The sequence below is a fragment of the Salmo salar genome, chromosome 16 (assembly GCF_965601325.2).
Source record: "Salmo salar chromosome 16, fSalSal1, whole genome shotgun sequence".
In the NCBI taxonomy this organism is placed as follows: domain Eukaryota; kingdom Metazoa; phylum Chordata; class Actinopteri; order Salmoniformes; family Salmonidae; genus Salmo; species Salmo salar.
The window spans coordinates 48,473,238-48,617,416 of NC_138306.1; the positions used below are offsets into that span (position 1 = coordinate 48,473,238).

General features: G+C 45.2%; 4 protein-coding genes across 5 annotated transcripts; 3 read left to right on the forward strand and 1 right to left on the reverse strand.

The window, feature by feature from the left end:
- Positions 1-263: 263 nt before the first annotated feature.
- LOC106574083 (chemokine XC receptor 1-like) lies at positions 264-9,008 on the reverse strand. The gene is made up of 3 exons (XM_014149624.3): positions 8,760-9,008; positions 1,231-8,482; positions 264-1,102 (listed from the first exon to the last, which is right to left on the reverse strand). The coding sequence occupies exons 1-2, from the start codon at positions 8,773-8,775 to the stop codon at positions 7,446-7,448; spliced, it is 1,053 nt and encodes a 350-aa protein (XP_014005099.1). The 5' UTR covers positions 8,776-9,008; the 3' UTR covers positions 264-1,102; positions 1,231-7,445.
- Positions 9,009-21,461: 12,453 nt separating this feature from the next.
- LOC106574038 (FYVE and coiled-coil domain-containing protein 1) lies at positions 21,462-94,496 on the forward strand. Of its 2 annotated transcripts, none has more exons than XM_014149551.3 (18): positions 21,462-21,553; positions 27,490-27,590; positions 29,364-29,470; positions 29,800-29,925; positions 30,585-30,691; positions 31,441-31,584; positions 31,718-31,811; positions 31,979-34,495; positions 35,467-35,559; positions 38,003-38,121; positions 42,465-42,632; positions 74,851-75,000; positions 77,809-78,038; positions 81,066-81,219; positions 83,139-83,231; positions 83,479-83,689; positions 91,443-91,552; positions 91,916-94,496. In XM_014149551.3, exons 2-18 carry the CDS (start codon positions 27,536-27,538, stop codon positions 91,986-91,988), a joined length of 4,551 nt encoding a protein of 1,516 aa, XP_014005026.1. In that variant the 5' UTR covers positions 21,462-21,553; positions 27,490-27,535; the 3' UTR covers positions 91,989-94,496. The 2 variants fall into 2 exon arrangements, with proteins under 2 accessions (XP_014005026.1, XP_014005027.1); XM_014149552.3 differs by having other exon boundaries at positions 21,488-21,553; positions 27,487-27,590.
- A 5,969-nt stretch (positions 94,497-100,465) lies between these two features.
- Positions 100,466-121,410, forward strand: LOC106574037 (growth hormone-releasing hormone receptor-like). The gene is made up of 7 exons (XM_082962397.1): positions 100,466-100,481; positions 110,322-110,435; positions 110,611-110,702; positions 112,923-113,020; positions 120,709-120,841; positions 121,085-121,238; positions 121,346-121,410. Exons 1-7 carry the CDS (start codon positions 100,466-100,468, stop codon positions 121,408-121,410), a joined length of 672 nt encoding a protein of 223 aa, XP_082818523.1.
- Positions 121,411-122,419: 1,009 nt separating this feature from the next.
- On the forward strand, positions 122,420-138,740 carry LOC123727710 (growth hormone-releasing hormone receptor; the record flags this gene model as incomplete). Its single annotated transcript, XM_045696678.1, has 5 exons — positions 122,420-122,509; positions 127,928-128,019; positions 129,428-129,557; positions 135,281-135,322; positions 137,646-138,740. Coding segments are annotated over 5 exons (456 nt in total), but the record flags the coding sequence as incomplete, so codon positions are not given.
- Between the last annotated feature and the right edge of the window lie 5,439 nt (positions 138,741-144,179).

Sequence of the window (144,179 nt, forward strand, 5' to 3'; positions counted from 1 at the left end):
ATTCAGGATTAACCATAATCATGGTAGCATCCACATTCATGTCAAAGTTTTAAGAAACATATTCCAGGCCTAAAATTAACTTTTTGGTCCACCAGCCAATGTGGCAGGTAGATTTAAATATTTACCAGTCACTCAGATTTTTTACCAGCCAAAACAAATTTTCCCAGCTAAAATTACACCAACAAAACACAAAAAAAAAAATGAAGATCATGTTTTGTAATCTTTCTAAAACAATACATGTATTTATTACTAGTAAGAAGTAATGTGGTATATTTTTTATTTCATTTTTGTGACCTGAGTTTTTTAACCATAATATCACGGGTGAGATAAAAATGTTCACCTGCCCCTTTAAGGGCAGGAGGTTACTATGGTAACGCAACTCCAGTCATGTTTGTGCCTGTGACATTGTCTGACTAGTAGATGCTTTGTCTTCTCTTCCCTAGCAGTTGAAACTCAAACATTGAAAAACAAATTAGCTTGTGAACAAAACAATGTAAATAAATATCTAAGATACACAAGGACAACGTCTCACTTAAGTAGACTTTCGTTTAACCCTTGTGTGGTGGTCATGTTTTTCTTATTCGCCCAATGTTCGCCGGTCTGATCGACCCACAACATTATTGGGTTTTTAAAACAATACAGGCATAACAATTTACGTAAAAATACTTAGATGTTGACTTATATCAATTACAAGCAATATAGACAGCATACATGGTTAATATTTGCCATTTACCTCTGCTAGAGGTATCATTAAAAGCGGTATTTGTTTTTAATTTTTTATTATTATAATCAACACATGGATGGAATAATCATGTTTATCTTGAACAAATTAAACAAGGTTTTCATCACTACTGATGTTTATTGCTTTGAACTGAACAAATTGGAAGGACAAATTTTACATACAGTATTTTATGGAAATGATAAATGAGCCCAATTGAACACAAATTAAGGCCAGTCTACACATTAAATGAGGGACAGAGTTTTACTGTGAGTGTGTGTTGCAAATGTATTTCTTGCACTTGATGCATGTGTACTGTGTCTTCCTGTCTGTCTTGGGTCCACAAACATTGCAGCGCTTCTTCTTGTTGCTACCGGCTGCAATCTAGAATGATGAAAACATTTAGTTCAGGAATTTCACTAACATGTCACTCACTCACATATATAGTTACAGCAGGTCAAGGTAGGCGAGTCAGACACACACACACATGCAACAACATCACTCACACTTACTTCCGGTATTGGAGTTGTTGGTTCTGTGGGTCGGGCGGATGGGGCACCAGCATCCTCCTCCTCACAGTGGCTGCAGAACATGGGGTCCTTGGGATATGTTGCCTCCTCTGGATTTGAGGTCTTACCAACGCCTTGCCCAGCTCCTCGAGAAAGAGCCGTCTCCTCTGGAGCTTCCCTCTGTTCCAATGTGGGTTCAACGCCATCCAGATGACAAACGTGTTGTACGCTGAGATCCAAGATGTTGGATAATATCACAAGTGGCCAGCGTAGGGTTCTTCTTTAGCAGCTGTAGCCAGTCACCAGCTTGTCTAAGTTGTCCCCTCCTTTTGTGGCATTGTAATCCATTATGATTTCTGTTTTTTGAAGTTCCTGGCCACAGATTCTCCCATCCCTATGCAGCGTACTCATGAGTACCACATTTTTGCCTTTCTTTGGCACGTAGGACACTAGGGATGTGTCGGCCGTGAACACAAACTTAGAGGAATTGATAGGCCTGTTCCGTGTACTCAACAGCTGAGGTGGGAGCTCTGGCTTGTTTTTTTCCTACTGTTCATACCATCTTCCTCTTGAGGAGCTCCTGTCCCAGCTTGTGCGAAGTAAAAGGTTATCGCATGTGATGTTGTGGCCACAGAGTCCATGTGTCACATCCAGGACAACCCGCATCCCTTGGTTCTTCTCAGGGGCTCCTCCATCTGGCTTCCCCATATACACTTGCAAGTTCCACGCATATGATGAAGCAGCATCACAGGCAGCCCAGACCTTGATTCCATATTTTGCGGGTTTAGACGGTATGAACTGCCTGAAGGGGCAGCGGCCCCTAAATGGCATAAGCTGCTCATCAACAGTAAAGTTGGGCCCAGGGTTGTAAAACAGGGGAAGGCAGTCCACCCACTTGTCCCACACTGACCTGATTGCAGCTAGCTTGCCTCTCTGTCGCCGAGCTGGTCTGGTGTCTCGGTTGTCGAAGTGAATAATCCTGGAAATGATGTGGAGGTTTTCCAGAGACATCGTTGCACGGAAAACTTCTCTGCCAGTTTCTGCATCCCACAGGGATTCTGTGGATTCCCCATTGGATCTGAAAACACCAGCAAAGATAAGAACCCCAAAGTATGCATGTAAATGAGTTTGGTCCATCTCCTTCGATCTATCTCTAAAAACACGCCTTCCCACCAAATTAGTGCAGTCCAGAATGATTTTCTGGATGGTGTCTGGAATGAACATTTTCAAAAGAAGACTTTATGTCCTGCACATGAGTAACCGCCATCCGCGTCGGCCCTGGTTGCATCCTCATCACATTGGCAGCCATGCGGGGTGGCTCATTCCTTGGGCAAGAAGACCATTCAATTTCACAATTTTTTGACATCCATATTTCTCCTTCTGCAGGCTGCTGATGAGCTGGTTGCTGGCTGAGGGTCAATCTCATCCACTTCTTCCAACTCACTGTCAGACTCCGAATTGACAGAGACATGATCCTCATATTCAGAAAATTCTTAATCTTCCAAAGTGGAAGATGTTCCTTCCACACTAGTTTCTCTCTCTGCAAAAATGATTTCTAAGGCCCTCTGAGCAGAGATGATTTTTGCCATACTGATTGATTGTGGTAAGGAGCCACACATGCAAAGCTATTTATTTGTTGTGTCACCTCCCCCAATTTGCACCTGGCTGGGGTCGAGTGTGGGAAAATACTGCATTTTTTACAATGTATCGAAATAATGTATTGTAATAACATTGTGCAGGTTCCCGCAAGACATAGTTTCACTCACTACAAAGGGTAAAGAGTTCAATAAAAGCGGGAGACAGGCAGGGAGACAGACAGGTTCTTGGTGCTATGTAGAAACAGCAGGCCCAGGGAGGAGGAAGACAAGAATGAAGACAGGAGTGAAGGCACACAGCAAACCTTTTTGTAAAATGTTTACTTCTTTTCACCTACACACACACTTTTTCACAGTGGACCCGAACACCACATATGTAATATGTGTACAGGGTGCACTCAAGGAAAATGTGTTATTTTACATGTTCTTCACTGAAAATGAGCCAAGGCCAATGAGTCTCAGGTTGGAAATGTATTAATTGTATCATTTTTATTTTAATAAACATTGAAAATGGGCCCCACAGACCCAAACAAGGGTTAAAGTAAATTAGACCAACTTTTATGCCTGTGCGCAGCATTTCTAAAAATGAATCTTTCACTCAGATCTTCATATGCCCACAGCCCCCAGCCAAGCAGTGTTGCAGCGCGAGGTGGCATAGGCTATATAGGATAGGTAGTTCTTTGACTTTGTGCGATTTAATTTACCAGGTATGAAACAAACCGGCAGAAATACTTTGAAACAGCTGCTGCTGTTTTTGTTATCATACTTGACTATTTTTATTCACAAACACGAGTGAAATGCTCACACTGTGGAGCCCTGCCCACCCGCCAATGTGGCTAGTGAAATAGACATCTTATCCGCTAATGTGGCTAGTGAAATAGACATCTTATCCGCCAATGTGGCTAGTGAAATAGACATCTTATCCGCCAATGTGGCTAGTGAAATAGACATCTTCTCCGCCAATGCCAGAAATCTACCCGCATTTGGCAGGTGTTTATTTTAGGCCCTGAACATATTCTATTCTTATTCACAATAAAAGTGACCTCAAAATGACCCCAAAAGGGTCATATTAGATTGTGTAGAACAGTGAAGGCTCCTCAGAGGAGTAAGGGGAGGACCATCCTTCTCGGTGAATTTCATAAAAAATAAAATGTTAAGACATTGAAAAAGTTATCCTTTTTAGATAAAACTATACTAAATATATTCACATGTCACCAAATAATTGATTAAAACACACTGTTTTGCAATGAAGGCCTATAGCAGCATCAACAGCACTCTGTAAGTTAGCAACATGGTGTAGCGGGAGGACAGCTAGCTTCCGGAGGACAGCTAGCTTGGTACATTGACTTCAATACAAAACCAAGGAGGCTCTTGGTTCTCACCCCCTTCCATAGATTTACACAGTAATTATGACAAGTTCCGGAGGACATCGTCCAACCTATCAGAGCTCTTGCAGCATGAACTGATATGTTGTCCACCCAATGAAAGGATCAGAGAATTAATCTAGTACTGAAAGCATAAGCTACAGCTAGCTAGCGCTGCATGCATAAAATGTGGTAACTGGTTGACTCAAAGAGAGAGAGAGACAATAGATGAACAGTTTTCAACAAATTCATTTCTTCAAAAATAAAGGAGACGGAAGAGAGAGATTTAATCATTTTTTTCAGTTTCACTTACTTAGCTAGAAAATGCAGCTGGCTAGTTTAGTTACTCAAACTACCCTGCTCAAACAGAGGGATGCTATGTTAGCTAGCTGGCTATGACTATCCAAAACAACACTGGAACTCTTCCACCACCATGGGACAAGGATATCCCTGCCGACCAAACTCTTCCCTAACCCGGACGACCCTGGGCCAATTGTGCGCCGCCCCATGGGTCTCGCGGTCGCAGCCGACTGCGACAGAGCCTGGACTCTATCCCAGAATCTCTAGTGGCACAGCTAGCACTGCGATGCAGTGCCTTAGACCACTGCGCCACTCGGGAGGCCCCCTAACTGCTTTCTGACTATACACTGTAACATTACTGCATGATTGTAGTGTAACCGATGTGAAATGGCTAGTTAGTTAGCGGTGGTGCGCGCTAATAGCGTTTCAATCTGTGACGTCACTCGCTCTGAGACCTGAAGTAGGGTTTCCCCTTGCGTTGCAAGGGCCGTGGCTTTTGTGGCGCGATGCTTCGTGGGTGTCAGTTGTTGATGTGTGCAAGGGTCCCTGGTTCGAGCCCAGGTTGGGGCGAAGAGAGGGACGGAACCTACACTGTTACAGAAGCAGGTTTACTAACACATTAGTTATATTAGCTATGTTGACTAGGACGTTACTTTAGCTAATATGGGGGAAACGATGTAGGCTGTGTGTAGCGGTTATGACATGGTTTGGCTTGGAAAGGTTTTTTCGCCTGGTCACATACAGCTGATGTATTGTTCATTGAAGTCCACAAACAAAGGGAAAAGGTGATAGGAAGAGAGTGCATAGAGGATAGAATGAATACAATGTGGCTGCAATGAAACTTTAGTGAACTGTGTTAATGCTTGATCACGGGTGTATTCATTCTGACGATTCTGTTGAAAAACATTTCTTAAATGGAAGCAAACGAAACGGGGATAAAAATACCAGAATTTGTCCAATAGAAACTCTCATTTGCAACTGTTGGACTAATGATTACACACTAGATAAGCTAGATGCAGGCAAGAGTTGTGCAAGGCGGTAATGAATGTGTCACTGTCTGTCCATGTGTCACTGTCATCTCAAATCTTTCTCTCGACCTGAGTGCACCTACGTTGAAAACTTTCATTCATAGGCTATGTTGTAGCAACCTCATGATGGGTATAGGGAAAATTAGAGTATCATGTAGTTGTCTAAACCTATCGATGTTACAATGAACTGGGTGAATGGAATATGAATGAGAGTCATCCAACATGCTGTAATAGAAATAAGGCCATGCTCATGAATAAAAAAATGTCCTCCCTCATCATAAACGGCACTGACCACCACTGGTGTAGAAATGCACTAAATTAGCTTTAAAATGCCCCAAAAATTCTCACCAGGTTATGTCCCCCCAGTGGCGGTCAGTGCCTTTATGATGAGGGAGGACACTTTTGTTTTTCATGAGCATGGCCTTATTTCTGTCACAGCATGTAGCAACATGGTGTAGCCGGAGGACAGCTAGCTTCCGCCCTCCTCTTGGTATATTGACTTCTGTTGAGGCTACCTTCATTGCAAAACAGTGTACTTTAATCAATTATTTGGTGACATGTGAATATATATATATATATAGTATAGTTTTATCTAAAAAGGATAACTTTTTCAATGTTTTACCATTTTTATTTTTATGAAATTCACTAAGAGGATGGTCCTCCCCTTCCTCCTCTGAGAAGCCTCCACTGGTCCCCCCCATTTCTAAACCCAAAGCTGCACCCTTACAAAACCTGATGATATGAGTGGGCAGCCACCCACACAGACAGTGTGGTGAAGAAGGCGCAACATCGCCTCTTCAACCTCAAGAGGATAAAGAAATTTGACTTAACACCTAAAACCCTCACAAACTTTTACAGATGCACAATTGAGAGCATCCTGTCGGGCTGTATCACTGCCTGGTATGGCAACTGCACCACCCACAACCGCAAAGCTCTCCAGAGGGTGGTGCGGTCTGCCCAACGCATTACCGGGGGCAAACTTCCCGCCCTCCTAGACAGCTAAAGCACACGATGCCCTAACAAGGCCAAAAAGATCATCAAGGACATCAACAACCCGAGCTACTGCCTATTCATCCCGCAATCATCCAGAAGGCGAGGTCAGTATAGGTGCATCAAAGCTGGGACCGAGAGACTGAAAAACAGCTTCTATCTCAAGGCCATCAGACTGCTAAACAGCCATCACTAGGACATCAGAAGCGGCTGCCTATAGACACAGATTAGGAATCACTGGCCACTTTTAGAAACGGATCACGAGCCACTTTAATAATGTTCCGTATCTAACATTACTCATCTCATATGTATAAACTGCACTCCACACTATTCTACAGTATCTTAGTCACTTTTAAATTGGATTTACATATTGCATCACACATTTCATATGTATATACTGTATATATACACTACACCACTGACTGTTAAACAGCCATCTCCAGCACATCAGAGGCTGCTGCCTATAGACATAGATTAGGAATCACTGGTCACTTTAAGGAAATGAAACACTATCCACTTTAATAATGTCGCCGTACCTTGCATTACTCATATGTATAAGTCTCTTTAATTTTGTGTAAATATTGCGTCACCCATCTCATATGTATACACTGTATTCTATACTAAGCCACTGTATCTTAGTCTAATGCTACTCTGACATTATGTATATTCTTAATCCATTCCTTACTTAGATTTACGTGTATTTTGGGTATATGTTGTGAAACTGTTAGATATTACTACACTGTCAGAGCTAGGAGCACAAGCATTTCGCTACACCCACAATAACATCTGCTAAACACGTGTATGTGACCAATAAATTTGATTTGATTTTGATTTGACAAGATGTGATTTTTTTTGTTTTGTTGCTAACATATGATGGGTCCCTGGGTCGCCGGTTTGCCTGGCGTGGGTCCCTGGGCAAGAAAAGGTTGAAGACCCCTGCGCTAGTACATTGATCCCATCGAGTAAATGTTAGGTAATCTAATCTGTTGTGTATCCATGGTGCTTTGGCGGCGGCAAAGCTTCAGCAAGATCACCTTCAAGTGATTTCTGAACTTAATCCCAACAAATGCATAGAAGACAGGGTTGAGACAGCAGTGGGAGAAAGCAATCAGTCGACACACATAGAACCCATAGTCAAGCCATGTGCTGACCTCACAAGTATTGAAAGGTGCTACGGTGTAGTCATGCAACAACCTCAGAAATATCACCACGTTGTAAGGCGCCCAGCCAAGGAAAAATACTGCCACTATACTGAAGATCAGCTTCACGGTTCGATTCCTCATGTGTGACCTTGACTTGAAGATTGTCCTCAATATCCTCACGTAGCAAAACCCGATCACTGCAAAAGCAGCCAAGAAGAAGACGTTCTGTTGGTAGCTGCCCACTCTCTTCCACAGCGGATCCCAGTATTCACAGTAAAAATGGATGTCTTCTTCATGGGGGTTCTCTTGGACAGAGCTGAAAATCAAAGCAGGGACGGCCGCCCCGAAACTAACAACCCAGATGACGAGAGAGACTGTGACCCCGTAGCAGCCCCTTTGGGAACCATGGTCGGACAGAGGATGCACCACGGCCAGGTAGCGGTGGATAGTCATGATGGTCAGGAACAAAACGCTGCTGTAGAAGCCAGCGTAGAAGACAAAGGTGACAGTCTTGCAGAGGATCCGGCTAAAGGTCCAGCCCCAGATGTGGTAGGCTGCCCAGAAAGGCAGACCAAAGGTGAAAACCAGGTCAGATAGGGCCAAGTTGAGGATGAAGATGTTGGTGAGAGACTTGAGGTTCTCGTACTTGGCAAGGATGACCAGGACCAGGATGTTGCCCGCTAGACTCAGGATAGTCACCACAGAGAAGAAAGCAGGGGTGGCGATGGAACCAAACTTGACAACGCCGGCCTTGTTACAGACCTCGTCTGTATAATAGTCATCATATCCGTAATCGGTGCCGTTGGTTTCAATATCGCCCATGGCATGGCTGAAATCTTCAAAAGTGAATAGTGCAGATTACATCACATCTTCAGTCACAATACACTGTTTTTAAAGCAGCAATTCAAATAATTTAGATGATTTAGCAACACACCTACAACTACAATTACAGAAATATAAAAAGCCATAAAAAAGAGAACACCTGAAACTGCAACAATTAAAATGTAAAAACTGTATATTGTTTTTGCTCTATATTTTTGTTTGGGTTTAACTCTAGAATCAAGTTTGAAGAATTTGGCTTACTATATTATTAATTAACAAAATCAAACGTACCTGTAGTACCCGTCATAATGGTTTAGCGTGATGGCCTCACTGTCCCTGCTAGGCTACACAATGATATGAGGACGAGGGAGTTGTGATGAAGATAAGGTACCGGATCTCTGTTATAAACACCCCCCATAACGTATCTCTTCCTCTACAGCTCCAGTGTAAGGCCGGACAACAACAAAAATTCAGATTTGTTATTTTTGGGCCAATATATGAGGCGCTTTGGTTGTAATGAACTGTCCGCTCTCCCTTTATAATGCACTGTCGGCTTTCTTAAGTTGATGCGCAAGAGACCAAACCGCCACAGATCAAGCGCTCAGATCATGTTCGAGTCTTGGATTGGACAGTGAAACGCACACCCTCGCACCTGCCGGCGACGTGCAGATGTTACATTTCTCCCTCATGCCGTCGTCGCTGAAACCAGCGCAAATTCCTACTGTTTATGTGTCCAGATTAAACGTGGGACGTCCCTCATTATAAACAAACAGTCGGTTAAATTAACGGTTAATGGTTAATGCATTTTTTTTTTATTACAAGCGATTAATAGATGAAACAACAATGTTATTGAACCAATTGACTGGCCAGAGATCAGGGCATTAATCAGCAAAGACGCAGTGCAAGCTGATTAGTATTTTGGAAAAACAAATTGAAGTCAAAATGATTGATGAAATCTAAGTGTGTCAGCTGCAGTGGCGATTTCAGCCTGTAAATCTTGGTGGTGGTGGTGGGGGTGGGGGGTTGGATGCATGCCAGCAAAGCCACTACACAACACTAAACAATACATTAATTGCACTATAACAGTGACAAACGGTGCCCACAAACTGTTAGGGCCTAAATAAAGCTTTCCCAATAGCAGAGTCCCAACAGCAGTCCCAACACCCTACCACTGCTACACCTGGCTATCAGCGGAGCCTTGTCTGGCAGCAAAACAGGTCATTCATCCTCATTTACTGCCTTTAAAAAAAACAGCTGATATGGCTGACTTGCTTAAACAAATGTGGTTTCTACTGACAATTGAGATGTACAAACTATGGCATAATGGGACGACAAGTGGATAAGAGGCAATCCGTAATTTCGATTAAGACATTCATGAGCGAGCTAGGACGGACGTAGTCAATAACTATTTGTTCAGCACTTTTGAAATGTACAGAGACAGAATTCAGAACATGGGCCGTTCTTACAGTGTTCTCCCTGTACACCAAGTCAGAACCGTAGGATAAATAAAGGGTGCATATAAGCAGACAATGAAAGCTCTTACAATATTTGATGATTACATTTCTCAAAAACAGATAATAGGCTACATGTGCACACCAAGTCAGAAGAGTAGGCAAAATTAAGAGGTGAATATAGACCAAATGATTAGGGTGAGGCACATGGGCTGCTAACAGCTTACTACACAACATATGTATTATTATTAGCTATAGCATACATATCTCCCTGGCATATTACATAATTTATGCAGCAGCATACAAGACAGTTTTGGACTCACCCTCTTGTGTTGTGCTCACTTGAACAGGAAGGTGACGCGGCGGACCTTCATGGGCAAATTTTGTATTCAAACTTTGTCATCAAAGTCTGACATGCTCTGGATTTATGGGGCTTTCAAGACAACTGGGAACTCAAGAAAAAAAAAAAGGTTAATTCATGATGACATCAGTGATCTTCAGGTCATAGCTCTAGAAAGAGGCCCGAGTTCCGAATTTACAATTCCAAGTTGGATGAATGTTCAAAACGTATTTTCCCAGTCGTAGCTCATTTTTCCCGAGTTCCCAGTTGTCTTGAACTCACTTAAGTCAGATTTTGCAGTTCCAAGTTAACAGTTGTTTTGAGCGCAGCACAAATCATGCTTCATTGACAGCATGGCCAATGTTGAATGTTTATAATTCTAAACTTTGAAAAGAGACCCTTAATCTTAGACTTGGTACCACACAGCCACTCCACTGAATAGCAGACTAATGATTGCTTTGCAATGCTTGCAGTTAGCCACTGATTCCTTCCAAACCACTCATTGTTGAATTTGCGATTTCCAACTTGTTGTGTAATCTTTATGTCCAATGGCCGTTGAGCATTGATACCTTTTATCTATAATTTATCTTCATTATTTCTCTTCATATGACAAGGATTTAAAAGGATTTGCCAGTAGATTGTCAACTTGATTCATGATGATGACTGCTAGCTAAGACTTTGAAAGTATCATATTGACAGTCCAATCAAAGATACTGTAGATATAGCGTGATTTGACGTAATATTATCTGTGGCCAATGATCTTGAGCCTTCTTGGTTGGGCACTTCTAATGTAACTCTATGCAGCAACCAAGGGGCTAGACTTTTCGAGGTCTACCCTTAGGCGTTGATGTAGTGTCTCCTTGAGTGACAGAACACTGAGCCAATCACAGCCAACACTCTGTACTTTCTGCTGGCTTGCCCCACCACCACAGAAAACACTGAGCTATGCTGAAACACCTGCATTTTGGAGCTGCCTTACTCAAGAAACAAAAATATGCACATGCTGCCAAAGTGAACAGCTACTTTCTGAGAGAAATGTATCAGTTTCTAACAGATGACAAGAGGTCAGCAAACGATGTTGAACACGGCCTACTTGATGAGAGAGTATCCTTATTCCTCCTCGATGGTGATGACCCAGACCTGATCAAGGATTTAAGGAAGCTGATTGGCAAACCACAATCCTCATTCCAGCCCTTATGGGATGAAGTACAGAAGTATTTTAACGAATACACAGCTTAGGTCAACGATCACAGACATGGGGAGTACTTGTACTTACCTTTTGCTATATCAGTTGAGGACTTGCGTGACACAGTGGAAAAGCGGCTTCCACCAGAAACTAAAATCCCATCAATACAGTGGATAAGGAATCACTGGCCACTTCAAGGAAATGAAACACTAGCCACTTTAATAATGTCTCCATATCTTGCATTACTCATCTCATATGTGTAAACTGTACTCTATACTATTCTACGATATCTTAGTCACTTTAATTGTTTGTAAATATTGTATTACCCATCTCATATGTATACACTGTATTCTATCCTAAGCCACTGTATCTTAGTCTAATGCTACTCTGACATTATGTATATTCTTAATCCATTCCTTACATATATTTACGTGTATTTTGGGTATATGTTGTGAAACTGTTAGATATTACTTGTTAGATATTACTACACTGTCGAAGCTAGAAGCACAAGCATTTCGCTACACCCGCAATAACATCTGCTAAATACGTGTATGTGACCAATAAAATTTGATTTGAAGATGGAAGTTTACACACAACAATCCATGGTCCATGTCTGCTCTCTAGTACACAGGAAGGTTTGACCTCAAGTTCATGGTCCAGTCTCGGGTGATAAAAAAGGGACATCAAGACTCAAAGTTGGTTGCAGTATAGTGGAACTACGTTAAACAGTTTTCCTGCATGTGGCAGAAGGACTGTGAAATGTTATGTGTGGATGATAAGGCAATCATCCCTGTTGGAGAACCTGGCCAGCCTATAGGGACCTGTAACAGAGGCAGACATCCAAACATTGCTCCTGTGAGTGGGCCAGTTCTAGCAGCTGCTGACCATGATTCAAATCAAATCAAAGTTTATTTGTCACATGCGCCGAATACAACAGGTGTAGACCTTACAGTGAAATGCTTACTTACAGGCTCTAACCAATTGTGCAAAAAATGTATTAGGTGAACAATAGGTAGGTAAAGAAATAAAACAATAAAAAGACAGTGAAAAATAATAGTAGCGAGGGTATATACAGTAGCGAGGCTATAAAAGTAGCGAGGCTACATACAGACACCAGTTAGTCAGGCTGATTGAGGTAGTATGTACATGTAGATATGGTTAAAGTGACTATGCATATATGATGAACAGAGAGTAGCAGTAGCGTAAAAGAGGGGTTGGCGGGTGGTGGGTGAGACACAATGCAGATAGCCCGGTTAGCCAATGTGCGGGAGCACTGGTTGGTCGGGCCAATTGAGGTAGTATGTACATGAATGTATAGTTAAAGTGACTATGCATATATGATAAACAGAGAGTAGCAGCAGCGTAAAAAGAGGGGTTGTGGTGGGCACACAATGCAAATAGTCCGGGTAGCCATTTGATTACCTGTTCAGGAGTCTTATAGCTTGGGGGTAAAAACTGTTGAGAAGCCTTTTTGTCCTAGACTTGGCATTCCGGTACTGCTTGCCATGCGGTAGTAGAGAGAACAGTCTACGACTGGGGTGGCTGGGGTCTTTGACAATTGTTAGGGCCTTCCTCTGACACCACCTGGTGTAGAGGTCCTGGATGGTCCTGGATGATTACAACATCAGTGGACTTGTACTGTTTGTCATGTTGATCCCAGACATCCCAGCATCTCCATCTAGTTCATTATATGATGGGAAAGTTCATGTCACTGTGAAGGACAAGGTTTTCCAGTCATCCAGCCCCCTTCGACACACAGTTGAAAATCTCAGCATCCTCAGAGGAGAGAACTACAGTGAAGATGATGTCTCTCTCAACAAGTCAATCTTGATCATTCAATCTGGGCCAGATACAGAACCACTTATGCCTCTGTTCAAGTATTCCACACACTCCTGTTTGTTCAACTGGACCTTGACATGCTTATCGCCTGTAGAACACCACCAGGTAACAGCTGGGCCAACCCTGCCGAGAGAGTTAACCTGCCGAGAGAGTTAATTCCCTTCTAAACTTGGGGCTTCAGGGAACAGCCCTAACTAGGGAGAAGATGGAAGAATGAAATGAGAATCCTGTGAAGAAGTGTAGAACAATGACAAGCCTACGTGAAACAGCCACCAAACAACCAGACCTGAAAGAGGCTTTTGAAAAGAGTATGCATCCTGTTGCAGCTCTTGTGATTGGTCGGTTTGTGCGCCTGAAGTGGAAAGGAACACACGTAGAAGTACATCAGCCCGCAACACAGGAAGAAATTGCCAATATTGCATAACAATTAAACATCATTGATACAGAAGTTGACATGATACATGACCTCAGCAGAAAAGTCCTTAACAAGGAACAGTACAAGCAATTCCAGAACATACATTTCAAGATGTCACAATACATGGTACAGATCAAGAAATGCGAGGGAGAAAATCCATGCTGGTACTGCTTAATGAATCCTCCACACTTGCCAGAAGAACAATTTAAGAAATGAAGGTTTGTGCCTGATCCAGCATTGACAGCAGATAGACGTGAGCACCAAACATTTGATGACCTGTACAGCCTGGACACCACTGACAAGGATAGTCCTTCTCTGACACCAAATAAAGAAAATGTAAAGATGTGTGCTGCCATGGTCAGTGGAAAGGGGAGAGCGACCATCAACTGTGTTGAATGTGAGAAATCAAGGTGCTTGTATGACAAATGCAAGCTGTCTAAAGAAGAACAGAAAACAGTCCAACGCATTCGGGATGAGAACAATTTAACATGTGGTTCAGAGCTTTTCCAAGACGACAATCCATATCACGAGCAGATAGATGGTTTCAAGGGGCTAACCTGTGGAATGCAAGTGGAGACACAGTATTACTCGGCAATCACAGTGTCATTCCCAGATGTGTCCATTGTGGATGTCCAGATGTTCTTGAGGGGGAAGAGGTGGTGAGGCTCAAACAGCAATATTAACATGTCCGGCCAATGTGCCCAGTGTGTAAGCAAGAAGGAAAGCAGTTCATTACGAGAACTCCAAGAAATCTTAAAGAAATGAACACCCTAGAGACCAGAATAAACAACAAATAAAGGACAAAACACACCGCGCTGTTGAACAGTAAAAAGCAGCAGGTGATTGTGCTATTGCCTCTGACCACAGAACATTGGCCGTCGTTTTCATTTCCAGACGATTCTATGTGTTGAATCGTCATTGTTTGTATTGGATTGTTTGTTTTCACCCTGTAGGTGATCTACTGCATCCGGCCAACTTTTGTTATGTTATGATGTCTTGTGAAGCTGTTCTTGATTTATTTTTTCTGATTTTTTTCTGTGTTTCATTTCTCATGGTTATAACAACATTGAAACATCTGCATTCTTTTAAAGAAAAATGTTGTAGGTTGTCACATGGAATAATAGAACTCTTGAAGCTCACATTAGGCCTAGAGCCTGCAGAAAAAATAGTGACGTAAATTAACCAGAACCACACAAACCATATGTACAGCCATATATAATATATCTATAAGAATTCATGATTCAGTAATTATATGCAGAGCCACCCATGGTAGGCTACCGTGGTAACCCCCCCCTCCCCCATTGACTGACCTTCATGTCTTAAAGTAATGATGGACTGTCGTTTCTCTTTGTTTATTTGAGCTGTTCTTGTTTTGAGCACGCTCCCTCAAAACCTTAGACATCTGTTGCATTGTGTTGTGTGACAAAATGGCTCATTTTAGAGTGGCCTTTTATTGTCCCCAGCACAAGGTGCACCTGTGTAATGATCATGCTCACTAACAGGGAATCTCTTCTGGCGCCGACAGAGATAGCCGCCTCGCTTTGCGTTCCTAGGAAGCTATGCAGTATTTTGTTTTTTTATATAATATTTCTTACATTGTTACCCCAGGAAATATTAGGTTTTATTACATACAGTCAGGAGGAACTATTGAATATAAGAGCAACGTCAACTCACCAACATTATGACCAGGAATACGACTTTCCCGAAGGGGATCCTCTGTTTGGTCCACCACCCAGGACAATGGATCGGATCCCAGCCGGCGACCCAAAACAACGGCGCCGCAGAAGGGGCAGACGGAACGGTCTTCTGGTCAGGCTCCGTAGATGGTGTTGTGTCTTTGGCTATGCCGGATTAAGTGATATGACATGCTATTCTATATAATCATTTCTCTGTAATTAATATTACCTGATTAAGCTAATCAGGTAGATAATTAACTAGAAAGTCGGGGCAGCACGAAAGAGTGTTTATAGAGCTGTTATCTTCCGAATAAACTCTTAAAGACCTAATGATATTTTACATCAATAGCAGTCAATATTAATCGTCACCTTATTTCAGTCTCATCTGAAAGTTGTCAATTCTTGGTTATCTTCACGAACCCTGGCTAACAAGTTGAATCAGCAATACAAACTTTGGTTTAATTATTTATTTACTAAATACCTAAATAATCACACAGAATTACATATACACAGAATGCAAATTATGTCATACAGAAAACGTCCCTGATGGACGGAGCTGACATGACGGCTGGTTACACAAAGGAAAGGGGGTTGGGTTTGAGTGAAAGAGCGTGAAGACTGAGGAACAAAGGGAGAAGCTATGCTATCGTAAATACAGTATCTTATGCATTCTAAATTACCGCCCATTTGGAAAAGGAAAACGCAATAAATATTTACTCTGAGCTGCGCTTCGGTAGGTTGGTTGTAGATGCTGGGCCATGTTGCCCAACAGAGATCTTCCTGTCCTCGGAAGAATGTCTCTGGTGGTAAACTGGGTATCGTCGTTGTGTGTTAGGCTGGATCCGTCGTCCGTCCTTTCCTGGCCCACATTTACAGCGGCCGCTGCTAACTCAACGGCTAGGAGGTATCACTTCTGTAGTGAATAAGAGTTCAAAGTTCATACCATTCACAACCAAAGCTCACTCTGAGGTTGGGTTAGTTCTGTAGTTGACATGTTAGTCCTTTTAACATGGAACCGTCGTCCTCACGTCCTCGGAACAGCTTATTATCTGAATCCTTCTGACATCGGACCGTCGCCCTAATGAACCCGGAACAGCTTATTATCCGAGTCCTTCTGACATCGGACCGTCGCCCTAATGTACCCGGAACAGCTTATTATCTGAATCCTTCTGACATCGGACCGTCGCCCTAATGAACCCGGAACAGCTTATTATCTGAATCCTTCTGACATCGGACCGTCGCCCTAATGTACCCGGAACAGCTTATTATCTGAATCCTTCTGACATCGGACCGTCGCCCTAATGAACCCGGAACAGCTTATTATCTGAATCCTTCTGACATCGGACCGTCGCCCTAATGTACCCGGAACAGCTTATTATCTGAATCCTTCTGACATCGGACCGTCGCCCTAATGAACCCGGAACAGCTTATTATCTGAATCCTTCTGACATCGGACCGTCGCCCTAATGAACCCGGAACAGCTTATTATCTGAGTCCTTTTAACGTGAGGCTGCAGGCCTCGCGTACTCAGAACAGAAAATTATATTTTCGTAAAGGGCTTATATAGTGGGGGGAGAGAAGGGTGTGTTTCATAGTTTACAACCCATGTCTGTTCACATGGGCGGGCCACTGAGTTGAGCATAGTTCAATCATGAAAACCCAATTCTCTCATTTGGAAGCTAAAATTAATTTTCATCTTTTCACAAATAGTTTCATATTTAAACATTTAAATTGCACAACAATTCCATGTGAATCTGATAACTATAGTGTGTAGACTTTCCAGGATACAGTTTATGTCGTCCTGTCATTAATAAGAATGTCTCAGATGACAACCGAACTGACATCATATTCATTAAGTACCAATGCATATTCTCAACTGGTTGGATTACTGAAATATGGTTCCTTTCCCCCCACCTTTTGATGTTCCCCGACTCTCTATGTTTAACAAAGGCTTTTCAAGAGTCCTTCAGTAGAGTCAAGAGAGGAAAGGGAGAAAGGTATTTATGGGGGGTCATAAACCTTACCCACAGGCCAACTGTCACGTCCTGACCAGTAAAGGGGTTATTTGTTATTATTGTTTGGTCAGGACATGGCAGGGGGTATTTGGTTCGGGGTGTGTGTTTATGTAGAGGGGTGTTTGTTTAGAGTATTCTGGGGTTTTGGTCTATGTTCTATGTTCAGTCTAGTCTATCTATTTCTATGTTTAGTTTATTGGGCTTGGGCCTTCAATTGGTTGCAGCTGTTCCTCATTGCCTCTGATTGAAGGTCCTATGTATTGGGGTGTGTTTGTCATGGGAATTGTGGAAGGTTGTTTGTGCACTGCTATGTTTAGCCTGCATTACTGTTTAGCTGTCGTTCATTTTTTCGTTTTGTTGTTTTTGTATAGTGTGCGTCATAAAATAAAGATGAGCATTCACGTACCCGTTGCATTTTGGTCCACTTCCTACGACGGCCGTTACAGAACCTCCCACCACAAATGGACCAAGCAGCGGGGAAAGGAGCAGCAGGTGGACTATCGGGAGTTTTGGACTTGGGAGGAGATATTAGCCGGAGAGGGACCATGGAGAGAGTCTGAAGAGGACCGGGAACGCTACAGGGGAACACGGCTGGCAAGGAAGCCGGAGAGGCAGCCCCAATAAATTATTTTTGGGGGGGCACACGGGTAGTTTGGCTGGGCCAAGGGTAAGCCCTAAGCCAACTCCCCGTGCTTATTATGGGGAGCGTGTAGTGAAGAGAGCGCCGGTGTATGCGGAAGTGTGCACGATCTCGCCCATGCGCACGCACAGTCCGGTGTGAGTGATCCCAGCCCCTCGCAAGTGCCGTGCTAGAGTGGGCATCCAGCCTGGAAGGAGGATGCCTGCGCAGCGCATCTGGCCACCAGTGCGCCTCCTAGGTCCAGGCTATCCTACGCCTGCTCTACGCACGGCAACCATCAGGCCTCTGCACAGCCCAGTTCGCCCTGTGCCAGCACTCCGCTCGTACAGGGCTACTATGACCATCCAGCCCGGACGGGTTGTGCAGGAGGTGCGCTCCAGACCTCCAGTGCTTACCCATGGTCCAGTGTATCCTGTTCCCGCTCCTCGCACTGGCCCTGAGGTGCGTGTTTCCAGTCTGGCACATCCAAAGCCAGCACCACGCACCAGGCTTCCAGTGCATCAGCCCAGTCCAACTCGTCCTGTTCCTGCTCCTCGCACTAGCCTTGAGGTGAGTGTATCCAGTCTGGCATCTCCAGTACCAGCCCCACGCACCAGGCCTCCAGTGCGTTAGCCCAGTCCAACTCGTCCTGTTCCTGCTCCTCGCACTAGCCTTGGGGTGCGTGTCTCCAGTCTGGTACCTCCACTCCCAGCCCCACGCATCAGGCTTTCAGTGCGCAGTCCCCGTCCAGAGCTTCCGACGACAGTACCCCGTCCAGAGCTTCCGACGACAGTACCCCGTCCAGAGCTTCCGACGACAGTACCCCGTCCAGAGCTTCCGACGACAGTACCCCGTCCAGAGCTTCCGACGACAGTACCCTGTCCAGAGAGTCCAATGACAGTGCCCCGTCTAGAGACGGCCCACAGTCCGGAACCGAGTGAGACGGCCCACAGTCCGGAACCGAGTGAGATGGCCCACAGTCCGGAACCGAGTGAGACAAAAGGAAAACCAGCCCCGTCGCGGACCACGATGTCTTGCTCCCAGACAAACTAAACAACTTTTTTGCTCGCTATGAGGACAACACAGTGCCACTGACATGGCCTGCTACCAAAACCTGCGGGCTCTCCTTCACTGCAGCCAACGTGAGTAAAACATTTAAACGTGTTAACCCTCGCAAGGCTGCCAGCCCAGACGGCATCCCCAGCCGCGTCCTCAGAGCATGCGCTGACCAACTGGCTGGTGTGTTTACGGACATATTCAATCAATTCTTATCCCAGTCTGCTGTTCCCACATGCTTCGAGGGCCACCATTGTTCCTGTTCCCAAGAAAGCGAAGGTAACTGAGCTAAATGACTATCGCCCCGTAGCACCCACTTCCGTCATCATGAAGTGCTTTGAGAGATTAGTCAAGGACCACATCACCTCCACCCTTCCTGACACCCTAGACCCACTCCAATTTGCTTACCGCCCCAATAGCTCCACAGACGACGCAATCGCAATCAAACTGCACACTGACCTAACCCATCTAGATAAGACGAATACCTATGTAAGAATGCTGTTCATCGACTACGGCTCAGCATTTAACACCATAGTACCCTCCAAACTCGTCATTAAGCTCGAGACCCTGGGTCTCGACCCCGTCCTGTGCAACTGGATCCTGGACTTCCTGACGGGCCGCCCCCAAGTGGTGAGGGTAGGTAACAATATCTCCACCCCGCTGATCCTCAACACTGGGTCCCCAGTACTCCCTGTTCACCCATGACTGCATGGCCATGCACGCCTCCAACTCAATAATCAAGTTTGCAGACGACACTACAGTGGTAGGCTTGATTACCAACAACAACGAGATGGCCTACAGGGAGGAGGTGAGGGCCCTCGGAGTGTGGTGTCAGGAAAATAACCCACTACTGTCCCCTATCCACATCGACGGGACAGTAGTGGAGAAGGTGGAAAGTTATAAGTTCCTCGGCGTTCACATCACGGACAAACTGAAATGGTCCACCCACACAGATAGTGTGGTGAAGAAGGCGCAACAACGCCTCTTCAACCTCAGGAGGCAGAAGAAATTCGGCTTGTCACCAAAAACACTCACGAACTTTTACAGATGCACAATCGAGAGCATCCTGTCGGACTGCATCACCGCCTGGTACGGCAACTGCTCCGCCCACAACTGTAAGGCTCTCCAGAGGGTAGTGAGGTCTGTACAACGCATCACCGGGGGCAAACTACCTGCCCTCCAGGACACCTACACCACCCGATGTCACAGGAAGGCCAAAAAGGTCATCAAGGACAACAACCACCTGAGCCACTGCCTGTTCACCCCGCTATCATCCAGAAGGCGAGGTCAGTACCGGTGCATCAAAGCAGGGACCGAGAGAGTGAAAAACAGCTTCTATCTCAAGGCCATCAGACTGTTGTTAAACAGCCATCACTAACATTGAGTGGCTGCTGCGAACATACTGACTCATCTCTATCCACTTTAATAATTAAACATTTATGTAATAAATGTATCACTAGCCACTTTAAACAATGCCACTGTATATAATGTTTACATACCCTACATTACTCATCTCATATGTATATACTGTACTCTATAGCATCTACTGCATCTTGCCTATGCAGGTAGTTGTGGAATTGTTAGGTTAGATTACTTGTTAGATGATACTGCATGGTTGGAACTAGAACTAGAAGCACAAGCATTTCGCTACACTCGCATTAACATCTGCTAACCATGTGTATGTGACAAATACAATTTGATTTGGAAGTGAACAAATTTATGCACAACATTGTAGAGAAATAAGCTTTTTGTGCATATGGAACATTTATGGGATCTTTTATTTCAGCTCATGAAACATGGGACCAACACTTTACATGTTGCGTTTATATTTTTGTTCAGTATAAATGGAGTGTCTCGGATTTACCTATAGAATACGAAATGCTCTGAGACCAAGTTTCAACCCACTTCGTGGTCATATTTTCATGGGCAGATGTTGGGTAGAAGTAAGCCCTTTCTCTTCGCCTGTGCAGCTCTGGCTAAAAGCCTATTTTCTTACAAATCATGCCTGAGTGGGGTGTGGTTGTCCTGAGAAATAAACCAGTCCTACATTAATCACCCCACACGATTTTACTATTTACCTTGTAATACTCTACAACCAAACTATACATACCGAGTCCTCTGCCCTTGGGTCGTCACTAATTACCCCAGCCACAAAGTCATAAACACCGCCTATTTCTACAATTTATCTTCTTAAAATCTGATTTTAAACCTATCCCTAACCGCAAACCTTAACCTTAACCACACTGCTAAGTTTATGCCTAACCGTAACTTTAAATGAATACCAGAAAGCTAAAAAAAATAACGATAGGCCTATAGCCAATTTTGACTTTGTGGCTATGGTAACTAGTGGAATCCCTGTCCTTGTCCTCATTCTCGCATTGTAAGTGGTTGACGTACTTGTCAATCCAGTTATTGTTGCCGCCCCATACATAGCAAGATTGTGTGTGGATGTAAACTATCTGGATTTTCATGGATCACGCAGTTTAACGTACGTTTAAGTAGTTTTCTTTCTTAAATGATCAATGTCTATTTGTTTATATTAATATAAGTGTTTTATGTACATTCACTTACAATGAAATAACTTATTCAGGGCTATATACATGCCAAGGACAGACTGTCACTGGATATAGTCAGATAATAATAACATTATTAGCTATGTGGACATACCAGCCCAATTTATTTAGGGTTTTAGTCAAATGTGTTGTGCAACATAATGTAGTCTAGAATCAAATGTTTTGCCAATTAGTGTTTTAATTTGAATAGCTATTAAGAATTAAGTACAGTCTATATTTTTTGTGACGTTTGGACAGCTTGTTCTTTTTAAATACAAGCCATAATAGGTCCGCTCCCAGTTTTAATCGGTTCCCCTTATCCAACAATTAGAAAACGATACAACAATGTATGAATAGTTTCACTTAGTTTACAGTTCCTCCCCACTTCCTCTTTTGGCAACATCGCGGTCTGAGTGGAGCTTTGTTAGTCTCTCGTGTATTACAATCGATCGATGGATTTTCTCATGAATGAAACCTTCTGTGTGCGAACATAATCAACTTTTAGCGACAAGTAAAATGTTTAAAGGACTAGTGCACAATGTTTTCGCCTTCTGGGGATTGATAGTTAGACATTACCCTGTTCTTACGCAACAGTTTTCAATGATCGCATTCTTGTTGCAGCCACAATACAGTCTGTTCCACTCAGAGGATACAACTATGCAATTTAAACACACACAATATACAGTTGAAGTCGGAAGTTTACATAAACCTTTGTCAAATACATTTAAACTGAGTTCTTCACAATTCCTGACATTTAATCCTAGTTCTGCCAACATATTTTCTACAGGTTTGATGTCAGTGCTTTGTGATGGCCTCTCCAATACCTACACTTTGTTGTCCTTAAGCCATTTTACCACAACTTTGGAAATATGTTTGCGGTCATTGTCCATTTGGAAGGCCCATTTGCGACCAAGCTTTAACTTCCTGGCTGATGTCTTGAGATGTTGCTTCAATATATCCACATAATTTTCCCGCCTCATGATGCCATCTATTTTGTGAAGTGCACCAGTCCCTCCTACAGCAAAGTACCCCACCAACATGATGCTGCCACCCCCGTGCTTCACGGTTGGGATGGTGTTCTTCGGCTTGCAACCTCCCCCTTTTTCCTCCAAACATAACGAGGGTCATTATGACCAAACAGTTCTATTTTTGTTTCATCAGACCAGAGGACATTTCTCCAAAAAGTACGATCTTTGTCCCCATGTGCAGTTGCAAACCGTAGTCTGGCTTTTTTATGCCGGTTTTGGAGCAGTGGCTTCTTTCTTGCTGAGCGGCCTTTCAGGTTATGTCGATATAGGACTCATTTTACTGTGGATATAGATACCTTTGTACCTGTTTCCTCCAGCATCTTCACAAGGTCCTTTGCTGTTGTTCTGGGATTGATTTGCACTTTTCGCACCAAAGTACGTTTATCTCTAGGAGAAAGAACACGTCTCCTTCCTGAGCGGTATGATGGCTGCATGGTCCCATGGTGTTTATACTTGCGTACTATTGTTTGTACAGATGAATGTGGTACCTTCAGGCGTTTGGAAATTGCTCCCAAGGATGAACCAGATTTGTGGAGGTCTACAATTCTTTGTAGACTGGCTGATTTTCTTGGCTGATTTCATTAGATTTTCCCATGATGTCAAGCAAAGAGGCACTGAGTTTGAAGGTAGGCCTTGAAATACATCCACAGGTACAACTCCAATTGACTCAAATGATGTCAATTAGCCTATCAGAAGCTTCTAAAGCCATGACATCATTTTCTGGAATTTTCCAAGCTGTTTAATTAAAGGCACAGACAACTCAGTGTATGTAAACTTCTGACCCACTGGAATTGCGATACAGTGAATTATAAGTGAAATAATCTGTCTGTAAACAATTGTTAGAAAATTACTTGTGTCGTGCACAAAGTAGATGTCCTAACCGACTTGCCAAAACTATAGTTTGTTAACAATACATTTGTGGAGTGGTTGAAAAACGAGTTTTAATGACTCCAACCGAAGTGTATGTAAACTGCCGACTTCAGCTGTATATAATACAGTGCACATTTGCACCCATTACGTTAAACTGCGTTACTAGGCTAAGATAGATAGAGAGAGAAAGAACGTTGATAAATAAGAAAGGAAGAACCAAAGAAAAAGACAGTCACAGCTGAATTAAGAAGTCTGATACGGTATTTTAGAATTTGCAGTATGCCTAACGGTCGGCCTGCATATTTTATAGACATATTTGCCTTTGTAGCCTGAGTGCCAACCTAATAATATCCACTTCACCTATCGTAGATAAGACTAAGCAAAACTCTCAGTACAGTAAATGATAGGTGTGGAGGTGAGGCAATGGATGCTGTGGTAAATGGAAAAATCTCTATGTAACCTAACATGCTGACCACACCACCTGCGTTGCCTGCGTTGCAAAATAAATGTACACATACATGTTATTCAATCATTTCATCCAAAACGCTGGCTCGTGTCAACGAGTGTCTGAGTAGCCAGGCGCTAAAATAGAATTTGGCAAGTCCAGTTGGTGGTGGTAATGCACCTTAAAGTTGGTTGCCAACCGCCATATAAAGTTCACAGAAGAAGAAGACTGAAGGAGGAGAGATTACTAGAACTAACTAGGTTTCACCTTTTATCTCAAAATGGGTCAAAATTCTACAAAGTTCCAGAAAAAAAGGACCTTGTGCATTTCAGGTAAAATAACAACCCAATGTTTATATTCCAGGACATATTAGCTAGCAACAGCAAGCTAGCTAGCTAAATGTCCATGAATGTTTCATGGGTTTCGACCTGTCCCCAAATTAATATAGTTGGTTCAGAGTTTGTTTAGATATTTCAATCTGCGTGTCTAGATTGCGTTTGGTGTGGATGGACAAAATCAACATGCGTGTGATGGTGCACGCGGACGCATGCACGTGCCCAGTCTAGTCAGCATGTAACGCCTGAGCAGCGTTTCATTTTTTATGGCCCTGTCGGGGAAGGTTCTCTTCTGCACTGGTGAACCAATCCAGTAAATATGGAGGACTTACATGCTGACTACACTGGGCACGTGCGTCCGCGTGCGCCATAGCGCACTTGTTGATTTTGTCCATCCACACTGGATGAGATCAGGACATGCAGGTTGAAATATCAAATATATTTGAACCAACTATATTAATTTGGGGACAGGGTGAAACACATGAGACATTCATGGACATTTAGATAGCTAGCTTGCTGTTGCCAGCTAATTTGTCCTGGGATATAAACATTGGGTTGTTATTTTACCTGCCCCAATGCATAGTGCCAACTGTAAAGTTTGGTGGAGGAGGAATAATGGCCTGGGGCTGTTTTTCATGGTTCAGGCTAGGCCCCTTAGTTCCAGTGAAGGGAAATCTTAACACTACAACATACAATGACATTCTAGACTATTCTATGCTTCCAACTTTGTGGCAACAGTTTGGGGAAGGCCCTTTCCTCTTTCAACATAACAATGTAATTGTTTTTTTTATTTAACCATTATTTAACTAGGCAAATTAGTTAAGAACAAATTCTTATTTGCAATGACGGCCTACCGGGGAACAGTGGGTTAACTGCCTTGTTCAGGGGTAGAACGACAGATTTTTACCTTGTCAGCTCAGGGATTTGATCCAGCAACCTTTAGTTTACTGGCCCACGCTCTAACCACTAGGCTACCTGCCAACCCCAATGCCCCCATGCAAAGCCCTCGTGCAATGCCCCTGTGCACAAAGTGAGGTCTATACAGAAATGGTTTATCGAAATCAGTGTGGAAGAACTTGACTGACCTGCACAGAACCCTGACCTAAATCCCATCGAAAACCTTTGGCATGAATTGGAACACCGACTGCGAGCCAGGCCTAATCGCCCAACATCAGTGCCCGACCTCACTAATGCTCTTGTGGCTGAATGGAAGCAAGTCCCCACAGCAATGTTCCAACATCTAGTGGAAAGCCTTCCCAGAGGAGTGGCTGTTTATAATAGCAAAGGGGGGCACAACTCCATATTAACGCCCATGATTTTGGAATGAGATGTTCGACGAATAGGTGACATACTTTTGGCCATGTAATGTATGTGTACATTTATTTTGCCACGCTCACGCACGCAACGCAGCTGGTGTGGTCAGTATGTTAAGGTGGCGTGTTGCCTGGTGTCGCCTTGTTAATATAGCGTTTCTAAAAACCAGAGGCGGGACTTGCGAAACAGACTAAGCAGACCAGGCCGGGGTTTGGAGTTTGAGAAATCAATGAGAGAAGTGAAAAATTCTTCCTTAGTTAATTTTCTTGAAATCTGAAGGTACGACCTAGATTTGAGCCAATGTCTTAACTAGTTGAACATCTTAATACTCCAACCTCGTGAAAGTGACAAACTGACACGCTTTCATTTTTGTCCAAAACAACTTTATATCGAAGAAGTGCTTTTGATTTGACGGCCTGCACATGCGCAGTTCAGTGCGAGATGACCATTAAACCCGTGTTTCTACGCATGAGCTCAGCTAGCCAACGTCATCATGACGTTCACCTACAAGTGTGATCAGGGATTTCTACTGGAGAAGCAGTTTCTGCCTATCTTCATACTGTACAATCTTTGTTGTTAACGTCCAAATGTGGTAGTTGCGTCACAGGATCTCTTTCCATATCCCATGAAAACCAGATGCATCTGTTTGTTCTGGACCCGCAGAGGGTGATCTCTATACAACCAGAGAGCCAAGAACACCATATTCAGAATCCAAGAACACCATATTCAGAATCCAAGAATACCATATTCAGAATCCAAGAACACCATATTCAGAATCCAAGAATACCATATTCAGAATCCAAGAATACCATATTCAGAATCCAAGAACACCATATTCAGAATCCAAGAATACCATATTCAGAATCCAAGAATACCATATTCAGAATCCAAGAACACCATATTCAGAATCCAAGAATACCATATTCAGAATCCAAGAATACCATATTCAGAAACCAAGAATACCATATTCAGAATCCAAGAATACCATATTCAGAATCCAAGAACACCATATTCAGAATCCAAGAATACCATATTCAGAATCCAAGAATACCATATTCAGAATCCAAGAATACCATATTCAGAATCCAAGAATACCATATTCAGAATCCAAGAACACCATATTCAGAATCCAAGAATACCATATTCAGAATCCAAGAACACCATATTCAGAATCCAAGAATACCATATTCAGAATCCAAGAATACCATATATTCAGAATCCAAGAATACCATATTCAGAATCCAAGAATACCATATTCAGAATCCAAGAACACCATATTCAGAATCCAAGAATACCATATTCAGAATCCAAGAATACCATATTCAGAATCCAAGAATACCATATTCAGAATCCAAGGACACCATATTTAGAATCCAAGAACACCATATTCTAAAAGTGAGTTCCCTGTGGAACTCATAGAAAGCTCATCTATTTCTTTCTCAGACTTGTCTTGAGGTAACACTGAGCTCACAGGCTTATGTACCAGCATAAAATATTTCACATTTTTAGCCACGACCAAGGTAGGTGGAGTTCAAACCACAAGTTGGGAAACACAGCATGGTCTCCAGCGGTGCTTAGAATTGTGTAATGAAAGTGTGTGTGTGTGTGTGTGTGTTTGACTGTATGTGTGTGTTTGCATGCGTGCGTGTGTGTGATATAGTGAGTGAATGACAGACAGAATGTGAAAGGGATGTAGTACTGAGATGTAGGGCTGGTCCATTTTTAGCCCAGTCAGATTGTCTAACTTGTCTAAATGATCATTATGTAGCTAATAATGGGGGTAGATTTTTGGTCCCAGTCCGCCTGCCTGCGTGCGTGTGTGTGTCAGTACATGCTTGTCTTTTGTTCCTGACTGTCCATCTGATTCTCTGATTCAGCAGACTGTGTATCACCCCGTGACCTGGTTGCCATAGAGCCAGTCGGACCATGGCCGGCGGTGTGGGGGAGAGCCAGCTTCAGAGGATTATCAGAGATCTGCATGGTACACTGCCATTGTGTGTTTTTGTGTGCGTGTGCGTGACTGCGTGTGACTTCTCGCGTGTCGGTCCCTTTGTAACAACCAGTGCGTGCGGGCCTGTGTGATAGTTACAGGGGTAGACCGCCACTGTCGGCTGACATCGAGAGTCATAGAGGGAGAGAAAGATAGAAAGAGAGTAGGATCACAGAGGTAGAGAAAGTGACAGAAGGGTTGCTGTGGCCTAGATGTAACTGGCTTGGCCTCGGCTTCAAGCCCGACAGCATTTCTTTCCACACATTGGTTGTCCGGTCTCCTCATTGAGACGACATCATGGAGCCGACCCTCTCCCCCAGTCCCCGGGGTGTACCCCCCAGGGTGTGGCTGGGGCGACAGAGAGGCCCTGTCAGCATGCAGCGAGAGAGAGAGGGGGTGCTTAGCCTCAGGGTGCACCCGTCACGGGTATCTTTCTTGTTTTTACGCTGGATGAGAGGCAAGTGGGTAATTGTACTGAGCTGGGATGTGTGAGGAAGGGGTCGTCTGTGTGGAGTTAGAGGTTGTGGGTAGGGGTTGGGGAGATATGCCTGGATGGATATACTGGGCTTTTGACTCCATCGGTTTTGACCTGTATATGACCTGGAAACCATTGAAATGTATCCAGGGCACTGTGAGGATATTACATCTGACTGTGTGTACTGTATGTTTGGTGCATTGTAATTGTTTCTAGAAATTTCAGGGTTTCTGTGCCCATTCAAAAGGTTCCACAGATACTGTGCCTATTGGCCTAGATCGATTTACGTTTTTTTCCATTTAGTTCAGGAGGAAGAGGCTACCAGGTCAGGGACGATCACAATAATGTGTTTCTCTCAACAGATAAAGCTTGTGTAGTAGAAACTCAGTTCCTGTCAGCTGTGTATGAGTGAGGGGAATGCTCGTGTAATGTCGATGTACAGTACCAGTCAAAAGTTTGGACATACCTACTCGTTCCAGGGTTTTTCTTTATTTTTTACTATTTTCTACAATGTACAATAATAGTGTAGACATCAAAACTATGAAATAACACATATGGAATCATGTAGTAACCAAAAAAGTGTTAAACAAATCAAAATATATTTTATATTTGAGATTCTTCAAAGTAGCCACCCTTTGCCTTGATGTCAGCTTTGCACACTCTTGGCATTCTCTCAACCAGCTTCATGAGGTAGTCACCTGGAATCCATTTCAATTAACAGGTGTGCCTTGTTAAAAGTGAATTTGTGGAATTTCTTTCCTTAATGCATTTGAGTTAATCGGTTGTGTTGTGGCAAGATAGCGGTGATATACAGAAGAAAGCCCTATTTGGTAAAAGATCAAGTCCATATTATGGCAAGAACAGCTGTGCTGCATCAGATGATCTGGCCTCTGCAATCACCCGACCTCAACCCAATTGAGATGGTTTGGGATGAGTTGGACCGCAGAGTGAAGGAAAAGCAGCCAACAAGTGCTCAGCATATGTGGGAACTCCTTCAGGACTGTTGGAAGCTGGTTGAGAGAATGCCAACAGTGTGCAAAGCTGTCATCAAGGCAAAGGGTGGCTACTTTGAAGAATCTCAAATATAAAATATATTTTGATTTGTTTAACACTTTTTTGGTTGCTACATGATTACATATGTGCTATTTCATAGCTTTTATGTCTTCACTATTATTCTACAATGTAGAACATAGTAAAAATAGAGAAAAACCATCTGTTTACATCCGTTTGTGTTCTGTGACAGCCTCTGTATTTCTCTCGCTCTCTCATGTCCTCTCTCTGAACCACAGATGCTGTTGCTGAGCTCACTAAAGAGTACAGGGAGAATGGGGAGCCAATCACAGATGATAGTCCCAATCTGCAGAAATTCTCCTACAAACTGGAGTACCTTCTACAGGTGAGTTACTCACTGTTCATAGACAGTGGTATAGTACGAACAGTGTTTTCCCTTTCTTTAAGCGGGACCAAGGCCCCAAAGCAACATCCAGGACTATTTAATTAATCAAAAAATCTATAGAACAATCTTTTTTTTTCTTCTACCAGACACAGATTAAGCAACATGCTTTTCAGTCCAGGATTAGGTTTAATCTGTGTCCAGGAAACCGCCGCACAGAGTCCAAGTCAAATCAAGGCCAACCTGCTATGCTCACCAATATGGCATTGTTCAGATCTCTGTACAGTACGTCATATACAATTTGTCGCTAACACGTCATCTACGCTTTTCAGTTTGACCAGAAGGAGAAGACGACATTTCTTGGTACCAGAAAAGACTACTGGGATTATTTCAGCGACTGTCTGGCGAAGATCAAAGGAGCCAACGATGGTATCCGCTTTGTCAAATCCATCCCTGAGGTATAGAGATCAGCACTTTTAAAAGTCAATTATAAGAATCGTCAACTGTTATTACACAATGTATAGTAGTAATTCATACTTAATGATGATCTTTAGAGTTCTTTACCACCTTTTTATGGGTCACAGCAAACACCACTGTCACCATTTATTTGTACCCTCTATCTGAAGTTATGTATACCATTACAGTTTCACCAAATGTAAAATAATGAAGGAACAAATTAACTGGATCTACAAATGATCTACCAAATCTACTTTGACGCATATTTCCCTTGTGTAATTAAACGGATAATACTCCTGACATTGCAGCTGTCACGGATTGCATAATTAACATAGATGCACTCAATTGTCAGTCTCACTGATAAGGAGTTATAAGGGCATGGGGGAATTTAGCATTCTGCTGGGTAGTGGATACTAGCCATGAAAAACAAATCATATTTGTTAACAGGATCTACATAACGGATTTAGTTGAATATTGATGATTGATTATAGACCACTTTTGAGGAATGAAAATGTCTGACGAACTTTGATTTGAACTATCCCTTTAATGGACACATTCAGGAAGCACATACGCTAGTTTAAGGTCTTATTGGCAGATGAACAGCTATCACATATATTTGCTGTACAGCACTGTGAATATTTCCTCTACTTTTCCCTTCCAGCTGAAGACTTCTCTGGGGAAAGGCAGGGCTTTCATTCGTTACTCCCTGGTGCACCAGCGACTGGCCGACACGCTGCAGCAGTGCCTGATGAACCAAAGGGTGACCAGGTAAAACTCAACCCAGCACAGGATTCACAGAAGGCCATTGGTTGAAATCCCTGTGGCAAAGAGGGGGTCATGTCTCAAAGAAATATTATACTTGGGAACTGCAAAGTGAGCAGACACTTTTTTTTTCAAATCTCAAACCTGACCCCACTCCAGCAACAGTTTTAGGTGTTAAACATGGGTGCGTAGGTCATAGGTTCACGTCTGGGATAGTGTTTGGCTAAATGAAGGGACTTGTTTATGTTGTAGACTACTATTCTGAAATCGATTGTTTCAAGTAAACGATGTTTCCTTCCTGATTCTTGTTAGCGCCTTTCATTTCTCTTTTCCCTTGTGGTGTTTTACTTCTGTAAACAATTCCCTGTTCCTCAGGTGAGTAAACACAGTGTGCCGGTTCTTATGTTGCCAAAGGTTACTGGAAGCAGTGTCCAGTGGGAGGGGAGTAGACGTTGTCTGACTGAGTATAGATACAGCATTTTGTACCAATCCGCTTCTCAAAATGTTACTTCTCCCGTTGTACAGTACGACGTCTATATGCTCGATGTACTTGTGAAATGTCCCTGTGTGTTTGTAAAAGGCATGCCCATTAGTCCAAAAAAGTACTTTTTGTAAGTGTCGAAGTGATTTAATATAATGAACAATCCAAGTGTGTTAGGGAAGGTATTTCTATGTGAATATATGCACGTGCGTGTTGTTATGCCTATTTCTCCACTCATTTCCCTGTCTATATGCTTCTCTCCTTCTCCTTGCAGTGACTGGTACTATGCTCGCAGCCCCTTGCTGAAATCCCACCTCAGTGTTGACATTGTAAGTCACCTGTATGAGCTCAACGAGATCCAGTTTGACGTGGCTTCCAGGGGTCATGACCTTGACTCGTCCTGGCCCACCTTTGCAAGGTAACCAATCGCAAAGTCATTATGTTTATAAATGCACCCAATACTCAAGATGCTGCACATTGGATTGAGGAATTGATCAACTGTAGACACTTGATGATGTCACCTCATCACATGTGTGTTTTCTGATCTCCAGGAGGACACTGGGCATGCCCAATTCACCTGGCCACATGTGGAAACCACCCAGTCGCAGCTCCAGCATTAACAGCCTGGCCAGCACATACTCACAGGTACTGACACAGCTCCTCAGAGCTTTTACTCTACTGGGACTAATATGGTTCTATAAGGAGCTAGTCATATCTTGTGAGATCATACAGTATTTCTAGTGAAGTCTTAACAATGTGTCAGGTCTGCAGTACTCACTCTAGTACCCTGTTCCTCTAATACCCCCCACCAGCACGCTCATGAGTTCCCCGGCAGTCCTGAGTACGGCCAGGGCATGCTGAGCGAGCTGAACGAGTCGCTGCCTTCCGGCGTGGAGGTGAGCATGTTGGACGAGCTCCGCCTGGAGCTGGACCAGTCAGAGTTGAAACAGCAGGAGCTCCAGGACAGGGTGCGCCTGATGGGGGAGGAGGGTGCTGAGCTCAAAGGCGTGGTGGTGGAGCTCCAGAGGCAGCTGGACGTGTCCCTGACCGCACAGGAGGAACAGCAGGGTATGCAAGGGACCCTGAAAGCCCTGGAGAGGCGTGAGGAGGCCTTGTCCCGCGAGTTGGAGACCCTGAGGGCTGGGGAGAGGGCCAGGGAAGCAGAACAGCGCCACCTCCAGGAGAAGCTGGTGGCCGCAGAGGGGAAGAACGTAGAACTAATGGCCAAGCTGGACGGTGTGTTGGATGAGAAGGGCCAGCAGGCGACCAGCTATTTTGACTCAGCACAGAAGATCCACGAGCTGCTGGACAGACTGAAGGAGGCAGAGGGGGGGAAGATAGAGGCTCTGGCAGAGGGAGAGGATAGGAGGAGGCAGGCCGAGAAGCTGGCAAATGAGCTAAGGGTCAAGGAGGTGGCAGCAAAGGAGGATGAGGCCAAGCTGGAGGCGCTGTCAAAGTCTGCTGCAGAGGAGAAGTCTAAGTTCGCAGAGTGTGCAGAGGAGCAGTGTAACGCCATTGACAAGCTGCAGGGGGCATTGACTTTGAGGGAGAAGGAGGCCAGCAACCTGCAGAGGCAGCTGCATGACCTCCAGAGTGCTCTGGAAGAAAGGGAGATACAGGCAGAGGAGGCCAGGGACAGGGCGCAGGAGGAGAAAGAGGAGATCCAGGGAAGCATGGGCAATCTGAAAGAAGCCTTGGAAGTGGAACTCCTCTACCTGAAGAAGCAGTTGAAGACCAGAGAGGCGCAGCTGCTCTCCAGCACCCAGAAGCTCCAGCACCTGGAGGTCCAGAACCATAGCCTGACCACAGAGCGCGACGGCCTGAGCGCCAACCTCTCAGAACTGGAGTCCAGCGTCAGGGAGCAAGCCAATAGGATCGAGGAGTACAAGACCCAGTGCACCAATCTGATGGAGCTGAACGGGAAGTTGCTGGGCACAGTGAAGAGGAATGAGGAGCTGAAGAAGGAGCTGGCGGAAAGCCGGGGAGCCCTTGAGGGTGAGGTGGCTGCTCTGAGGGCCTCTGACAAGCAGTTGAGGGGCCAGCTGGACGATGCCAAAGTGACTGTGGATGAGAAGGACAGGAGGCTGCGTGAGGAGAACCGGGCCTTGGACGAGAGTCTGCAGAGGGCAGCCATGGCTGCCGAGGTGTCAGACGCCGCCAGTAAGCGGCTGGAGCAGGAGAACCTAGGCCTGAGGGAGGAGCAGGCCACGGTGAGTGCGGCCCTGAGCTCCATGCAGGATGAGCTGAAGGCCATCCAAGGGCAGATCGGAGAGCTGGAGAAGAGCTTGGGTCGGTCCCGCAGGAGTGAGGCCAGCCTGCAGGAGCAGCTCAAAGACCGGCAGGCCCAGCTCGAGAACAAGGAGAAAGGCTGTGTAGAGCTCCAGGCCAGGGTGGAGGCCCTAGAGGCCAGGGGGAGGGCACTGGAGAAGGCTAAGACAGATGCAGAAAAGGCCTGCGCCAAAAAGACAAAGCTGATAGAGAGGGTCACCACCGAGAAGCAGACGGTGGAGAGAACCCAGCTAGTGAGGAGCTCTGCCCAGGCCAAGGAGAGCCAGGAGATAGCCGCCAAAATGACCATGGTAGAGGGCCAGCTGGAGCTGAACATGAAGGAAGTGACCAGGCTCCAGGCGGAAGTGCTGGATCTGAGGGTGCAGCTGAACACCTCTGTGGAGGACAGGATGAGGAGCCAGGCCCAGCTGGAGGTGACGGAGGCCCACAGAGACGAACTCAGGACCCTAACGGAGCAGCTTAAAGCCCAGACCGAGGCACTCAACCAGAGGCACGTAGCCGAGCTCCTGCAGTGCAATGAGAGGGAAGAGGCTCTGAGCAGGGAGCGTGACCGGGTGGAGGCAGCCACCCGGGCAGAATTGGCTGCCGCTGAGGCCTCCGCCAGAGTAGAGCTGGCCACACTCAAGACCCAGAGCGAGAGGCTGGCCATGGAGAATGTTGAGACACGCGAGGGCCTCCACCGGGCCAATACAGAGATGGCAGAGCTTGGGATGACCATATGTAGACTAACAGCAGAAAGGGAGGAGGCCAAGGAAGGCTGGGCGGGGGAGGCAGGCAGGATAGGGGAGCTAGAGGAGCGGACGTCCAGGGAGGTGGAGCGGCAGGAGGCCTGCATGGCCGCCCTTCGCCAGGAGAACGCCAGCCTGAGAGAGGAGCTGAGGATGATGGAGAACCTTCCGGCAGCCATGCTGGAGCTCCAGGAGAAGCTGGAGAAGGCGGAGGGCCAGGTGAGGAACCTCAAAGACTCAAGTCGGGAGGAAATGGAGGCGATCAAGTTCCAGATGAGCTCCGAGAGCATGAATCATCAGAACCAGATCAAGGTGAGTTTGACTGGAGTTCTGTGAAAAGCGTGTGCCGTGGGGGAATCCCGGACAGGAGAAAAATCATATCATTACGGCAGCACATGAAAGGGCAGTTTATGCTGTATTTCCACCCAGTGTTTACCCAAAAGTCTCAGACTTTTCTGTTTCCATCTGCGTGGGTCAGCACCCGTGTCTCACTGGGCCATGGCTCAGGTGGACCTGCTCTAACTTGGGGCCAAAGCCAGGCCACTGGTACTTTTCAGCTGACATATAAATAATAATGTCTAACTGTGGACTTCAACACCCAGCGGAGGATGTTGATTCTGCTCATCACAAGTCCTCACTGTCAGCCCTAGCTATGGAGACACAATTTCCCTAGTATATCATAAGGGTGTATACACTAGTGTAACAGTGGTGTTAGTCGAAAGCAGCATTAACAGCAATGTGATTAATAAAACCGTTAATGACTACCTGGCACCATTAGAACACCTGTGTGTTTTACTCTCCATTAGAACACCTGTGTGTTTTACTCTCCATTAGAACACCTGTGTGTTTTACTCTCCATTAGAACACTTGTGTGTTTTACTCTCCATTAGAACACCTGTGTGTTTTACTCTCCATTAGAACACCTGTGTGTTTTACTCTCCATTAGAACACCTGTGTGTTTTACTCTCCATTAGAACACCTGTGTGTTTTACTCTCCATTAGAACACCTGTGTGTTTTACTCTCCATTAGAACACCTGTGTGTTTTACTCTCCATTAGAACACCTGTGTGTTTTACTTTCCATTTGAACACCTGTGTGTTTTACTCTCCATTAGAACACCTGTGTGTTTTACTTTCCATTTGAACACCTGTGTGTTTTACTCTCCATTAGAACACCTGTGTGTTTTACTCTCTATTAGAACACCTGTGTGTTTTACTCTCCATTAGAACACCTGTGTGTTTTACTCTCCATTAGAACACCTGTGTGTTTTACTCTCTATCCAGAGTGTGAATGATGAGCTGGGGAAACTGAGAGTCCAGCTGCCAAAAGAGCAGGAGAAGGTGTCCGGTCTGGAGGCCAAAGTCTCAGAGTTAGAGGTTTGTAATCTTCACCTCTTCACGTTATTCACATACAGTGCATTCGGAAAGTATTCAGACCCCTTGACTTTTTCCAAATTTTGTTACAATACAGCCTTATTCTAAAATATATTAAATTGTTTTTTCTTCTTCATCAATCTACACACAATACCCCATAATGACAAAGCAAAAACAGGTTTTAATAAATTGTTGCAAATTTACAAAAAACAACAACAACTGAAATATCAAATTTAAAGTATTCAGACCCTTTACTCAGTACTTTGTTGAAGCACCTTTGGCAGCGATTACAGTCTTCAGTCTTCTTGGGTATGACTCTACAAGCTTGGCACACCTATATTTGGGGAGTTTCTCCCATTCTCCTCTGCAGATCATGTCAAGCTCTGTCAGGTTGGATGGGTAGCATCACTGCACAGCCATTTTCAGGTCTCTCCATTTATGTTCGACCTGGTTCATGTCCAGGCTCTGGCTGGACCACTCAAGGACATTCAGAGACTTGTCCCGAAGCCACTCCTGTGTTGTCTTGGCAGTGTGCTTAGAGTCGTTGTTCTGTTGGAAGGTGAACCTTCGCCCCAGTCTGAGGTCCTGAGCGCTCTGGAGCTGGTTTTCATCAAGGATCTCTCTGTACTTTGCTCAGTTAATCTTTCCCTCGATTCTGACTAGTCTCACAGTCCCTGCCGCTGAAAACATCCCCATAGTGTGATGCTGCCACCACCATGCTTCACTGTAGGGATGGTGCCAGGTTTCCTCCAGACGTGACGCTTGGCATTCAGGCCAAAGAGTTAAATCTTAGTTTCATCAGACCAGAGAATCTTGTTTCTCGTGGTCTGAGAGTCTTTAGGTGCCTTTTGGCAATCTCCAAGTGGGCTGTCATGTGCCTTTTACTGAGGAGTGGCTTCCTTCTGGCCACTCTACCATAAAGGCCTGATTGGTGGAGTGCAGCAGAGATGGTTGTCCTTCTGGAAGGTTCTCCCATCTCCACAGAGGAACTCTGGAGCTCTGTCAGAGTGACCATTGGGTTCTTGGTCACCTCCCTGACCAAGGCCCTTCTCCCCCGATTGCTCAGTTTGGCCGGGCGGCCAGCTCTAGGAAGAGTCTTTGTGGTTCCAAACTTCTTCCATTTAAGAATGATAGAGGCCACTGTGTTCTTGAGGAAGTTCAATGCTGCAGACATTTTTTGTTACTCTTCCCCTGATCTGTGCCTTGACACAATCCTGTCTCGGAGCTCTATGGACAATTCCTTTGACCTCATGGCTCGGTTTTTGCTCTGACATGCACTGTCAACTGTGGGACGTTATATAAACAGGTGTGTGCCTTTCCAAATCATGTCCAATCAATTGAATTTACCACAGGTGGACTCCAATCAAGTTGTAAAACATCTCAAGGATGATCAATGGAAACAGGATGCACCTGAGCTCAATTTCGAGTCTCGTAGCAAAGGGTCTGAATACTTATGTATAGAAGGAAGGTATTTCTGTTTTTTATTTGTAATCCATTTGCAAAAATTTCTTAACCTGTTTTCACTTTGTCAATATTGTCAATATTGTGATGATTTTTTTCTTATTTAATCCATTTTAGAATAAGGCTATAACATAACAAAATGTGGAAAAAGTCAAAGGGTCTGAATACTTTCCGCATGCACAGTATGACAAGAGTACAATATAACAATCCCTTGTCTTGTAATGTATTTTCTCTGTAATGTCTTTTGTCTGTAATGTCTTTTGTCTGTAATGTATTTTTTGTTATATGTCGGAACCCAGTAAGACTAGCTGTCACCATTAGCGTCACCATGGGGATCCTAATAAATCACAATCAAGATACATACAGTAAAACACTTTGGGAAACACTGGCAGAGAAAAAATGATTGGCTAAATGGCATGTCTGTTCAGCACTGTCTTTAGACCCAATTCAAATAGCTGACATTGAAATAGCTGAAAGCAAAGAATCAGTGATGAGAATTCGTAAGATGATCATGTAATTGGGTGGATGACAAAGTCAGATGTGTACACGTCCAGCCTGCCTGCTCTGGCGTACGCTTTTTACATTTTCATTAGAGATGCCAAGGAATAAATATGAGGGAGGGCAAAGAAAAGAATATGAAAGAAGAGCAAGCCTGTACACAGCTGACTGGGTTAATTAATACGACACAGATTAGAGTTCGGTGTTCATCAGCCGAGTATGATAAAACAGAGAGCCGAGTGGTCTTAATCTCCTTCCTGTCCTTGCCTAGAGAGGATGTGACACGTTGTAATTAATCTGCCTGTACTGTGCTATGATAATCTGAGTGAAGGAAAGAGATAGGCCGTTCATTTACAAAGCATCGCTCCGCTGTAGACTTCTTAATCCTTTGTCTGTATTAATTTATCAACGGATCAAACACCTGTTTCTGAAAGCTTGTTGGTTCTTTTTTTATAACTACTGCATGTTATGATTATGTTTGATGAAGGGGGTGAATGAGGAATACTCACGGCTGATTGGAGAGAAGGATGCTCACATCACAAAGTCCGAAGCAGCCATTTGTCAGAGCGAGAGAGAGATTCAGCACCTAAGAGACCGTGTCACCAGGTAAGGCTATAACCCCGGCATTTACCTATTATACCCCACACAGAAAACAACCTTTCCATTTAGATGAGCTAAGTAGCCCCTGTCTTAAGATATTTTTAAACGTATCGTACAGAATGGACAAGACAATTCTGCCTGCTAGTCTCTTATGTAAGTGCATGAGTCAAAGATTATGCATTTTCAACATGTCCCTGATTGAGTCTGTAATACCAACATGTTTCAAGCAGACCACCATAGTCCCTGTGCTCAAGAACACAAAGGCAACCTGCCTAAATGACTACAGACCCGTAGCACTCACGTCCATAGCCATGAAGTGCTTTGAAATGCTGGTAATGGCTCACATCAACACCATTATCCCAGAAACCCAAGACCCACTCCAATTTGCATACCGCCCAAACAGATCCACAGATGATGCAATCTCTATTGCACTCCACACTGCCCTTTCCCACCTGGACAAAAGGAACACTTATGTGAGAATGCTATTCATTGACTACAGCAAGGCGTTTAACACCATAGTACCCTCAAAGCTCATCACTAAGCTAAGGATCCTGGGACTAAACAACTCCCTCTGCAACTGGATCCTGGACTTCCTGACGGGCCGCCCCCAGTTAATGAGGGTAGGTAGCAACACATCTGCCACGCTGATCCTCAACACTGGAGCTCCACAGGGGTGCATGCTCACAGACCTCCTCAACTCCCTGTTCACCCACGACTGCATGGCCAGGCACGACTCCAACACCATCATTAAGTTTGCAGACGACACAACAGTGGTAGGCCTGATCACCGACAACGACGAGACAGCCTATAGGGAGGAGGTCAGAGACCTGGCCGGGTGGTGCCAGAATAACAACCTATCCCTCAACGTAACCAAGACTAAGGAGATGATTGTGGACTACAGGAAAAGGAGGACAGAGTACGCCCCCATTCTCATCGACGGGGCTGTAGTGGAGCAGGTTGAGAGCTTCAAGTTCCTTGGTGTCCACATCACCAACAAACTAGAATGGTCCAAACACACCAAGACAGTCGTGAAGAGGGCACGACAAAGCCTATTCCCCCGCAGGAAACTAAAAAGATTTGTCATGGGTCCTGAGATCTTCAAAAGGTTCTACAGCTGCAACATCGAGAGCATCCTGACTGGTTGCATAACTGCCTAGTACGGCAATTGCTCGGCCTCCGACCGCAAGGCACTAGAGAGGGTAGTGTGTACAGCCCAGTACGTCACTGGGGCTAAGCTGCCTGCCATCCAGGACCTCTATACCAGGCGGTGTCAGAGGAAGGCCCTAAGAATTGTCAAAGACCCCAGCCACCCTAGTCATAGACTGTTCTCTCTACTACTGCGTGGCAAGTGGTACCGGAGTGCCAAGGCTAGGACAAAAAGGCTTCTCAACAGTTTTTACCCCCAAGCCATCAGACTCCTGAACAGGTAATCAAATGGCTACCCGGACTATTTGCATTGTGTGCCCCCCAACCCCTCTTTTACGCTGCTAGTCTCTGTTTATCATATATGCACAGTCACTTTAACTATACATTAATGTATGTATGTACATACTACCTCAATTGGCCCGACCAACCAGTGCTCCCGCACATTGGCTAACCGGGCTATCTGTATTGTGTCCCGCCACCCGCCAACCCCTCTTTGCGCTACTGATACTCTCTGTTCATCATATATGCATAGTCACTTTAACCATACAGTGAGGGAAAAAAGTATTTGATCCCCTGCTGATTTTGTACGTTTGCCCACTGAAAAAAGAAATGATCAGTCTATCATTTTAATGGTAGGTTTATTTGGACAGTGAGAGACAGAATAACAGCAAAAAAAATCCAGAAAAACGCATGTCAAAAATGTTATAAATTGATTTGCATTTTAATGAGGGGAAATAAGTATTTGACCCCCTCTCAATCAGAAAGATTTCTGGCTCCCAGGTGTCTTTTATACAGGTAACGAGCTGAGATTAGGAGCACACTCTTAAAGGGGGCTCATAATCTCAGTTTATTACCTGTATAAAAGACACCTGTCCACAGAAGCAATCAATCAATCAGATTCCAAACTCCTCACCATGGCCAAGACGAAAGAGCTCTCCAAGGATGTCAGGGACAAGATTGTAGACCTACACAAGGGCTACAATGGGCTACAAGACCATCGCCAAGCAGCTTGGTGAGAAGGTGACAACAGTTGGTGCGATTATTCGCAAATGGAAGAAACACAAAAGAACTGTCAATCTCCCTCGGCCTGGGGCTCCATGCAAGATCTCACCTCGTGGCGTTGCAATGAACATGAGAACAGTGAGGAATCAGCCCAGAACTACACGGGAGGATCTTGTCAATGATCTCAAGGCAGCTGGGACCATAGTCACCAAGAAAACAATAGGTAACACACTACGCCGTGAAGGACTGAAATCCTGCAGCGCCCTCAAGGTCCCCCTACTCAAGAAAGCACATATACATGCCCGTCTGAAGTTTGCCAATGAACATCTGAATGATTCAGAGGACAACTGGGTGAAAATGGAGCTCTTTGGCATCAACTCAACTCGCCGTGTTTGGAGGAGGAGGAATGCTGCCTATGACCCCAAGAACACCATCCCCACCGTCAAACATGGAGGTGGAAACATTCTGCTTTGGGGGTGTTCTTCTGCTAAGGGGACAGGACAACTTCACCGCATCAAAGGGACGATGGACGGGGCCATGTACCGTCAAATCTTGGGTGAGAACCTCCTTCCCTCAGCCAGGGCATTGAAAATGGGTCGTGGATGGGTATTCCAGCATGACAATGACCCAAAACACACGGCCAAGGCAACAAAGGAGTGGCTCAAGAAGAAGCACATTAAGGTCCTGGAGTGGCCTAGCCAGTCTCCAGACCTTAATCCCATAGAAAGTCTGTGGAGGGAGCTGAAGGTTCAAGTTGCCAAACGTCAGCCTCGAAACCTTAATGACTTGGAGAAGATCTGCAAAGAGGTGTGGGACAAAATCCCTCCTGAGATGTGTGCAAACCTGGTGGCCAACTACAAGAAACGTCTGACCTCTGTGATTGCCAACAAGGGTTTTGCCACCAAGTACTAAGTCATGTTTTGCAGAGGGGTCAAATACTTATTTCCCTCATTAAAATGCAAATCAATTTATAACATTTTTGACATGCGTTTTTCTGGATTTTTTTGTTGTTATTCTGTCTCTCACTGTTCAAATAAACCTACCATTAAAATTATAGACTGATCATTTCTTTGTCAGTGCGTAAACGTACAAAATCAGCAGGGGATCAAATACTTTTTTCCCTCACTGTATCTACATGTACATACTACCTCAATCAGCCTGACTAACCGGTGGCTGTATGTAGCCTCGCTACTTTTATAGCCTCTCTACTGTATATAGCCTCGCTACTGTTTTTCACTGTCTTTTTACTGTTGTTTTTATTTCTTTACTCACCTATTGTTCACCTAATATATTTTTTGCACTATTGGTTAGAGCCTGTAAGTAAGCATTTCACTGTAAGGTCTACACCTGTTGTATTTTGCGCACGTGACAAATACACTTTGATTTGATACAGTCAGCACCATGTAATCGTACGCACTCTCTTTTCCATTCTCTTAAAGTAACTGTCCAGTATTTCCAGAGTTCTATGAAATATTGCCTATAATTAATTTAAAGTTGTTATTATTAAGTATGTTAAAAAGCAGCTTTTATGTGTTGGAAATGTGTGGGCGTACCACAACAAAAAAATGGGGTGGGCGTATACCGGTCATTAAAATATTCATGCAGTAGACCGCTGATTGGCCAGCTCAGCCAACAAGCCAACATGACGTCATGCTCTATGAGGAAATAGCAAGCATTTTTTAAACAATCTTTTTGAGATACAAGTTTGAGGTGGGGTTTTTGAAGTGTTTTTTCTCCAATTTATGTTTTAGCCACATATACTAGTATAGGACAAGTCAACAACATTATTTGGGATGAGTTAACAGAATATTAACTTTTACAAATATTCAGTGGACAGTTAAAGCCAATTTATGCTTACTCCAGAAATGCGATCCGGAGGCTCTGTACAGAGAGTGTGATGCAATTGCGGAGCCTCCGTACGCTTGCGAAGGCCAAATCGAGCTCCATACTGCGAAGGGCTCTGTTTAGCTCCGCATTGACATGATTGGTTGATGGTAGGTGGGGCAGGTCCTGTATAAATACAATCTAACTTCCTTCACAACAGCTCGGCTCTGCTCCGCGAAGCGCAAGAAGTATGAATGCTCTGACTTCTGTGGAGTCCGCATCGCAGTAAATGCTGTACGGCCACTGCAGATGTCGGATTGAACATGCAGAGCCTTGTACTTTAATATTTTTCTCTCCCTTATCTCTCTGTCATTTAGTGCTGAGGAGGCTCTCTCAACGGTCCAGGCGGTGTGTGAGGAGCAAAAGCAGAAACTGGAGCAGGCCGAGGTGGACAAACGTAGTCATTATCTTAGGACGGCCGCAGAGATCGACGACCTATACCGAACCAAAAGCACTCTGGAGGAGCGCCTCATCGAACTTATCAAGTACGACCTAGTCCCTCCTCTGCACTCTCCTGAGCGCGGGAAGAAAAAGACAAAGCGACAGCTGAACCTTTGATCTGTAGATCTAAGACAGGCTTTTGTTTAGATACTGGAAAGGGTGTGTTTTCTGCCTTTGTTTGGGTGATCAGATAGCAAGGTCTGGTTCTACCCTCTTGGCTGAGTCCTGTGGAGAGTTTGTCCTCTGAGGATGCTCTCCCATAGCGAGCACAGTGTGGGTCTTTGTAATGCCATCTCACCACTGACAGTCTCATCTGACAAAAAGGAGGGAGGGAGGGATCTGATGAAAAGGAGGGAGGGAGGGATCTGATGAAAAGGAGGGAGAGAGGGATCTGACGAAAAGGAGGGAGGGAAGGAAAGGAAAAGAGGTGGATTGAGGAACAGGATGTAGGTGAGTGACACAGAGGATGAAAAATAAATAAGTTGTTTGGAGACATAGAGAGACCGCTTCTGAATTCAAAATCAACCTCTAGGCACTTCTGTAGTTGTGAAAGGATTGGTTAGGTGTATCCAATATGGCAAAATGGGCATCTAGACTCCTAGAGGGCAATATACAATAATTGCTATATATCTTATACATATCCGATCCTTTCAGATCTTTGCCTAGGAGTAGTCCATTTGGAATTCAGAAAGAGTCACAAGATATCAAGGAAGAAGACAGCGAGAGGGGGATATTAAGGAGGAAGACAGCGAGAGGGGGATATCAAGGAGGAAGACAGCGAGAGGGGGATATCAAGGAGGAAGACAGCGAGAGGGGGATATTAAGGAGGAAGACAGCGAGAGGGGGATATTAAGGAGGAAGACAGCGAGAGGGGGATATCAAGGAGGAAGACAGCGAGAGGGGGATATAAAGGAGGAAGACAGCGAGAGGGGGATATCAAGGAGGAAGACAGCCAGAGGGGGATATCAAGGAGGAAGACAGCCAGAGGGGGATATCAAGGAGGAAGACAGCGAGAGGGGGATATCAAGGAGGAAGACAGCGAGAGGGGGATATCAAGGAGGAAGACAGCGAGAGGGGGATATCAAGGAGGAAGACAGCGAGAGGGGGATATCAAGGAGGAAGATGGCGAGAGGGGGATGGATATTAAGGAGGAAGACAGCGAGAGGGGGATATTAAGGAGGAAGACAGCAAGAGGGGGATATTAAGGAGGAAGACAGCGAGAGGGGGATATCAAGGAGGAAGACAGCGAGAGGGGGATATCAAGGAGGAAGACAGCGAGAGGGGGATATTAAGGAGGAAGACAGCGAGAGGGGGATATCAAGGAGGAAGACAGCCAGAGGGGGATATCAAGGAGGAAGACAGCGAGAGGGGGATATCAAGGAGGAAGACAGCCAGAGGGGGATATCAAGGAGGAAGACAGCGAGAGGGGGATATCAAGAAGGAAGACAGCGAGAGGGGGATATCAAGGAGGAAGACAGCGAGAGGGGGATATCAAGGAGGAAGACAGCGAGAGGGGGATGGATATTAAGGAGGAAGACAGCGAGAGGGGGATATCAAGGAGGAAGACAGCGAGAGGGGGATATCAAGGAGGAAGACAGCCAGAGGGGGATGGATATCAAGGAGGAAGACAGCCAGAGGGGGATGGATATCAAGGAGGAAGACAGCGAGAGGGGGATATCAAGGAGGAAGACAGCCAGAGGGGGATGGATATCAAGGAGGAAGACAGCGAGAGGGGGATATTAAGGAGGAAGACAGCGAGAGGGGGATATCAAGGAGGAAGACAGCGAGAGGGGGATATCAAGGAGGAAGACGGCGAGAGGGGGATATCAAGGAGGAAGACAGCGAGAGGGGGATATTAAGGAGGAAGACAGCGAGAGGGGGATATCAAGGAGGAAGACAGCGAGAGGGGGATATCAAGGAGGAAGACAGCGAGAGGGGGATATCAAGGAGGAAGACAGCGAGAGGGGGATATCAAGGAGGAAGACAGCGAGAGGGGGATATCAAGGAGGAAGACAGCGAGAGGGGGATATCAAGGAGGAAGACAGCGAGAGGGGGATGGATATTAAGGAGGAAGACAGCGAGAAGGGGATATCAAGGAGGAAGACAGCGAGAGGGGGATGGATATTAAGGAGGAAGACAGCGAGAGGGGGATATTAAGGAGGAAGACAGCGAGAGGGGGATATCAAGGAGGAAGACAGCGAGAGGGGGATATCAAGGAGGAAGACAGCGAGAGGGGGATGGATATTAAGGAGGAAGACAGCGAGAGGGGGATGGATATTAAGGAGGAAGACAGCGAGAGGGGGATATTAAGGAGGAAGACAGCGAGAGGGGGATGGATATTAAGGAGGAAGACAGCGAGAGGGGGATGGATATTAAGGAGGAAGACAGCGAGAGGGGGATATCAAGGAGGAAGACAGCGAGAGGGGGATATCAAGGAGGAAGACAGCGAGAGGGGGATATCAAGGAGGAAGACAGCGAGAGGGGGATATTAAGGAGGAAGACAGCGAAAGGGGGATGGATATTAAGGAGGAAGACAGCGAGAGGGGGATATCAAGGAGGAAGACAGCGAGAGGGGGATATCAAGGAGGAAGACAGCGAGAGGGGGATATCAAGGAGGAAGATGGCGAGAGGGGGATATTAAGGAGGAAGACGGCGAGAGGGGGATATCAAGGAGGAAGACAGCGAGAGGGGGATATCAAGGAGGAAGACAGCGAGAGGGGGATATTAAGGAGGAAGACAGCCAGAGGGGGATGGATATCAAGGAGAAAGACAGCGAGAAGGGGATATTAAGGAGGAAGACAGCCAGAGGGGGATGGATATCAAGGAGGAAGACAGCGAGAGGGGTATATTAAGGAGGAAGACAGCGAGAGGGGGATATCAAGGAGGAAGACAGCGAGAGGGGGATATCAAGGAGGAAGACAGCGAGAGGGGGATATCAAGGAGGAAGACAGCCAGAGGGGGATATCAAGGAAGAAGACAGCGAGAGGGGGATATCAAGGAGGAAGACAGCCAGAGGGGGATATCAAGGAGGAAGACAACGAGAGGGGGATATCAAGGAGGAAGACAGCGAGAGGGGGATATCAAGGAGGAAGACAGTGAGAGGGGGATATCAAGGAGGAAGACAGCGAGAGGGGGACGGATATTATGGAGGAAGACAGCGAGAAGGGGATATCAAGGAGGAAGACAGCGAGAGGGGGATGGATATTAAGGAGGAAGATAGCGAGAGGGGGATATTAAGGAGGAATACAGCGAGAGGGGGATATCAAGGAGGAAGACAGCGAGAGGGGGATATCAAGGAGGAAGACAGCGAGAGGGGGATGGATATTAAGGAGGAAGACAGCGAGAGGGGGATATTAAGGAGGAAGACAGCGAGAGGGGGATATTAAGGAGGAAGACAGCGAGAGGGGGATGGATATTAAGGAGGAAGACAGCGAGAGGGGGATATCAAGGAGGAAGACAGCGAGAGGGGGATATCAAGGAGGAAGACAGCGAGAGGGGGATATCAAGGAGGAAGACAGCGAGAGGGGGATGGATATTAAGGAGGAAGACAGCGAGAAGGGGATATCAAGGAGGAAGACGGCAAGAGGGGGATATTAAGGAGGAAGACGGCGAGAGGGGGATATCAAGGAGGAAGACAGCGAGAGGGGGAAGGATATTAAGGAGGAAGACAGCGAGAGGGGGATATCAAGGAGGAAGACAGCGAGAGGGGGATATTAAGGAGGAAGACAGCGAGAGGGGGATATCAAGGAGGAAGACAGCGAGAGGGGGATATCAAGGAGGAAGACAGCGAGAGGGGGATATCAAGGAGGAAGACAGCGAGAGGGGGATATTAAGGAGGAAGACAGCGAGAGGGGGATATCAAGGAAGAAGACAGCGAGAGGGGGATGGATATTAAGGAGGAAGACAGCGAGAGGGGGATATCAAGGAGGAAGACAGCGAGAGGGGGATATCAAGGAGGAAGACAGCGAGAGGGGGATATCAAGGAGGATGACAGCGAGAGGGGGATATCAAGGAGGAAGACAGCGAGAGGGGGATATCAAGGAGGAAGACAGCGAGAGGGGGATATCAAGGACGAAGACAGCGAGAGGGGGATATTAAGGAGGAAGACAGCGAGAGGGGGATATCAAGGAGGAAGACAGCGAGAGGGGGATATCAAGGAGGAAGACAGCGAGAGGGGGATATCAAGGAGGAAGACAGCGAGAGGGGGATATTAAGGAGGAAGACAGCGAGAGAGGGATTTCAAGGAGGAAGACAGCGAGAGGGGGATATTAAGGAGGAAGACAGCGAGAGGGGGATATCAAGGAGGAAGACAGCGAGAGGGGGATATTAAGGAGGAAGACAGCCAGAGGGGGATGGATATCAAGGAGAAAGACAGCGAGAAGGGGATATTAAGGAGGAAGACAGCCAGAGGGGGATGGATATCAAGGAGGAAGACAGCGAGAGGGGTATATTAAGGAGGAAGACAGCGAGAGGGGGATATCAAGGAGGAAGACAGCGAGAGGGGGATATCAAGGAGGAAGACAGCGAGAGGGGGATATCAAGGAGGAAGACAGCCAGAGGGGGATATCAAGGAAGAAGACAGCGAGAGGGGGATATCAAGGAGGAAGACAGCCAGAGGGGGATATCAAGGAGGAAGACAACGAGAGGGGGATATCAAGGAGGAAGACAGCGAGAGGGGGATATCAAGGAGGAAGACAGTGAGAGGGGGATATCAAGGAGGAAGACAGCGAGAGGGGGACGGATATTATGGAGGAAGACAGCGAGAAGGGGATATCAAGGAGGAAGACAGCGAGAGGGGGATGGATATTAAGGAGGAAGATAGCGAGAGGGGGATATTAAGGAGGAATACAGCGAGAGGGGGATATCAAGGAGGAAGACAGCGAGAGGGGGATATCAAGGAGGAAGACAGCGAGAGGGGGATGGATATTAAGGAGGAAGACAGCGAGAGGGGGATATTAAGGAGGAAGACAGCGAGAGGGGGATATTAAGGAGGAAGACAGCGAGAGGGGGATGGATATTAAGGAGGAAGACAGCGAGAGGGGGATATCAAGGAGGAAGACAGCGAGAGGGGGATATCAAGGAGGAAGACAGCGAGAGGGGGATATCAAGGAGGAAGACAGCGAGAGGGGGATGGATATTAAGGAGGAAGACAGCGAGAAGGGGATATCAAGGAGGAAGACGGCAAGAGGGGGATATTAAGGAGGAAGACGGCGAGAGGGGGATATCAAGGAGGAAGACAGCGAGAGGGGGAAGGATATTAAGGAGGAAGACAGCGAGAGGGGGATATCAAGGAGGAAGACAGCGAGAGGGGGATATTAAGGAGGAAGACAGCGAGAGGGGGATATCAAGGAGGAAGACAGCGAGAGGGGGATATCAAGGAGGAAGACAGCGAGAGGGGGATATCAAGGAGGAAGACAGCGAGAGGGGGATATTAAGGAGGAAGACAGCGAGAGGGGGATATCAAGGAAGAAGACAGCGAGAGGGGGATGGATATTAAGGAGGAAGACAGCGAGAGGGGGATATCAAGGAGGAAGACAGCGAGAGGGGGATATCAAGGAGGAAGACAGCGAGAGGGGGATATCAAGGAGGATGACAGCGAGAGGGGGATATCAAGGAGGAAGACAGCGAGAGGGGGATATCAAGGAGGAAGACAGCGAGAGGGGGATATCAAGGACGAAGACAGCGAGAGGGGGATATTAAGGAGGAAGACAGCGAGAGGGGGATATCAAGGAGGAAGACAGCGAGAGGGGGATATCAAGGAGGAAGACAGCGAGAGGGGGATATCAAGGAGGAAGACAGCGAGAGGGGGATATTAAGGAGGAAGACAGCGAGAGAGGGATTTCAAGGAGGAAGACAGCGAGAGGGGGATATTAAGGAGGAAGACAGCGAGAGGGGGATATCAAGGAGGAAGACAGCGAGAGGGGGATATCAAGGAGGAAGACAGCGAGAGGGGGATATCAAGGAGGAAGACAGCGAGAGGGGGATATTAAGGAGGAAGACAGCGAGAGAGGGATTTCAAGGAGGAAGACAGCGAGAGGGGGATATCAAGGAGGAAGACAGCGAGAGGGGGATATCAAGTAGGAAGACAGCGAGAGGGGGATATCAAGGAGGAAGACAGCGAGAGGGGGATATCAAGGAGGAAGACAGCGAGAGGGGGATATCAAGGAGGAAGACAGCGAGAGGGGGATATTAAGGAGGAAGACAGCGAGAGGGGGATATCAAGGAAGAAGACAGCGAGAGGGGGATGGATATTAAGGAGGAAGACAGCGAGAGGGGGATATCAAGGAGGAAGACAGCGAGAGGGGGATATCAAGGAGGAAGACAGCGAGAGGGGGATATCAAGGAGGATGACAGCGAGAGGGGGATATCAAGGAGGAAGACAGCGAGAGGGGGATATCAAGGAGGAAGACAGCGAGAGGGGGATATCAAGGAGGAAGACAGCGAGAGGGGGATATTAAGGAGGAAGACAGCGAGAGGGGGATATTAAGGAGGAAGACAGCGAGAGGGGGATATCAAGGAGGAAGACAGCGAGAGGGGGATATCAAGGAGGAAGACAGCGAGGGGGATATTAAGGAGGAAGACAGCGAGAGAGGGATTTCAAGGAGGAAGACAGCGAGAGGGGGATATCAAGGAGGAAGACAGCGAGAGGGGGATATCAAGTAGGAAGACAGCGAGAGGGGGATATCAAGGAGGAAGACAGCGAGAGGGGGATATCAAGGAGGAAGACAGCGAGAGGGGGATATCAAGGAGGAAGACAGCGAGAGGGGGATATCAAGGAGGAAGACAGCTAGAGGGGGATATCAAGGAGGAAGACAGCGAGAGGGGGATATTAAGGAGGAAGACAGCGAGAGGGGGATATCAAGGAGGAAGACAGCGAGAGGGGGATATTAAGGAGGAAGACAGCGAGAGGGGGATATCAAGGAGGAAGAAAGCGAGAGGGGGATATCAAGGAGGAAGACAGCGAGAGGGGGATATCAAGGAGGAAGACAGCGAGAGGGGGATATCAAGGAGGAAGACAGCGAGAGGGGGATATTAAGGAGGAAGACAGCCAGAGGGGGATGGATATCAAGGAGGAAGACAGCGAGAGGGGGATATTAAGGAGGAAGACAGCCAGAGGGGGATGGATATCAAGGAGGAAGACAGCGAGAGGGGGATATTAAGGAGGAAGACAGCGAGAGGGGGATATCAAGGAGGAAGACAGCGAGAGGGGGATATCAAGGAGGAAGACGGCGAGAGGGGAATATCAAGGAGGAAGACGGCGAGAGGGGGATATTAAGGAGGAAGACAGCGAGAGGGGGATATCAAGGAGGAAGACAGCGAGAGGGGGATATCAAGGAGGAAGACAGCGAGAGGGCGATATCAAGGAGGAAGACAGCGAGAGGGGATATCAAGGAGGAAGACAGCCAGAGGGGGATATCAAGGAGGAAGACAGCGAGAGGGGGATATTAAGGAGGAAGACAGCGAGAGGGGGATATCAAGGAGGAAGACAGCGAGAGGGGGATATTAAGGAGGAAGACAGCGAGAGGGGGATATCAAGGAGGAAGACAGCGAGAGGGGGATATCAAGGAGGAAGACAGCGAGAGGGGGATATCAAGGAGGAAGACAGCGAGAGGGGGATATCAAGGAGGAAGACAGCGAGAGGGGGATATTAAGGAGGAAGACAGCCAGAGGGGGATGGATATCAAGGAGGAAGACAGCGAGAGGGGGATATTAAGGAGGAAGACAGCCAGAGGGGGATGGATATCAAGGATGAAGACAGCGAGAGGGGGATATTAAGGAGGAAGACAGCGAGAGGGGGATATCAAGGAGGAAGACAGCGAGAGGGGGATATCAAGGAGGAAGACGGCGAGAGGGGAATATCAAGGAGGAAGACAGCGAGAGGGGGATATTAAGGAGGAAGACAGCGAGAGGGGGATATCAAGGAGGAAGACAGCGAGAGGGGGATATCAAGGAGGAAGACAGCGAGAGGGGGATATCAAGGAGGAAGACAGCGAGAGGGGGATATCAAGGAGGAAGACAGCGAGAGGGGGATATCAAGGAGGAAGACAGCCAGAGGGGGATATCAACGAGGAAGACAGCCAGAGGGGGATATTAAGGAGGAAGACAGCCAGAGGGGGATGGATATCAAGGAGGAAGACAGCGAGAGGGGGATATCAAGGAGGAAGACAGCCAGAGGGGGATGGATATCAAGGAGGAAGACAGCGAGAGGGGGATATTAAGGAGGAAGACAGCGAGAGGGGGATATCAAGGAGGAAGACAGCGAGAGGGGGATATCAAGGAGGAAGACGGCGAGAGGGGGATATCAAGGAGGAAGACAGCGAGAGGGGGATATTAAGGAGGAAGACAGCGAGAGGGGGATATCAAGGAGGAAGACAGCGAGAGGGGGATATCAAGGAGGAAGACAGCGAGAGGGGGATATCAAGGAGGAAGACAACGAGAGGGGGATATCAAGGAGGAAGACAGCGAGAGGGGGATATCAAGGAGGAAGACAGCGAGAGGGGGATATCAAGGAGGAAGACAGCGAGAGGGGGATGGATATTAAGGAGGAAGACAGCGAGAAGGGGATATCAAGGAGGAAGACAGCGAGAGGGGGATGGATATTAAGGAGGAAGACAGCGAGAGGGGGATATTAAGGAGGAAGACAGCGAGAGGGGGATATCAAGGAGGAAGACAGCGAGAGGGGGATATCAAGGAGGAAGACAGCGAGAGGGGGATGGATATTAAGGAGGAAGACAGCGAGAGGGGGATGGATATTAAGGAGGAAGACAGCGAGAGGGGGATATTAAGGAGGAAGACAGCGAGAGGGGGATGGATATTAAGGAGGAAGACAGCGAGAGGGGGATGGATATTAAGCAGGAAGACAGCGAGAGGGGGATATCAAGGAGGAAGACAGCGAGAGGGGGATATCAAGGAGGAAGACAGCGAGAGGGGGATATCAAGGAGGAAGACAGCGAGAGGGGGATATCAAGGAGGAAGACAGCGAGAGGGGGATATTAAGAAGGAAGACAGCGAAAGGGGGATGGATATTAAGGAGGAAGACAGCGAGAGGGGGATATCAAGGAGGAAGACAGCGAGAGGGGGATATCAAGGAGGAAGATGGCGAGAGGGGGATATTAAGGAGGAAGACGGCGAGAGGGGGATATCAAGGAGGAAGACAGCGAGAGGGGGATATCAAGGAGGAAGACAGCGAGAGGGGGATATTAAGGAGGAAGACAGCCAGAGGGGGATGGATATCAAGGAGAAAGACAGCGAGAGGGGGATATTAAGGCGGAAGACAGCCAGAGGGGGATGGATATCAAGGAGGAAGACAGCGAGAGGGGTATATTAAGGAGGAAGACAGCGAGAGGGGGATATCAAGGAGGAAGACAGCGAGAGGGGGATATCAAGGAGGAAGACAGCGAGAGGGGGATATCAAGGAGGAAGACAGCGAGAGGGGGATATCAAGGAGGAAGACAGCCAGAGGGGGATATCAAGGAGGAAGACAGCGAGAGGGGGATATCAAGGAGGAAGACAGCGAGAGGGGGATATCAAGGAGGAAGACAGCCAGAGGGGGATATCAAGGAGGAAGACAACGAGAGGGGGATATCAAGGAAGAAGACAGCGAGAGGGGGATATCAAGGAGGAAGACAGTGAGAGGGGGATATCAAGGAGGAAGACAGCGAGAGGGGGACGGATATTATGGAGGAAGACAGCGAGAAGGGGATATCAAGGAGGAAGACAGCGAGAGGGGGATGGATATTAAGGAGGAAGATAGCGAGAGGGGGATATTAAGGAGGAATACAGCGAGAGGGGGATATAAAGGAGGAAGACAGCGAGAGGGGGATATCAAGGAGGAAGACAGCGAGAGGGGGATGGATATTAAGGAGGAAGACAGCGAGAGGGGGATATTAAGGAGGAAGACAGCGAGAGGGGGATGGATATTAAGGAGGAAGACAGCGAGAGGGGGATATTAAGGAGGAAGACAGCGAGAGGGGGATGGATATTAAGGAGGAAGACAGCGAGAGGGGGATGGATATTAAGGAGGAAGACAGCGAGAGGGGGATATCAAGGAGGAAGACAGCGAGAGGGGGATATCAAGGAGGAAGACAGCGAGAGGGGGATATCAAGGAGGAAGACAGCGAGAGGGGGATATCAAGGAGGAAGACAGCGAGAGGGGGGTGGATATTAAGGAGGAAGACAGCGAGAAGGGGATATCAAGGAGGAAGACGGCAAGAGGGGGATATTAAGGAGGAAGACGGCGAGAGGGGGATATCAAGGAGGAAGACAGCGAGAGGGGGATGGATATTAAGGAGGAAGACAGCGAGAGGGGGATATCAAGGAGGAAGACAGCGAGAGGGGGATATTAAGGAGGAAGACAGCGAGAGGGGGATATCAAGGAGGAAGACAGCGAGAGGGGATATAAAGGAGGAAGACAGCGAGAGGGGGATATCAAGGAGGAAGACAGCGAGAGGGGGATATTAAGGAGGAAGACAGCGAGAGGGGGATATCAAGGAAGAAGACAGCGAGAGGGGGATGGATATTAAGGAGGAAGACAACGAGAGGGGGATATCAAGGAGGAAGACAGCGAGAGGGGGATATCAAGGAGGAAGACAGCGAGAGGGGGATATCAAGGAGGATGACAGCGAGAGGGGGATATCAAGGAGGAAGACAGCGAGAGGGGGATATCAAGGAGGAAGACAGCGAGAGGGGGATATCAAGGAGGAAGACAGCGAGAGGGGGATATTAAGGAGGAAGACAGCGAGAGGGGGATATCAAGGAGGAAGACAGCGAGAGGGGGATATCAAGGAGGAAGACAGCGAGAGGGGGATATCAAGGAGGAAGACAGCGAGAGGGGGATATCAAGGAGGAAGACAGCGAGAGGGGGATGATATTAAGGAGGAAGACAGCGAGAGGGGGATATCAAGGAGGAAGACAGCGAGAGGGGGATATCAAGGAGGAAGACAGCGAGAGGGGGATATTAAGGAGGAAGACAGCGAGAGAGGGATTTCAAGGAGGAAGACAGCGAGAGAGGGATTTCAAGGAGGAAGACAGCGAGAGTGGGATATCAAGGAGGAAGACAGCGAGAGGGGGATATCAAGTAGGAAGACAGCGAGAGGGGGATATTAAGGAGGAAGACAGCGAGAGGGGGATATCAAGGAGGAAGACAGCGAGAGGGGGATATTAAGGAGGAAGACAGCGAGAGGGGGATATCAAGGAGGAAGACAGCGAGAGGGGGATATCAAGGAGGAAGACAGCGAGAGGGGGATATCAAGGAGGAAGACAGCGAGAGGGGGATATTAAGGAGGAAGACAGCGAGAGGGGGATATCAAGGAGGAAGACAGCGAGAGGGGATATAAAGGAGGAAGACAGCGAGAGGGGGATATCAAGGAGGAAGACAGCGAGAGGGGGATATTAAGGAGGAAGACAGCGAGAGGGGGATATCAAGGAAGAAGACAGCGAGAGGGGGATGGATATTAAGGAGGAAGACAACGAGAGGGGGATATCAAGGAGGAAGACAGCGAGAGGGGGATATCAAGGAGGAAGACAGCTAGAGGGGGATATCAAGGAGGATGACAGCGAGAGGGGGATATCAAGGAGGAAGACAGCGAGAGGGGGATATCAAGGAGGAAGACAGCGAGAGGGGGATATCAAGGAGGAAGACAGCGAGAGGGGGATATTAAGGAGGAAGACAGCGAGAGGGGGATATCAAGGAGGAAGACAGCGAGAGGGGGATATCAAGGAGGAAGACAGCGAGAGGGGGATATCAAGGAGGAAGACAGCGAGAGGGGGATATCAAGGAGGAAGACAGCGAGAGGGGGATGATATTAAGGAGGAAGACAGCGAGAGGGGGATATCAAGGAGGAAGACAGCGAGAGGGGGATATCAAGGAGGAAGACAGCGAGAGGGGGATATTAAGGAGGAAGACAGCGAGAGAGGGATTTCAAGGAGGAAGACAGCGAGAGGGGGATTTCAAGGAGGAAGACAGCGAGAGGGGGATATCAAGTAGGAAGACAGCGAGAGGGGGATATTAAGGAGGAAGACAGCGAGAGGGGGATATCAAGGAGGAAGACAGCGAGAGGGGGATATCAAGGAGGAAGACAGCGAGAGGGGGATATCAAGGAGGAAGACAGCGAGAGGGGGATATTAAGGAGGAAGACAGCGAGAGGGGGATATCAAGGAGGAAGACAGCGAGAGGGGGATATTAAGGAGGAAGACAGCGAGAGGGGGATATCAAGGAGGAAGACAGCGAGAGGGGGATATAAAGGAGGAAGACAGCGAGAGGGGGATATCAAGGAGGAAGACAGCGAGAGGGGGATATCAAGGAGGAAGACAGCGAGAGGGGTATATTAAGGAGGAAGACAGCGAGAGGGGGATATCAAGGAGGAAGACAGCGAGAGGGGGATATTAAGGAGGAAGACAGCGAGAGGGGGATATCAAGGAGGAAGACAGCGAGAGGGGGATATCAAGGAGGAAGACAGCGAGAGGGGGATATCAAGGAGGAAGACAGCGAGAGGGGGATATCAAGGAGGAAGACAGCGAGAGGGGGATATTAAGGAGGAAGATTGCCAGAGGGGGATGGATATCAAGGAGGAAGACAGCGAGAGGGGGATATTAAGGAGGAAGACAGCCAGAGGGGGATGGATATCAAGGATGAAGACAGCGAGAGGGGGATATTAAGGAGGAAGACAGCGAGAGGGGGATATCAAGGAGGAAGACAGCGAGAGGTGGATATCAAGGAGGAAGACGGCGAGAGGGGAATATCAAGGAGGAAGACAGCGAGAGGGGGATATTAAGGAGGAAGACAGCGAGAGGGGGATATTAAGGAGGAAGACAGCGAGAGGGGGATATCAAGGAGGATGACAGCGAGAGGGGGATATCAAGGAGGAAGACAGCGAGAGGGGGATATCAAGGAGGAAGACAGCGAGAGGGGGATATTAAGGAGGAAGACAGCGAGAGGGGGATATCAAGGAGGAAGACAGCGAGAGGGGGATATCAAGGAGGAAGACAGCGAGAGGGGGATATCAAGGAGGAAGACAGCGAGAGGGGGATATCAAGGAGGAAGACAGCGAGAGGGGGATGATATTAAGGAGGAAGACAGCGAGAGGGGGATATCAAGGAGGAAGACAGCGAGAGGGGGATATCAAGGAGGAAGACAGCGAGAGGGGGATATTAAGGAGGAAGACAGCGAGAGAGGGATTTCAAGGAGGAAGACAGCGAGAGGGGGATATCAAGGAGGAAGACAGCGAGAGGGGGATATCAAGTAGGAAGACAGCGAGAGGGGGATATTAAGGAGGAAGACAGCGAAAGGGGGATGGATATTAAGGAGGAAGACAGCGAGAGGGGGATATCAAGGAGGAAGACAGCGAGAGGGGGATATCAAGGAGGAAGATGGCGAGAGGGGGATATTAAGGAGGAAGACGGCGAGAGGGGGATATCAAGGAGGAAGACAGCGAGAGGGGGATATCAAGGAGGAAGACAGCGAGAGGGGGATATTAAGGAGGAAGACAGCCAGAGGGGGATGGATATCAAGGAGAAAGACAGCGAGAGGGGGATATTAAGGAGGAAGACAGCCAGAGGGGGATGGATATCAAGGAGGAAGACAGCGAGAGGGGTATATTAAGGAGGAAGACAGCGAGAGGGGGATATCAAGGAGGAAGACAGCGAGAGGGGGATATCAAGGAGGAAGACAGCGAGAGGGGGATATCAAGGAGGAAGACAGCCAGAGGGGGATATCAAGGAGGAAGACAGCGAGAGGGGGATATCAAGGAGGAAGACAGCGAGAGGGGGATATCAAGGAGGAAGACAGCCAGAGGGGGATATCAAGGAGGAAGACAACGAGAGGGGGATATCAAGGAGGAAGACAGCGAGAGGGGGATATCAAGGAGGAAGACAGTGAGAGGGGGATATCAAGGAGGAAGACAGCGAGAGGGGTACGGATATTATGGAGGAAGACAGCGAGAAGGGGATATCAAGGAGGAAGACAGCGAGAGGGGGATGGATATTAAGGAGGAAGATAGCGAGAGGGGGATATTAAGGAGGAATACAGCGAGAGGGGGATATAAAGGAGGAAGACAGCGAGAGGGGGATATCAAGGAGGAAGACAGCGAGAGGGGGATGGATATTAAGGAGGAAGACAGCGAGAGGGGGATATTAAGGAGGAAGACAGCGAGAGGGGGATGGATATTAAGCAGGAAGACAGCGAGAGGGGGATATTAAGGAGGAAGACAGCGAGAGGGGGATGGATATTAAGGAGGAAGACAGCGAGAGGGGGATGGATATTAAGGAGGAAGACAGCGAGAGGGGGATATCAAGGAGGAAGACAGCGAGAGGGGGATATCAAGGAGGAAGACAGCGAGAGGGGGATATCAAGGAGGAAGACAGCGAGAGGGGGGTGGATATTAAGGAGGAAGACAGCGAGAAGGGGATATCAAGGAGGAAGACGGCAAGAGGGGGATATTAAGGAGGAAGACGGCGAGAGGGGGATATCAAGGAGGAAGACAGCGAGAGGGGGATGGATATTAAGGAGGAAGACAGCGAGAGGGGGATATCAAGGAGGAAGACAGCGAGAGGGGGATATTAAGGAGGAAGACAGCGAGAGGGGGATATCAAGGAGGAAGACAGCGAGAGGGGATATCAAGGAGGAAGACAGCGAGAGGGGGATATCAAGGAGGAAGACAGCGAGAGGGGGATATTAAGGAGGAAGACAGCGAGAGGGGGATATCAAGGAAGAAGACAGCGAGAGGGGGATGGATATTAAGGAGGAAGACAACGAGAGGGGGATATCAAGGAGGAAGACAGCGAGAGGGGGATATCAAGGAGGAAGACAGCGAGAGGGGGATATCAAGGAGGATGACAGCGAGAGGGGGATATCAAGGAGGAAGACAGCGAGAGGGGGATATCAAGGAGGAAGACAGCGAGAGGGGGATATCAAGGAGGAAGACAGCGAGAGGGGGATATTAAGGAGGAAGACAGCGAGAGGGGGATATCAAGGAGGAAGACAGCGAGAGGGGGATATCAAGGAGGAAGACAGCGAGAGGGGGATATCAAGGAGGAAGACAGCGAGAGGGGGATATCAAGGAGGAAGACAGCGAGAGGGGGATGATATTAAGGAGGAAGACAGCGAGAGGGGGATATCAAGGAGGAAGACAGCGAGAGGGGGATATTAAGGAGGAAGACAGCGAGAGAGGGATTTCAAGGAGGAAGACAGCGAGAGGGGGATATCAAGGAGGAAGACAGCGAGAGGGGGATATCAAGTAGGAAGACAGCGAGAGGGGGATATTAAGGAGGAAGACAGCGAGAGGGGGATATCAAGGAGGAAGACAGCGAGAGGGGGATATCAAGGAGGAAGACAGCGAGAGGGGGATATCAAGGAGGAAGACAGCGAGAGGGGGATATTAAGGAGGAAGACAGCGAGAGGGGGATATCAAGGAGGAAGACAGCGAGAAGGGGATATTAAGGAGGAAGACAGCGAGAGGGGGATATCAAGGAGGAAGACAGCTAGAGGGGGATATCAAGGAGGAAGACAGCGAGAGGGGGATATCAAGGAGGAAGACAGCGAGAGGGGGATATCAAGGAGGAAGACAGCGAGAGGGGGATATTAAGGAGGAAGACAGCGAGAGGGGGATATCAAGGAGGAAGACAGCGAGAGGGGGATATTAAGGAGGAAGACAGCGAGAGGGGGATATCAAGGAGGAAGACAGCGAGAGGGGGATATCAAGGAGGAAGACAGCGAGAGGGGGATATCAAGGAGGAAGACAGCGAGAGGGGGATATCAAGGAGGAAGACAGCGAGAGGGGGATATTAAGGAGGAAGACAGCCAGAGGGGGATGGATATCAAGGAGGAAGACAGCGAGAGGGGGATATTAAGGAGGAAGACAGCCAGAGGGGGATGGATATCAAGGATGAAGACAGCGAGAGGGGGATATTAAGGAGGAAGACAGCGAGAGGGGGATATCAAGGAGGAAGACAGCGAGAGGGGGATATCAAGGAGGAAGATGGCGAGAGGGGAATATCAAGGAGGAAGACAGCGAGAGGGGGATATTAAGGAGGAAGACAGCGAGAGGGGGATATTAAGGAGGAAGACAGCGAGAGGTTTATATCAAGGAGGATGACAGCGAGAGGGGGATATCAAGGAGGAAGACAGCGAGAGGGGGATATCAAGGAGGAAGACAGCGAGAGGGGGATATCAAGGAGGAAGACAGCGAGAGGGGGATATTAAGGAGGAAGACAGCGAGAGGGGGATATCAAGGAGGAAGACAGCGAGAGGGGGATATCAAGGAGGAAGACAGCGAGAGGGGGATATCAAGGAGGAAGACAGCGAGAGGGGGATATCAAGGAGGAAGACAGCGAGAGGGGGATGATATTAAGGAGGAAGACAGCGAGAGGGGGATATCAAGGAGGAAGACAGCGAGAGGGGGATATCAAGGAGGAAGACAGCGAGAGGGGGATATTAAGGAGGAAGACAGCGAGAGAGGGATTTCAAGGAGGAAGACAGCGAGAGGGGGATATCAAGGAGGAAGACAGCGAGAGGGGGATATCAAGTAGGAAGACAGCGAGAGGGGGATATTAAGGAGGAAGACAGCGAGAGGGGGATATCAAGGAGGAAGACAGCGAGAGGGGGATATCAAGGAGGAAGACAGTGAGAGGGGGATATCAAGGAGGAAGACAGCGAGAGGGGGATATTAAGGAGGAAGACAGCGAGAGGGGGATATCAAGGAGGAAGACAGCGAGAGGGGGATATTAAGGAGGAAGACAGCGAGAGGGGGATATCAAGGAGGAAGACAGCGAGAGGGGGATATCAAGGAGGAAGACAGCGAGAGGGGGATATCAAGGAGGAAGACAGCGAGAGGGGGATATTAAGGAGGAAGACAGCCAGAGGGGGATGGATATCAAGGAGGAAGACAGCGAGAGGGGGATATCTAAGGAGGAAGACAGCCAGAGGGGGATGGATATTAAGGAGGAAGACAGCGAGAGGGGGATATTAAGGAGGAAGACAGCGAGAGGGGGATATCAAGGAGGAAGACAGCGAGAGGGGGATATCAAGGAGGAAGACAGCGAGAGGGCGATATCAAGGAGGAAGACAGCGAGAGGGCGATATCAAGGAGGAAGACAGCGAGAGGGGATATCAAGGAGGAAGACAGCCAGAGGGGGATATCAAGGAGGAAGACAGCCAGAGGGGGATATCAAGGAGGAAGACAGCGAGAGGGGGATATCAAGGAGGAAGACAGCGAGAGGGGGATATTAAGGAGGAAGACAGCGAGAGGGGGATATCAAGGAGGAAGACAGCGAGAGGGGGATATCAAGGAGGAAGACAGCGAGAGGGGGATATCAAGGAGGAAGACAGCGAGAGGGGGATATCAAGGAGGAAGACAGCGAGAGGGGGATAATAAGGAGGAAGACAGCCAGAGGGGGATGGATATCAAGGAGGAAGACAGCGAGAGGGGGATATTAAGGAGGAAGACAGCCAGAGGGGGATGGATATCAAGGATGAAGACAGCGAGAGGGGGATATTAAGGAGGAAGACAGCGAGAGGGGGATATCAAGGAGGAAGACAGCGAGAGGGGGATATCAAGGAGGAAGACGGCGAGAGGGGAATATCAAGGAGGAAGACAGCGAGAGGGGGATATTAAGGAGGAAGACAGCGAGAGGGGGATATCAAGGAGGAAGACAGCGAGAGGGGGATATCAAGGAGGAAGACAGCGAGAGGGGGATATCAAGGAGGAAGACAGCGAGAGGGGGATATCAAGGAGGAAGACAGCGAGAGGGGGATATCAAGGAGGAAGACAGCCAGAGGGGGATATCAAGGAGGAAGACAGCCAGAGGGGGATATTAAGGAGGAAGACAGCCAGAGGGGGATGGATATCAAGGAGGAAGACAGCGAGAGGGGGATATCAAGGAGGAAGACAGCCAGAGGGGGATGGATATCAAGGAGGAAGACAGCGAGAGGGGGATATTAAGGAGGAAGACAGCGAGAGGGGGATATCAAGGAGGAAGACAGCGAGAGGGGGATATCAAGGAGGAAGACGGCGAGAGGGGGATATCAAGGAGGAAGACAGCGAGAGGGGGATATTAAGGAGGAAGACAGCGAGAGGGGGATATCAAGGAGGAAGACAGCGAGAGGGGGATATTAAGGAGGAAGACAGCGAGAGGGGGATATCAAGGAGGAAGACAGCGAGAGGGGGATATCAAGGAGGAAGACAGCGAGAGGGGGATATCAAGGAGGAAGACAGCGAGAGGGGGATATCAAGGAGGAAGACAGCGAGAGGGGGATATTAAGGAGGAAGACTGCCAGAGGGGGATGGATATCAAGGAGGAAGACAGCGAGAGGGGGATGGATATTAAGGAGGAAGACAGCGAGAGGGGGATATTAAGGAGGAAGACAGCGAGAGGGGGATATCAAGGAGGAAGACAGCGAGAGGGGGATATCAAGGAGGAAGACAGCGAGAGGGGGATGGATATTAAGGAGGAAGACAGCGAGAGGGGGATGGATATTAAGGAGGAAGACAGCGAGAGGGGGATATCAAGGAGGAAGACAGCGAGAGGGGGATATCAAGGAGGAAGACAGCGAGAGGGGGATATCAAGGAGGAAGACAGCGAGAGGGGGATATTAAGGAGGAAGACAGCCAGAGGGGGATGGATATCAAGGAGGAAGACAGCGAGAGGGGGATATTAAGGAGGAAGACAGCCAGAGGGGGATGGATATTAAGGAGGAAGACAGCGAGAGGGGGATATTAAGGAGGAAGACAGCGAGAGGGGGATATCAAGGAGGAAGACAGCGAGAGGGGGATATCAAGGAGGAAGACGGCGAGAGGGGAATATCAAGGAGGAAGACAGCGAGAGGGGGATATTAAGGAGGAAGACAGCGAGAGGGGGATATCAAGGAGGAAGACAGCGAGAGGGGGATATCAAGGAGGAAGACAGCGAGAGGGCGATATCAAGGAGGAAGACAGCGAGAGGGCGATATCAAGGAGGAAGACAGCGAGAGGGGATATCAAGGAGGAAGACAGCCAGAGGGGGATATCAAGGAGGAAGACAGCCAGAGGGGGATATCAAGGAGGAAGACAGCGAGAGGGGGATATCAAGGAGGAAGACAGCGAGAGGGGGATATTAAGGAGGAAGACAGCGAGAGGGGGATATCAAGGAGGAAGACAGCGAGAGGGGGATATCAAGGAGGAAGACAGCGAGAGGGGGATATCAAGGAGGAAGACAGCGAGAGGGGGATATCAAGGAGGAAGACAGCGAGAGGGGGATAATAAGGAGGAAGACAGCCAGAGGGGGATGGATATCAAGGAGGAAGACAGCGAGAGGGGGATATTAAGGAGGAAGACAGCCAGAGGGGGATGGATATCAAGGATGAAGACAGCGAGAGGGGGATATTAAGGAGGAAGACAGCGAGAGGGGGATATCAAGGAGGAAGACAGCGAGAGGGGGATATCAAGGAGGAAGACGGCGAGAGGGGAATATCAAGGAGGAAGACAGCGAGAGGGGGATATTAAGGAGGAAGACAGCGAGAGGGGGATATCAAGGAGGAAGACAGCGAGAGGGGGATATCAAGGAGGAAGACAGCGAGAGGGGGATATCAAGGAGGAAGACAGCGAGAGGGGGATATCAAGGAGGAAGACAGCGAGAGGGGGATATCAAGGAGGAAGACAGCCAGAGGGGGATATCAAGGAGGAAGACAGCCAGAGGGGGATATTAAGGAGGAAGACAGCCAGAGGGGGATGGATATCAAGGAGGAAGACAGAGAGAGGGGGATATCAAGGAGGAAGACAGCCAGAGGGGGATGGATATCAAGGAGGAAGACAGCGAGAGGGGGATATTAAGGAGGAAGACAGCGAGAGGGGGATATCAAGGAGGAAGACAGCGAGAGGGGGATATCAAGGAGGAAGACGGCGAGAGGGGGATATCAAGGAGGAAGACAGCGAGAGGGGGATATTAAGGAGGAAGACAGCGAGAGGGGGATATCAAGGAGGAAGACAGCGAGAGGGGGATATTAAGGAGGAAGACAGCGAGAGGGGGATATCAAGGAGGAAGACAGCGAGAGGGGGATATCAAGGAGGAAGACAGCGAGAGGGGGATATCAAGGAGGAAGACAGCGAGAGGGGGATATCAAGGAGGAAGACAGCGAGAGGGGGATATCAAGGAGGAAGACTGCCAGAGGGGGATGGATATCAAGGAGGAAGACAGCGAGAGGGGGATGGATATTAAGGAGGAAGACAGCGAGAGGGGGATATTAAGGAGGAAGACAGCGAGAGGGGGATATCAAGGAGGAAGACAGCGAGAGGGGGATATCAAGGAGGAAGACAGCGAGAGGGGGATGGATATTAAGGAGGAAGACAGCGAGAGGGGGATGGATATTAAGGAGGAAGACAGCGAGAGGGGGATATTAAGGAGGAAGACAGCGAGAGGGGGATGGATATTAAGGAGGAAGACAGCGAGAGGGGGATGGATATTAAGGAGGAAGACAGCGAGAGGGGGATATCAAGGAGGAAGACAGCGAGAGGGGGATATCAAGTAGGAAGACAGCGAGAGGGGGATATTAAGGAGGAAGACAGCGAAATAGGGATGGATATTAAGGAGGAAGACAGCGAGAGGGGGATATCAAGGAGGAAGACAGCGAGAGGGGGATATCAAGGAGGAAGATGGCGAGAGGGGGATATTAAGGAGGAAGACGGCGAGAGGGGGATATCAAGGAGGAAGACAGCGAGAGGGGGATATCAAGGAGGAAGACAGCGAGAGGGGGATATTAAGGAGGAAGACAGCCAGAGGGGGATGGATATCAAGGAGAAAGACAGCGAGAGGGGGATATTAAGGAGGAAGACAGCCAGAGGGGGATGGATATCAAGGAGGAAGACAGCGAGAGGGGGATATCAAGGAGGAAGACAGCGAGAGGGGGATATCAAGGAGGAAGACAGCGAGAGGGGGATGGATATTAAGGAGGAAGACAGCGAGAAGGGGATATCAAGGAGGAAGACGGCAAGAGGGGGATATTAAGGAGGAAGACAGCGAGAGGGGGATATCAAGGAGGAAGACAGCGAGAGGGGGATATCAAGGAGGAAGACAGCGAGAGGGGGATATCAAGGAGGAAGACAGCGAGAGGGGGATATTAAGGAGGAAGACAGCGAGAGGGGGATATCAAGGAGGAAGACAGCGAGAGGGGGATATCAAGGAGGAAGACAGCGAGAGGGGGATATCAAGGAGGAAGACAGCGAGAGGGGGATATCAAGGAGGAAGACAGCGAGAGGGGGATGATATTAAGGAGGAAGACAGCGAGAGGGGGATATCAAGGAGGAAGACAGCGAGAGGGGGATATCAAGGAGGAAGACAGCGAGAGGGGGATATTAAGGAGGAAGACAGCGAGAGAGGGATTTCAAGGAGGAAGACAGCGAGAGGGGGATATCAAGGAGGAAGACAGCGAGAGGGGGATATCAAGGAGGAAGACAGCGAGAGGGGGATATCAAGTAGGAAGACAGCGAGAGGGGGATATTAAGGAGGAAGACAGCGAGAGGGGGATATCAAGGAGGAAGACAGCGAGAGGGGGATATCAAGGAGGAAGACAGCGAGAGGGGGATATCAAGGAGGAAGACAGCGAGAGGGGGATATTAAGGAGGAAGACAGCGAGAGGGGGATATCAAGGAGGAAGACAGCGAGAGGGGGATATTAAGGAGGAAGACAGCGAGAGGGGGATATCAAGGAGGAAGACAGCGAGAGGGGGATATCAAGGAGGAAGACAGCGAGAGGGGGATATCAAGGAGGAAGACAGCGAGAGGGGGATATTAAGGAGGAAGACAGCGAAATGGGGATGGATATTAAGGAGGAAGACAGCGAGAGGGGGATGGATATCAAGGAGGAAGACAGCGAGAGGGGGATATTAAGGAGGAAGACAGCCAGAGGGGGATGGATATTAAGGAGGAAGACAGCGAGAGGGGGATATTAAGGAGGAAGACAGCGAGAGGGGGATATCAAGGAGGAAGACAGCGAGAGGGGGATATCAAGGAGGAAGACGGCGAGAGGGGGATATCAAGGAGGAAGACAGCGAGAGGGGGATATTAAGGAGGAAGACAGCGAGAGGGGGATATCAAGGAGGAAGACAGCGAGAGGGGGATATTAAGGAGGAAGACAGCGAGAGGGGGATATCAAGGAGGAAGACAGCGAGAGGGGGATATCAAGGAGGAAGACAGCGAGAGGGGGATATCAAGGAGGAAGACAGCGAGAGGGGGATATCAAGGAGGAAGACAGCGAGAGGGGGATATTAAGGAGGAAGACAGCCAGAGGGGGATGGATATCAAGGAGGAAGACAGCGAGAGGGGGATGGATATTAAGGAGGAAGACAGCGAGAGGGGGATATTAAGGAGGAAGACAGCGAGAGGGGGATATCAAGGAGGAAGACAGCGAGAGGGGGATATCAAGGAGGAAGACAGCGAGAGGGGGATGGATATTAAGGAGGAAGACAGCGAGAGGGGGATGGATATTAAGGAGGAAGACAGCGAGAGGGGGATATTAAGGAGGAAGACAGCGAGAGGGGGATGGATATTAAGGAGGAAGACAGCGAGAGGGGGATGGATATTAAGGAGGAAGACAGCGAGAGGGGGATATCAAGGAGGAAGACAGCGAGAGGGGGATATCAAGGAGGAAGACAGCGAGAGGGGGATATTAAGGAGGAAGACAGCGAAATGGGGATGGATATTAAGGAGGAAGACAGCGAGAGGGGGATATCAAGGAGGAAGACAGCGAGATGGGGATATCAAGGAGGAAGATGGCGAGAGGGGGATATTAAGGAGGAAGACGGCGAGAGGGGGATATCAAGGAGGAAGACAGCGAGAGGGGGATATCAAGGAGGAAGACAGCGAGAGGGGGATATTAAGGAGGAAGACAGCCAGAGGGGGATGGATATCAAGGAGAAAGACAGCGAGAGGGGGATATTAAGGAGGAAGACAGCCAGAGGGGGATGGATATCAAGGAGGAAGACAGCGAGAGGGGGATATTAAGGAGGAAGACAGCGAGAGGGGGATATCAAGGAGGAAGACAGCGAGAGGGGGATATCAAGGAGGAAGACGGCGAGAGGGGAATATCAAGGAGGAAGACAGCGAGAGGGGGATATTAAGGAGGAAGACAGCGAGAGGGGGATATCAAGGAGGAAGACGGCGAGAGGGGAATATCAAGGAGGAAGACAGCGAGAGGGGGATATTAAGGAGCAAGACAGCGAGAGGGGGATATCAAGGAGGAAGACAGCGAGAGGGGGATATCAAGGAGGAAGACAGCGAGAGGGGGATATCAAGGAGGAAGACAGCGAGAGGGGGATATCAAGGAGGAAGACAGCGAGAGGGGGATGGATATTAAGGAGGAAGACAGCGAGAAGGGGATATCAAGGAGGAAGACGGCAAGAGGGGGATATTAAGGAGGAAGACAGCGAGAGGGGGATATCAAGGAGGAAGACAGCGAGAGGGGGATATCAAGGAGGAAGACAGCGAGAGGGGGATATCAAGGAGGAAGACAGCGAGAGGGGGATATTAAGGAGGAAGACAGCGAGAGGGGGATATCAAGGAGGAAGACAGCGAGAGGGGGATATCAAGGAGGAAGACAGCGAGAGGGGGATATCAAGGAGGAAGACAGCGAGAGGGGGATATCAAGGAGGAAGACAGCGAGAGGGGGATGATATTAAGGAGGAAGACAGCGAGAGGGGGATATCAAGGAGGAAGACAGCGAGAGGGGGATATCAAGGAGGAAGACAGCGAGAGGGGGATATTAAGGAGGAAGACAGCGAGAGAGGGATTTCAAGGAGGAAGACAGCGAGAGGGGGATATCAATGAGGAAGACAGCGAGAGGGGGATATCAAGTAGGAAGACAGCGAGAGGGGGATATTAAGGAGGAAGACAGCGAGAGGGGGATATCAAGGAGGAAGACAGCGAGAGGGGGATATCAAGGAGGAAGACAGCGAGAGGGGGATATCAAGGAGGAAGACAGCGAGAGGGGGATATTAAGGAGGAAGACAGCGAGAGGGGGATATCAAGGAGGAAGACAGCGAGAGGGGGATATTAAGGAGGAAGACAGCGAGAGGGGGATATCAAGGAGGAAGACAGCGAGAGGGGGATATCAAGGAGGAAGACAGCGAGAGGGGGATATCAAGGAGGAAGACAGCGAGAGGGGGATATCAAGGAGGAAGACAGCGAGAGGGGGATATTAAGGAGGAAGACAGCCAGAGGGGGATGGATATCAAGGAGGAAGACAGCGAGAGGGGGATATTAAGGAGGAAGACAGCGAGAGGGGGATATCAAGGAGGAAGACAGCGAGAGGGGGATATCAAGGAGGAAGACAGCCAGAGGGGGATATTAAGGAGGAAGACAGCCAGAGGGGGATGGATATTAAGGAGGAAGACAGCGAGAGGGGGATATTAAGGAGGAAGACAGCGAGAGGGGGATATCAAGGAGGAAGACAGCGAGAGGGGGATATCAAGGAGGAAGACGGCGAGAGGGGGATATCAAGGAGGAAGACAGCGAGAGGGGGATATTAAGGAGGAAGACAGCGAGAGGGGGATATCAAGGAGGAAGACAGCGAGAGGGGGATATTAAGGAGGAAGACAGCGAGAGGGGGATATCAAGGAGGAAGACAGCGAGAGGGGGATATCAAGGAGGAAGACAGCGAGAGGGGGATATCAAGGAGGAAGACAGCGAGAGGGGGATATCAAGGAGGAAGACAGCGAGAGGGGGATATTAAGGAGGAAGACAGCCAGAGGGGGATGGATATCAAGGAGGAAGACAGCGAGAGGGGGATGGATATTAAGGAGGAAGACAGCGAGAGGGGGATATTAAGGAGGAAGACAGCGAGAGGGGGATATCAAGGAGGAAGACAGCGAGAGGGGGATATCAAGGAGGAAGACAGCGAGAGGGGGATGGATATTAAGGAGGAAGACAGCGAGAGGGGGATGGATATTAAGGAGGAAGACAGCGAGAGGGGGATATTAAGGAGGAAGACAGCGAGAGGGGGATGGATATTAAGGAGGAAGACAGCGAGAGGGGGATGGATATTAAGGAGGAAGACAGCGAGAGGGGGATATCAAGGAGGAAGACAGCGAGAGGGGGATATCAAGGAGGAAGACAGCGAGAGGGGGATATTAAGGAGGAAGACAGCGAAATGGGGATGGATATTAAGGAGGAAGACAGCGAGAGGGGGATATCAAGGAGGAAGACAGCGAGAGGGGGATATCAAGGAGGAAGATGGCGAGAGGGGGATATTAAGGAGGAAGACGGCGAGAGGGGGATATCAAGGAGGAAGACAGCGAGAGGGGGATATCAAGGAGGAAGACAGCGAGAGGGGGATATTAAGGAGGAAGACAGCCAGAGGGGGATGGATATCAAGGAGAAAGACAGCGAGAGGGGGATATTAAGGAGGAAGACAGCCAGAGGGGGATGGATATCAAGGAGGAAGACAGCGAGAGGGGGATATTAAGGAGGAAGACAGCGAGAGGGGGATATCAAGGAGGAAGACAGCGAGAGGGGGATATCAAGGAGGAAGACAGCGAGAGGGGGATATCAAGGAGGAAGACGGCGAGAGGGGAATATCAAGGAGGAAGACAGCGAGAGGGGGATATTAAGGAGGAAGACAGCGAGAGGGGGATATCAAGGAGGAAGACGGCGAGAGGGGAATATCAAGGAGGAAGACAGCGAGAGGGGGATATTAAGGAGGAAGACAGCGAGAGGGGGATATCAAGGAGGAAGACAGCGAGAGGGGGATATCAAGGAGGAAGACAGCGAGAGGGGGATATCAAGGAGGAAGACAGCGAGAGGGGGATATCAAGGAGGAAGACAGCGAGAGGGGGATGGATATTAAGGAGGAAGACAGCGAGAAGGGGATATCAAGGAGGAAGACGGCAAGAGGGGGATATTAAGGAGGAAGACAGCGAGAGGGGGATATCAAGGAGGAAGACAGCGAGAGGGGGATATCAAGGAGGAAGACAGCGAGAGGGGGATATCAAGGAGGAAGACAGCGAGAGGGGGATATTAAGGAGGAAGACAGCGAGAGGGGGATATCAAGGAGGAAGACAGCGAGAGGGGGATATCAAGGAGGAAGACAGCGAGAGGGGGATATCAAGGAGGAAGACAGCGAGAGGGGGATATCAAGGAGGAAGACAGCGAGAGGGGGATGATATTAAGGAGGAAGACAGCGAGAGGGGGATATCAAGGAGGAAGACAGCGAGAGGGGGATATCAAGGAGGAAGACAGCGAGAGGGGGATATTAAGGAGGAAGACAGCGAGAGAGGGATTTCAAGGAGGAAGACAGCGAGAGGGGGATATCAATGAGGAAGACAGCGAGAGGGGGATATCAAGTAGGAAGACAGCGAGAGGGGGATATTAAGGAGGAAGACAGCGAGAGGGGGATATCAAGGAGGAAGACAGCGAGAGGGGGATATCAAGGAGGAAGACAGCGAGAGGGGGATATCAAGGAGGAAGACAGCGAGAGGGGGATATTAAGGAGGAAGACAGCGAGAGGGGGATATCAAGGAGGAAGACAGCGAGAGGGGGATATTAAGGAGGAAGACAGCGAGAGGGGGATATCAAGGAGGAAGACAGCGAGAGGGGGATATCAAGGAGGAAGACAGCGAGAGGGGGATATCAAGGAGGAAGACAGCGAGAGGGGGATATCAAGGAGGAAGACAGCGAGAGGGGGATATTAAGGAGGAAGACAGCCAGAGGGGGATGGATATCAAGGAGGAAGACAGCGAGAGGGGGATATTAAGGAGGAAGACAGCCAGAGGGGGATGGATATTAAGGAGGAAGACAGCGAGAGGGGGATATTAAGGAGGAAGACAGCGAGAGGGGGATATCAAGGAGGAAGACAGCGAGAGGGGGATATCAAGGAGGAAGACGGCGAGAGGGGAATATCAAGGAGGAAGACAGCGAGAGGGGGATATTAAGGAGGAAGACAGCGAGAGGGGGATATCAAGGAGGAAGACAGCGAGAGGGGGATATCAAGGAGGAAGACAGCGAGAGGGCGATATCAAGGAGGAAGACAGCGAGAGGGCGATATCAAGGAGGAAGACAGCGAGAGGGGATATCAAGGAGGAAGACAGCCAGAGGGGGATATCAAGGAGGAAGACAGCGAGAGGGGGATATTAAGGAGGAAGACAGCGAGAGGGGGATATCAAGGAGGAAGACAGCGAGAGGGGGATATTAAGGAGGAAGACAGCGAGAGGGGGATATCAAGGAGGAAGACAGCGAGAGGGGGATATCAAGGAGGAAGACAGCGAGAGGGGGATATCAAGGAGGAAGACAGCGAGAGGGGGATATCAAGGAGGAAGACAGCGAGAGGGGGATATTAAGGAGGAAGACAGCCAGAGGGGGATGGATATCAAGGAGGAAGACAGCGAGAGGGGGATATTAAGGAGGAAGACAGCCAGAGGGGGATGGATATCAAGGATGAAGACAGCGAGAGGGGGATATTAAGGAGGAAGACAGCGAGAGGGGGATATCAAGGAGGAAGACAGCGAGAGGGGGATATCAAGGAGGAAGACGGCGAGAGGGGAATATCAAGGAGGAAGACAGCGAGAGGGGGATATTAAGGAGGAAGACAGCGAGAGGGGGATATCAAGGAGGAAGACAGCGAGAGGGGGATGGATATTAAGGAGGAAGACAGCGAGAGGGGGATATTAAGGAGGAAGACAGCGAGAGGGGGACGGATATTAAGGAGGAAGACAGCGAGAGGGGGATATTAAGGAGGAAGACAGCGAGAGGGGGATGGATATTAAGGAGGAAGACAGCGAGAGGGGGATATCAAGGAGGAAGACAGCGAGAGGGGGATATCAAGGAGGAAGACAGCGAGAGGGGGATATCAAGGAGGAAGACAGCGAGAGGGGGATATCAAGGAGGAAGACCGCGAGAGGGGGGTGGATATTAAGGAGGAAGACAGCGAGAAGGGGATATCAAGGAGGAAGACGGCAAGAGGGGGATATTAAGGAGGAAGACGGCGAGAGGGGGATATCAAGGAGGAAGACAGCGAGAGGGGGATGGATATTAAGGAGGAAGACAGCGAGAGGGGGATATCAAGGAGGAAGACAGCGAGAGGGGGATATTAAGGAGGAAGACAGCGAGAGGGGGATATCAAGGAGGAAGACAGCGAGAGGGGGATATCAAGGAGGAAGACAGCGAGAGGGGGATATCAAGGAGGAAGACAGCGAGAGGGGGATATTAAGGAGGAAGACAGCGAGAGGGGGATATCAAGGAAGAAGACAGCGAGAGGGGGATGGATATTAAGGAGGAAGACAGCGAGAGGGGGATATCAAGGAGGAAGACAGCGAGAGGGGGATATCAAGGAGGAAGACAGCGAGAGGGGGATATCAAGGAGGATGACAGCGAGAGGGGGATATCAAGGAGGAAGACAGCGAGAGGGGGATATCAAGGAGGAAGACAGCGAGAGGGGGATATCAAGGAGGAAGACAGCGAGAGGGGGATATTAAGGAGGAAGACAGCGAGAGGGGGATATCAAGGAGGAAGACAGCGAGAGGGGGATATCAAGGAGGAAGACAGCGAGAGGGGGATATCAAGGAGGAAGACAGCGAGAGGGGGATGATATTAAGGAGGAAGACAGCGAGAGGGGGATATCAAGGAGGAAGACAGCGAGAGGGGGATATTAAGGAGGAAGACAGCGAGAGAGGGATTTCAAGGAGGAAGACAGCGAGAGGGGGATATCAAGGAGGAAGACAGCGAGAGGGGGATATCAAGGAGGAAGACAGCGAGAGGGGGATATTAAGGAGGAAGACAGCGAGAGGGGGATATCAAGGAGGAAGACAGCGAGAGGGGGATATTAAGGAGGAAGACAGCGAGAGGGGGATATCAAGGAGGAAGACAGCGAGAGGGGGATATCAAGGAGGAAGACAGCGAGAGGGGGATATCAAGGAGGAAGACAGCGAGAGGGGGATATCATGGAGGAAGACAGCGAGAGGGGGATATTAAGGAGGAAGACAGCCAGAGGGGGATGGATATCAAGGAGAAAGACAGCGAGAGGGCGATATTAAGGAGGAAGACAGCCAGAGGGGGATGGATATCAAGGAGGAAGACAGCGAGAGGGGTATATTAAGGAGGAAGACAGCGAGAGGGGGATATCAAGGAGGAAGACAGCGAGAGGGGGATATCAAGGAGGAAGACAGCGAGAGGGGGATATCAAGGAGGAAGACAGCCAGAGGGGGATATTAAGGAGGAAGACAGCGAGAGGGGGATATCAAGGAGGAAGACAGCGAGAGGGGGATATCAAGGAGGAAGACAGCCAGAGGGGGATATCAAGGAGGAAGACAACGAGAGGGGGATATCAAGGAGGAAGACAGCGAGAGGGGGATATCAAGGAGGAAGACAGCGAGAGGGGGATATCAAGGAGGAAGACAGCGAGAGGGGGACGGATATTATGGAGGAAGACAGCGAGAAGGGGATATCAAGGAGGAAGACAGCGAGAGGGGGATGGATATTAAGGAGGAAGATAGCGAGAGGGGGATATTAAGGAGGAATACAGCGAGAGGGGGATATCAAGGAGGAAGACAGCGAGAGGGGGATATCAAGGAGGAAGACAGCGAGAGGGGGATGGATATTAAGGAGGAAGACAGCGAGAGGGGGATATTAAGGAGGAAGACAGCGAGAGGGGGATGGATATTAAGGAGGAAGACAGCGAGAGGGGGATATTAAGGAGGAAGACAGCGAGAGGGGGATGGATATTAAGGAGGAAGACAGCGAGAGGGGGATATCAAGGAGGAAGACAGCGAGAGGGGGATATCAAGGAGGAAGACAGCGAGAGGGGGATATCAAGGAGGAAGACAGCGAGAGGGGGATATCAAGGAGGAAGACAGCGAGAGGGGGGTGGATATTAAGGAGGAAGACAGCGAGAAGGGGATATCAAGGAGGAAGACGGCAAGAGGGGGATATTAAGGAGGAAGACGGCGAGAGGGGGATATCAAGGAGGAAGACAGCGAGAGGGGGATGGATATTAAGGAGGAAGACAGCGAGAGGGGGATATCAAGGAGGAAGACAGCAAGAGGGGGATATTAAGGAGGAAGACAGCGAGAGGGGGATATCAAGGAGGAAGACAGCGAGAGGGGGATATCAAGGAGGAAGACAGTGAGAGGGGGATATCAAGGAGGAAGACAGCGAGAGGGGGATATCAAGGAGGAAGACAGCGAGAGGGGGATATCAAGGAGGAAGACAGCGAGAGGGGGATATCAAGGAGGAAGACAGCGAGAGGGGGATGATATTAAGGAGGAAGACAGCGAGAGGGGGATATCAAGGAGGAAGACAGCGAGAGGGGGATATCAAGGAGGAAGACAGCGAGAGGGGGATATTAAGGAGGAAGACAGCGAGAGAGGGATTTCAAGGAGGAAGACAGCGAGAGGGGGATATCAAGGAGGAAGACAGCGAGAGGGGGATATCAAGTAGGAAGACAGCGAGAGGGGGATATTAAGGAGGAAGACAGCGAGAGGGGGATATCAAGGAGGAAGACAGCGAGAGGGGGATATCAAGGAGGAAGACAGCGAGAGGGGGATATCAAGGAGGAAGACAGCGAGAGGGGGATGATATTAAGGAGGAAGACAGCGAGAATGGGATATCAAGGAGGAAGACGGCGAGAGGGGGATATTAAGGAGGAAGACGGCGAGAGGGGGATATCAAGGAGGAAGACGGCGAGAGGGGGATATTAAGGAGGAAGACGGCGAGAGGGGGATATTAAGGAGGAAGACAGCCAGAGGGGGATATCAAGGAGGAAGACAGCCAGAGGGGGATATTAAGAGGGAGAGGAAAGCACAGAAAGTGACAGCTCTCGTCTGCTTAGGAATTTTCCGTTTTTTTGGCAGTCATTGCTCTCTCTCACTCTTTCTCTCTTTTTCTGTGTCTGGGTGTGTCTCTCTCTCTCTCTCTCTGTGTATGTATGTGTGTGTGTGTGTGTGTATGTGTGTCTCTGTGTGTGTGTCTCTCTCTCTGTGTGTGTGTGTGTGTGTGTGTGTGTGTGTGTGTGTGTGTGTGTGTGTGTGTGTGTGTGTGTGTGTGTGTGTGTGTGTGTGTGTGTGTGTGTGTGTGTGTGTGTGTGTGTGTGTGTCTTCCATTTGCATAGCTCTCATCCCCTGTAGGGGATTAAACACAATGCCAGCTCCCCTGGGGTGTCCTTAATTCGCTACAATCCCTTTTGTTTATCTTAATTTACTCCTACATTTTTTTCATATTCCAACTGCTTATTGGCAGAGAGACGTACAGTACATCAGAACAGGGGGTCGTTGGAAGTGCATGTAAAATTAGATTAGGACAATATAACCAGAATAGCATGAATAATGATTTTGTTGACTTTATTGAGTTTATTTTTACAGGGACAGTACACATTAATCGACGTTTCAGTAAAAGTGACGGTTTTAGCTCGTTTTCAACCGCAGTCCTTGGGGATGTTAGAGGGAGAGTCCATGAGCAGGTGGACACTACGTTTAGTCCTCAAATACCCACGAATCACACAAATGTATGATTCACTGATTACAAAGAAACCATGCCTGAACAAACCTAACTGAGCAAACAATATCCTGATGATCAGAGGGGAACAACCAGACTGATGTAACTGTGTTCTTTTTAACAGCAGGTCCTGCGCTCTAAAGGCATCCGCATGCTTCCCAGCCGGAAGAGTTTGCAAATATTATGACAACATTTTGTGACGTTTTTGTTAGTTTTGGATTTACGTACGTTTTTGTTTCGGTTGTTCGGGCACACCATTTTTTTTCTTGAGGCAAGCCGAAGTTGGTAGCCAAAGTCTACGCCCCTTCATCGGTGATTGGTAAACAATAGGGATTCTTCAGTAAAGTCTTTGTTGTCATTCAATGAGAGACGACTTGTTTTCATGCACATTTAGTCATTGAGAAATACTGTTCCAAACATCTTAGTTAGATGTAAAATCACGAGACTAAGATCTTCTCGTCCAAAACGTCAAAGTTAATGACAGATTTCTTAAATTATCTTAGATTAATTCTGAATATTGTGAGGAAGTGAATGCTGGCTACGGCGTCTCAAAATAGACAAACAGTACTATTGCCACTTTTTCATCTTTTTCAAGTGAATGTGTTTTCAGGGTGTATGTGAGCACACTTGTTCGGTTCAACTAGCCGACTTCGGCTAGCCGCCAGCGGAACTGAAGCATGCTGGCGCCTTATCCCCCCACCTGTGTGTGTCTTTGGGTGTCTGTCTGTGTGTGTGTTTGTGATCTTTTGGGTCCTTTCTACTTCGATGCTGGATCCGAACATTAAAAATGTATTCACAGTGCGTGTGTGTGCTCCTGCAGGGATAAGGATGTTCTGTGGCAGAAATCGGACGCTCTGGAGTTTGAGCAGAAGCTGTGGGCAGAGGAGCGCTTGTTGCAGGACAAGGAGACCACCCACTGCCTGGGCTGCCAGGCCCATTTCACATGGTGGCTACGCCGACATAACTGCAGGTGGGCACAGAGAGGGCGCTGTCTCACTAGATGGCCTTGTTATGTCTTGTTACAGGAACAATGGACAACGTGTTAAGCACTATTAGCAACACAACCAGATAGCAGAGGAAGAGTAGGTATTGATTTGACTGAGATTTCAACTTGTGTTTTCACACACAATACACTGCCAGTCTTGGCCGAGATTTGGAGTAGTGATCAGCGCATGTGTAGTGGAAAAAGGAACTAAAATCAAATGTTATTTGTCACATGCGCCGAATACAAAAGGTGTAGACCTTACAGTGAAATGCTTATTTACAAGCCCTTAACCAACAATTCAGTTTTAAGAAAATTCCCAAAAAAGGGAAGAGATAAGAATAACAAATAATTGAAGAGCAGCAGTAAATAACAATAGCGGGGCTATATACAGGGGGTACAGGTACAGAGTCAATGTGGAGGCTATATACAGGGGGTACGGGTACAGAGTCAATGTGGAGGCTATATACAGGGGGTACCGGTACAGAGTCAATGTGGAGGCTATATACAGGGTGTTACGGTACAGAGTCAATGTGGAGACTATATACAGGGGGTACCGGTACAGAGTCAATGTGGAGACTATATACAGGTGGTACAGGTACAGAGTCACTGTGGAGGCTATATACAGGTGGTACAGGTACAGAGTCACTGTGGAGGCTATATACAGTGAGGGAAAAAAGTATTTGATCCCCTGCTGATTTTGTACGTTTGCCCACTGACAAAGAAATTACCAGTCTATAATTTTAATGGTGGGTTTATTTGAACAGTGAGAGAAAGAATAACAACAAAAAAATCCAGAAAAACGCATGTCAAAAATGTTATAAATTGATTTGCATTTTAATGAGTGAAATAAGTATTTGACCCCTCTGCAAAACATGACTTAGTACTTGGTGGCAAAACCCTTGTTGGCAATCACAGAGGTCAGACGTTTCTTGTAGTTGGAAGCCAGGTTTGCACACATCTCAGGAGGGATTTTGTCCCACTTCTCTTTGCAGATCTTTTCCATGTCATTAAGGTTTCGAGGCTGACATTTGGCAACTCGAACCTTCAGCTCCCTCCACAGACTTTCTATGGGATTAAGGTCTGGAGACTGTCTAGGCCACTCCAGGACCTTAATGTGCTTCTTCTTGAGCCACTCCTTTGTTGCCTTGGCCATGTGTTTTGGGTCATTGTCATGCTGGAATACCCATCCACGACCCATTTTCAATGCCCTGGCTGAGGGAAGGAGGTTCTCACCCAAGATTTGACGGTACATGGCCCCGTCCATCGTCCCTTTGATGCGGTGAAGTTGTCCTGTCCCCTTAGCAGAAAAACACCCCCAAAGCATAATGTTTCCACCTCCATGTTTGACGGTGGGGATGATGTTCTTGGGGTCATAGGCAGCATTCCTCCTCCTCCAAACACGGCGAGTTGAGTTGATGCCAAAGTGCTCCATTTTGGTCTCATCTGACCACAACACTTTCACCCAGTTGTCCTCTGAATCATTCAGATGTTCATAGGCAAACTTCAGACGGGCATGTATATGTGCTTTCTTGAGCAGGGGGACCTTGAGGGCGCTGCAGGATTTCAGTCCTTCACGGCGTAGTGTGTTACCAATTGTTTTCTTGGTGACTATGGTCCCAGCTGCCTTGAGATCATTGACAAGATCCTCCCGTGTAGTTCTGGGCTGATTCCTCACCGTTCTCATGATCATTGCAACTCCACGAGGTGAGATCTTGCATGGAGCCCCAGGACAAGGGAGATTAACAGTTCTTTTGTGTTTCTTCCATTTGCGAATAATCACACCAATTGTTGCCACCTTCTCACCAAGCTGCTTGGCGATGGTCTTGAAGCCCATTCCAGCCTTGTGAAGGTCTACAATCTTGTACCTGACATCCTTGGAGAGTTCTTTGGTCTTGGCCATAGTGGAGAGTTTGGAATCTGATTGATTGATTGCTTCTGTGGACAGGTGACTTTTATACAGGTAACAAGCTGAGATTAGGAGCACTCCCTTTAAGAGTGTGCTCCTAATCTCAGCTCGTTACCTGTATAAAAGACACCTGGGAGCCAGAAATCTTTCTGATTGAGAGGGGGTCAAATACTTATTTCCCTCATTAAAATGCAAATCAATTTATAACATTTTTGACATGTGTTTTTCTGGATTTTTTTAGTTGTTATTCTGTCTCTCACTGTTCAAATAAACCTACCATTAAAATGATAGACTGATCATTTCTTTGTCAGTGGGCAAACGTACAAAATCAGCAGGGGATAAAATACTTTTTTTCCCCTCACTGTACAGGGAGTACCGATACAGAGTCAATGTGGAGGCTATATACAGGTGGTACAGGTACAGAGTCACTGTGGAGGCTATATACAGGGTGTTACGGTACAGAAGCAAGGTGGAGACTATATACAGGTTGTTACGGTACAGAGTCAATGTGGAGACTATATACAGGTGGTACAGGTACAGAGTCAATGTGGAGACTATATACAGGGTGTTACGGTACAGAGTCAATGTGCAGGTGCACCGGTGTCGAGGTAACTGAGGTACTGGCAGAGGAAGCTGTAATGGTAGTGCTTTTATTGCTTTTAGAGCTGACTGGACATGTCAGAGAGAGTCAGTGACTTAGTTTTTTTTGTATCGTGGCTTCCACAGACTTCGGTCTGACTGGTAATTTGAATGTAACTCTTGAATTGATGTTGAGTGAAAAGGTGATACAATAGTTTCCAGAAATTGAGAAAATCTGAGAGGTTTCAGGTTTTGGGTGAATGTTCCACAGTGATATGATACTGTGGTACGCTCTCTTCTTGTTTCAGGCTGTGTGGACGCGCCTTCTGCTACTACTGTAGTAACAACTTTGTGATGACCAAGCACAGTGGGAAGAAGGAGCGTTGCTGCAGGGAGTGTTACTCCCAGCACAGCGCCGTGGTGGAGAGGTTCACCGAGGGTGAGCTGAGCCCCTCCGATACCCAGCCACCTCCCCCCAGTTTTGGGCCTCACTCACCCCCCGAACCAGCCCCCTACAAACCCACTCCCAGGGTTAAAGGTGAGATGTACACACATATGCAAACACATAAATATCATACCCCCAAGACATGCTAATCTCTCACCATTACAATAACAGGGGAGGTTAGCATTTTTGGGGGTATGATATTTATGCCTCTGTAACTCATCATTATTCATGATTCATTCAGGACTATCCATAATCATGGTAGCATCCACATTAATGTAGAAGTGTTCAGAAACATATTCTATTCTTATTTACAATAAAAGTGACTCCAAAATGACACAATACATTATTTACCATTCATTTCTATTGGGCACAAAATAATCTGAAACACAACCAAAACAAACAGCAAATGCATCCAACAAGTTTGTAGAGTCACAAGCTTGATGAGGTCATTGTGTGCTAGGAATATGGGACTAAAGACTAAACTTTTGACAACTTTAATACACATATAAGTGAATTTGTCCCAATACTCTTGGTCCCCTAAAATGGGGGGGGACTATGTACAAAAAGTGATGTGGGGTCACCCCTCAGAGTCTGGTTCCTCTCTAGGTTTCTTCTTAGGTTCCTGCCTTTCTAGGGAGTTTTTCCTACCCACTGTGCTTCTACATCTGCATTGCTTGCTGTTTGGGGTTTTAGGCTGGGTTTCTGTATAGCACTTTGTGACATCTGATATAAAAAGGACTTTATAAATGTGATTGATTCTAGGGGTTTACCTTGTTCTGAGCAAAAAGGGAAACACTTTTAATTCTAATTTCTTAATCTCCATTCTGCTTTACTGCTTTCATTTGAAAATGACAAAACTCGCAGCGGAGATTGCGTTGCCAGTCATTGTTTTGTCACAACATGGTACTGGGAAGTCAAAAATGTACGACTACTAGAGAAATGACATTTCAAGAAATCTTTATAGTCCCTAAAGAGCAGTTATTTTGTGGAAAGTTACAAAGCGTAACAACAAATCCCAATGACATACATCATCATCATCATCATCACAGTTCTGAAATCTGGCAGACAAGATCGGCAAGTGTGAAAGTTAGCCGGAACGGTCCGGGACCGGCAAAATAAATAGTGGGGGTACGCCGTACCGGTAAAACATGAGCCTATCACAATAATTGAAACATAGATTCCAAGAAAACTGTAGGCTATTACACTATCTATCATTACCACATGTCAGTCGCATGAGAAATTAGTGAATAGACTTGACAATCACCGAATGTCATTCATAAAACTTTAATATTAGAGTGGAATAGCCTAATAGTTGGAATAGTAATTGAAGTCTGCACACTGACTGTAGGCCTCACATGTAGCTTATTATAATGTTAACTCCTGTAGAATAAAATGATAGACCAAATGGGCCCTGGGCCCAGATTCACAAAACACTTTTTATAAAAAAATAAATAAGAAGAAATCAAGTTTAGAAGATAGTTCATAAGTGCAAATCCTCAACAATATTTTAAGATTTCATGATGTTCTTGCAAACTTTTCAAATATCTTCCTATGAACTTCTTACCTATCTTCTTAAGATCATTGTCGCTAGGCAACCGATTTAGCTATCTAGCTAGCAATGGCAATCATGTTAGCATATTTCCTACTGAGATTACGGTTCTAAAACCTAATCAATGTTAAAAGAATCAATACTGAAACTTTTAAATAAAGTTTGTAAGTGAATTAAACATGTTCAATTGCCTTGATGCTTATTCTCTCACTGCCCTGAGTTTAAGAGAAGGGTTTAGCTCTCTTGGAATTAAAAACATTTCCAAGAACAAATCCAACTTTATTTGTAATGCTTAAGGAGAAGCATTACAAATAACGCAAAAACATTTCCAATAACCGTTTTGAGAAAGAGAAACTTTGCTTAACTTTCTTCATAAGTCTTCATTAAAGGAAAAAAATGGCAGTTAAGAAATGTATTCTTAAGACGATTTTGTGAATCTGGGGACTGTTGTGTCGGCTAAATATGCAATTTCGACATAAAAGCTGACAGTATTTCATTTTTATCCACATAAAATATGCATCCAAGACCAATTGAAATACTATCAGAAAGATTTTGGATCATTTTCACAGCTTTTAATTTCCTTAAAACCAGTCAAACTTTTGAAATTCCCCTGGTCCCCTAAATGGCCTCTTTCCGTGAGAGAAGCAGAAATGAAAGATAAAACTTTACTGATGTCAACTAGATTGTTGATGATGCATTGATCATTCTATAAATGTATGACATTATTCTGGTGATCAAGGCTTTATTTAATATTCTGGACAAGCATCAAGTAATGACAGAAGACAAGCTGCATGTATCTAATTATAGACTAACAAGTTGACTGAGAAATAGTCTACCAAATGTCAGAAATTATAAGCAGAAAAATATCTAAATGAGGCTTAAAAGCATATTTTTTTCCTGCACCGCCTATCGTTCCACCGTCCCTGAGTAACGGGTGCAGGTAGCCTACATGTTGCCTGGCTACCCAAACTCCTTGCTACGGCCAAACGCTATGCCACACCCACGGACGTTAGTTTCTTCTCCGCAATGAGTCTGGATCTGAGTACCTCCCCAACGATTTCTAGAACGCAAACACATTCTAACTGTTCTGATTGGTGCCAGAAACTGATGGGTTGGGCCAGAGCCAGAACTTTGATACTCTAGTTGATTAGAGATGATCCAATCTCTGATGACTTTGTTTTGTACAACACCCCACATTTTGAAGTCGCCACAAAAAGTATCTAGCGAACTAAAGGATCTAGTGAACATAATGCAGCAGAATAATTCAGTTTGAGTCGTCAGGCAAGCTTACATGAGCCTTTTGAAGTAATTGTTTGACAATCAGATAAAAACATCATGACTGAGAAAAGCCTTGGTGATCACAATCTGTTGTACATGAACACACAATGTGATCATAACAATGGCTTTTCTCTGTGTAAAAGGTGTATGACTGTCTGGTATAGAATAGGCATAGGTTTGACTTCCTGTTATGTCTTATGTATCTCTTATGAAGGCTTTATGAATGTATACATAAGAGGCTACAGTAAGTGTTACAGGTACATGACTGGTTTGACGTCCTGTGTCCTGTGCAGTGTCGGACCCCAGCGCCAAGTCTGATGATGTAGCCTATGACATCATCACACAGGAGGAAGTGAACGGGACCTACGATAGCGACTCACTGTCCCAAACAACAGGGGGCTCACTGGAGGGCGAACAGGACGCACGGCCACTGGGGGCGCTAGACATGTGAGTACAACCAGACGTGGACAGATACCTAGCCAAATAAAACACGCACACGTACGTACACACATGCACGTACGTTCATACGCGTGCGTAAACACACACATGGATACGCCCGTGTGCACACACACACACAAATGTGTATGTACACACACACACACAAACACACACACACACACACACACACACACACACACACACACACACACACACACACACACACACACACAGCACATGGATACCTGTACCTGTAACACTTACTGTAGCCTCTTATGTATACATTCATAAAGCCTTCATAAGAGATACATAAGACATAACAGGAAGTCAAACCTATGCCTATAACATGCCCATAACAGGAAGTCAAACCTGAGCCAAGCCTAGCTGTACAGTCCAAGTGTCCAGTCATGACAAACTCTCTCTCAAACAGTCATGACAAAGCCATGACAAATTCTCTCAAATCTCTGAAAGACAAAAAGTTCAGTGTGACCTTCACACATTCTGCTGCCTTCCATTTATGAACACCCGCTGCTGAAATGATTGTAAATGGAAGGCATGAGAAACCCAGGAGTAAACAATGGGAGAGAAAATGACTGTGAGTTTATGCATCCAGAGGTGTGATTTAAGACATCCAGATTTATAAGTGTGATTTCTTATATCATCATCTCCCATTATCTAATCTCAGATAATGCTTCGGCTTGATTTGACCCTTGTCTGTGAGGGGTGTCGTTATCAAAAAAACACACCATGAACAAAGTGAGCGATGTCACCCAAGATCATTCCAAAAAATGTATTTGTAACTCATCAATAAGTCACTCCCTTCACTTTCATCAGTCATCTGAGAAACCTTCGAAATATAGAGCTTTATTTGTCATACTTTCACTTTGTATCCTTCTGGTGATATAGTCGATCCCCCTACGGACCCAAGCCTAACTGTACTGGGCCAGGTTACACAGGAACCAAGCTCTAGCTGTATTGGCCCAGATTACACTAGAGCCAAGCTGAGCCAAGCCTAGCTGTACTGGGCCAGGTTACACTGGAGCCAAGCTGAGCCAAGCCTAGCTGTACTGGGCCAGGTTACACTGGAGCCAAGCTGAGCCAAGCTCTAGCTGTACTGGGCCAGGTTATACAGGAGCCAAGCTTAGCCAAGCCTAGCTGTACTGGGCCAGGTTACACTGGAGCCAAGCTGAGCCAAGCTCTAGCTGTACTGGGCCAGGCTATACAGGAGCCAAGCTTAGCCAAGCCTAGCTGTACTGGGCCAGGTTACACAGGAACCAAGCTCTAGCTGTATTGGCCCAGATTACACTGGAGCCAAGCTGAGCCAAGCCTAGCTGTACTGGGCCAGGTTACACTGGAGCCAAGCTGAGCCAAGCCTAGCTGTACTGGGCCAGGTTACACTGGAGCCAAGCTGAGCCAAGCTCTAGCTGTACTGGGCCAGGTTACACTGGAGCCAAGCTCTAGCTGTACTGGGCCAGGTTACACTGGAGCCAAGCTGAGCCAAGGCTAGCTGTACTGGGCCAGGTTACACTGGAGCCAAGCTGAGCCAAGCTCTAGCTGTACTGGGCCAGGTTACACTGGAGCCAAGCTGAGCCAAGCTCTAGCTGTACTGGGCCAGGTTGCACTAGAGCCAAGCCTAGCAGTACTGGGCCAGGTTACACAGGAGCTAAGCTTAGCCAAGCCTAGCTATACTGGGCCAGGTTACACAGGTGCCAAGCCTAGCTGTACTGGCCCAGGTTACACATCCACCATAAATACTAGAGCCATGCTGGAAAGAACAATGTGAAAGCAAAACGTGGTCCAGCACAGCACAGTATGGTTCTGGTCAGTCCCATAGTGTTAATTAGCCAATAGGCACAGTAGGTATGTGGTTATGAGGAGCTTTGTGGTAAATCAACACCGTCTTTTGTTATGTGACCCTCGACCTGCAGAGATACAGGAGCAGTGTCCCCAGACGACCCGGAAGAGAATGTACCCACTGTGCAGGACACAGAGATCACCCTTCTCAAGTCTGGAGAAGTCACGTGAGTCTAGAACCTTGCGCGCACAGACACACTTGCACACACACAATCACACACACATGTATGTTGGAAATAAAAAATACTACCATTACAGCTTCCTCTGCCAGTACTTCCTTTTTCCACAACACCTACCCTAATCACTACACCAAATCCTGGCCAAGACTGGCAGTGTATTGTGTGTGAAAACTCAAGTTGAAATCTCAGTCAAATCAATGCCTACTCTTCCTCTGCTATCTGGTTGTGTTTCCAGGCTGGTTGTCCCTCTCAGCATCGAAGACATCTCTCAGTTTGGCGATGGCTCCCGAGAGCTCTTTGTCAAGTCCAGTTGCTACAGCATGATCAACATCGCCGTGGTCGATTGCGGGCCTACCGTAAGCTGGGTGTTCTCCTCGGAGCCCAAGAGCATCTCTTTCAGCGTGGTGTACCGTGAGACAACCGACGTCCCAGTGGAACAGTCCAAGGTAGGACCACTACGGACCAGCTCCGCTCTTAGACCAGTGGTCAGTCACTAACCCTGGACCTAAAGAGCTATTGGAGGTACAAGCAGGATTTTGTGCAGTCATCAAGACTAAGATTAGTTGAATCAGGGGCTTTATAAATCAAGTGTCTCATAGTTGGAGTGCTGATCTAGGATCACCCACCCCTGTCCATGTAAGCTTGTTCATTATGATCTAAAAGGCAAAACTGATCCTAAATCAGCATTCCTACTGGGAGACGCTTGATACATACTGTGTTAGTACTGGGCCTGTAGCTCTCCAGGGCCGTGATTAGGAGGACTGTTGCTGTAGATGATCCCAGTAGCAAATAATAACCCTCGTTGAGTCTAAATAGTGTAGGATGATGTTGCCCCTAGAAGCTGATCTTTGGTCAGTTTTGCATTTCCCAAACTAATGTTTAAATTCTGGATTGGGAACGGAAAGATTATTCTAAATCTGTACCTAGGGGAAGCTTCACCCGGGAGCAGTGTAAATGAGAGAGGAGCTCCCCCTGCTGAGAACAGAACTCTTTATTGACCTTTCACCCAAAGTAGAGCAAGCAGCCTGGTGCAGCTCAGGTAGTCCATTACACACCAGGGAATTAACTATGGACTAGAGGTCGACCGATTAATCGGCAGGGCCGATTTCAAATTTTCATAACAATCGGTAATCGGCATTTTTGGGCGCCGATTATGACCGATTACATTGCATTCCATGAGGAGACTGCGTGGCAGGCTGACCACCTGTTACGCGAAAGTGCAGCAAGGAGCCAAGGTAAGTTGCTAGCTAGCATTAAACGTATCTTATAAAAAACAATCAATCTTCACATAATCACTAGTTAACTACACATGGTTGATGATATTACTAGTTTAACTAGCTTGTCCTGCGTTGCATACAAAAAATGCGGTGCCTGTTAATTTATCATTGAATCACAGCCTACTTCGCCAAACAGGGGATGATTTAACAAAAGGTCATTCGCGAAAAAAGCACAATCGTTGCACGAATGTCCCTAACCATAAGCATCAATGCCTTTCTTAAAATCAATACACAGAAGTATTATTTTTTTTTTAAACCTGCATGTTTAGTTAAAATAAATTAATGTTAGCAGGCAATATTAACTAGGGAAATTGTGTCACTTCTCTTGCGTTCATTGCACGCAGAGTCAGGGTATATGCAACAGTTTGGGCCGCCTGGCTCGTTGTGAACTAATTTGTCAGAATTTTACGTAATTATGACATAACATTGAAGGTTGTGCAATGTAACAGAAATATTTAGACTTAGGGTTGCCACCCGTTCGATAAAATACGGAACGGTTCCGTATTTCACTGAAAGAATAAACGTTTTGTTTTCTAAATTATAGTTTCCGGATTTGACCATATTAATGACCAAAGGCATGTATTTCTGTGTTTATTATATTATAATTAAGTCTATGATTTGATATTTGATAGAGCAGTCTGACTGAGTGGGGGTAGGCGGCAACAGGCTCGTAAGCATTCATTCAAACTTTACTGCGTTTGCCAACAGCTCTTAGCAATACTTGATTCACATGCGGTTTATGAATTCAAGCCTATCAACTCCTGAGATTAGGCTGGCAATACTAAAGTGCCTATTAGAACAACCAATAGTCAAAGGTATATGAAATTCAAATGGTATAGAGAGAAATAGTCGACGTGTCATAATTCCTATAATAACTACAACCTAAAACGTCTTAACTGGGAATATTGAAGAACTGGGAATATTGAACCACCAGCTTTCATATGTTCTCATGTTCTGAGCTTTTTTACATGGCACATATTGCACTTTTACTTTCTTCTCCAACACTGTGTTTTTCCATAATTTAAACCAAATTGAGCATGTTTCATTATTTATTTGGGACTAAATAGGTTTTATTTATGTATTATATTAAGTTAAAATAAGTGTTCATTGTTCATTCAGTATTGTTGTAATTGTCATTATTACAAATATATATAAAAATCGTACAAATATATATAAAAATCGGCCGATTAATCGGTAGCGTTTTTTTTGGGCGGTCCTCCAATATTCGGTATCGGAGTTGAAAAATCATAATCGGCCGACCTCTACTATGGACAGGCCTAAATGTAAATGCTTCTAATGGAAACAATTCTGAAAAGCAAAATGCATAACCATGGTAACAGGTGAAAGGGAACCCTTTAGAGCAGGGGTTCCTAAACTTTTTGGGACTACCACCCCATTTTGACATCTGAAAATGTTCGAGACCCCACCCATTTCCCCAAAATTATGTAATTAACAGCCAATGTAAAAAAAATATATATATTTGGGGCTATGACAGAGAATTGAAAAACATTATAACAGTATTTCTGATTGTCTTCTCAACTCATGTTCACATACTTTTAATGCGGGGATATGACAGTCAATCGCAAATTAGTCTGACGTAATGTATCTTATCTCACCCCCACTAATGAGATGGGTGTGCTTGATGCATGCCGCGTCAGAGCTTCTCAAAGTCAGGGGGCGTGGTCGACAGTGCGCACCTCATCTCTGCTGTCACATCCAATCTGGATCGATATTTGGTTTTAATGCAAGCAAGAGCACTGAATCCAGCTTCACACAGTTAAGAGCTGGCGAAGGGTAGCCTACCATGAGTTTTATGGTGCTTTCAAGACTGGGAACTGGGAACTCTGAAAAATAAGAGGTCAAAACATGACATGTGAACTTTAATATTATTCTTATATCTTTTTTTACACCCCCAATTTTGTGGTATCCAATTGGTAGTTACGGTCTTGTCCCACCACAGGAGTCGCTAGAGCACGATGGGACAAGGATATCCCGGCCTGCCAAACCCTCCCCTAACCCAGACAACGCTGGGCCAATTGTGCGCCGCGGCCGGTTGCGACAGCCTAGAATCGAACCAGGATCTGTAGAGACACATCTAGCACTGCGCTGCAGTGCCTTAGACCGCTGCGCCACTTGGGAGACCCGACATCAGTGAACTTTAGGTCGGAATCTCAGAGCTGTAGAAAGTGGCCTGAGTTCCCGAGTTGGAATTCCCGAGTTTGATGATCGTTAAAAACTATTTTTCCCAGTCGGAGCTCGTTTCTTTCCGAGTACCCAGTTGTTTTGAACGCGTCATTAATGCTCAGAGGGAGAGGGCAGGGTATTCCCTTTGAGTCAGGAACCAAAACTTCTCTGTAGTCAGATGGAGCCCCATCTGTGTAAACGCTCACCATTCAAGCTCAATTGTTTGCGTATTTAACTAAACCTGTATGGTCTGAGGTGAAGAGTGAAATAAAAATAGATTGGCTTATGCAATACTGCCGTTCAGCTGTAGGCTACAGTTTTATGTGCGCAGTGCTCAGCTGTAGGCTACAGTTTTATGTAGGCAGTGCTCAGCTGTAGGCTACAGTTTTATATGCGCAGTGCTCAGCTGTAGGCTACAGTTTTATGTAGGCAGTGCTCAGCTGTAGGCTACAGTTTTATGTAGGCAGTGCTCAGCTGTAGGCTACAGTTTTATGTAGGCAGTGCTCAGCTGTAGGCTACAGTTTTTTGTAGCCAGTGCTCAGCTGTAGGCTACAGTTTTATGTGGGCAGTGCTCAGCTGTAGGCTACAGTTTTATATGCGCAGTGCTCAGCTGTAGGCTACAGTTTTATGTAGGCAGTGCTCAGCTGTAGGCTACAGTTTTATGTAGGCAGTGCTCAGCTGTAGGCTGCAGTTTTATATGCGCAGTGCTCAGCTGTAGGCAACAGTTTTATGTGCGCAGTGCTCAGCTGTAGGCTACAGTTTTATGTAGGCAGTGCTCAGCTGTAGGCTACAGTTTTATGTAGGCAGTGCTCAGCTGTAGGCTACAGTTTTATATGCGCAGTGCTCAGCTGTAGGCTACAGTTTTATGTAGGCAGTGCTCAGCTGTAGGCTACAGTTTTATGTAGGCAGTGCTCAGCTGTAGGCTACAGTTTTATGTAGGCAGTGCTCAGCTGTAGGCTGCAGTTTTATATGCGCAGTGCTCAGCTGTAGGTTGCAGTTTTATGTGCGCAGTGCTCAGCTGTAGGCTACAGTTTTATGTGGGCAGTGCTCAGCTGTAGGCTGCAGTTTTATATGCGCAGTGCTCAGCTGTAGGCTACAGTTTTATGTGCGCAGTGCTCAGCTGTAGGCTACAGTTTTATATGTGCTCAGCTGTAGGCTACAGTTTTATGTGCGCAGTGCTCAGCTGTAGGCTACAGTTTTATGTGGGCAGTGCTCAGCTGTAGGCTACAGTTTTATGTAGGCAGTGCTCAGCTGTAGGCTACAGTTTTATGTGCGCAGTGCTCAGCTGTAGGCTACAGTTTTATATGCGCAGTGCTCAGCTGTAGGCTACAGTTTTATGTAGGCAGTGCTCAGCTGTAGGCTACAGTTTTATGTGGGCAGTGCTCAGCTGTAGGCTACAGTTTTATGTAGGCAGTGCTCAGCTGTAGGCTACAGTTTTATGTGTGCAGTGCTCAGCTGTAGGCTACAGTTTTATATGCGCAGTGCTCAGCTGTAGGCTACAGTTTTATATGCGCAGTGCTCAGCTGTAGGCTACAGTTTTATATGCGCAGTGCTCAGCTGTAGGCTACAGTTTTATGTAGGCAGTGCTCAGCTGTAGGCTACAGTTTTATATGCGCAGTGCTCAGCTGTAGGCTACAGTTTTATGTAGGCAGTGCTCAGCTGTAGGCTGCAGTTTTATGTGCGCAGTGCTCAGCTGTAGGCTACAGTTTTATATGCGCAGTGCACAGACAGACAGTTGTTGGTTGGAGCATGTCACCGGAGGAGCACGTATTTATCTTGCTGTGGAATTCATTGCGGCCAGCAGGTCAAAATAAAGACTAAAATGAACGAATCACTCAGGAAAATGAATCATGACACTTGAGTCAGTAAAAAGACTTGTTAAAAAAGAATGAATCATTCATGAACTGCACATCACTAGTCTGAATACACATGCTCAGGTTGCCTAGAATGTTCAGCTGCCCAGAGGTGGAACAGCTAGGCAGCCTACTCATACGGTATTTGCATGATCGTTGAACTTTCTCCTCCACATTTAAATGTGGTGAGTTTGCGGCATATTTCAGAAATAAGATAGCAAACATTAGGCTGGGTGTCAGTCAAGCAATACCTGATTAGAAAGTGTATATGTGCCCTAGCCTACCACGTAAAGGCACTATGGGGTTATTTTCCCTGGTTGAAACAGACATGCTCAGGAAAGTGATCTCACAACTTCACCCTTCTACCTGCCTTCTCGATCCGACATATCTGAAGAAGTGCAAGCTATTGTTAATCACTCCCTGCTGACAGGCACTTTCTCCACTGCACTAAAAACTTCTATGGTGGAACCCCTTCTGAAGAAAAGTAATCTAGATTCATCAGCTCTTAGTCATTTTCAGCCAATCTCCAACCTTCCATTCTTAAGCACAACTCTGGAGAAATTGTTTTTCAAACAGATTTTGTATTTTTTTTGTGCCATCTGTATTTTAGAAAAATGTCCATCTTGTTTTCGTGCCCACCACAGCACAGAAACAGCCTTGGTTAAAGTAGTAAATTATCTTAGAGCCAACACAGATGCCAAAACGCTCTCTGTCCTTGTAATGTTGGATTAACGTGCTGCATTCGACACTGTTGACCATAATGTCCTTCTGGACAGACTGGAGAGGTGGGTTGGCCTCTTCGGTCCAGTTCTAAATTGGTTTAGGACCTTTTTAACCGGTCGCAAGTTTTTTGTCACCTTTGATGAACATAACTCAGAGAAAATAGATATCACATGGCGTTCCACAAGGTTTGATTTTGGGTCCGGTCCGGTACTGTTCAGTTTATATATGTTACCCCTTGGCAACTTTATCAGAAAGCATGGCATTGATTTTCATGGCTATGCAGACAATACACAACTTTACATTTCTTTGTCACCAGAGGACTTTAGCTCCACAGATAAATTATTAGACCACATTAGTGATTTAAATACAGTACTTGGATGGCTCACAACTTCCTCCAGCTAAATCAAGACAAGATCGAGGGACTTATTATTGGAGCCAAAGCACAGAGAGAGAATCGCTGACTTTTGTCGCCAGTTGTACGGTGTTTCCTCCGACACATTGGTGCGGCTGGCTTCCGGGTTAAGCGAGCAGTGTGTCAAGAAGCAGTTACGGCTTGGCAGGGTCGTTTGTCGGAGGACACATGGCTCTCAACCTTCGCCTCTCCCGAGTTTGTACGGGAGTTGCAGCAATGGGACAAGATTAACTATCAATTGGATATCACAAAATTGTGGAGAAAAGAGGTAAAATGTAACAAACCAAAAATATTTTAGATTCTGAACTTGATTTTGAATCACAAATAAGGATTGTGACCAAAATAATGTTTTGCCACCTGAGGAACATTGCCAAGGTGCAGCCATTTCTCTCTCAGGCTGATACAGAGAGACTTATCCATGCTTTTATTACAAGCAGGCTTGACTACTGTAATGCTCTCCTGTCTGGTCCACCCAAAAAAGCCATTGGTCAACTACAAAACATACAGAATGCTGCAGCACCGGTACTGACCAAGACCCGATGGAGAGCACACATTACACTGGTTTTAAAGTCTCTGTACTGGCTGCCTGTGAGTTTTAGAATTCATTTAAAGATTCTTCTGTTTTTAAATCAATCCACGATTGTGCACCCCAATACATATCAGACATGCTTTTAAGTTATGTACCAGTAGGTTCCTCAGGTCCTCTGGCACTGGCCTTTTAACTATCCCAAAGTCTAGGATCAAGAGGCATGGAGAGGCAGCCTTTAGTTACTATGCCCCCAGCCTCTGGAATAGCCTGCCAGAGAACCTGAGATCTTAAAACACCCCTTTTTAGTTTGCCTTTCCTTAGGGTCGGCAGGTAGCCTAGTGGTTAGAGCGTCGGACTAGTAACCGAAAGGTTTCAAGATTTAATCCCTGAGCTGACAAGGTAAAAATCTGTTGTTCTGCCCCTGAACAAGGCAGTTAACCCACTGTTCCTAGGTCGTCATTGAAAATAAGAATTTGTTCTTAACTGACTTACCGAGTTAAATAAAGGTAAATAAAGGGTGTTTTTCTGTCTTTCAAATTTTATTGTTATTCTTATGTTTTTTTATCCTCTTATGTTTGTTGTGTAATAAATAAATATTTTCTTATTGTCATTGTTTTTTATTTATGTTTTTTGCTGTGACGCGCATTACGTTGCATTATGTCTGATTTAATTGGGGGGTTAAAACTCAAGCAGGGAGTTACATTCTGTTTTTCAGGAACTCGGGCTAGTGGCTAGTGGCTTGTGGCTAGTGGCTTGTGGCTACATAGTGTGTGTAAAATAACATAGTGTGTGTGTAAAATAACAGTGTGTGTGTAAAATAACATAGTGTGTGTGTGAAATAACATAGTGTGTTTAAAATAACATAGTGTGTGTGTAAAATAACACATGAGGAGAACGTGATCCGGACCCTTAGCTTTGAGAAAGAGGTTTCCATAGGGGACGGGCGAGGGCGGGGGCTAAAACTCTGTATTCGTAGCTATGGCCTATTTTAATAGCAATAAAATAACTTTGGGTTTCGATTGGTCACCTAAAAGAAAGGCTCCCCCACTTCCCAATTCCCAATTTAATTAACCTATCAGATTACAACAAGACTGAAGATTGTGGCCTCTTTTTGAACATTAACTTTAATATCTCAAATATAAACGGCTCCACATCGACAGTATTATCACTGAGTGTTATAAGGTAGGAATCCATTGACTTATTCTGGTGTTCTCTTCTCAGGTGCTGATTCCTCTGACTCGCTGTAACTCTCACAAAGAGACCATCCAAGGCCAGCTGAAAGTCAGGAACCCTGGTCTCTACACTCTCATCTTTGACAACTCCTTCTCAAGGTATGATACACTGCATACCTTTATTATTAGAATTACCCTGTAGTCAGTCAAAACTCTTTACCACTCCGTGTGCTTGTGTAGAGCAGAACGTTATCCCTTCTCAGCGAACGATAGGCAAAACAGTCACGTTCTTAACCGTAACCACTTCAAACCCTTGAACACACTGAAACCCACCTTCTCATGGCAGTGTGCTTGTGTAGAACATCTATTGCTAGAATCAAGTCAGTCTCCAGTTCCCATGTGCCCTTGTGGTGAAGGATGACAGCTCTCTGAAGCACTGCAGTACTATGAAGTTGCTTGTGAGGGTTTAATTTTTGTTGCAAAATGTTATATTGTTCTATTTCTTCACTACAACCCTGACAGGTTCATCTCAAAGAAAGTCCTCTACCACTTGACAATCGAGAAGACGATTATATACGATGGGAGTGATTTCTAAGCCTGGATAATGGATTCTTACGCAGGGTGAAGGTTATAGTTTGTTTTTCTCAAATGCTTATTTGTTTCTGGATGCCCCACCAACTACAATATTTTATGTTTGGTTTTGCTCTTTTATTTAAAAAAAAAAACCAGTTTTTGTAGGATCCGTATATTTTTAACACTAATGTTTTTATGTTTTGAGTGTGTTGGTCATGTTTTAGTTGGAGCACAAACACTCTACAGACATGGTGGTTGTTTTGAGCTAATGGACTCTTCACATAGAGTATGTGGTGAAACAAACGTACAGATGTAGGGTCTTAATTTGATTACCCTCGTGCAGGAGAACTTTCATGAAATGCAGGAAATGTAAAACCTGTTGTGTATTTGAGGCTTAAAGAGGCTTCAAAGTTTGTTATTTCCACTTTTACATTTCAGACTTGATTTTCCCTTACAAAAATGTATCAAACCCTAAAAAAATGCACATTAATTATAATCCACATAATAATTCACATTTTCTGTTGCTGCAGGATTATTTTCCTGCTGTAGCAAACTGGCTCAGATTTAGATCCTACATCTGTAGGAAAACCAGGAATTCAAATCTTAACCATAGGTGAAGAGTTAAAATGGTAGCCTTATGAGTTCACTACATGGTCTTGTTAAACAGAGATAGAGAGGTTATTGCGCACACATTTATACAATGTTATTAGCTATGATTGTTTTCTATCATGGACTAATGCAGTGTCCACAAGTAAGATGACACTTATTGAGCAACTGCTCACATTGTAATCACAATACAGAGGACAATACAGAGGATACTGGACAATATAGCATCTTTTTCATGCTACAAAAACATGAATAATGTTACAAAAACAAGTACAGCTAGACTACATTGTGTTTAGGAGGAGGCAGTTACTTTGTGTCATCCTCAAATGCTGCCAGGCTGAAGGGAAGATAATTAATTGTGTGGGGGAGAAATGGGCACTAAGTAATACAAGAGATTGAAAGCTTTGCTACCAATTTCTTGTGTCTGTGGGAGCTTTTGAAGCCTTCTGTTTAAACTAATTGAACTCAGACTCATGGGTCATACACTATAAAGGAACTCTCTTCGACCGTTAATAGGCTTTTCTCAAGTTTTTCCATAGTTCAAGATTTCAAATGAAAGACTGCAATATTTATTGTCATGTAAAAAGCACATGGGGAGCATTTATATCCCAAAAGGATAGTTTAAGAAATCAATTTTCAAATGATTTTGATGCAAAAGACAATGTTTTATGATCATTTCATTAAGATAACCGCAACATAATAATTTGGTTGTATTACTTCAAGGTTATATTATATAGCACACTATCAACTAACATGATCTATTACTGTGACCTATAAACTCAATTTCACTTACTGACAAAGCAAGTGCCAACTTTTGCCTATAGGAGATAAGTTCCCTTTCAACATAATTCAAAACTATGTTTTAATTACAAAAGACACATAAAACTGCACTTTAAAGATTAAAAATTACAATTTTCGAAGTGTGGATTTACACGTGTTTTGCATAGCCAGTTCTTGCTATAGTCCGTATCTTTGAGAATACACTGCTGTGCCCAGGGCTTATACTTGTTTTGTGTTTAGGCTATCCTCCCTGAGCACCTCAAGGCATAGTGTAGTGTACCATGGCAAGCTTATGTTTGTGTAAGGTCTCTTTGGATAAGATCTGGATTGAGCATAACAGCAGGCCTATAGATTATATACCATCATAGGAATATGATTTTGTTATGTTTCGTTATAAGGGATTTTAGAATTTTGTTATAGCCATACATTTTAGATACCGTGTATAAATAGGACCTCCGTTTTTTTTTCTTATAAGGATCCTAGGTGTTTATTTTCCTTTGTATGTATTATAGTATCTGAAAGCAATAAGGAATGACATCTCAGTCATACCATCAGTCAAGGAGGCAACCAATGTTCTTCATTAATGAAGCAAGCTCTGGGGTGAATTTTCCTTTAGTACAGATCTAGGATGAGCTTCCCCTCCCCCAATCTTAACCTTAACCCTTAGTGAGGAATATTTCAACACTGGCCCAAGATCAGATTCTAGGGGCAACTTCACCCTACCTACACCAATGGGGCTCAATAGCTACATCGGATGCTGCTTTTGCAGAGAACTGTTTTCCATTTTTATTGGGAGCATTTCTTTTGTATTTTGTAAGTGGTCTAAATGTATGCAATTTGTGTACAAAGCCTCATTTTTTTCTCTACAGTTTTGCACTTTTGGATGGAATTTAGCAATGATAATGATTTACAATGTCACAATGAATAGTATTTTGATAGTATTTTCTGGTGTTTGTAAAAGAGATTATGCAGGGAAAGAAATCCTATGTATTTTTAATTAACAAACTGAGGGCTTTCAAGAGTCTGCCACCAGCATCATGTGACTTCAGTGAAATCCACATGACCCTATTCTTTATCTATGCAGTCACTATGATGTAAAAACATGTACAGTTCAACTTTAAAATAAAGTTTGTTAATGATGTCACTTTCTTCCTCTTCCTAACCCCTCACACCTGTTCCAGGTTGGAAGTCTTTAGTCCCATTTATATCTGCTGCTAACATGCACTGGGTTTAACATGCATCTTGTCCACATTCTGATTGTGCTCACAGTTTTAGACAGAAGTATTCAATTAAGATATGCATTGTGATCAGATCTTCCTTACCACCTCCAGAGGATCCATTGTATCTTGTCCATTGACAGGTAGCACCATTGACTTATGGCATCAATAATTGTCGTAAAAAAAATTCTAAAACATTTTATGTTAAAAGAATACCTGTTAAAGAATTTGCTTACAGGGTGGCACCAGGAACTCTGGTCACAATGCAGACACAGTGGACTTATAAGAGACTAATTTCAATACCATGTCTAGACACGACAAACGTAGAACAGATAGTGATGGGTCATATCACCCGCGACTTCCGATTTTGGACATTAACAAGGCAACACTCAATCCAGGCAGAGCGCTTTTTGTGGTTCTAGGCAGAGCGCTTTTTGTGGTTCCAGGCAGAGCGCTTTTTGTGGTTCCAGGCAGAGCGCTTTTTGTGGTTCTAGGCAGAGCGCTTTTTGTGGTTCTAGGCAGAGCGCTTTTTGTGGTTCCAGGCAGAGCGCTTTTTGTGGTTCTAGGCAAAGCGCTTTTTGTGGTTCTAGGCAGAGCGCTTTTTGTGGTTCTAGGCAGAGCGCTTTTTGTGGTTCCAGGCAGAGCGCTTTTTGTGGTTCCAGGCAGAGCCCTTTTTGGTTCTAGGTAGCCCTTTCTTTCTATATGCGTAGAGTGTTTTTCAAAGTCTCAATTCCAAAATGGTTTCTGAGGAACCTGCAATTTCTCTCTGTGGTAATTTGAAGCCTTACATGAGTAGGCTACATAGATTTGTGTGGTGCGTTAAAACGAATTCCATTCAGCCCTGAAGCTTTTTGTATGGACTCAGGGTGTTGCCACTCAAAGCCTAATTCCCCTGCACACTCCCCTGTTGCGTTTTCAAATCAAATCCCCCCAAAATTGTCACATGCGCTGAATACAACCTTACCATGGAATGCTTACTTACAAGCCCTTAACCAACAATGCAGTTCAAGAAATAGAGTTAAGAAAATATTTACTAAATTAAATGTACAAAATAAAATAAAAAGTAACACAATAAAAGAACAATAAGTGGCTATATACCGGTACAGAGTCAATGTGCATGGGGTACAGGTTAGTCGAGGTAATTGGTACATGTAGGTGGGGGGTGGCCATTTAGTTAATTGTTAAGCAGTCTTCTTATGGCTTGGGAGTAGAAGCTGTTAAGGAGCCTTTTGGACCTAGACTTGGCGCTCTGGTACCCCTACCTACATGAAATCATAGACTATCGGCATCCACTCAGCTTGGGAGAAGCCGTGACAACAAGATGAGGTGAAAATGTGGATTGATGTGTGCGCCGGAGCTACCAGGCCATCAGTGAATTAAGTGCGCATTGTGCTTTAATGTCAATGTATGTAATGACTTCTAAGATTAAAATAAAGAGGAAAATCAACTGTGTACATCCCAGTCTATTGGTGATCTGTCCAAAGTGGAAATGGCCCTAATTACACCCCCCAAGCACGCTTACAGAAATGTCCAATGATGCACAACAAAGGACTGGACTACAATCGGACACTGGGTTTAACGCACATAAAGCGCAGCAAACCCATAATAAAAGTTTACATGGGTGGCGTTAGTTGTGATAATCAAATTTCCAACAGATTCTAGCTTCAGTAATGTGACTTTGTAGTGCAGACCGCCGGTGAAACGCACAGGCTCCAACGCAGCGGAGAGATGGTTTTAGATGCATCTCGCCCTGTGGTGGGGAGATAGGCTTTCCGCTACCTTCTTCAGCGCATGTCATTGGAGACTTAATTAAATAGACGGCAGTTCAGTGAGAGTGGACGGTTTGCTGAGTTGATTTGACGCATTCAAACAGCTTCGAACACTCAAGATGCATGTCCGTCTCTATTGGATTATTTTCGTGACGTCTTTGGCTCCATCTGTAAGTATTTGAAGTGCTTTCTGCCACAATATGACTTACTGTACACAGATGTTGAGGGCCGTATTGTGCATGCATTAGACTCTAAAAGTGTAAACAACTGCCGAAGCATTGACAATTAGGCTACACGCATGTATATAGAATAGGTTATCGCCTACATGTTTTGGATAACTTAAAATGTCACGTGTATGATGAAGAAATACGCTGTGGACAAAACATTAGGAACACCTGGTCCTTCAATGATATAGACTGACCAGGTGAATCTAGGTGAATGCTATGATCCCTGATTGATGTCTATTGTTAAACCCACTTCAATTAGTGTAGATTAAGGGGAGGAGACAGGTTAAAGAATGATTCTTAAGCCTGGAGGACAATTGAGACATGGATTGTGTATGTGTGCCATTCAGAGGGTGAATGGGCAAGACAAAATATTTAAGTGCCTTTGAACAGGTTAGGTGCCATGCTCACAGCTTCGTGTCAAGAACTGCAACACTGCTGGGTTTTTCATGCTCAACAATTTCCAGTGTGTATCAAGGATGGTCCACCACCCTCAGTGTACACTTTCATGCATCCCTTTATTTCCTTTTTTGAAATATCAAACTTTGATGTAGCTGTATATAAAAACGAAATATATATATATATATATATTTTATTATTATTATTTTTTTTTTTACCCCCTTTTTCTACCCAATTTTGTGGTTACGATCTTGTCTCATCGCTGCAACTCCCCAACGGGCTCGGGAGAGGTGAAGATCGAGTCATGCATCCTCTGAAACATGACCCGCCAAACCACACTTCTTAACACCCACTCGCTTAACCTGGAAAACAGCTGCACCAATGTGTTGAAGGAAACACTGTTCAACTGATGACCGAGATCAGCATGCAGACAAACAGGCCCGCCACAAGGAGTCGCTAGAGCGTGATGAGCCCGTTATAATACATTTGAAAGACTGCAAGGAGATAGTTATATCAAATTTTAAGTGCGTGTCTGTACATGTGTTTGCGTGCGTTTGCGTGTTTGTCTGTGTACGTGCGTGTTTGTGTGAGTGTGGAGGGGTCTTTCATTGGTGTAATTAAATCCATGGCACGAAAGCCCCATAATGAATGAGTTTGTGCTGACACTGATTGTCTTCTAATAAGCCCTGCTCCCCCATAGGGAAATTATAATTAAAGTTATTCTTCAAGGTTAATGTTAATCACATGGGACTATGTGGTATCTGCAGAGTAATGATGCGATTTATTAATGAATGTTGTTTGTGCCACAATGTCTAAAGGCCGTCACCCTATATCCACATTTTGAAGTGTAGCCAGGCTATTAAATGAACTGCATTTCAATTATGAAATTAAAAGTAGCCTGTGTGTTCCCATATAAAAGTAGGATTTGTGTTAGCCTGGTGGTCCCAGATCTGTTTGTGCTGTCTGTTTGCAGACTCCTATGGCTGATGTGTGGCAATAACAATGACCATATAGCCTAGTAGTTGACAAGACAACACAATTAGATCTGGGACCACCAGGCTAGGTTTGTATTGAATTGTTGTTGGAATATACTGGTCATATATGACCATGTTGGCTTTCCTCTTTCTCCACATGGGTGGGCCTACGGTAGCCCGGGGGCCAGTCTGTTTGTGCTATCATGCCAACTCCTTGTCATGCCAATGACAATGTCGTGTTCAGCTTCTCATCAGCTATGTCGTTTGCAAGAGCACAAACAGATGGGACCAGGCTAGGCATACGGTGCTCTGATTTAACTAGAGCCAAGGGTGATGTTGTCTCCGTCAAAATTAAATGTTATCAGTCAAAATGAAATGTGATCTGTGTAAATGAAATGGTGTTCTTGGCCCATTCACTTTTGCAGAGACACCAAATAAGCTAGCTCTGGTCCACGACGTTAGTGTGAATTTCTCCATGCTCATTAACAACCTTGATTAGGAACGCACACTAACGACATGGACCAGAGCTAAAAATAGCCAAGCAATTACTCTATGTTCAGCTTGGAGTTATTCCACTAGCCATTAGAGTCTGGTTACGAATGAACATACTTTATCTCCAAAGGTTTATGTATGTGACATCTGCCAAATTAAAACCACTGGATGTGTGTTTTACAAGCTGTTTTGTATTCCTGTCCCAAGCTAACAGTATGACAGTGTGTGTGTCCAGGATAATAATGGACATTGTGATTACCAAACTAAGCTTGGTGGTGACAACAACAGAGTGATTACCAAACTAAGCTTGGTGGTGACAACAACAGAGTGATTACCAAACTAAGCTTGGTGGTGACAACAAAAGAGTGATTACCAAACTAAGCTTGGTGGTGACAACAGAGTGATTACCAAACTAAGCTTGGTGGTGACAACAACAGAGTGATTACCAAACTAAGCTTGGTGGTGACAACAACAGAGTGATTACCAAACTAAGCTTGGTGGTGACAACAACAGAGTGATTACCAAACTAAGCTTGGTGGTGACAACAACAGAGTGATTACCAAACTAAGCTTGGTGGTGACAACAACAGTGTGATTACCAAACTAAGCTTGGTGGTGACAACAACAGAGTGATTACCAAACTAAGCTTGGTGGTGACAACAACAGAGTGATTACCAAACTAAGCTTGGTGGTGACAACAACAGAGTGATTACCAAACTAAGCTTGGTGGTGACAACAACAGAGTGATTACCAAACTAAGCTTGGTGGTGACAACAACAGAGTGATTACCAAACTAAGCTTGGTGGTGACAACAACAGAGTGATTACCAAACTAAGCTTGGTGGTGACAACAACAGAGTGATTACCAAACTAAGCTTGGTGGTGACAACAACAGAGTGATTACCAAACTAAGCTTGGTGGTGACAACAACAGAGTGATTACCAAACTAAGCTTGGTGGTGACAACAACAGAGTGATTACCAAACTAAGCTTGGTGGTGACAACAGAGTGATTACCAAACTAAGCTTGGTGGTGACAACAACAGAGTGATTACCAAACTAAGGTTGGTGGTGAGCTTGGTGGTGAGGTGTGACTGCTCGTCTCTTACCTCATTCTATTCCGATGACCCAAGACCTCTAACTGCAGCATAACAAGAAATCATTCTAAACACTGATCATAATAACAACAATAATAATTATAATATGGGTCTTTGTTTATCTGTTCAGCCTCTCTCGTTCTCTCTCTCTCACTCTCTCTGTCACACATTAATTCATGTACTGGAGACTACATCTCTCTCTCTTTCCTACTTTCGTTCATTCGTTCTCTCACTTTCTCCCCCCCCCCCCCCCCCCCCTCTCACTCTTTGCCTCTCTCCCTCCTCTTCTCCTCTCTCTCTCCCCTCTTTCTCCACTAATGCAATCGCAGATTTGGCGAGAGTGGAAAGTTCCATTTACCGTCAACAGAGTGCTCTTATTTGTCCATCTCTATGGCTTCGTTCCAAATGGTGCTACAGTACCTCTCTGCCCCATGGAAACATCTGTAGAATTGCAGGAACACACACACATCTCTCTATCTTACCCTCTCCCCAACAATTGTATCTATACTGTATATACTCTGCTTGAGTTGAGTGCTTTAGAGAACCCACTTTCTCCTCAATGGAGGTGCAGTCTGTACATAGGGATCCCTACTGTAGTCTACACTGTTGCACAGCCAGAGGAAGCAGCCTAGTACGGAATAAACATATTGCATTGAAGTGTGTGTTTCATCTCTAAGCATAATAACTAAAATCCTCTCTCTCTCTCTCTCTCTCTCTCTCTTCTAATGTATTGTGCTTTCTCTCTCTCTCCCCCTCTCTCTCTCCACTAATGTATTGTGCTTTCTCTCTCTCTCCCCCTCTCTCTCTCTCCACTAATGTATTGTGCTTTCTATCTCTCTCTCTCTCTCCATATGTTCCTTCATCTTAATTTTCCAGTCAAAAGCTACAGGAGACAATAATTGTGGAGTAAATTGCTTAATAAAATCTCTATTTGGGCTATTAGCGATGCATTACAAACAATGTAAGGCATTAACCAGACATTAAAGGCACAGTGCAGTATATACAGTACACTGAGTATACCAAACATTTAGAACACCTTCCTAATATTGAGTCCCTTTGCCCTCAGAACAGCTTCAATTTGTCGGGAATGGACTCTACAAGGTGTCGAAAGCGTTCCACATGAATGCTGGCCTATTTTGACTCCAATGCTTCCCATAGTTGTGTCAAGTTGGCTGGATGTTCTTTGGGTGGTGGACCATTCTTGATACACACAGGAAACTGTTGAGTGTGAAAAAAAACAGCAGCGTTGCAGTTCTTGACACAAACCGATGCGCCTGGCCATACTACCATACCCCGTTCAAAGACCCTTAAATATTTAGTCTTGCCCATTCACCCTCTGAATGGCACTCCAACACAATCCATGTCACAATTGTCTCAAGGCTTAAAAATCCTTCTTTAACCTGTCTCCTCCCCTTCATCTAACACTGATTGAAGTGGATTAAACAAGTGACATCAATAAGGGATCATAGCTTTCACCTGGATTCACCTGGTCAGTCTATGTCATGGAAAGAGCAGGTGTTCTTAATGTTTTGGATACTCAGTGTATATTTCCTCTGTGGAATTGTGAAAATGATCATGCTCTGTTAGTGTAAGAGCTGTTGGAAAAGACCACCTGAAATGTTTTCCTGTTTTGGTGGGATGGAGTTTTGGCCTGCTTGGTGACATCACCAGTAAATGAGTTAATAGACCAATAAGAAAAAGAGTTCCAAACCTCTCTGCCAATAACAGCTAGTTGTCAGTTATCCCCTCCCTGCTCAGGCCACTTCCAAACAGTCCTAGCAAAATTATTGCTTAAGAAATACATTTTTGCTAAGAAGCTATTTTTGTTTCTTTTTGACCATTTTAATTGAAAACATTTACAGTAAGATACTTAATTGTTACCCAGAAATTATTTGATCTATATTTAACTAGACAAGTCAGTTAAGAACAAATTCTTATTTACAATGACGCCCTACACCGGCCAAATTGTGCGCCGCCCTATGGGACTCCCAATCACATCCGGTTGTGATACAGCCTGGATTTGAACTAGGGTGTCTATAGTAAGGCCTCTAGCGCTGAGATGCAGTGTCTTAGGCCACTGCTCCACTCGGGAGACCCCTATTGACATACAAACTGCTACATTGAAACTTTAACTGCTCTTTATCCCTCATCCTCTGAAACAGTTCTGTAGTCAGATTGAGGCAGAAAGGCACTGCAAACAAAATAACCAGCTAACTGGGTCAAGTATTACAAAAATTACTAAAAAGTGTTTTTACCGACAAAGTTGGAAGTTGAGCATTGAACTCCACCATGATATCTGACTGATTTTATTAAATTGTAGCACTTTGCTCTTCACATCAGAACATTTGGTCACATTTGGCAATGCACCCAGAGCGTTGGGCCAGTAACCAAAAGTTTGCTGGTTCCAATCCCCGAGCTGACAAGGTAAAAATCTGTTGTTCTGCCCCTGAGCAAGGCAGTTAAGCCTCTGTTCACCAGGAGCCGAAGATGTCGATTAAAGCAGTCCCCCGCACCTCTCTGATTCAAAGGGGTTGGGTTAAATGCAGAAGACACATTTCAGTTGTACAACTGACTTGGTATCCCCCTTCCCATACACCCTTAATATGGTATGACATCAGATTGTATTTGTCACATGCTTAAACAACAGGTGTAGACTAACAGTGAAATTCTTACTTAAGGGTCCTTTTCCAACAATACAGAGTTAAAGACAAGATAAAAATATAAAATCAAATTAGAAATAGTGACACAAGGAATAAATACACACTATAAGGAGTAAAAATAACATGGCTATATACAGGGAGTACCAGTACCGAGTCGATGTGCAGGGGCACAAGGTAATTGAGATAGCTATGTACATATTATAAGGATTTGTGAAGCATCTTTAAAGTGCTTATGAAGACTTTATGTATGCTACATAAAGCCTTTATAAATTGTAATGCCTAAAGTGGGACTGGAAGTTTCTATTGGGTAGCCTTCATTTGAGGAGTGAAGAATTGACAGGAAAACAAAATGTAACCTTTTTCAGTGACAAGACTGACATATGGGTGTGTTTATGAGAGAGACCCCGACCAACCTGTGAGTTATCTACACTTTTCTACTCCAGGGAGATTAAGTCGTCGTTGTGCCTCGGCTTATCCAAAGAAATAAAGTCCTTTATCAGAATCAACGTGACCTGGTTTTTCAGAGCGACAACGATCCATTTTATGCCTCAGCTGCCGAACCAGGAGACAAGAACATCTGGTGGGAAATATTCCCATATGGAGAATTTGACAAGCGTGTTACTAACACACACATGTTGTTATTGTTGATGATATTGTTGTAATGAAGCCAATAATAACAACCAGTGTAAATGCTTTACACAAACAAGTTCAAAGGTCAACTACAGTAGTGATGGAGTTAGCATTAGCTCTCTTAGCGTATTCCAACATGGCCGATAACATGACCTGCATATCTTACAAATGTAAACATAAACCCTGAGCTTATTTTAGTTGAAGTGACTATGCCACTAGCTACATCATACAGAACACACGTTGCTCTCCTCTTCTGATATCCATTCTTCTCTACTCTTCTACCCAGAGACTTGTAATTACCTAGTCATTAACCCTACTAACCTAACAGTGATCCAGACAAACACAGAGCGACTCTACTCTGCTTATGCTCAGTTCCATATTGATCCCTAGACCCTATACCCTAACCCCTAGCCCTACACCTTAATCCAACCCCTAGACCCTACACCCTAGGCCCTACTGTAGATCTGAGAGGATTGGATAGATGGAAGCAATAGGCCTATGGCAACCAATCAGAACCAATAAACCTATTGCAACCAATCAGAAGTGATTACCGTAACGCTGATATATAGCCAATCCTCTCAGATCAAGACAAGAGTCTAGGGGTCGATATGGAATTCAGGGTGTGTGTCGATAAAAGCGACGAAACTGTCCGTGTCTGAAATCTGTCTTGCCTACTACTTCCTAAAAGTATAAGCTAACTTTTTTTGATGAATTTAAGCAAAATTCCAAAAATGTCCATCCTTAACTTGCCATGGAGAACTTCCAGCAAATTTCTGGAAATTTCCAGGAAAATATCTGACCTATTGCAACCCTAGTCCAAGATCGAGGGAAAGATGAACAGAGCAAAGTACAGAGAGATCCTTGATGAAAACCTGCTTCAGAGCACTCAGGACCTCAGACTGGGGCAAAGGTTTACCTTCCAACAGGACAGTGACCCTAAGCACACAGCCAAGACAACTCAGGAGTGGCTTCGGGACAAGTCTCTGAATGTCCTTGAGTGGCCCAGCCAGAGCACAGACTTGAACATCTCTGGAGAGACCTGAAAATAGCTGTGCAGCGACGCTCCCCATCCAACCTGACAGAGCTTGAGAGGATCTGCAGAGAGGAATGGGAGAAACTCCTTAAATACAGGTGTACCAAGCTTGTAGCGTCATATCCAAGAAGATTCGAGGCTGTAATCTCTGCCAAAGGTGCTTCAACAAAGTACTGAATTAAGGTTCTGAATATTTATGTAAATGTGATATTTCCGTGATAAAACCTGTTTGCGCTTTGTCTTTATGGCATATTGTGTGTAGATTGATGAGGGAAAAAACATTTTAATCAATTTTAGAATACGGCTGTAATGTAACAAAATGTGGAACAAGTCAAGGGGTCTGCATACTTTCCGAATGCAATGTATGTCCATCCACACAACCTCTCAGCATATCCTAAGACTAACAATTCCACAAACATACTCTCACACACGGAAATGGAAGAAATATGTGTGTGTTGCTTCCTCCAGTCCTCCGTTCACGCACACACGAACGCAGGCACACAAAATGTTTTCCCTGTACCTCCTTAGCCTTGTAAAGAGCACTGTATATATTATACTGCCCACCTAGAAGATAATGGTTTCATATGTTTGGTTACTTTATCTGATCATCCAGGCACCACAGAATCATCCCTGCAGGTGTAACTGAGCCTCAGACGCTTAATATTCAGGCTTTCCTAACTTGAAATTATTACACTTTTATCAACTATATATATTTACATTTGCATAAAATAACACACCAACAGTAACTCTTGAACCGTTCAAATTAGTCACCAAACCAAGTTTCACATACTAAGGCTATCCTGTCCACCGCCACAAAAATACTTTTTAAAGAGCTGAAGCATGTCACACAATTTTACTTCATGGAACATTACCATCTAGTTTACGTGTATATCTTAGATGCTTTTATAAAACACAATTTATTTTTAGAAGGACTGTAGGTAAAGGGACTGTAGGTATAGGACTGGATGTACAGTTGAAGTCGGAAGTTTACATACACTTAGGTTTAATGACTTAGTCATTAAAACTCATTTTTCAACCACTCCACAAATGTATTGTTAACAAACTATAGTTTTGGAAAGTCGGTTAGGACATCTACTTTGTGCATGACACAAGTAATTTTTCCAACAATTGTTTCCATACAGATTATTTCACTTATAATTAATTCACTGTTTCACAATTCCTGTGGGACAGAAGTTTACATACACTAAGTTGACTGTGCCTTTAAACAGCTTGGTAAATTCCAGAAAATTATGTCATGGCTATAGAAGCTTCTGATAGGCTAATTGTCATAATTTGAGTCAATTGGAGGTGTACCTGTGGATGTATTTCAAGGCCTACCTTCAAACTCAGTGCCTCTGCTTGACATCATGGGAAAATCTAAAGAAATCAGCCAAGACCTCAGAATTCTTTTTTTTTGTAGACCTCCACAAGTCTGGTTCATCCTTGAGAGCAATTTCCAAACGCCTGAAGGTACCACATTCATCTGTACAAACAATAGTACGCAAGTATAAACACCATGGGACCACGCAGCCGTCATACCGCTCAGGAAGGAGATGCGTTCTGTCTCCTAGAGAGGAATGTACTTTGGTGCAAAAAGTGCAAATCAATCCCAGAACAACACCAAAGGACCTTGTAAAGATGCTGGAGGAAACAGGTACAAAAGTATCTATATCCACAGTAAAACGATTCCTATATCGACATAACCTGAAAGGCCACTCAGCAAGGAAGAAGCCACTGCTCCAAAACCGCCATAAAAAAGCCAGACTACGGTTTGCAACTGCACATGGGGACAAAGATCGTACTTTTTGGAGAAATGTCCTCTGGTCTGATGAAACAAAAATAGAACTGTTTGGCCATAATGACCATCGTTATGTTTGGAGGAGAAAGGGGGAAGCTTGCAAGCCGAAGAACACCATCCCAACCGTGAAGCACGAGTGTGGCAGCATCATGTTGTGGGGGTGCTTTGCTGCAGGAAGGACTGGTGCACTTCACAAAATAGATGGGATCATGAGGATGGAAAATGATGTGGATATATTGAAGCAACATCTCAAGACATCAGTCAGGAAGTTAAAGCTTGGTCGCAAATGGGCCTTCCAAATGGACAATGACCCCAAGCATACTTCCAAAGTTGTGGCAAAATGGCTTAAGGACAACAAAGTCAAGGTATTGGAGTGGCCATCACAAAGCCCTGACCTCAATGCTTTAGAACATTTGTGGGCAGAACTGAAAAAGCGTGTGCGAGCAAGGAGGCCTACAAACGTGACTCTGTTACACCAGCTCTGTCAGGAGGAATGGGCCAGAATTCACCCAACTTATTGTGGGAAGCTTGTGGAAGGCTACCCAAAACGTTTGAGCCAAGCTAAACAATTTGAAGGCAATTCTACCAAATATTAATTGAGTGTATATAAACGTCTGACCCACTGGGAATGTGATGAAAGAAATGAAAGCTGAAATAAATCATTCTCTCTACTATTATTCTGACATTTCACATTCTTAAAATAAAGTGGTGATCGTAACTGACCTAAGACGGGGAATTTTTACTGGGATTAAATGTCAGGAATTGTGAAAAACTGAGTTTAAATGTATTTGGCTAAGGTGTATGTAAACCTCTGACTTCAACTGTACATATAGGTGGGGGTATAGTGACTAGGCAATGGAATGGATAATATACAGTAGCAGCAGCGTATGTGATGAGTCAAAAGGGTCAATGCAGATGGTCCGGGTAGCTATTGGTCAACTATTTAACTAACCATTTAGCAGTCTTATAGCTTGGGGATAGAAGCTGTTCAGGGTCCTGTTGGTCTTGTTGGTTAATGTTCCTCTCTCTGACATTAGGGATACAGACTCTGTCAATGTCAAGTTGTTTTATGTTATTTTTTTCCTTGTGAATATCCACCTTCATATTTCAAATATGCCATTTAATCTGGGTGCACTTAAAATGAATAATAAAATGTGCAGACATCTCAGCCAATAGATAACATTCATTCCTTTCTTCAATAGCCATTCAGGTGGGTTGCTGGAGGGAGACGTGAGTGTTCTTCCATACACTTAAGAGAAGAATGATTGGTTTTGTTTCTATGGTTTCAACTTTTGGTTGCATATTTGCCTCACTTTCTGTCTCTCTTTCTCTCCCCGACCCATCTCTCTCGCCAGGATCTGTCGAGTCTGCACCCAGACTGCGAGTATATATTACAGCTGGAGCGAGAGGAGCGGCATTGTCTTCAATACATCACAGAGCACGACAACAACCACAGTACACTAGGTATCCATGTCATTATCGTCTTAGAATGAGCCATTACATTTTCTCACTCTCCAGTTTACTGCTCATCTCAATTAATAGTCAGTCATAATATGATATACAGTATGTTCACATGTAAACATGAGAGTCTGGCATTGAATAAATGGTTTATAGACAATAGTTTGTTGAAAGATCAGATTCCAAAACGATTCTAGAGTAAAAGTAGTAAGTGCATTATAATATATCACAAGAGAGGAGCTACAGTGCATAGTTGAGGTGAGCTATCCCTTTAAGGCCTATATACAGTGTATAGTTGAGGTGAGCTATCCCTTTAAGGCCTATATACAGTGCATTCAGAAAGTATTCAGACTCCTTCCCTTTTTTCACATTTTGTTACGTTACAGCCTTATTATAAAATGGATTAAAATATGTTTTTTTTCCCATCATCAATCTACACACAATACCCCACAATGATAAATAGAAAAACAGGTGTTTAGACATTTTTGCAAATTTATTAAAAATAAAAAACAGAAATACATTATTTACATAAGTGTTCAGACCCTTTGTTATGAGACTCGAAATTGAGCTCAGGTGCATCATGTTTCCATTGATCATCCTTGAGATGTTTCTACAACTTGGAGTCCACATGTGGTAAATTCAATTGATTGGACATGATTTGGAAAGGCACACACCTGTCTAAATAAGGTCCCACAGTTGACAGTGCATGTCAGAGAAAAAACCAAGCCATGAGGTCGAAGTGACCAAGAACCCAATGGTCAATCTGTCAGAGCTCCAGAGTTTGTCTGAGGCGATGGGAGAACCTTCCAGAAGGACAACCATCTCTGCAGCACACCACCGACCAGGCCTTTATGGTAGGGTGGCCAGACAGAAGCCACTCCTCAGTAAAAGGCACATGACAGCCTGCTTGGAGTTTGCCAAAAGGCACCTAAAGGTCTCCAGACCATGAGAAACAAGATTCTCTGGTCTGATGAAACCAAGATTGAACTCTTTGGCCTGAATGCCAAACATCACGCCTGGAGGAAACCTGGCACCATCCCTACGGTTAAGCATGGTGGTGGTAGCATCATGCTGTGGGGATGTTTTTCAGCGGCAGGGACTGGGAGGCTAGTCAGGGAAAGATGAATAGAGCAAAGAGATCCTTAATGAAAACCTGCTCCAGAGCGCTCAGGACCTCAGACTGGGGCGAAGGTTCACCTTCCAACAGGACAACGACACTAAGCACACAGCCAAGACAAGGCTGGAGTGGCTTCGGGACAGGTCTCTGAATGTCCTTGAGTGGCCCAGCCAGAGCTCGGACTTGAACCTGATCAAACATCTCTGGAGAGACCTGAAAATAGCTGTGCAGCGATGCTCCCCATCCAACCTGACAGAGCTTGAGAGGATCTGCAGAGAAGAATGGAAGAAACTCCCCAAATACAGTTGTGCCAAGCTTGTAGCGTCATACCCAAGAAGATTCAAGGCTGTAATCGCTTGCAGCAAAAGGGTCTGAATACTTATGTATTTAAAAAACATTTTTTTACCTGTATTTGCTTTGTCATTATTGGATATTGTGTGTAGATTGAGAATAAACAAAAAATATATATATAACAAAATGTGGAAAAAGTCTTGCACTATACAGTATGTAGACAAACACAGTGTGCTTAAACTAATAACACACAAATTATTCTATTTGTCTTGTCTATATTGAATACATCATTTAAACATTCACCGTGTAGGTTGGGAAAAGTATGTGAACTCCTAGGCTAATGACTTCTCCAAAAGCTAATTGGAGTCAGGAGTCAGCTAACCTGGAGTCCAATCAATGAGACGAGATTGGAGATGTTGGTTAGAGCTGCCTTGCCCTCTAAAAACACTCACAAAATTTGAGTTTGCTATTCACAAGAGGCATTGTCTGATGTGAACCATGCCTCGAACAAAAGAGATCGCAGAAGACCTAAGATTAAGAATTGTTGATTTGCATAAAGCTGGAAAGGGTTACAAAAGTATCTCTAAAAGCCTTGACGTTCATCAGTCCACGGTAAGACAAATTGTCTATAAATGGAGAAAGTTTAGCACTGTTGCTACTCTAACCTAGGAGTGGCCGTCCCGCAAATATGACTGCAAGAGCACAGCGCAGAATGCTCAATGAGGTTAAGAAGAATCGTAGACTTACAGAAATCTCTGGAATATGCTAACATCTCTGTTGACGAATCTACGATACGTTAAACACTAAACAAGAATGGTGTTCATGGGAGGACCACGGAAGAAGCCACTGCTGTCCAAAAAAAACATTGCTGCACGTCTGAAGTTTGCATAAGTGCACCTGGATGTTCCACAGCGCTACTGGCAAAATATTCTGTGGACAGATGAACCTTACAGTTGAGTTGTTTGGAAGGAACACACAACACTATGTGTGGAGAAAAAAAGGCACAGCACACCAACATCAAAACCTCATCCAACTGTAAAGTATGGTGGAAGGAGCATCATGGTTTGTGGCTGCTTTGCTGCCTCAGGGCCTGGACAGCTTGCTATCATCAACGGAAAAATTAGTTCCCAAGTTTATCAAGACATTTTGCAGGAGAATGGTAGGCTATCTGTCCGCCAATTGAAGCTCAACAGAAGTTGAGTGATTCAACAGGACAACAACCCAAAACACAGAAGTAAATCAACAACAGAATGGCTTCAACAGAAGAAAATACGCCTTCTGGAGTGGCCCAGTCAGAGTCCTGACCTCAACCCGATTGAGATGCTGTGGCATGACCTCAAGAGAGCAATTCACACCAGACGTCCCAAGAATATTGCTGAACTGAAACTGATTTGTAAAGAGGAATGGTCCAAAATTCCTCCTGACCGTTGTATAGGTCTGATCCGCAACTACAGAAATGTTTGGTTGAGGTTATTGCTGCCAAAGGAGGGTCAACCAAAAAAATCAAACATTTGGTATCGTCTTCACCATCACTCCACCCCTATCCGATGGTCAGTGCAGCATCAACGTTATTGCATCCAACACCTTGCATCCAACACCTCCAATGGTTCACATACTTTTTCCACCCTGCACTGTGAATGTTTACACGGTGTGTTCAATAAAGACATGAACACGTCTAATTGTTTGTGTGTTATTAGTTGAAGCAGACTGTGAGTGAGGTATTATGTTTGGGTTGTGATTTAAGTAGGCTTTATGAATGAATGTACTGTAGACTATACATCACCTCTCTCTGTCTCTCTCTCTCTCTCTGGAAGGTTGTCTACCGTTCTGGGACTCTGTGGTGTGCTGGCCATATGCTGCGGTTGGGGAGATGATCAACACAACCTGTCCTGCTGTCTTCTCTTTTTGGGGGAATAACACAGGTGCAGGTGACATTTGTGTATGTGCATGCAGTAATTATCTTTGTCCGTTTTCCACTGGCTTTCAATCCCTGTCAGTCACAGTGACACAGTGAATGACAGCCCATAGTCCCGCCCCTCATGGGGGTTCTGTTTCTCATCCCCGGTGACCCCTAACCTTTGGCCTCTACCTCAGCAGGGTCAGTCAGCAGAAACTGCACCAGCATTGGATGGTCGCGACCCTTCCCGCCGTACCACACAGCCTGTAGTGGGGACGACGACGTTCACATTCCAGAGGTGAAAGAGAGTTTAGAGAGAAGGTTCAGGGGTAGGGTTGCTTAGGGAGGGTATATTACTGGAAACTTTCTAAGTTTACCAGTAAACAACCAGAATTTTGCTAACTTTCAAGGAATATATGAATTTATCGATGACATCTAGTGGCCTTTTTGGGTATTTATTACAAGATTATTACAAGTGTCTGTAATTATCTCTGGCCCTCTGTGTGGCCCTATCACATGTAAAATATATATAAAACATCAAATAAGATTATTTAAAAATGTAAAATACAATGATAAAGCTATAAGCATTATCCTAAATATAAACCATCAATGTAGTGAACACCATTGGTGTTCAGGATTTCATAGTCAAATAAATAGTATGGTGTTTAATATGTCAATATGTCTTTGTTGTAAATGTTTTGGGGCCAAACTGGTGACAGTTGTGAAAAAAAAAACTATAGTTGGAAATCTCATTCAAGTCATGGGACTGATATTATCATCATGAGCAAAAGCAATTTGTTTTCTACCCAATGTTGCAATTTTCTTAAACACAAGAGACCAGCAAAATAAATGAAACGGTGTGGTGGCACTAGTAGGAACACCGGCACCTAGTGGGCAAAACTTGGTACTTTCACACTCATTTATGGTAAAGATTGCAAGTGATTTCAATGGCTAATTTCTCTGAACAGGGGGGATAAAAATCACCATCTTCACAGGGAGTGCATTACAAAGGTTGAATTATCAATACTCCAAGCAACAGCTCCATACTACTTTCAATCAATCAAATGTATTTAAAAAGCCCTTCTTACATCAACAGATGTCACAAGGTCCTTATAGGTAAAGCCAGCCTAAAACCACAAAGAGCAAGCAATGCAGATGTACAGTGGACGCACGGTGGCTAGGAAAAAAACACTAGAAAGGCAGGAACCTAGCTGTGCCTGTGGAGCTTATAATAGTACATGGCCATTAAGACTAGATTGTTCTTCAAGATGTTCAAACGTTCCTAGATGACCAGCAGTGTCAAATAATAATCACAGTGGTTATAGAGGGTGTAACAGGTCAGCACCTCAGGAGTAAATGTCAGTTGGCTTTTCATAGCCGAGCATGCAGAGGTCGAGACAGCAGGTGTGGCAGAGAGCGAGAGAGGGTTAAAACATCCGTTCCGGGATAAAGTAGCAGGTCTGGTGAACAGGTCAGGGTTCCATAGCCGCAGGCAGAACAGAGACTGGATCACGACAAGGTCGACTGGGGAAGGGGACAGCCAGGAGTGTCCTGAGGCATGGTCCTAGGGCCTAGGTCCCCTGCGACTGAAGAGAGATGGAAGAATTAGAGGGAACATACTTAAGATCACACAGGAAACCAGATAAGACAGGAACGTTTCCCCAGATAAGACAGACTAACGGACGGCATGGGAGAGCACTAGCAAGCCAATACCTCAGCCCCCGTAATAGGGTCAGAGGCAAAGAATCCCAGTGGAGAGAGGGGAGTCGGCCAGGCAGAGACAGCAAGGGTGGTTCGTCACTCCAGTGCCTTGCCGTTCACCTTCACACCCCTGGGCCAGACTACACTCAATCATAGGACCTAGTGAAGAGATGAGTTTTCAGTAAAGACTTAAAGGTTGTCAGACATAGAGAACTAATACTGTATACTGGTTGTTGGGGTGGGAGTGGTGTGGGGGGTCTGTGGGTGGCTATTGATCATTTTATTGTCATTTGATCATTATTAGAAAGACTTATCGTCCAAATCGAATGTTAGGTACTACATTTATTTACAATTATTTGAATCCTATGAATTAAAATGGCCAATTTGGGTGCAATCAATTACCTTAATGTCTCAGCGATCAAATTATATTTTAACAAAATAGTGTTTCAGGAATGATTATCTTATCTATTTCTAACTACAGAAACGATTTCAGAATAATCTGAGTGGGTGTCATGGCTTGCTGAAATGACATGGAATGACCCCAGAGCCTCAAAGCTGATCTAGGATCAGGTCCCCCTGTTCATATAATCGTACTTATTATGATCTAAAATAGAGAACTGATCCTAAATGAGCACCCGTACTCTGAGAGGCTTCATTAGTACAGGTCCTGGTGTCAAGTGGGAGTGCCGATATAAGATCTGTTTGTTTTTAGATCATAATGAACAGAAGTATATGGACAGGGTGAAGCTGATCCTAGATCAGCTCCACTACTCTGAGACTGAATATGGGTTCTGATCTCTATGTGAAACCTATGCAGGACTCCTACTTTGCCACTGTCAAGCTGATCTACACCATCGGCTACGGCACCTCCCTGGTCTTCCTCTCCATCGCCGTGGTGATCCTGTTGCTCTTCAGGTAGGAGGAGGTCAAAGGTCACAACAGGAGATTGTTTTGAGGTTGTTGTTGTGTGAAGAAAAAGAATGGCTAGAATTTGCATACTCTACTGTAATACCAAAGTTGACCTCTGCCCTCCAGTGGGTTTTGAGAAGGAGGCAAGGAGAGAGGACGTGAGGAATATGCAATTGAGATTCTCCCAAAATCTACCATGCTTTCCTCCCCTCCTCTCTCCCTCCAGTCATTTTTAGCAGGCTAATCTAATAAAACACTCTTAAACGACAAATCCATAGATGGCCATTTACTCACTCGCTCTCGCTCTCTCGCTAAATTCACGCAAATGAATTATGGTCTCTTTAAGGAATGACAGTAAAAGAGAGACTGGTGGGCTCACACATTGGGGGGTGGCGATATAGTAGTGACCATGAGCTGGATATGTAATAAACAGATAGGCAGATAATAGCATACTAAAGCTGAGTGGTATAATTTATGATCTCAGTAACAAACACCTGCTAACGCCAGCACGCTCTCTCTCTCTCTCTCTCTCTCTCTCTCTGTCTCTGTCTCTGTCTCTGTCTCTCTCTCTCTCTCTCTCTCTCTGTGTCATTTCAATTTAAGGGCTTTATTGGCATGGGAAACATATGTTAACATTGCCAAAGCAAGTGAAGTAGATAAAAAAAAAGTGAAATAAACAATTGACAGTAAACATTACACTTCCAAAAGAATAAAGACATTCAAATGTCATATTATGTGCAAATAGTTAAAGTACAAAAGGGAAAATAAATAAACATAAATATGGGTTGTATCTACAATGGTGTTTGTTCTTCACTGGTTGCCCTTTTCTTGTGGCAACAGGTCACACATCTTGCTGCTGTGATTGTACAGTCGTGGCCAAAAGTTTTGAGAATGACACAAATATACATTTTCTCAAAGTCTGCTGCCTCAGTGTCTTTAGATATTTTTGTCAGATGTTACTATGGAATACTGAAGTATAATTACAAGCATTTCATAAGTGTCAAAGGCTTTTATTGACAATTACATGAAGTTGATGCAAAGAGTCAATATTTACAGTGTTGACCCTTCTTTTTCAAGACCTCTGCAATCTGCCCTGGCATGCTGTCAATTAACTTCTGGGCCAGATCCTGACTGATGGCAGCCCATTCTTGCATAATCAATGCTTGGAGTTTGTCAGAATTTGTGGGTTTTTGTTTGTCCACCCGCCTCTTGAGGATTGACCACAAGTTCTCAATGAGATTAAGGTCTGGGGAGTTTCTTGGCCATGGACCCAAAATATCAATGTTTTTTTTCCCCGAGCCACTTAGTTATCACTTTTACCTTATGGCAAGGTGCTCCATCAGGCTGGAAAAGGCATTGTTCATCACCAAACTGTTCCTGGATGGTTGGGAGAAGTTGCTCTCGGAGGATGTGTTGGTACCATTCTTTATTCATGGCTGTGTTCTTAGGAAAAATTGTGAGTGAGCCCACTCCCTTGGCTGAGAAGCAACCCCACACATGAATGGTCTCAGGATGCTTTACTGTTGGCATGACACAGGACTGATGGTAGTGCTCACCTTGTCTTCTCCGGATAAGCTTTTTTCCGGATGCCCCAAACAATCGGAAAGGGGATTCATCAGAGAAAATGACTTTACCCCAGTCCTCAGCAGTCCAATCCCTGTAGCTTTTGCTGAATATCAGTCTGTGCCAGATGTTTTTCTTGGAGAGAAGTGGCTTCTTTGCTGCCCTTCCTGATACCAGGCCATCCTCAAAGTCTTCGCCTCACTGTGCGTGCAGATGCACTCACACCTGCCTGCTGCCATTCCTGAGCAAGCTCTGTACTGGTGGTGCCCCGATCCCGCAGCTGAATCAACTTTAGGAGACGGTCGTGGCGCTTGCTGGACTTTCTTGGGCTCCCTGAAGCCTTCTTGACAACAATTGAACTGTTCTCCTTGAAGTTCTTGATGATCTGATAAATGGTTGATTTAGGTGCAATCTTACTGGCAGCAATATCGTTGCCTGTGAAGCCCTTTTTGTGCAAAGCAATGATGACCGCACGTGTTTCCTTGCAGGTAACCATGGTAGACAGAGGAAGAACAATGATTCCAAGCACCAGCCTCCTTTTGAAGCTTCCACTCTGTTATTCGAACTCAGTCAGCATGACAGAGTGATCTCCAGCCTTGTCCTTGTCAACACACTAATAGTAGTACTAGTACTAGTAAATACTAGTAAACACACTCCATTACGGTGTACATTTTAGAACATCCCTAGGGCTACTCCCTATGACAAAAGTCCTGTACGGACATTACTTTATTGCACATCATATAAAGCAGTGGTCTCCAAACGGTCGATCGCTATTGACTGATCGATCTCCAAGGCATTCTAAGTCGATAAACCTTACGTTCCTATTTTTTGAATTCGTCTTGCGCTGTTGGTGGTATGTGCACCCGATTCAGCTGTCCTGTGCGCCGGGTGGACAAGGTGTTCCCATTTTATTTGTCAGAAGGTACAAATTCTGCCTTCCCGGGGGGGAGCACTATATGCCCACTGCTGGCCAATCAGATGGCTCAGATTACCGTGTCTGCAGTAATGTAGCAGGCATAAAAGAAAGTCCCGTGTGGCTCAGTTGGTAGAGCATGACGCTTGCAACGCCGGGGTTGTGGGTTCAATTCCCATGGCGGACCAGTATGGGGGGAAAAAGTATTAAAATGTATGCACTCACTACTGTAAGTCGCTCTAGATAAGAGCGTCTGCTAAATGACTAAAATGTAATGTAAATGTAACACTCACACCTGTGTTAACGAGAGAATCACTGACATGATGTCAGCTGGTCCTTTTGTGGCAGGCCTGAAATGCAGTGGAAATGTTTTTTGGGGATTCAGTTCATTTGCATGGCAAAGAGGGTCTTTGCAATTAATTGCAATTCATCTGATCACTCTTCATAACATTCTGGAGTATATGCAAATTGCCATCATACAAACTGAGGCAGCAGACTTTGTGAAAATTAATATTTGTGTCATTCTCAAAACTTTTGGCCACAACTGTATACTGTGGTATTTCACCCCCAAAAATTGGGAGTTTATCAAAATGGGGTTTGTTTTCGAATTCTTTGTGGATCGATTTAATCTTAGGGAAATATGTCTCTCTAATATGGTCATACATTTGGCAGGAGGTTAGGAAGTGCAGCTCAGTTTCCACCTCATTTTGTGGGCAGTGTGCACATAGCCTGTCTTCTCTTGAGAGCCAGGTCTGCCTACGGCGGCTTTTCTCAATAGCAAGGCTATGCACACTGAGTCTGCACATAGTCAAAGCTTTCCTTAAGTTTGTGTCAGTCACAGTGGTCAGGTATTCTGCCACTGTGTACTCTCTGTTTAGGGCCAAATAACATTCTAGTTTGGTCTGTTTTTTGTTATTTCTTTCCAATGTGTCAAGTAATGATTTTTTTGTTTTCTCATGACTTGTTTAGGTCTAATTGTGTTGCTGTCCTGGGGCTCTGTGGGGTCTGTTTGTGAACAGAGCTCCAGGACCATCTTGCTTAGGGGACTCTTCTCAACACATTATTGTTTCTAAACCTAAGGCTCCCCTATTGTTGTACTATTCTCCTTGACCTAATTTTGTCTTTCAATTGTTGGTTGAGAAGTGTGGTCCTTCGTCCTGACAGTGTTTTATGTGTGTGTGGTCCGTTGTCCTGACGGTGTTGTGTGTGTGTGTGTGTGTATGGTCTGTTGTCCTGACAGTGTTGTGTGTGTGTGTGTGTCCTTTGTCCTGACGGTGTTGTGTGTGTGTGTGTCCTTTATCCTGACGGTGTTGTGTGTGTGTGTGTGTGTGTGTGTGTGTGTGTGTGTGTGTGTGTGTGTGTGTGTGTGTGTGTGTGTGTGTGTGTGTGTCCTTTATCCTGACGGTGTTGTGTGTGTGTGGTCTGTTGTCCTGACAGTGTTGTGTGTGTGGTCTGTTGTCCTGACAGTGTTGTGTGTGTGTGTGTGTGTGTGTGTGTGTGTGTGTGTGTGTGTGTGTGTGTGTGTGTGTGTGTCCTTTGTCCTGACGGTGTTGTGTGTGTGTGTGTCCTTTATCCTGACGGTGTTGTGTGTGTGTGTGTGTGTGTGTGTGTGTGTGTGTGTGTGTGTGTGTGTGTGTGTGTGTGTGTGTGTGTGTCCTTTATCCTGACGGTGTTGTGTGTGTGTGGTCTGTTGTCCTGACAGTGTTGTGTGTGTGGTCTGTTGTCCTGACAGTGTTGTGTGTGTGTGTGTGTGTGTGTGTGTGTGTGTGTGTGTGTGTGTGTGTGTGTGTGTGTGTGTGTGTGTGTGTGTGTGTGTGTCCTTTGTCCTGACGGTGTTGTGTGTGTGTGTGTGTGTCCTTTATCCTGACGGTGTTGTGTGTGTGTGTGTGGTCCTTTGTCCTGACGGTGTTGTGTGTGTGTGTGTGTGTGTGTGTGTGTGTGTGTGTGTGTGTGTGTGTGTGTGTGTGTGTGTGTGTGTGTGTGTGTGTGTGTGTGTGTGTGTGTGTGTGTGTGTGTGTGTGTGTCCTTTATCCTGACGGTGTTGTGTGTGTGTGTGTGGTCCTTTTGTATTTGTATTTATTATGGATTAGCTGTTGCCCAGGCAGCAGCTACTCTTCCTGGGGTCCAGCAAAATTAAGGCAGTTATACATTTTAAAAACATTACAATACATGCTCCGAGTGGCGCAGCGGTCTAAGGCACTGCATCTCGGTGCAAGAGGCGTCACGACAGTCCCTGGTTCGGATCCAGGCTGTATCGCATCCGGCTGTGATTGTGACTCCCATAGGGCGGCGCACAATTGGCCCAGCGTCGTCCGGGTTTGGCCGGGGTAGGCCATCATTGTAAATAAGAATTTGATCTTAACTGACTTGCTAAGTTAAATAAAGGTTAAATATAAAATCATAACAGATTTCACAACATAAATGTGTGCCCTCAGGCCTCTACTCTACTACCACATATCTATAACACAAAATCCATGTGTGTATAGTGCGTATGTTATCATGTGTTTGTTTCTATGTTTGTGTTGCTTCACAGTCCCCGCTGTTCCATAAGGTGTATATTTATCTGTTTTTTAAATCAAATTTTCCTGCTGGCATGAGTTACTTGATTGGAATAGAGTTCCATGTAGTCTTGGCTCTATGTAGTACTGTGGGCCTCCTATAGTCTGTTCTGGACTTGTGGACTGTGAAGAGACCTCTGGTGGCATGTCTTGTGGGGTATGTACGGGTGTCTGAGCTGTATGCTAGTAGTTCAAACAGACCTCTGGTGGCATGTCTTGTGGGGTATACACGGGTGTCTGATCTGTATGCTAGTAGTTCAAACAGACCTCTGGTGGCATGTCTTGTGGGGTATGTACGGGTGTCTGAGCTGTATGCTAGTAGTTCAAACAGACCTCTGGTGGCATGTCTTGTGGGGTATACACGGGTGTCTGAGCTGTATGCTAGTAGTTCAAACAGACCTCTGGTGGCATGTCTTGTGGGGTATGTACGGGTGTCTGAGCTGTATGCTAGTAGTTCAAACAGACCTCTGGTGGCATGTCTTGTGGGGTATACACGGGTGTCTGAGCTGTATGCTAGTAGTTCAAACAGACCTCTGGTGGCATGTCTTGTGGGGTATGTACGGGTCTGAGCTGTATGCTAGTAGTTCAAACAGACCTCTGGTGGCATGTCTTGTGGGGTATGTACGGGTGTCTGAGCTGTATACTAGTAGTTCAAACAGACCTCTGGTGGCATGTCTTGTGGGGTATGTACGGGTGTCTGAGCTGTATGCTAGTAGTTCAAACAGACCTCTGGTGGCATGTCTTGTGGGGGATGTACGGGTGTCTGAGCTGTATGCTAGTAGTTCAAACAGACCTCTGGTGGCATGTCTTGTGGGGTATGTACGGGTGTCTGAGCTGTATGCTGGTAGTTCAAACAGACCTCTGGTGGCATGTCTTGTGGGGTATGTACGGGTGTCTGAGCTGTATGCTAGTAGTTCAAACAGACCTCTGGTGGCATGTCTTGTGGGGTATACACGGGTGTCTGAGCTGTATGCTAGTAGTTCAAACAGACCTCTGGTGGCATGTCTTGTGGGGTATGTACGGGTGTCTGAGCTGTATGCTAGTAGTTCAAACAGACCTCTGGTGGCATGTCTTGTGGGGTATGTACGGGTGTCTGAGCTGTATGCTGGTAGTTCAAACAGACAGCTCGGTGCATTCAACATTTCAATACCTCTCAGAAATACATGTAGTGATGAAGTCAATCTCTCCTCCACTTTGAGCCAGAAGAGATTAACATGCATATTATTAATATTAGCTCTCTGTGTACATCCAAGGACCAGCCGTGCTGCCCTGTTCTGAGCCATTTGCAATGGCACCTCTTTGTGGCACCTGACCACATGACTGAACAGTAGTCAAGGTGCGACAAAACTAGGGCCTGTACGACCTGCCTTGTTGATAGTGTTGTTAAGAATGCAGAGTAGCGCTTTATTATAGACAGACTTCTCCCCATCTTAGCTACTGTTGTATCAATATGTTTTGACCATGACAGTTTACAATCCAGGGTTACTCCAAGCAGTTTAGTCCCCTCAACTTCTCAATTTCCACATTATTTATTACAAAATTTAGTTGAGGTTTAGTGAATGATGTCCCAAATACAATGCTTTTAAATGTTGAAATATTTAGGACTAACTTATTCCTTGCTATGCATTCTGAAACTAACTGCAGCTCTCTGTTAAGTGTTGCTGTCATTTCAGTCACTGTGGTACAGTAGCTGATGTGCATAGCGTTGAGTCATCCGCATATATACACACACTGGCTTTACTCAAAGCCGTTAGTGAAGATTGAAAAAGACAGCTGCCCTGGGGAATTCCTGATTCTACCTGGATGAGAGGCTTCCATTAAAGAACACCCTCTGTGTTCTGTCAGACAGGTAACTCTTCATCCACAATATAGCAGGGGGTGTAAAGCCATAATACATACGTTTTTCCAGGAACAGACTATGATCTATAATGTCAAAAGCCACACTGAAGTCTAACAAAACAGCCCCCACAATCTTTTTGTAATCAATTACTCTCAGCCAATCGATAGTCATTTGTGTACATGGTGTTCTTGTTGAATGTCCTTCCCTATAAGCGTGCTGAAAGTCTTGTCAATTTCTTTACTGTAAAATACAATTTTATCTGGTCACACACTATTTTTCCAAACGTTTACTAAGGGTTGGTAACAGGCTGATTGGTCGGCTATTTGAGCCAGTAAAGGGGGCTTTACTATTCCTAGGTAGGGGAATAACTTTTGCTTCCCTCCAGGCAAGAGGGCACACACTTTCTAGTAGGCTTAAGTTGAAGATTGTCCTGATGGTGTTGTGTGTGTGGTCCTTTGCCCTGACTGTGCTTTGTGTTTGCCCTGCGGTCCTTGGTCCTGACCGTGCTTTGTGTTTGCCCTGCGGTCCTTGGTCCTGACCGTGCTTTGTGTTTGCCCTGCGGCCCTTGGTCCTGACCGTGCTTTGTGTTTGCCCTGCGGTCCTTGGTCCTGACCGTGCTTTGTGTTTGCCCTGCGGCCCTTGGTCCTGACCGTGCTTTGTGTTTGCCCTGCGGCCCTTGGTCCTGACCGTGCTTTGTGTTTGCCCTGCGGTCCTTGGTCCTGACCGTGCTTTGTGTTTGCCCTGCGGTCCTTGGTCCTGACCGTGCTTTGTGTTTGCCCTGCGGTCCTTGGTCCTGACCACGTTCTGTGGTTCTTCCCAGGAGGCTTCACTGTGCCAGGAACTATATTCACATCCAGCTGTTTGTCACCTTCATGCTGAAGGCGGTGGCTGTGTTCATCAAGGACGCCACACTATTCGCCAGCGACGACACCAACCACTGCACCCTCTCCACCGTAAGTCAACCACTGTACCCTGTAAACCATAAATCAACCACTGCACCCTGTAAACCATAAATCAACCACTGCACCCTGTCCACCGTAAGTCAACCACTGCACCCTGTAAACCATAAATCAACCACTGCACCCTCCACTACTCTTACCTCTCTTTCTCAATCTTCCCCTCTTCCTTCCCATGCCCTCTCTCTCTCTGATTGCCTCTCTCAATTCCCTCTTCACTGATTTTCCCCCTCTCTCCAGGCAGCCTGTAAGGCATCAGTGGCCTTCTGTCACTACTGTGTCATGACTAACTTCTTCTGGCTCCTGGTTGAGGCCCTCTACCTCAACTCACTGCTCCTCTCCTCCTTCCACCACTACCGCCGCTGCCTCTGGGGCTTTGGCCTGCTGGGCTGGGGTGAGCACTTTCCACCCCCCCTCCCTCTCATTACATTTACATTATGATTTAACATTAACATGTTTCCTTTTCAGGTTGATTCTTGATTGTTTGCCTTCATTTTTTAGGTGTACCCATCGTCTTCACAGTCATATGGATTGGGTCCAGGGTGTATTTTGAGGATACTGAGTGAGTATTACTATGCCATTCTCTCACAGAACTGAATAGTACATTCGGAAAGTATTCAGACCCCTTCACATTTTTACGTTACAACCTTATTCTAAAATGTATTAAATTATTTATTTTCCTCAATCTACTCACAATAACCCATAATGACAAAGCAAAAACAGGTTACAAAAAAAGTACAAAAATACTTTATCTAAACTCACCAAAAAAAGAAACGTCCCTTTTTCAGGACCCTGTCTTTCAAAGATAATTCGTAAAAATCCAAATAACTTCACAGATCTTCATTGTAAAGGTTTTAAACACTGTTTCCCATGCTTGTTCAATGAACCATAAACAATTAATGAACATGCACCTGTGGAACGGTCGTTAAGACACTAACAGCGGGACAAGTCTCTGAATGTCCCTGAGTGTCTCAGCCAGAGGCCGGACTTGAACCTGATCTCTGGAGAAACCTGTAAATAGCTGTGCAGCAATGCTCCCCATCTAACCTGACAGAGCTGGAGGGGATCTGCAGAGAAGTATGGTAGAAAGTCCTCAGATACAGGTGTGCCAAGCTTTTAGCATCATATCCAAGAAGACTCAAGGCTGTAATTGCTAACAAAAGTGCTTCAACAAAGTACTGAGTAAAGGGTCTGAATACTTATGTCAATGTGAAGGTTATTTTTAATACATTTGCAAAAATGTCTACATCTGTTTTTGCTTGGTCATTATGGGGTATTGTATTGTGTGTAGATTTATGAGGGGGAAAAATATATTTAATACATTTTAGAATAAGGCTATAATGTAACAAAATATGGAAAACATCAAGGGATCTGAATACTTTCCGAATGCACTGTAAACCTGATAACCCGAATCGGGTCCTGTCCTCAATTGAGGCCATTTTCTTTCCTCTGGAAAATATGCTACTCCCTATTCTCAGTAGGGTTGTACCGTTAGTGTTTACATGGAACTATAATATTCACTGAAAAAGACTCTCGTGACTCTTACTCCCACCAGAGAGTTCTGTCTGACCGATCGTTCCCCTCTCCTCCGATAGATGCTGGGACATCAATGAGGACTCCCCCTATTGGTGGATCGTAAAAGGGCCAATTGTTGTTTCTATCGGGGTGAGTAGGCCCTACAGGGGTGCAGTCATACACAATGTGTCATATTTTAAAGGGCGATACGTACTGATTATAGGCCATTTATATCATGGCATTGTTCAATACTCGTTTCTGACTGGCTTGAAGGGCATTCTAGAGTGCGCATTATTTAAAGTGGAACTTAAAGCATTAACTACTTTGCAGATATTAAACAAACAGACAATCATAATATCATTCAAAAATATATAATTCCCAGTTTATGCCTCAAAACCAACTTTAAGAGGTTTTAAAAATAGGTTATATTTGACAAATTCCATGACGTACAGTAAGACATTGTTGGCAGAATAGATGGGTGCATTTCAATGCGTAATTAATATAATTCACCAATACATTTCTTTGTAGTCACAAAATATTGCTATCAGGTTGTAAATCACAGCTGGACTGGTACATTGTTTGGTATATTGTTTGGTACATTGTTTGGTATATTGCTTGGTACATTGTTTGCTGCCTCCACCCATTCAGGATGCACTGGTTCAGTTTCAATGACTCAACATTTTGAACAGAAACGTACAAATGTAACTAAGGCTGGGAACGTCAATATAATTAAACTAGCAAGGGCAATGATCACAAGTCAGTCATAACGTAGCTAATAGGCTAGCGCACACACAAGGCCTGCGAGCCGAATAGGACACACAAGGCCTGCGGGCCGAATAGGACACACAAGCGAGTATAAATGAGTCAACAGTAGAGTCATCTAGTAATTACAGCCTGATGTGCTTGCATCAGTGTATTCAAATTCAATTGTACCGCTTTCGTGTGTCTCATTTACAGCACAGAGCTGAGGGAAAGTGTACAGACACATGCCACAGTCCTAGCTAGGCTACTAAAATGTTGTAGTCTGGCTTCGGTTTATTGTTAAAGTTTGAGAATGAGTAACCAAAAAACAAAACCTGCAACAAAACGCCATGCGAAGGAGAAATATGTAGGCCTATTACAGAAAGATTTGAGCAGTAGCCTAGGCTAGCTATTCAACTACAATACATCAATACTGCATTCAATCGCTCAAGTTCAGTGTTGCCAACTGATTTTCAGGGGAAGTTGCTAGAGGCAGGTTGATTTGTTGCTAAAAGTTGCTAAATTACGTTGTGATGTCATTGCGTGGTAACGTAAAACTGCGTCATTACGTGAAATACACAATAACGTTACTCAAATTGATTGGCCATCTCTGCAAAAAATATGATTTGACATTTGTTCAGGTACAGACTCCCATACTACTGCAGCCGGCCAACAATGACTTGCAATTTGCTGAAATTGCTGCTGGCCTGTGCACGAGCTGAGCGCCTGCTGCTGACATCACTCACAATGCACTTTTGCAGCCAGGCGTTGTGAATGAGTGTGTGACAGAGAAAATCGTTTTTGTGTAATTTAGAGGGAAAATGCGTGCATTTTAGCATTTGAGTCACTTTTCAAAAATTGCTAAAAGTTCCAAATAAAACATTTTAAGTAGCTAAATTTGTTGCTAGGTGCTGTTTGAAAAAAAAAGTTGCCAGGGTAGTCTGAAAAGTTGCTAAATCTAGCAACAAAATTGCTAAATTGGCATCACTGCCAGTGATACTGTACATGCAGTGCAATTAAAAATATATATTACATGTTTAAAATGTTACAACAACCTATAGCTACATTTTTGTTATTTGGAGTAAAATACTTTCGGATTAGGGTCGCAGCATATTATGCACATCTGCAAGCATCAAATCAAATTGTATTTGTCACATGCGCCGAATACAACAGGTGGAGATCTTACAGTGAAATAGCAGCAAAGGTTGGACATATATTATATCTCTTTTGTTTTAATGTTACAATGCTATATACAGCATCCTATGTACATAAGTGGACATTATAAAGGGCGAATTTGTTGTGTTTTATCTATATGGCCCGTGAGCTGATTGAGTTTGACACCCCTGTGCTAGCATATCTATTTATCTAGCTAGCTATTTATTTAGCCAGCTAAAACCCCGGAGCCTAATGTTAGCTGATGGCTAGCTGATGGGTTGATGTCATTGGAGGGGTGGGTGAGTGGCCAACTTTTTCCCCTTATGTCCTTTTTCGGAGGCTACAGCTAAAGATTCAGGTGTCATTTGGTTAGCTAGCAAGAAATCTGAATCAATTTGCTAACTAGCTAGCTATGCTAAACTTGAACGACTGTTATTCACAGTTAGCATGTCTCTTAGTTGTCAATCAAGTATATTTGTCATTGACCAAATGGACGGGCAGGCAGGTAAGTTCCCATTCAGGTGTCAAAACGTGGGTTGGGACAAGCATACATTGGCAGGCAAACTGCAGAAGGGCGAGCAGGCTACTATTCCACATCGTTTATCAGGGCAATTTAGACGTCCAACGAGCTGAAAAGGTTTGACAGGTTTTATCTAATGCTACCTCGTTAGATTTGATCTCATCTCGACTCTGGCCAGCATTAGTTGTTGATCCTGTTGTTGTGAATAGGCAACTGAGGGAGAGAGAGTTTACATTCTCATGGTTGTTTGATTAATAGAACTGTGAAGTACCCAAATGTAAGAGGAATCCCTTTGTAATTACATATTTGCAGAAATCCATTCAGGTGTATTTTGTGGCTTTTGGCAAATGGGTTCTAATGATCTAAAGTCACACTGTTGCTATTGCCTGTAAACACACTTCAGTTCAAATTGAATGAGGTCAGGCCCCTGTGGCAAATGGCTCATTTGCATATAGGCCTACTGTAGCTCTGATTGGCTATAGCACACCGGTCTGTGTAGACATGTTTTTTTTAGGTTTAATTTACAGTACTGCAGTATTTTTATTTATTTCACCATTATTTAACCAGGTAAGCCAGTTGAGAACAAGTTCTCATTTAAACTGCGACCTGGCCAAGATAAAGCAAAGCAGTGCGACAAAAAACAACAACACCGAGTTACACATGGAATAAACAAACGTACAGTCAATAACACAATAGAAAAATCTGTATACAGAGTGTGCAAATGAAGTAAGGAGGTAAGGCAATAAATAGGCCAATAGTGGCGAAGTAATTACAATTTAGCAATTTACACTGGAGTGATATATGTGCAGATGAGGATGTGTAAGTAGAAATACTGGTGTGCAAAAGAGCAGAAAAACAAATATGGGGATGAGGTAGGTAGTTGGTTGGATGAGCTATTTACAGATGGGCTGTGTACAGCTGCAGCGATCGGTAAGTTTCTCTGACAGCTGACGCTTAAAGATAGTGAGGGAGATAAGTCTCCAACTCCAGTGATTCTTGCAATTCGTTCCAGTCATTGGCAGCGAACTGGAAGGAAAGGAATTAATTGTCCAAACTTTGGCCGCTTTCCCGCTCTATATTGCTATAGAATTTTCACAAATGCCTTACTATACGTCATTCTCAAACATTCTATGGATTTATGAAAATGCCCATTTTTAAGTGCTCGTTTGCCAGAAATTGTTTTAAAGTGTCATTCTTCCTGGGGGTGTATATAGACCAATTTGAATAAGATTTAATGTTGCTAAAACACTGACAGTTCCACTTTAAGCAATAAGGCACATGAGGCAGTGCTATATCTTGAATACAGTCACCTGTGATACACCACTGGTCATCCGTTCTAAACAAAATGGTGGCCTACCCCAGCCAAACCCTGTCCTAACCCGGATGACACTGGGCCAATTGTGCGCTTCCCTATGGGACTCCCGATTACGTGCATTTGTGATACAGCCTCGGGATCAAACCCAGGTCTGTAGTGACGCCTCTAGCACTGCAATGCAGTGCCTTAGACTGCTGCGCCACTCGGGCCCTCCCAATGATACTAAACAAGCTGCATTTTCGCATTTTATCTATTGCCATTTTCTTGGACATGTTCCATGATAATAACGTTGATGCATAATTTCAACTGGCTCAGATAAAGTTCGAGTGAACGGTGCCCAGACCAGATTATGTATGTTACAACAGAGATCAAAATTCAATAGTGAAACGTTTCCAGACAGGCAGACAGCAAGGTTTATATTAACCCCTGCTTTACCAAACTAAATACTAGACTGGAAGCAAGGGGGAATAATGTGAGTTGATATAAATACACAAGATGATTCAGACAGCTACATGAACATCATATTATGTAACCATTTTCAGATGGAACTGTTAGCAGGCATAGGTGTGTGTGACGGCCAATACAGCAAGGCTTGGAACACTGCTCATCCAATCAGTATTCCCTTTATAAACTGGGTGGTTCGTGCCCGGAATGCTGATTGCCGTTGTGCCTAAGAACAACCTTTAGCCGTGGTATATTGGCCGTATACCACACCTCCTCGGGCCTTATTGCTTAAATAACTTATGGTACAGTATGTCAGCATGGTAGAATTCAATGGCTATAGTTCATTCTTACATGTTCTATGTTTGAGCTGCTTTTGAAAGCAAAAGTCAAATTGAAAACACTACTGGCATTGTTGAATTAGATTTTCATAATAGCAAGCTAGGACTGATGGTTTCGTTAGCTAAACTGGCAAGTCTGTTTGGTTACCATGGCCACTTCAGCAGAGGTTGAAGACATTTCTTGCTGCAAATGTGTTAAACTATAGCCATGGTATAAAACGGATAATCAACCTGGGTCTTTATGCTTTCTCTGAAAACTAATGCAACTCTTTGGAAGGTTAGTTCCACCAAAGATTTTTATAACTAAACCAATAGCCCACAGCCTGTCATTTCCAATGGGAACACGAGTCATAGTGGGCAGAACAAGCAAGAAGGTGGGCAGAGCCCAAAGGGTAAAGTCTACAAAACTTAGTCCACTCTGTTCATAAGATTCTAGTTTGGGGAACAGAAAACTGTATTGAGATCAAATGTTTCATTGATGAGAAAATGTGCAGAATGTCGGCCAAAATCCATCTCACGCCATCTTCTCCCACTGCCGGCCAATGGGCTTCCTCTCGCTGCCATATTTGGTAGTGAGTGGAAACGCCAAGCGGATGCTTCACATTCATACATCCAGTGAAATATCCGTGTCATTGTTCTGTGGTTCCACTCAGCTAACGCGTCGTCGAACACCTTCCATGTCATTCATTATTTTCCATAGAACTTATCCCTTACTTATGTGATAGGGAACTTGTGATTGTTTTTTGCCTACTTTTAAAGAAAGTTAATGCTTTATTCTGATATTTCTCCATTGATCTCTGTCAATTCTAGGCAGGGAAAATTGTCCTGAATCCGTACCAAGTACAGATTGGTTTTCCTGTTGCCGTGGCAATGCAAGTTGCAACTCAGAAAAGGAGGAATATTGTTTGTTTAGTTCACTTTATTGAATCCCCTTGGGAAGATCTATAGTTGTACTCATGTTGTGTTACTGTAAAGCACTCTGAGACACTGTGGATAAAAAAAAGAGGGAAAAGGGCTTTATAAAATGATTGATAGAATTTTTATTAAATCAACAGGTGAATTTCATCCTCTTTTTGAACATCATCAAAATCCTGATACAGAAACTGAACCCTCGTCTGATCCAGTTCAATAACTCTGACCACTACAGGTGAGTTTTTTTTTTCTTCTCCATTGGATGATACAAGAATGGATCGATATGATTGGATAAGAAGTTGGGTATCCTTGGGTATCCGATTGGGCAGTTCCAATGGGAAGTTACTGCCTGGAAAAGACAGGGGGAGACAATTATAGGATACAATCTAAATTATGTCTACTGTACCATCTATTATGATGTCTGTCTGCAACAGATACATGGGAGATCTGAGTGAAGTCAACTTTCCTAGTCTCCATTTTGAGTAGAGAGACAGTCACCATAATCACTGACTGACTTAGTATTCTAAGTACAGGAAGCAGGTAATGAAGTTTGTTGCTCAAGCACATTCTGGGGTCACTGAAGTGACTCAAAATAATCTCCCACAAACACAGGTGGGGAAAAACAACTACTTAAATATGATCCCCAATTAGAGACAACGATGACCAGCTGCCTCTAATTGGGAATCATACAAAAACCCCAACATAGAAAAAATAAACTAGAACACAACAGAAAAATTAAACTAGATTTAAAAAAAAAAAGTCACGCCCTGACCTACTCTACCATAGAAAATAAGAGCACTCTATGGTCAGGACGTGACAGTTGGGTGCTTTTAGAGAGTTTAGAAACAGGCCTCTTATGAAGAGCTCTGTTCCAGTTTTAATGAGCTAAGAGGCTTTCTATACAGGCAAAACTGCATCAGACTTTTAACTGGAGTTAATTTGATTTCAGTTCATTTAAGTAAATTATCAGTTCATTTAAGTTAATTTTCATTCAGTTCATTTCAGTTCCTCTAGTTAATTTCATGTGGATGTCTGTCTGCTATCTTCTGTAATCATAGCTGGATTTCACTTCTAAAACTCACATTGCACCATCTTTAACTTTCCCTCACATATGAGTGCACTGGTTTAATAGGTGAAAACAATGGTGGAAAATCTACCTATTACTTACCTATCCAGTCTTTTGATATCCATGAAGGAAAGTAGTCAAGGGCTGAAGGAAACATGTTTTTGTAATGGAATGCTTCCAATGTGGGCAAGGTCTGATTCACCCACCACCGAGTCACTGCAGTGTGTCTGACCTGGAACATACACCACTTCACCTCTCAAGTGGCTTAGTAGATGAATACCTTATTGGAGGGCAGTGCAGAATAATTGACTAGAGCCCTGAAAACCCTCATGCATATGTAGGCCCTATTATATTCTCAAAGGTCAGTGAAGTATACTTTTTTTTAAAGACATGAATACCTATAATATGATACCAGTATTTTCCCACTCGTAAATTACTTTGAAATGCATTCTTGTACACAATCACATATACTTCAACATTTCGCTACACCCGCTAAATGTGTGTATGCGACCAATACATTCGATAAACATGAACACCCCCAGAGATTATAACGTATTCTCTCTTCCCTCTCTGCTAGACGGCTGACTAAGTCAACCCTGCTCCTCATCCCCCTCTTCGGGACCCCCTACATGGTGTTTAACTTCCTACCTGACTACTTCAATGTTAGCGTGCGCCTCTGGATCGAGCTCTGCATGGGGTCCTTTCAGGTACTCTGATCCACACACACACACACCAGGATTTCCGTTAGGAAAATGAGGCGCCGGACACTTGACCGGAAGCATTTACATTTACCGGTCATTTAAGAAATGTACCGGATCCATATTGGTTGGGCAACCTGATAAGGGCATCCACTCACTGTGCTCAAAATTCCAGAAGTTACATTTACTTTATGGAAATTCATCTTATTAACACAACATGCAATGGCGTGCGACATTCTAACCGAATTCCGATGAGCAATTTGAAGACTTTAGAATAAATAGGCCGGGCATCCAAAGATAGGGAAGCTAAAAGTTACCTAAATAGCTTACTCCTCTATACAGAAATAAATATAATCATTCAAAATAGGCTACTACACCAGAAAGCATGATTTGGCCACAGAGGATCATTAGCTTATTTTTAAAAAAGCTGCCGATTGTTTTAGATCGCATAGCCTCCAGTCGGAAGGGCATGCAATTTGGCCAGAGTACTCGGCAAATACCAAATAGAAAAACAATTTGGTATATTATATTTGCTGTAAATATAATGAAAAGACTCCAATCTGTCTTTTAATGAGAAATTCTCAACTTAATTGAGCGAAAGGTAGCCTCTTATTGGCACCAGCAGAGAACATCGGCTAAGTCCCCTCACATTAAATAGCTCACAATGTTATCCGCTAATTGCATTATGAAACCAACATTCCCGTGTGTAGCCTTGTGCCCAATGTGAAGAAATAAGTTTATCAAAATTAAGCTAAACGTTTTGATCTGTTGCATTAGCCTCATTGCTTTTGAATGTTTTTTGGATGTGACCTAGGCCTGGTTGTATGCATTTGGGGTCTATCCTCCCACAACTGTCCCAGAGTCTGTTTGGAATAGGCAATTTCTTTCACGAAGAGAACGAACGACAAGCTGACCAATAGAATAGGTACACTTTTCTATTATGGGGAATAGTAGACTGACATATGCTAGTGATTTTGTTATTCATTACTTTTCCCTCAGCCAACAAGGTGAGTAAACTAAACAAATTTTCACCATTAAAAATGCACCTTCATAATAAAGCATTCCATGTATGCTAGCTGTGACAGATGGAAATATTCGTTCGAAATTTAGAAAGACGGATATCTAAATATTCAACTAGCATGGGTCGCTAATATGACTATGATTGTGACTTTGGCTCTGGACAATGAAAGAAAGATTTGAAAGCCAATATAATGAGAGAATGTCTATTCATATGGAAGTTTTTATAAATGTATAAACATGCCTCTATGTAGTAGTAAGACGTTCAGCTTACAAACAAATAAGTACATGTTTTCAAAATGCATATAACCTGTCTCCAGCTCATTGCAAAGTGGTGTGTGACACTGAAGCCTGCCTCGTTGCCTGTGCGAGTTTCAATGTCACCATTTTGAAAAAAAAAAAAATTTTACACACCAATGCTTTTAGAATTGTTGTGCACTGATTTTGATTTGGATTATTAAAGCACGTTTCACTCCAGCAGCAACAAACACCTGTTTGATGAGCTGTAGTGGAGACTGTCGCTATAGCGACTGCTATTTCAGGCTAAATTGCATTATTTCGCAATGGGATTTTTCCCCCCTTTTCTCCTAGACAATTGACCGGTGCCAATTTAAGTCATCTGCTTTTATTTTTAATAGATTAAAAGCCAACCATTACCGGTTAAAGGAAACAATGACACAGTCTTATGAAGTGGATATGTTGCCTCAAAATGTGTTGTGGTATGTACATCGTATGTAATGAATATTTATATAAATCTAATTTACATAAATTATTCCTGGGATGGATAGCACTTTTACAGCCTGTAAAACAAAGTCATCAGAATATAAAATAGAGCAGTTACTTACATGAACAATTCTCAAGTTATGTAATGCCTGATAATCATAGCATACTAGTTTGTCATTTGGCCTTTTACATAACTTAAAAATCGGATCAAATAAAATAGGATAACATCCCCAAAAATGTTTAAGCTATCACTTGCTCTGCCCAATCATGCCCTCTAGAATGCTCCTCTCCCTCTGTAAGACCAAGTGCTTGATAGAGGGAGATTTGGCCAGCCTGAGTTACCAGGCAGAGGTTTCAAATGGTTTCCCAGGCCAAGCCATCAGAGTTATCTACTGTATTAATAATTATTCATTCACCTCTAACAGTCAGACAGCCCGGGCTAGTAGACCAGACAGCTCCGTAAAAACACTTGATAGTCAATATTTTATCCGATGTCACATGAGGACAGGGTCTGATCACCTCCAAAACAAAGGTCATGTGGTTCGATAGAAGAATGCCTCTGAGGGTTCAGAGCTTGAGGTAGTCACCTCATACAAGTACTTGAGTATGGCTAGACGGTACACTGTCCTCTTAAGCACATAGCCAAGCTGCAGGCTAAGATTAAATCTAGACTTGGTTTCCTCTATCGTAATTGCTCCTCTTTCACCTGAGCGGCCAAACTAACCCTGATTCAGAACAGTGTGCTCGGGTTGAGGTGTAGGGTTTGAACATGGTAGGGAGGGGCCGTTCCTCTTGTTGCTCCGTAGGCAAGCACCATGGTTTTGTACTGGATGCGAACATCGATTGGAAGCCATTGGAGTGTGCAGAGGAGCAGGTGCCATGGTAGAAAAGTAGTTGAGTGTCAACCGCATAGCAATGATAGGAGAGACCATGTGAGGATGTGACAGAGCCAAGTGACTTGGTGTATAGCGAGAAGAGGACTCCTGTGTGGCTCAGTGGGTAGAGCATGGCGCTTGCAACGCCAGGGTTGTGGGTTCAATTTCCCAGGGGACCAGTACAAAAAAAAAATGGATGCACTCACTAAGTTGTTCTAGATAAGAGCATCTGCTAAAAATTACAACAAAAAAAGAGGGCCTAGAACTGAGCCCTGGGGGACACCAGTAGTGAGAGTATATGGAGCAGACACGGATCTTCTCCACGTCACCTGTAGAAGTGGCCTGCGAGGTAGGATGCAAGTCAAGAGTGTGCAGAGCCTGAGACGCCCAACCCTGAGAGGGTGGAGAGGATGATCTGATGGTTCACTGTGTTGAAGGCAGTGGAGAGATCTAGGAGGATGAGGAAAGAGAGTCAGCTTTGGCAGTGCGGAGAGCCTCGTGACACAGAAGAGTGGTCTCAGTTGAGTGACCTGTCTTGAAGCCTGACTGGTTACATTCAAGAAGATCGTTATCAGAGACAGCACGCTCAAGTATTTTGGAAAGAAAATAGAGAAGGGTTACAGGTCTGTAGGTTTTCACATCAGATGAGTTGATGGAGGGGAGCGACTCGGGATATTTTGAAGTCAGAGAGGACGCAGCCAGTGGTCAGGGATGAGTTGATGAGGGAAGTGAGGTCTCCAGACATGGTCTGGAGGGTATGGGGTCGAGCAGGCAAGTTGTCGGGTGGCCAGACCTCACTAGTTGCAGGATTTAATCTGGAGAGAGAGGGGAGAAAGAGGTCAAGGCATATGGTAGTTCTGTTTGAGTGGGACTATTGGACTCAATAGGCTGAGTGAATGAGGAGTGGATGTTGTCAACCTTCTTTCAAAGTGGTTGACAAAGTCATCAGTAGAGAGGAAGGGGGTGGAGGATTAAGGCGGGAGGAGAAGGTGGAAAAAGAATTTCCTAGGGTTGGAGGCAGAAGCCTGCAATTTAGAGTGAGAAGGTGGCTTTACCAGCACATACAGAGGAAGAGAAGGTAGAGAGGAGGGACTGAAAGGATGATAGGACCGCCGGAAGTTTAGTTTTCCTCCATTTTTGTTCATCTGCCCGCAGCCCTGTTCAGTCAGCTTGCAATGAGTCACTCAGCCACGAAGCAGGACGGGAGGTGCAAGCCGGCTGGGAGGAAAGGAGATGCGGAAAGGAAGGAGAGTAGGGCCGAAGAGGCAGAATCAGGAGACAGGAAGGAAAAGGATTTATCAGAAGGGAGAGACGATAGGACAGAAGAGGAGAGAGTAGTGGGAGAGAGCGCGAAGATTGCGACGGCGCATGACCATTTGGTAGGGGCTGAGTGGTTAGGGTTGGAGGAAAGGGAGACAAAGGAAACAAAGCAGTGAGGTTAGTAGGTGAATAGCCTCTAGTAAAGATGAGGTCAAGTGTATTGCCTGCCTTGTGAGTTGGAGGGGATTGGGAAAGGGTGAGGTCAAGGGGGAAAGACAGAGTTGGAAAGAAATTAATCGAAGGCAGAAGTCGGGAGGTTGAAGTCGCAAAGTAAGAAGTGTGGTGAGCCCTTGTTAGGAAATTTGCTTATCAAGGTGTCAAGCTCATTGAGGAACTCCCCCAAGGGCACCTGGTGGGTGATAGATGACGACAATGTTAAGCTTGAGTGGACAAATGACATCGACGGCATGGAATTCACATGAGATGGAGGTGAGAGAGGGAGAAAACATAAACTCTCCAGTTAAGAGAAATGAATAGCCCTGTGCCATCACTGCGACGCCCAGATGCTCTTGGAGAATGAGAGAAAACGTAGTCAGAGAGCAGCAGTGTTCTCTGGGATGATCCATGTCTCCATCAGGGCCAAACAAGTAAAGGGAGTGAAGGGCAGCATAGCGTGAGATGAACTATGTGTTCTTGACTGCAGATCGGCAGTTTCAAATGCTGCCAAAGACCTTGAATTCCACATGGGTTGTGTGCACAGGGTACATTAAGAGTTGCAGCCAAGGGGTATGAAACGTTTGTAAAGCCTACAGGGAGAGGAGCGAACAGGTATAGAAAACACACACACACTTGCCAAAGCTACAAAAGAGCAAAATGAGAATATGTAAATAACTTGGTAAGATAGTCAAATGAGATAGTGGTGTGTAGCCTTCCTCTCTTTCCTTCATTATAACTCTGCAGAACCGTCTTTGTTTCGGCGACGGTCTTAGTTTTGCCGACGAGACTGACACGACCGCCATTTACAGCTGCCGCTGAGAAACCAGGGGAGACTGAAGAACTAACACTAATTGCTAATTGCCTAGCACACCTCCCTGTACTAATTCCTGATTGCCTAGGAGAGGAGAAACCATTCCCCCCAAATAAAGCCACTGATTACCAAAACAAGTCACAAATTGCCCTGCCCGTTGATTCTGGTGAATGTGTCAACAATCATCTGCAAGTTATGAGCAGTCAGCAGTTCATACACCAAGTAGGCAACTGGGGAGACATACAGCACTTAAAGTAGATGGCCCTAGACAGCAAAAAGACTAGGAGACAGCAACAGATAAAGACAAAAATGATACTTATCAAATATAGAAAAATAAACCGTTAGTTTATTCCTGTTTCTCATAGTTGCCTATCATAAATGAGCTCTAATACAGGATTGGTTCATGGGAAGAGTGAGAAACAGCTGACAACTGATTCATGCCACATCTTTAGGTTCTAAAGGTGACAGGAAAAGCAGGAGAGTTTAGATAGTGCCTGCGTCCCAAATGGCGCCCTATTATAGTGCCCTACTTTTGGCCAGATCCCTAGTGCACTATGTAGGGAATACAACCAGTCTCATCAACTAGTTCAACACTAGCATAGCTTACAGCGAGCTCCTTAACAAGCACGATACATATTTGCGGTTGTTCAGCTGTTGACGCTATGGCTGAATCTGTGCAGCAATATATCATATACCTTTTATGGCTTGATGTACAATTATACTTGCCACAATTATACTTCACAATTATACTTCTCTTAAATGTTGAGAACATCTGGGTAATTAAAATCTATAAATATTGAGTTATTGATTATATATCCTCTGTCTTGTAGGGGCTGATTGTAGCGATCCTCTACTGCTTTCTCAATCAAGAGGTGAGTAGCCTTCACTAACTTTCCAACCATTATAAACACCAACCGTTCTGTTCTGCTCTCTAAATGTTGCTTTGATATAAATCAGAAGCTAATAATGTAATATAAGCCATTGAGCAGATGCCTGTATCCAAAGCATCTTACACAACAGTGTTTTAGGTATTAACATGGGTTACCATGGATCCCGGGGTTATTAACATGGGTTACCGTGGATCCCGGGGTTATTAACATGGGTTACCGTGGATCCCGGGGTTGTCTCTGGAACACTCTTCACATTTCCTGAAAAAATCGAATGACAAGACCTGAGAAGTAAATACAACATCCCCAATGCAATTCCACAATTCCACAAAAATGCACAACATTGCTCCAGTGTCACAGTCAATAATGGTTGATCCCTGGTCGTGAACCCACTCTCCGAGGGAGTCTCAGGGGGAATGGGTTATGGAAAAAACACATTTCCAATTCACACATAATACATGCACATGTGTGAAATAGGACAAATGTGAGCACCCACCCACTTGCTGCCCATATGAGAGCTTCAGTAGAGAATGTGTGATCAACAAACGGTATGAGAGTAGAGATGATCCCCATTAAGATACCTTGATATTTAAACTATTTCCACTCTTCATCCCCCCTCGTTATTCATGAGCTGATCTGCCATCTGTATAATCATCAACTTGATTTTTCCAAATATAGGACATTTTCTGTCATGCGTTAAAGGAGGTTATCTAGCAAGCTTAGCAACCTTGGCCATTTGACTTTGGTTTGACTGCCATTACAAATGTTGTATGATTGGAAAATGCTATACTCTGGGTGTGCTCTGTGTCGAAATGCACTGAATTAATTGAGAAACATGATAACGCTCTGAATTTATGAAAGGCCTGTTTTACAATTCACAACAATGTCATTGGTGATCAAATATATTTATTAATGAATGATAGTTACTCTATCAGTTTAATTTGCTCTGAAATCTTTACATTGTGGCGCAGCACCACTCTTATTTGGGGAGAACCCATAGTTACCACATCTTGGTTTTAAACGGTGTAGATGGGGCACATCCGATTTTTTTGCGGTATTTCCCGGGACTCTCGAGATAAATTTGAATTATTCCCGGTATTGACACTTGGTAGATTTTCGGGAAAATATGAATCCCTACTGAGTTTACACTGAGTGCTTACAAATCAGTTCATTTGATCCCAGCTGGGTTTTTTTTTTCAGATTTGCACCACTTATTGACTAGCTTGTGTAATTCAGCAATGAAACTCAGTGCTGCTGTAAATAGAAACACACAATAGTCAATAAGTGATTACGTTTTTTCATCATTCAATGAATTTCATTCATTCGTTTGTTAATTCGTTCATTTATTCATCCATCCATTCATTTTCAACAACACTGAAACTGGCTGTCGTAATCTGAAGTCTCTCCAACAATGTCAGTGGGGATGTTATCTGAGGTCTTTGTGTGTGTGCATTTAGATCCTATTAAATTACTAGAGGGGCTATGTCATAAAGTTCCATAATGGGGTGAAAATGGCAGCCATCTTAGTCAAGAAGAAATTCCAAACCAGTCTAATTGGATTGAATGGCAGTAAAGGCATAGGTGATGCATTCCCTAGGAATAGGATAAAGTAATCCTTCTAACCCCCCCCCCTTAAAAGATTTAGATGCACTATTGTAAAATGGTTGTTCCACTGGATATCATAAGGTGAATGCACCATTTTGTAAGTCGCTCTGGATAAGAGCGTCTGCTAAATGACTTAAATGTAAATGTAATTCCCTGCTTTTACTTATGCAGGAAAATAAAATAAAGGCATTTGATATATCAGAAATTGTGTAATGGAATTATAATCAACCTGTCATATAATTATAAATACAGTTTATATGGGTTTTATATACTTTCTGTATAAATAGCCTCTAAAATATATGTAAACAGACCATAAATGTTTTAGACTGTTTTCTTTGAAATCTGTGAGTGATGCTATATGATACAATATCAGTAACTGTTGCATTTACAACTAGTCTAAATCCTATCATCAATTGATTTGAGCCAGTGTATAGCTGTGGATTGACTTTGAATGGAATGTTGGTATATTTGCAGTTAATTTGAAAAATGTATGGAATCATTCCTCTAAAACTGTCTGGCTAGCTAACACAGATAGAGTGCAGATAAATTCTTCACATTCATTGTTTTACACAATTATCTTATCACAGTACTGGTTGACCAACTCCTGACCAAAATGGCTGCCCTTTATCCCATCATAAGAAGGTTCTCGTCCATTATAGTATTCTATTTCCTAATTCTATGGGTGTGTATCTGTTTGTATCAGGTCCAAAAGGAAATCCATATGAGGTGGCTGAGGTGGCAGGATAACAGCTACGGAGTGGTTCTGCCCGGTGCCAAGGGAAGTCAGATGGACACACATTTCTAGTGCCACACTCTTCATCCACCTCCCCCTCCTCCTTTCTCCAACCTCTATATGTGTGTCTTTCGGAGGGGTTGGAATAAACCAGAAGTTTCCATTGGACAACGGTCATATTCTTCTTCTAATTCCTGTGGCCTCCACACATTGCTTATATATTTTTAGAAGGAGAGGGTGCTGTACATTCTGTCCCTAAAGCATACAATGTCCTCTCTTCCCATCATCACAATCTCATTGCTAAAGGGACCACCACTGGGTTCATCCATTGTGTCCAGCTCAAGATGAACTGTTGCAGCACTGTGAAATGCCCTTCCTCCTCCTCATCCTCCTCCTCCTCTTTCTTCTCTTCAGTATCATCTATGGTTAAGTTACAGAGAAGCCTGTCTCTGAGGTACTATACCATCAAGGATTAATGAAGTGTTGATATTTTTTCTTAACAAAACAAAGTTCAAAAATCTTTTAGACTGGAAAATAGAGGGTTTTATGTATCAAATGTGTCCCTGTTTTTCATCTTTTATGGGAATATTGTCTTATATGTTTGTAGCTTTCTCTCCGTGTTTCAGTAGGTCTGTGTGTTTTGCTCTCTCTCATTCTCTGTGTGTGTTTTGCTCTCTCTCTTTCGCGTGTGCGCGTGCGTGTATGCATCCATGTCCTATTATCCAATGCTTTAGATTCTGAATACAGTATTAGGTCCCCTGGAGGCCCTTTCATTAGGCTTCTTGTGGCTATTGATGGGTAACGTGCAATGTATACAGGAGTATTGTGTGTCGAAGACAATTCTCCCCTGGAGGATATTAAAGTTCATCCTATCCTATCCTTTCTTATTGGCCGTAAGCATGAGAAATACACATATGTATGGGCTACAGTTCATCACCGCAGGATAATTCCTTAGCCTCTAGCAGTGTCAAGAAATATGAAAAAATTGGACCAATTCTGTTTGAATAAAGCTGTGTGCTTTAATGTGGGCTGAATGTTCTGTTTGAATAAAGCTGTGTGCTTTAACATGGGCTGAATGTGATGTATAATACGACAGAATTGAAAATACTCCGAAATATATGGTGTCTCCTGAGATACAGCTACATTTATACTCGAACAGGTTAGTACTGCAAAGAGATGGCGTCTACTAAGAGTTTCAATCTCACGCTGCCCTCAAGTGGTGATTCGTGTTGCAGGACAATTTAGGCAACTTTTTCACAACCTATTTAGAGTCACATGGCAACCAGGAGGGTTGCTGGCATGAACATCCCAGGTGGCTCCTACTGCTCTGGTGCCCTTGAGCAAGGCACTTAACCCCTAGCATGCTTCTGGGTGCTGCTCTGAGGCGGACCCCGTAGGACTACTGGGGTTGGGTATTGTGACAGCAAAATCATTTGTATTCTATATCTGTTCATTTCAACCCCCTTACAAAAAAAGAAGAACCCTCAGGAATTGTGCAGGTGACTAATGTTGATAACTATCAGAGTTTTGCCTATGTTTCTGCAGGACTCCTGCAGGACTTTCTGAAATCCAGCAGATCCTGCAGGTTTTTTTATATTCCTGCAGGACAAGGTAGGTACCTTTCTGCAGGTCAAGGCTAATTCCTGAAGTAAACTCTGCAGAGGCAGATCCTGCTGTATTCATTTATTCCTGCAAGACAAATCAAAGTTTATTTGTCACATGCGCCGAATACAACAGGTGTAGACCTTACAGTGAAATGCTTACTTACAAGCCCTTAACCAACAATGCAGTAGTTTAAGAAAATACCCCCCAAAAAGTAAGAGATAAGAATAACAAATAATTAAAGAGCAGCAGTAAATAACAATGGCGGGGGCTATATTCAGGGGGTGCCGGTACAGAGTCGATGTGCAGGGGCACCTGTGTCGAGGTAATATGTACATGTCGGTAGAGTTATTGAAGTGACTAGATAATAACAGAGAGTAGCAGCAGCGTAGGGGGGGGGGGGGGGGGGGGCAATGCAAATAGTCTGGGTAGCCATTTGATTACATGTTCAGGAGTCTTATGGCTTGGGGGTAGAAGCTGTTTAGAAGCCTCTTGGACCTAGACTTGGCACTCCGGTACCGCTTGCCGTGAGGTAGCAGAGAGAACAGTCTATGACTAGGGTGGCTGGAGTCTTTGACAATTTTTAGGGCCTTCCTAAGACAACGCCTGGTATAGAGGTCCTGGATGGCAGGAAGCTTGGCCCTAGTGATGTACTGGGCCGTACACACTATCCTCTGTAGTGCCTTGCGGTCGGAGGCTGAGCAGTTGCCATACCAGGCGGTGATGCAACCAGTCAGGATGCTCTCGATGGTGCAGCTGTAGAACCTTTTGAGGATCTAAGGACCCATGCCAAATATTTTCAGTCTCATGAGGGGGAATAGGTTTTGTCGTGCCCTCTTCATGACTGTCTTGGTGTGCTTGGACCATGTTAGTTTGTTGGTGATGTGGACACCAAGGAACTTGACACTCTCAACCTGCTCCACTACAGCCCCGATGTGAATGGGGGCGTGCTCGGTCCTCCTTTTCCTGTAATCCTCAATCATGTCCTTTGTCTTGATCACATTGAGGGTGAGGTTGTTGTCCTTGCACCACACGGTCAGGTCTCTGACCTCCCTATAGGCTGTCTCTTCGTTGTCGGTGATCAGGTTTTCTCACTCTACTATCTCGGCCTTGAGGCTGCATGACTATCAGCAGGTGCAGACAGTTCTCAGCCTGAGAACTTAAACAGTACATCTCCATTACCCAGTACTTTTCCATCATTGTGCATTGCAAGCATACAAAGGTTATCACATATATACAGTAATCATGGCATTGGCATCATGAGATGCTCGCCTGAGGTAGAGTAAAACCTCTAGACTTAGATATCGTGCACCAGCTGTACACAAATATGCGTAAGCAGCCACCCTGTGTCTTACCAGAGGCTGCTGTTCTATCCTGCTAATAGAGTGAATAACCTGCCAGCTGTATATTATTAATGTCGTCGTTCAGCCACGACTCGGTGAAACATAAGATATTATAGTTTTAATGTCCCGTTGGTAGGATATACGTGCTTTCAGTTCATTCTATTTATTTTCCAGCGATTGAACGTTAGCTAGCAGTACGGAGGGCAAAGTCAGATTAGCCACTCGTCGCCTGATCGTCACAAGGCACCCTGATCTCTTTCCGTGAAATCTCTGTTTCTTTCTCCAGCGAATGACGGGGATGAGGGCCTGTTCGGGTGTTTGGAGTATATCCTTCCTGTCCGACTCATTAAAGAAAAACTATTTGTCCAATTCGAGGTGAGTAATCGCTGTTCTGATGTTCAGAAGCTCTTTTCGGTCATAAGAGACGGTAGCAGCAACATTATGTACAAAATAAGTTAAGAATAACGTAAAAAAAATATATAAAAATAGCACGGTTGGTTAAGAGCCAATAAAACAGCAGCCATCCCCTCCAGTGCCATCACAACAACAATTCACACTTCTGCAGAAATAGGTCAAATTAAGCCGTAATAGGCAAATTCCTGCAGGAGGAATTTATGCATCTATGCTATGCTTTATGACTCACCCTGAATATAAGGTTTAAATCATTAGTTTATCTGGTGTCTCTCTCGTTCAACTGACTCACTGACTAGGCAGCGGCTCCCTCTGTGGGCTGTAACAAGCACAACACCCCTTGACACAGATTATCCATTATATTTACCAGATACTCTAGCCAATCCAGTATCACAGATTGTGAAATAGACACAAATTGCTCATTGGGAATTCATGACAGGCACACAAAATGTAAAAAAACTTTGTGTGCAGTACACAATGTTGTATACATTGAATTTCAATCTCACAGATAAAGATATTAGGTTACTTAAGACAGAAACAATGAGTGAGGTTGGTCAGGTGTATAATGCCACTAGACAACGTTACTGATTAACTGAGTGATTCATTGGAACACATCTCAAATTATTAACAGGCAAATCTGTTAGAATAATTTGTATGTGTTAGGAAAATGACTTAACTGTCCCACTCTGTTATTATAGAATAGGGAGATATGTTTAAGAATAATGGGAAGATAAAATCAGGATATGGGGAGATCGATTAGGATTGTAAAACTTTGAGGTTATATTCTTTAGTAGGGATGTAAACTGAGTGAAGTTGTAGATTAGGTAAAAGAAAAACATTGGAGAGGTTTCAAACCAAGAGGGCCATAAAGGGGGAGGGGAGGTGAAAGCCTTGAACAATGTGGCAAATTTTTATGGTTCTTTGTGGTTAGTGGAAAAGTACTGGTTGTTTGAGAAGGGAGTGGTCTAAAGATAAGAATATAAAAGGACTGACTCCTAATTGTTGACTTTAGAACGTTCTCTGAATACACTGTACAGACCTTTTGCAGAAAGCTGAGTCCTTGCCTAATTATTATTAACCCAGTGTTTTACAAACCTTGGGGATTAGTCAAGGCTTATTGATTGTTAATTATTATCATTGGGATTCGAAAATTCCCGTAACAAAATCATAACTGCATAGCTTTTGCAGAAACTATTTTCCCAAACTTTTTATTTTATAACAATTTGTGTGTATTGTTGTGATTGTGTTGAATATAAAGAAATCATACAACTAACTGTACGTCACAACGTACACGTAGAACTAGAACTAGAACGCTAGAGCACATATGATTTAGTCTTCAATAAATGACTTGCATACAACTGCATACACAAAATTACTTTTCATGTTTCTAGTGGTTGTGGTAACTGGTGGTGCAAAATCAGATTTCACCTCCCCCAACTAGTTGCAGCCATGCAGTCCCTGGCAACACTGGCAGACTGCCCAAAAGCTTCCTGCGCTCATGATGACATTGCTGCTCGTGCTGCTCCATTACTAGTGCACAGGCAAAATAGTCCCAGCAATGCCTCTAACACCTACAGTGTTAGAGTAAAATGGTAATCATCTGGATATGTGCGCAACAAAAGTTCAACATTCACCTTCTGCTACCATTTTTGTCATGTCCTCTATGCATACAGTTTAAGGCATACATTTGATAAATCCAATGTATGCACCACACAGAACGCACTGCAACTGCCTCTGCAACACAATGCTGCAAGGCAAACGCAGCGTTTCATTGGAAATGTATGTTCTTCTGGTGTTCCAAAATGCAATGACACTATCGGTAACTAGCAAGATGGCAGCTACCACAAAACGATGTATGCAAACTTATGTTGAAAACAACTGTCGGCTGTCTTGGATGCTGTCTCCAGTTCTTTATACCTCAGTGACCCATACTTGTCTATCAATTTTGCTGCCAGCAGGTCAAACCACAGAGTTTCTCAATCTGGGAACACTTGTGAAGCAGACCAGACCAGGGTTTGAGAAATCAATTGGCTTGTTCAACATTGCAACCAACAGCGCAGGCCACTGTCGACTGACCTACAAAGAGCCCTACATCATAAATAACTACTCATTATTATTTTCAGATCAGTCACAATTTACTATGGTACATTAAGGTTTTGATCCTCTCGAACATGACCAATGACAGTGGTGAAAAATTCTTACTTAGTTTCACATTTTCTCGAAATCTAAAGACACAACCTAGATTCGAGCCAATGGGCGTGTTTGAGCGGATCACTTTTGTCAAGTCGCCTTCCAAAGCCTGTTGCATTATGGGGATACAAATTGTCAGACTTACGCCTATATGACAACTGCATAAACTTTACAAAAATCATGTGATCAAAGGTCATGAAGTTTTGACTGCAGTCAACTTAACATTTCTGCAGTTGCTCTACACCAACTTCATCCTGCAGCGCCATCGCCTGCATTATGGGAGGTTCTACGGTCAACCAATCATTAGTTGTTTTTGTTAGACCCCCGTGAACGTGATCAAAGACATGGCTGAAACATGAACAAACTTTGCCACGATTCACAGTGGACATGTACAATTGAATGTGATATTTGAGGCTCTCTCACCAACTGATAGTACTATGTACACACATATTTGTGAGTGCATGATATGGAGGTTGAAGACGTTTATTTTGACAAAGAATAACTTTTATTAACAATGGCAACACTGCCAAGTTGAACTGAGCGTTGCTGTTAGAAATCCATATCAGTGTCTGACCTTTGGCTGTTGCAGATGCACCTCCCCCAACTTCACTCGTCGACTTTCGTCTAGTCGGTTGCTTTCACCTTACTACTCAAACGAGCCCGTTGTTTTAAGTAGTTGAACATAATGGGCACGTTCGAGCGGAACACTTGGTCACCGCCTTTCAAAGTGTGTTGCATTATGTGATAAAAATTGTCTGACTTGTGCCTACATGTTGACTGCATGACCGTTACAATAATCATGTGATCAAAGGTCATGAAGTTTTGACTGCAGTTGCTCTTCACCAACTCCATCCGGCAGCCATCGCCTGCATAGTGGGAGACTCTATTGTCAACCAATCATTAGAGTCTTTTTGTTTGACTCACCCGAACGTGAGCAAAGACAAGACTGGAACAGGAA

Coding starts and splice junctions, on each gene's coding strand:
- LOC106574038 (XM_014149551.3), top strand. CDS start 27,536: ATGGCCGGCGGTGTGGGGGAGAGCCAGCTTCAGAGGATTATCAGAGAT. Junction 31,812..31,978: donor TGGCCAGCACATACTCACAG/GTACTGACACAG, acceptor ACCCCCCACCAG/CACGCTCATGAGTTCCCCGG. Junction 83,232..83,478: donor CTCAAGTCTGGAGAAGTCAC/GTGAGTCTAGAA, acceptor TTGTGTTTCCAG/GCTGGTTGTCCCTCTCAGCA.
- LOC106574037 (XM_082962397.1), top strand. Junction 110,703..112,922: donor ACGACGTTCACATTCCAGAG/GTGAAAGAGAGT, acceptor AAACCTATGCAG/GACTCCTACTTTGCCACTGT. Junction 113,021..120,708: donor GTGATCCTGTTGCTCTTCAG/GTAGGAGGAGGT, acceptor GGTTCTTCCCAG/GAGGCTTCACTGTGCCAGGA.